This window comes from Impatiens glandulifera, chromosome 6, assembly GCF_907164915.1.
Source record: "Impatiens glandulifera chromosome 6, dImpGla2.1, whole genome shotgun sequence".
NCBI classification, from domain to species: Eukaryota; Viridiplantae; Streptophyta; class Magnoliopsida; order Ericales; family Balsaminaceae; genus Impatiens; species Impatiens glandulifera.
Window position 1 is genome coordinate 44770595 of NC_061867.1, and position 139190 is coordinate 44909784.

Consider the following 139190-nt stretch of genomic DNA (forward strand, 5'->3'; position numbering starts at 1 on the left):
CTCCTCCTCCTCCTCCTCCTACTTCCTCCCGTCCCGCCATTGCCACAAAAACCTCAATGCCGCGTTTCCTCTCTCTCTATAACCGTTCCTCGTCCTTCCAAATTCCTATATATAAAAGTGAGAATTCTTCTTTTGCTTTGTAAACCTCATTCTCTTATCAACTTTCTTCGTCGTCATCTCGGAGATTGAGTCTTTGTCGCTTGCTTTAACAGAGGACCATCTCTGTTTCTCTCTCTAGAAATCTCTGTTTCTCTCACACACACAAATAAAACACACCCACTCGTTCTCTCTTTATGAGATGATATAATTTTAACAGATATGGTTTTCTGTTTTGTATCAGTGTGAAAAAGATAATTTTCTAAAAAAGATAATTATTAAAGAAGTAATTGAATTATAGAGGGAGGGAAAGTTCTTTTGTTTATATGTTGACACGTGGCATTATCTTTTGTTGCTTCTGTAAATATCTTACACGTTTTCATTATTAGATGAGATCAGCAATATCATAAATTATTGGTATAGTTATCTAATAAAGCCCATTGTTTATTATTATTAATTTTTAAAGCCCATTATACTTTTATACTTAGGCAGGTAAGTGAATGAGCCTAAAATCGAACCGTAAACAAACCGAACCGGTCAATCAAGAAATCGACGGTCTGAACAAAGTCTTACCGTTCAATTTGGTAAGTGAATGAGCCTAAAATCAAACCGCAAACAAACTGAACCGGTCAATCAAGAAATCGACGGTCTGAATCAAAGTCTTACCGTTCGATTTGTTCGATTTGTCAGTTCCTTCTTTGCTACAACGGCCGAACCGTCGTGTTATATTATCGAGTTTATAATTAAATTTTATTTCCAAATGATGAAGAGAAGTATTATTGCATTATCAATTAGTAAAAGGTTCTTCATTTTTATTTATTTGATAAAAAAAAATTCAACTTCACCTTCTACTTTTGTGGATAATTAGAGTAGAAGAAGTTAATGATAATTATGATTTGGTGTTACATTTTTATTATTACCGATCGATTTATTAACACATTCAACTATTTTGAACAGAGACTTCGACCGTTGAACCTAATATTGGGCAATTGGTTCGGCAAGCATAAGAGGAACAGTAAGTTCTTCGATGATTGAATTATTATGTTTGAAGCTTAGTATGTTTTTAAATATGATTATGGTTGAATTTGTTTATAGTTTACACAATTTGATTTGTTTAATTTAATGATTCACGGTTTGTAGTTATTTGAGTTGGTTCTTATTTACTCTAATTTTTTTTTACTGTTATTTGTTAAAATATATTTTTAAAACCGACTAACCGAATAAATTGACTGAACTGATCATCAAACTGAACCGATCTATAAACTGAAATCGCCGATTTATGATTTAGGACACCAACAATTCGGTTGTACATTTTGGTCTATAAACCGACCAAACCGCTTACAGGCCTACTTATAGCTAGTTTAAGAGGTTAGTTATAAAAAATACTTAGTTTATGAAAAAACAAATTATTTGTGTTTTAAGTTTTTGAATTATTATAATAATGTTTTATTTAAATTTTATAAAAATAATTTAATAAAAAAATATATAATGAGATTAAAGGTGTAAACGGTTTGGTTTGGTCGATTTATTGACCGAAATGCACATTCAAACTGTTGACGTCAGTCTACTAAATTTCAAAAGATCAGTTTCATCTATTGACAAATTTATTAAAATAGATTAAATAAAACTTAAATATTTCCATATATATATATATGAATAAATACAAATATATTTTTCCTAAAAAAATACAAATATTATGAACAAGATTCAGCAACATAATTCAAGAATTATTATCATAATTTTTAAAACACAAATTATACTAAGATTGTTTTTTACTAAACATCATGCTAAAAATTAGTCTAACAATTTTGAAATTAAAATTTTATAATAGTTAATATGTTTGATAGTCTTCTAACAAGTTTTAAATTCATAATATTCTCTCATTATTATTAATTTAAATGTGTTATAACTTATGACCAAATAGTTATAATAAAGTCAATTTCAACGATTTGATTGGTTTTAGTGACATTGAACCGACAAACCTAACCGTTGGGATCGGTTAGGTAAAAAGGAAATTGTAATGAATTTGGTTTGAGCGGTTCGGTTTGGTATTCAGTTTGGTTTGAGCGACGGTTTGGTTTCAAACGATTTGATCGATTTACCTACACTCTTAAATGAGATATAAGAGTTTTTGGTAAAATATATATATATATATATAATAATAATGTTTAATTTGAATTTGTTTGGTTTGTCGGGTCGAGAGTTGTGATTAATTTAAATATATTTGTGAAAGTAAATGGATATTTTGGTCGGATCGTGGATTGACCTGTAAAATTGAAACAGTTAAAAATAAATTAAAAATGTTGTATTTATGCTTCAAACTTGCAACCTAACAAAACAAGAGAAACCCTTTAACCAATTAAACTATTAAGACTTTATATTTTAAATTCAACACCAAATTTGATGAACGTGCGATATTTCTAACAAAATAAGTTTCATTTTTTAACTAACTAATCTATATATATAATAATAATTAATTTGAATTTTCTTGGTTTGTTGAGTCAAGAATTGTGGTTAATTTTGATATGTATGTAAGAGTAAATTGATACTTGTGTGGAATAATGGGTTGATTCACCCATAAACTTGAAACAGTTAAAAATAAAATTAAAAATGTTATATGTATGTTTTGAACTTGATAAAGAGACATATGAAAAAATGTGAATCATAAGATGTCGACTAATTAACTAACTGTTAATACATAGTATTAAATACAAAATATATATACATATACAAAATTATAAAATTATTTCAACAATCTCAAGTGCTCTAGCGGTTAAGATGTTCACATTTCATTCTTAAGAACAAAGATCAAATCCTAAAAACTACAAATTTAAAAGTTAATATTATAAATATTTGAGAGATCGATATTAAAGAATGCATTTTTTAGTATAATATATGGTGACACAACTTTTAAACAAGGAATAAGAGGCATGTGAAAGTGTGATGTCGGATTTATTGGTTGGTTTGACGAACATTTAAAAGTGTGAGGTCACGAGATGGAGGTTGGGTGGTGAGTGTTTTGTCAGTCGAGGGGATAAAGAGGCATATAAAAAAGTGTGATTCACAAGATGATGGTTAATTGGGGGTTAGTGGTTGGTTTGATGAGGTATAAGATGTGTGTGATCAATTGGTATTGGTTGTTGATTTGTTGAAGTGAGGGTAAAAGGGGTTGTCTAAGATGGGTGGTTTGTTTGCCGAGAGGGTAAAAAGACATATAAAAAAGTGTGAGTCAAAAGATGAGAGTCAATTGGGAGATTAGTGGTTGGTTTGAAGAGGAATAAGAGTGTGTGATTGACTAAAATTGATTGTTTATTTGTTGAAGTGTGGTAAAAGATGTCAACTAAAATTGGTGGATGATTTGTCAAGAGGATAAAGAGTATATGAAAAAGTGTGAGTCAAAAGAGGTCGACTAAGATTTGGTGGGTGGATAAAAATGCATATGAAAACGTGTAAGTCACAAGAGGTCGACTAAGATTGGTAGGTGATTTGCCGAGGGGATAAGAGGTATGTGAAAGTGTGTAAGGTCATAGAGATGAAATGTCAATTGAGATTTGGTGGTTGGTTTGCCGAAGTTAGAGTAAATATAAGGGATCTTCTTAACAAATTAGATATTAGTGGTTAAAAATATATGAATGAGATGTTGATTGACCGAAGTTATCGATTGGGGATTGATTGTTAATTTGTTGAAGTGGGGGTAAAATAAGTCGCGATAAGAGTAAATATGATGAGATGTAAGGTGGAGATTTGTGATTGATTTGTCAGGATAAGAAATTGATAATAAAAGGAGACATCGACGGTTTAAAATATATAGATGAGATGTTGATTGAACGAAGTATAACGTGTGTGTGAGGTCACGAGATTAGATGTCGAAATTAGGATTGATGAGTGATTTCCCGAAGGGATAAAGAAGCATATGAAAAAATGTGAGCCACAATATGAGAGGCTGATTGGGGAGATTGATGTTTGGTTTGATGAGGGATAAGAGGTGTGTGAAAGTGTGTGTAAGGTAATGAGATGAGATGAGATGTTAGTTGAGATTTAGTGGTTCGTTTTCCGGAAGTGGGGATTATTTAATAGGCTGGTAACAAATGAGATATTAGTGGTTGAAAATATATGAATGAGATGTTGATTGATCGAAATATAAACGTGTGTGTGGTCACAAGATTAAAGATCAAAAATAGGATTGGTAAGTGATTTGTTAAGAGGATAAAAAAACATATGAAAAAGTGTGATTCACAAGATGAAATGTCGATTGAGATTTGGTGGTTGGTTTCCTGGAAGTGGGAAATAATTTAAGAGGTTGGTAAAAAATGAGATATTTGTGGTTAAAAATATATGAATGAGATGTTGTTTGACCGAAATGTAAAAGTGTGTGAGGTCACGAGATTAGAGGTCGATTGTGATTGGTGAGTTATTTGTCGAGGGGACAAAGAGACATATGAAAAAGTGTGAGACATAAGATTAAAGGTCGATTGAGGGATTATTGTTGGTTTGACGAGGATAAGAGGTGTGTGAAAGTGTAAGGTTACGAGATGAGATGTTGATTGAGATTTGGTGGTTGGTTTACCTAAGTGGGGGTAAAAAAATAGGTCGCGGTAATATAAAAGAGGATGATAATAAAGGAGATAGTAGTGGTTAAAATATATGAATGAGATGTTGATTAATCGAATTGTAGAAGTGTGTGAGGTCACAAAATTAAAGGTTAATTGATGGTAAAAGAGGTCACGGTAAAGGTAAAAATCATGAGTTGAGAGGTGAGATTTGTGTGGATAAAAGACCGATAATAAAATAGATGTATGTGATTTAAAATAATATAAATGAAATTTTGATTGAACGAAATGTGAAAATATATGAACTCACTAGAGGTCGATTGAGATTATTGGTTGGTTTATCGAGTGTGATAAGAGGCATGTGAAAAATGTGAGGTCATGATATGAGAAATCAATTGAAAATGGTGGTTGATTTGACGAGAGATAATAGATGTGTGAAAGTGTGTTAGATCACGATATGAGATTTGGATTGTATGATTGGTGATTGGTTTGTCGAAGTAATGGTAAAAAAGGTTGTAATAATGGATAAGAGGTCGGTAATATTGTAAAGCACATCTAATATTACTTTAGATATAAAATTTATGACATAACTTTAAATAAAATATTTGGATCGATATATAGTAACTAAATAAATTGTATTACATTGATTATTAATAGGAAAAAATTTATATTTCTTATAAGTGTTTTTCAACCCATAAAATTATTTTTTCTAATTTTAAATATTTAATGAATTTTAAAATATATATTAAAAATAAATTTTAAATTAAATTTTATAAACTAAAATTAATTTTAAATTATTTAAATTTGAATAATATTAATTTTATTTAAATTATTTATAAATAAATAATATTTTATTTATATTCTTACCTCTAATCGAAATCAAACCTTAATTGAGATTTTTTTACTAAAAGTATATATCTATCATATTCTTTTTAACCATTCAATTATTTAATTTACTAATTTAAGTATTCTTATTTTATTTTTATAAATTTCAATTTTAAATATAAAAAATATTATATGATTTAACTAATTAAAAACACATCCTCCCCTCATTTTTAAACCCAATTAAAACTCTCAAATAACCAAATATTAAACCAACCTTAAAAAGTTTGATGTTGGGTTGTTTAATTTATTAAATATTTTATTTTTATTTAAAAATTTATCAATTAGTTTTATATTTTTTATAAAATTTAAATTTAAATTAAAGAAAAATATCATAATAATTCAACACATTAAAAACTCAAATATTATTTTTCTAATTTTTGGTATAAAACAAACCATTTTTTTTATACTGAATCATAAATAACTCAATATCAAATAAACTTCAAAATTCGTTTTAATATTGAATTTTCTAATAAAAAATCATATATCTGTTTTTTCAGTGACTAAATTTATAAATAAAAATAAATTTTATAATAATTCAATCAGTTAAAACTTCAAATAACTTATTTTGTTATTAAATATATTTTTTTAAATTAAAAATTCTGAATAACTAAACATCAAACAAGCTTTTAACTATTTAAACTATATGTATTATTAAAAATTTGTTCATTTAAAACTTTTATATTTTTACCCCAAATTTATCATTTTTTAAATAATTTTGAGCCATTAAATAATTTTAAAATTTTAATATAAAGGTTCATTACACTAGATTAAAAATAAAATTAATTTTGGTCCAGTAGAATTTCAAATTAGTTAAATAAATATGAAACAATTTTAAATAAAACCAAATTAATGAAAATAAATAAATAAACATTGATAAAATAAAATTATCAGAAACGATTTATTTTGCAAGATTGATAAAAAAAACTATAAATAATCAAGGTCCAAGCTGGAAATCTAGCCCAAGGGTCAAGTCCGTGAGCCGACATGAAAGCCGAGTTGCAAACCGGTTCGTATGCGGCAGCGACGACTCGAAGAGGAAGCCGCACCAAGGTACAACCAATAAAGAAAAGAATATAAAAATGAAAAAATACCTCCAAACAATGTTGTTTTGGGTCAATTTCTATGTTATTTAAGCTCAAACAGTGTCGTTTAAGGAATTTATTTTACAAATAAAACAGTTTTCTTCTTCATTTAGTGAGCAGTTCATCCGTTTGGATTTGGATGATTTTTTTTTTTGCGCCAAAACAATTATCTTTTAAATAAAACTTTTGAAGAAGTTATTCCATGATTGACTTTGAACATAATCTTGATCGACCTCAACAATCCGAACTCTCAAATTTGCCCATAAAAATATTCAAACCTAAAGGTAGAAAATCAAAAATTTTGCGATTAAAAACTTTTGAAGTTTAGGCTTCATTTAGATATATTCTTAGCCTCATTTAGGAGGGGAGAAGAAGAATTAAGGAGATTTCTAGAATAAGATTTCTCCATTGGACAGTTCCAAACTTTCGAAAAATTTTCTTATTCATTCGAGCTTGATTGAGAAGGTTCGGTTGTTTTTAAGTCGTGGTTTGGAGTTGAGTGAGCTAATATGAAGAATCTTGTCACGAAATAAAATTCGACCCGTGTGACACTAGGCTAGATCGATTTAGATTCTAACTTAATAAGTATTTTTAAACAATAAAAGAAAAACTTAGAGAGAGAATAGTGCTTGAGAATAAGAAATTTATTGAATGAATACTTAGTGTTTACAAAGAAATATATTTGACTTATTTATAGGACTAATTACAAAATCTATATTAATGATATTTCTCAACTAACATATTAATTATATAATTTATATAATCACAACTACTCAATTAATGATATTCTCCCAACTACCTCATTAACGTACTTATTACCGAACTACAATATTAATTACTCTAGTGCATGTCTTCTTCAATGCTTCTAGAATACTCCTTGTAGTGGACTTTACTTACACAATTGAGCCTCCCTTAGGCTAGAGAGATTAGCGCTATAAGACCAAAACTTCAATAAACTTTGACATCCTCTTAAATGTACCGTGACACTAATGGGACCTAACACTTAGGTCTTCTAAGGTACCTTTACACGGAATAGCTTTTTGCTATTAGGTGTGTTCTATTATCTTTTCACTTTATTCCGATTGTATTAACTAAGAGCTTACAAAATTGTTGGAATATCTATATAAATTTTGAAAAGACGTTAAAGTTTGTTAATATATATATAATTAAAAAAATCAAAATATTATATTATTTAAATCAATACACTAATAAGATATTAAAAATAAAATATTTCTAATAAAGTAAACTAAAAAAAATATTTGTACAAACTCAACTAAGTAGTATTGTGATTTCTTTAATTGACTAGAAAAAGACTTAGAGTGCGTTTGGTTCAAATAAAAGAATGAAAATAAGAATGGGATTGATAAAGGTAGAGAATATGAATGTATATAATTGATTGAAGTGTTGTATGGTTGGAATTAGTTATTATTACTATTACCATTGATAGAGATAGTGCTTGGTTAAAAAACAAAGAACACAATTCCACAATTATGCCTGACATCAATAGAAGTACCAGCGCTGGTTCGAAGACAACATGGACTGCAGCTTCCTCCGCCATCTCCTTCGCCTCCAGGAGCCGCGCCGTATCAGGCGGCGACTCCCGCTGGGATTCAATCAGGAAGATCAGATCTGACTCTCCCTTTGACCAACTCTCATTCTCAGACCTCCGATTTCTACAACGCCTCAGTTCTGGCGACATCGGCGTCGTTTACCACGACGCCGAAGTAAAATCCTCCACAACTTCCAATGCGCCTCTGTTTGCGGTCAAGGTAATGGACAAGAAGGAAGTAGCGAGTCGTAATAAAGAAGGAAGAGAGAAATACTTGAAATGCTTGAACATCCGTTTCTTCCCACGCTCGCATTGGAATCACCGAAATAGTTGTATTTATTGACGGAATTATGCCCCGGCGGCGATTTCCATGTTCTTCAGCAACGTCAGCCTTACCGTCGGTTTCACAAATTTTTAGTCAGGTGCTAGGTTTAGGGTTTGTGTTATGCTCGCGTCAATGACAAAAATACAAGGAGTGCTGAGGTTGGAGAAGTTGGAGAAAATAATTGATGAAAAGAAGAAGGCTAGGAGAGAAGAAGGCCGGAAGATGAAATAAAAAGAATGAAAGAATAAAAATTGGATAACCCCCAAATGAGAGAGGATGGACCGAATCATTAAAATAAGGGAATGATTTTACTATTCATTAATTATATACTATTACCAAACATTACATATTATTCATTTTCTCATTTCCTAAAAACAAGCATACCTTAGATAAACAATATTAACCAATAGATGTGGCCAACAAAGTTAAGTATTGTCTACTATAAAATCAGTGTAGATACTGAAATATACTAATCAAATCAAAAATCAAAATTCTTAACTGAACAAGATCCTAATTCCTAAATTTTTTATCACTCATTTCCTAAATTTAGGAAAGTTTCTAATAATGACCGTTTGGATGCATGAAAACAAATATGTTTCATGGTTGTTAAGACATACTTAGAATAAAATTTTGATAATGCATGAGTATATGATGGAAAAAATATTTAGTTTAATTATTGAGAACTAGCAAAATTTTCGTGCGATACATACGGATAAGAATAAAAACAAAATAAATTAAAAAAATTATAATAATATATACTTAATGTTTAAAATTCTTAATAAATCACGAATAATATATTAATATAAAAAATATAACGCTTTCATTCCACATTTTATTCACTTCGGTAAAACAACTTATTTTCTCACATATTTTTTTCGAATGAATCTCTCGTCTCGTGATATTACACTTTCATTTTGTCAATCAAACATTTGATTCATATTTTTTAATAATTATCATCGTGACCTCACACTTTGGTCAATCAAATATTTGATTCATATTTGTTTAATCACTTTCAAATGATATCGGTCTATTATCCATCGGCAAACCACATCTTAATCACACTTGGTAAAAGTGAAAGAATATAGAGAATCTTGTTTAATCTTCTTCTCCATCTTTACGTCAGGGAAATATCCAATATATATACATTATAAAAGATTAATAAGGAAACTAATAATATAATAACGATATTATTTTATATTCCTAATATAAAGATTATTTCCATAATCTATGATATTATTTTATATGTCTAATATAAAGATTATTTCCATAATCTATCAAAAAGGTTGTACTTGTTTTTGTTAGGTTGCAAGTTCGAAACATACAAATAACATTTTTATTTTTAACCGTTTTAAGTTTATGAGTGGGTCAACCCACAATCCGACTCAAGTATCCATTTACTCTCACATATATATCAAAATTAACCAAAGATCTCGACCCGGTAATCCGGACACTTTAAAAATTAAGCATCATTATATATATATAAATTTGTAGAAAGCTTTTCTCACGGTAATTTGCACGAAATTTGCGACAAACATTATTTTAAGATTTTGTAAAACGACTGTAAAGTATTTTTCGGCTACCGATTTTTTTTAGTGATGAAGAATATTGCTCCTATGATGAATATATGTGAAGAATTTATCATTTTGTCAGAAAATATGTCCGTACATCCTTCAGACAAACGTGCATTTCTTTTGTAGAAATTTGTAACATATTTAGATTATTATTTGATGAACTATTTATAAATTAGATAATGTTTGAGAATTCAAACATTTTTAGTAGAATCTTATATATTTTGTATTAATTATTTTACATATCTATCTCTATTATCTTAAATAAGTGTTATTTTTATTTGATTTTTAAATTAGTGTTACCAGATTTTTTTTATCACTAATTATTAAATATAGTATATGTTTTTACACTTTTTAATTATTATTTTAAAACCATGACTATAAAATCTGGTAATATTACTATCATCTTAAGAAAATATTTTATTAAACATTAACTATTTAATAATTAAAAATTAACATTACATCACCTAGTAATATTAAGAACATATATAAAATAAAAAAAATAAGATATCGATCATGTAAAAAGTTTTAAAATAATATATATTAATTAAAATCTTTAAAATATATTTATTAAAAAGTATAAAATAATTGAATTACAAATATTTTATTTTATAAATTAAATAGATTAACCAATTATTTAAAAATAATAAATTAGATTATTGATATTGAAAGGTTAATATTTTTATAATTATTAAATTTCTATGTGACGTAGTGATTCTAAAGGATTGGGCTTCACGTTTCACGACAATCTGCTTTTTAATATTTGTAGTCTTAAAAAATCATGATTTCGTGATTCTCATTCAGGAATAAAATTGGTATTTATGTTCTCTATTTAACTTAATTATAGTTTTCTTTATATATATAAAAAAATTGGTCTTTAATCCTTTCGGTAGGGTTGATATTAACATACAAATGTTGAGGAGATATATATTAAGTGTTTTATGTTTGTGGGACGGATTAAAAAATTAGGGTTAGGGTTAGGGTTAGGGTTAGGGTTAGAGTTAGAGGATAAACTTCAATTTAATGTAATAAATTATATATATGTATAAGTACATCAAAAAGAAAACGTTATATTATCATGTTTAAATAAGTTAAACTCTATAATATTTTAAAACATAAAACTCATTTATAATAGAATTTATATTTATATTCTTAGTTAAACCTTTTTCTAAAGTATAATATAAAGTGTCAAGTAGTCGAAAAGAAAATAATATTCTATTTTATTGCGTAATTCAATCTTCACATTCTTCGTTACTCAAAATAATTGAATGGTTACCTTTCAAATTATGTTTATATTGAAATTTAATATAAATTTAACTACGTTAAATATTTTAACGAACAATTAGAATCCTTAAAACAAAAAAAAATAAAAAATAAAAAGAAGTGAACATCGAAGAGTTAAAGTGCAATAAAAAAAGAAGAAAAAAGAAAAAGTGATACTATCATACCAAGATAAATTCATAAGATTCTCTAAATATACATTTAATTATAAACATAATATAAATAATTAAATTTACTTATGCCAATTAAAAATATGAAAATTGAGAAAGAGAATTAAATATAAAAAGAAAAGAATGAGATTCTATTTTTTTGGAATTAGAAAAATTAGTATTAGTGGAATAAAATTTAGGATAAATGCTGGTTTTCAAACCACCATAAAACTGAAGGAAATAAATTATAAAACTATAAAACAATTAAAGTATATATAATATATTTAGACTAAAAAATAAAGTGGAAATGAAAAGGAAGTTGATGGGAAACAAATTTAATATATATATATATATTTTTTTGTTTTGGGTTTAAGCCCACCTAAACTCTACACTAGATAATTCGTCTATGTATGTTCCTAAGAATCCAACTAGTCATTAATAAATACTCTTTAATTTCTACTTCTTTCTTCAGGAATTCTTTGATATATATATATATATATATATATATATATATATATATATATATATATATATATATATATTTTTTAATTAATTCATATAAATTTAATATGGTCCTCAACAACTATGACATTTCATATTAGTTTAAGACAATTTTAATGTGAATATGTATTTTAATTAATTCATATCAATTTAATATGGTCTTAAACAATTATGACATTTCATATTAGTTTAAGACAATTTTAATGTGAAAAGATATCTGTATTTAAATTATATTAATGGTTTTTTCGCTTATAAAAATACTTAATTTTGTACTTATAATTAATTTAATTTATACTATTATTCATAGCAATAGTTATAAAATTAAACAATACTTAAATTTAAATAAATTATAATTTAATTCTTTATGAGTTATACAATTAATCAATATTAAATCAATGATTATCATATACATAATTATTTGAAATAGTTAAGTATTTTATTTTATTTTCTTAATATATTTATTTATAATTAATTATCATAAGTAAAAAACGAATCATTAGCGACGAAATTTATCAGTAGTATTGTTTTACTGTCGCTATTGGTAAACAAATAATAATAGTTACATTAACCATGTATCAATAGCCACATTTATTAGATCCTGTGGCCAAATTTTGTAATTTTTTTACTTTTATTAAAACATCCCTATCACATTTTATGTATAATTATTCAATTATTAAATTTATTAATCAAAATACTTTTATTTTATTTTTATTTTTTTTAATTTTATTAAAATATCCTATTGCATAAATGAATAATCCTTTTATCGAGTAATTAATTATTTATTATTCAATCAATTGGAAAAATATACTTTAGAGAAGTGAATCAGAAACAACAAATCAATTTAGTCATTCATAATATCACCCACTTATATTATTAAATTTGGTGAAATCTAAATGACATATCCAAACCTATAATGATCTTTAGCTCATACTATATATATATTGTATGAACATTCAAAAACAGTTGGAGGGGACAACTAATTGATTTCAGTTTAACAGTTTATTCAATAATCAACCATAAATGAATAAATGTATTTTACTAAACAATAAATCCAAAATATGGTTAGGTTCACCAATTTTAGGGAAATAGGAAAATTTAACTTTCCACATACTTCTACTTCTGGATATGATAAATAAGAATTTAGTTGTGATTTGTACTAATTATTTAAGTTGTCATTAGTTTAAAATAGTTTTTGAATAAGACAAAGAAGAACACCTTGTGGACATTTTGTCAAATACCTTGTGGACATTTTGTCAAACACCTTGTAGACATTTTGTCAAACACCTTGTAGACATTTTGTCAAATACTTTGTGAACATATAATTGAAAAATATGAATAATCAGCCAGGGTAGAAACTGAAAAATATGAATAATCAAACTAGTATAAAGCAAACAAAATAACAAAATAAATAGGATGGACTTTATTTTTGTATGACCAAGAAGATAGAAGAATAACAAACCTAATTATCATACCTTCGAAGTGATCTCTTCGTAAGAATGTAAAAGTATTTGCTGAAAAAGAAACTATTCTAACAGAACTATCTCAACAGAACAGAATGTTGCCGGCTCCTACTGCATCTTCGGACCTTCAAAGTTTAATCAACAAACTGAACGAGAATCAAGAGATCGCACAAGTAAAAATCGACGATCGTTCAACGATAGATAGAGAATCAAGGAGATCGCACTCTTTTTTTTAACGCTTTGGAATTTCTGTCTGTCTGTCCTTCCTTCAATAACTCTAGATCGATTCGATAAAGAACAACAACTGATTTGTATCCTCTAAAACGGCAGAAGTTTTTATTTTTAAGGAAGTTTTTATTCTTAAGGAAGATCAAATAACGGTAAGGAAGTCAGCAACCACTAGCCTTTTTACCTACTATGGCTTGAACCGGGTTCCGAAAAAGAACTGACCGGTCTTTTACTTTTATTATTGATAACAAAGAGGGAAAGCATCATCCCTATCAGACTGTCGCTAAACAAAACAATGATTTTTCACATTGAAGCATGAAAGAGAGTGCCACTTGAGCAATCATAGCTACCCCTCAATGCTGACTACGAACAGTTGACAGAAAATGATTTTGCCCTACTTGAATCAATAACCTATTTTAGAAATAAGAACTCATTCTATCACTATTTTGAATAATATTTTAAAATTAGCCATATATCCATTGAAATTCCTCCCTTGCTTCATACTCGTTGTAACCACTAGTTATAGAATTGGATGTAAGGTAGTCTTTGCTCTTTACCTACCATACACACATTGAGAGAGACGACTACTAGACAATACGAGCACTCCTACACAAGGGAACTGCCCCCAAGTAAAGACTGGTTGAAACAGAACTCAAACTACCTGCAAGTAGAATTAAACTGACTCCGACATTGGGAAGGAAATATCCGGTATGGGGAATAGAAAGATGGGCTGGAGAAAGCAGGCTTTGAGGCAAGAAACTAGATCAGGGACTGACTCTAACTGATCGCGCCTATGAAAGACTAAAAAATGACTACTCTATTTGGGCATACTCTTTATCTGTCTTATACGAAAGAAAGGCGAAGTCAGGAAATCAGTAGAGTAGCGGAGCTATTTTAGGGATAGATAAATATATCCCCTAAACTTATATATAAACATAAAATAAATCTGTAAGATTTACACAATGCAAATTTCATCTTATGTTTAATTAAGAATTATTCAAATTAAAATAATAAAAAAAACAATTTCTTACTTCTCTAAAGTATATTTTTCCAATTGATTGAATAATAAATAATTAATTACTCGATGAAGGGATTATCCATTTATGCAATATGATATTTTAATAAAATTAAAAAAAATAAAAATAAAATAAAAGTATTTTGATTAATAAATTTAATAATTGAATAATTATATATAAAATGTGATAGGAATGTTTTAATAAAAGTAAAAAAAATTATAAAATTTGGCCACAGGATATAATAAATGTAGCTATTGATATATGGTTAATGTAACTATTATTATTTGTTTACCAATAGCGACAATAAAACAATACTGCTGATAAATTTCGTCGCTATTGATTATTTTTTACTAGTGAAAAATGAGAAAAAGTATAAATTTTGTAAATTTACTTTCACATTATATAAATTTAAAAAGATTTGTTTAATTATATTACATTAGTAAGATCTTAATTTTATCTTTACGAACCCATCATTCCTTTTTAAAATAATATTTTTTATAATAAAACATATTTTCAATTTTAAATCACTACTATTATTATGTTTCTAATCAATCAAATCTCTATAAGTGTCTTATATTAGTATATTTAGATATTATTTTTCATTTTACTCTAAAAAAATAATTTTATTTACTATTAAAATTATAGATACTTCTAAAATCAATCTTAAGATAATGAAATATATTTTGTTTCACATCTGTAAATCCTTTCAAAATAAATCATTTTAATTTTATTTTTTAAATAATTATTCTTTATGAAAAAAAACTTTAGATAGTTGAACTGTTCTTCAAATGTACTAAGAACTTGTTTGGATAGAGGGTTTTAAATAAATTGGGTGATTTAAAAAGTAATAATGAATAATAATTTATTGAAGATGAATTATTTTTTTTGGAAAAAATACTTAAAGAATATTAATATATATAATAAAAAATTATAAAAAATTATAATTTAAAATGTAAGATATTTTAATAATTTAGTATAAGATTGATATAATTAATGAGAGAAAGTGAATGATATTTAATTATGTTTAATTATTTAAAAAACTTCAATTGAACCATCCCTAAGCTTAATGTACATGTACAAATTATTTGATATGGTGCTAAATTTGTTAAATTTTAATATATATATATATATATATATATATATATATATATATATATATATATGAGTTTAATTAAATACTTCAAAACATAAAAAAGAGAAATGAATTTTATTAGGTAAATGAATTTTCTTCCAAATTAAGAAACTACAAAATCAAACAAAGTCTGATTTCATAATATTCACTTTTGTCTATCTGTAGTGAGAATCAATTCTTTGAGCAATTTGAATAATATTCTCTGACGTGCTTAAATTGCATAAGCAGTTTATTTTCAAACCAAACAGTACTCATAAAATTATCATGTTTTTAGGAAGAAAAAATATATATGTTTTTATGTCTTTTTGTATTCTTGGTTCATATTACTTGAGAAGAATTTATAATTTAATAATTAATTAATTAATTAGGAGTGGTTTGATTCAGTTTATTTAGTAGGGTGATAAGGAAATGAATTTGGGAGAGGGAATAAAGATGAGGATAAAGAGAAAAAAATTGTTATTTTTTTGACGAATCATATTAAGTAACGTCATTTTCTCTCCCAAATTCTCTTCCCAACCATCTCGTTTATTTAGTCCAAATTAGACATCTTATTTTAGTATTTAAATATTACTTTCTTCTTATATAATTATATTAGTGTTTAAATATATATTTCTTTTTTTAAAATTAAAATTATATTTTTGAAAGAAACTATATATTATGATAACATACTTTATAAATTACTAAGATAAAAAAGTTTATAGGAAGAAAATCACCTAATTATACAAATAATCCCATAAGCCAACTAGACATTATTAATATTATGTGTAATATGTTTAATCTTTCAACTTTCTTTTAATCTTCAATTTGTTTGCCAAAATCATTTAAATAAGATTAGTTTATCTTATTCATCCAAATTATTGTAGAGTTTTCTCTCGCATAATATTTTTGATTAAAACTCCAAATACAAATCAGATTTACGAGCTCTACGATGTCGCAAGGCACTCCTGCTGTGGAGTTAATTATTTAGCCCCGCCGCTTTCACAATGAAAACATCGACCGATCAAAATGTACGATTTCATTATCTACGTTATTTCAATAATCAAATAGGGGTATGTAGCAAGAAAAAAAAACTAATTAACATACATGAACCCTCCTTTTTCTATTATTATCTCTATATTAAGTAATTCATCAAGCTAGCTAATAACCATAAATCCATTACATCTATAAGCTAAGTATCAAAAGCTTGTTTGACATGAGTTTACTTAAATTTAATTCAAACAATCCTATTTTCATATTATTTAACAAGTTTTACATAAATTATCCATTCATTAATTAAACTACATTTTTCTAAGACAAATAAAATCATTTCATTAATCTATACTTTAACAAAAAAATAAATACAAAATTTATGTCAAAATTCAATAAAAAAAAAGTTTAATACAAAGTAGAACTTGAGTTGTAATAAGTTATTAATATAAATAAATTGTCAACAAATAATAAAAGTTAAAAAAATTCTTTCAACAACGTGCACTTAACTTTTTAAATAAATTTGTCAAAAGTCAATACTAATCCCTTCTTTTAACTTTTATAACATTTTCATCCAATACAAAATTTCTCAATTTAAAATAAAAATAAAAATTATTTTATTCAAATAACCACTTTTTACATAAAACTAAATATTTTCTTTAAATAATAAAAATAACCCAAACATCAAACAACTTCATTTGAAAAGATGTGTTTAATTAAAATTCAAAATTATTATCTATATCTAAATAAATATATCAAAAAATTATATTTACAATATTGTCAAAACCTAACATTTTAACTAAAGATCAAAACTTTTAAAAAATATTTCCAACACCCCCAAAATTATTATTATTTTCTCTCTCTAACCAACCATTCCTTTACATATAAACCTAAGAACAGTCAAATATTATAACTATTTTTAATCTTTCCCTCTCTCTCTAGTCTCTCTCCACAATGAAAGGCGAAAAACAACGCCAGCTAATGGCAAATCCTCCTCCTAGGTTAATCAACCTTAAACTATACCTACAAACCATAATTCTATATTTCTTCTTATTTGGATCTGGTATATCAATCGGTATTTCATTAACTTTCTACATCAAACAATTCCCATTTCTTTTTTTTCTTCCCAAACAATTCATCTTTAACCAAAACCTTCTCTCTCCTCCTCCTCACCAACCGCCGCCGCCACCACCGCCGCCGACCACCACCACCATCGTCCTTTGCAACAATGAAGAAACCAAAAAAGTTAAATACCCAAATCAATCTCTTCTCGCAAAGTCTCTATTATCACCTCCTACATTACAAATCCACCAAGAAAAGGATATTCATACAAGAAAAGGGTTAAGGGATTATTTAGAAATGGAAAATACAATGCATGATATGGAAGACAATGAGTTGTTATGGAGGGCTTCTATGGTTCCGAAAATTCGGAAGTTTCCTTTCCAGAATGTTCCAAAGGTTGCGTTTATGTTTCTAACCAAAGGTTCTATGCCGTTGGCGCCTCTTTGGGAAAGATTTTTTCGAGGAAATCAAGGGTTGTATTCCATTTATGTTCATTCTTTGCCTTCTTTCAATGGAAATGTATCCGAGGTTTCTGTTTTTCAAGGAAGGAGAATACCAAGCAAGGTTAGTTTTTTTTTTTGTTTTTTTATTTTTTACTTTCTAATCTATTTTCTAGATTTTATATAATATTTAGACAATCTTATAGCAAACCCACAAAATAATTTGAGTATAAATGTTGAATTTTTCTGTCCAAACGTTTTTTTTAATTATTATGAATCATAATAGTTGAATGAATTGTCCTTACAATTAGATTAATTAGTTAGAGTAATAATGACATTCATTAATATATAATTTATCCTTTCAAAAATAATAATTAATGGCATTTATAATTCCACATTTATTAAGGATTATTGGAATTCAAAATTTATTTAGTAATTTATTGTTTTATTTTATTAAATTTTTATTTTATTAAAAGCTAAAATTCTTGACTTTTTTATTTTAATTTATTCACTATTTAACAACTTAAATTATTATAATATATTAAGATCATAGATAGATTGATTTTTATTTTATTTTTTTAATTATTTAATTTCTTAAAATTTAATCACTATTTAACAACTTAAATTATGAACACCATCTTGTTGTTTACATAGTTTCATTTGTTTTGATTAATGATTTCTAATTTATTGTTTTTGAAGTGATTTTTTGAATTTTCCTACACTATGCATATGAAAGGTCAAATTTTTGTGGGTATTTGTTGTCTTACTATATCTTGATCAAATTTGATTTGACATTTGTTTATGTTTAATGTAAGTTTTATTTTTTTCTTTAGGAAAGCACATCATAATCACATTTTAAAACAAAAATTCTCATTAGTTTAACAAATTTAATGCCAATATACTTTATGCTATGCCCATAATTATATCATTAGAGATAGAATAAACAAGAAGTCCAAAACTCTCAAACACAATATAGCAATGAGCCTCATAAAAATCATGACATCATACCATAAACATTTAGCACCTAACATAGTGCATCTCAATATCATACCTTTTACAAACTATATATTCGAATATATATGTATATTAAGAATCATTCATTAATCTCAATAATATTTTTTATTTAGTTGAAATGCAAATAACTAGTTTGCAAGAAAAAATGTGATATTCATTCTATAATATTCTTAATATTTAAAAATATTATGAAAAGTAGAATAATAATATTTTGTATTTAGTTAATAATTTATGAAAAAAAGTGATTGATATATATAAGTACTAGTGATTAACTTATAAATTGTTCTATTGTTAGTTTAAATTTCATCCTTATCTAAATGTTCATTTTCTTACAAAGACATTGAAAAATATTGATAAGTCGTTCTAATTATTTTTTTGAAAAGATAATTGATCGAATTTATCTAGATGTACATATTTTCTTTTTGTTTATCGTACTAACCCTTTTTTCTTTATAGAGAAAAGATTATGATTGAAAAAATAATTATTGTGCAAATTATTTTAGTTTAAAACCTTTTTCAATTTTTTAAAATATCATGACATTCTTAAAAAGAATATTCATTGATGAAAATGGGAAGGAAGGAATAATCAATTGTTTCATTTTCTTGCAATAGTCATTCCCAATTTTATTCCTCCTCTTTTCAATCTGCCTTTCTCAATCTCCTCCTCTTTTACTTCATTACTTTTTTTTCACCAACTTCTAAAGAAAAGTATTTGTAATATTATTATATATATCTTTAAAATGAGTATCTATTCTAAGAAGAAAATTAACACGGATCTTTTATATATATATATTTATGTTTTGAAAAGTGAATCTTTTATTTAATTGTGGAAAAATGTTATATTTTCATGCGAAAAACAAACCATTTATGTTATAATTTGTCACAAGTACCTTAAACAAACTTAGTTTGTAGATTATTGAGAATTCAAAATGAATTTGAAAAGTTATTTAAGTAATATGATAAGCAAAATATATTGGTAGACTATCAAATAATAAAAATTATTATGCGATAATCAAATATTATAAATAAAAATTGCAGGAGGCGGAGTGGGGGAAGGCTAATATGATTGAGGCGGAGCGTCGCCTCCTAGCCAATGCATTGCTCGACTTTAGGAACGAGCGTTTTGTCCTCTTATCGGAATCATGCATACCTCTCCATAATTTCACATCCATTTACAACTACCTCATTAATACCAACCAAACCTTTGTGGAATCCTATGACCAACCTGGGCCAGTTGGACGTGGTAGGTACAACAAGAAGATGAGTTCGACGATCAAACTTGATCAATGGAAAAAAGGATCCCAATGGTTTAGCTTAAACCGAAACTTAGCCATCGAGGTGGTTTCTGATCAGAAGTATTTCCCGATCTTCCAAAAGTATTGTCACCCTCCATGTTACTCGGATGAGCATTACTTGCCAACTTTCGTGGGTATAAAGTTCTCAAAGAAGAACTACAATCGAACATTGACTTGGGTAGATTGGGCTAGAGGTGGACCTCATCCGACTAGGTTTTATAGGACGGAGGTTACGCCAGATTTGTTGGTAGGGATGAGGAATGGTGGGGTTTGTGAGTACAATGGGAAAACCACTAGAATGTGTTATTTGTTTGGTAGGAAGTTCTTGCCTAATACCTTGGAAAGACTACTTAAGTTTGCTCCCAAGGCAATGCAATTCTAGTGTTAATGATTTTTCAATGGTTTTTAATACTTTTTTTTGACCATTTTTACATGCTATATAAATAGTTTATATATTTCCTATCCATTCTTGTTCAATTAATCATGTGATGTAAAATTGGAATGATTATTTTTTTTTTTAAAAAAAATCTCTCATTTTGAAATTTACATTATTTTTTGTTTAGAAGGTGTTTGTTTGATATATTGACTTTATATGCATGGGAAAATGAGTGCATCTTGGATTGGAAATTAGTGACACTTATCATTTAATCAGGGATGTTATTATTTAACTATTGAATTGTATTTTGGTGAAGTTGATATCACATTGTGTGGATTTGTATATATGGACTAAAATCTGAAAAATAAACAAACATAGATAAGGTGACTTGCCATAACATGTGAATATTTTGATATCGATTTATATTTGTTTTGGACATAAAGTTAATCGGTTGAACCTTTCAAATCGAACATAATTGTTCAAAATTGAACCAACCGAATTGAATGGATGTCAGTTTTTTATATTGTTTTCGGTTGGTCAGATTTGGTTGATCAAACAACTAAAATAATAGATAGACTAGTTACTATTAAAATTTAAATTACAAATATGCACAAACACACACATATATATATCTTTCTGTAATTAAATAATTTTAGTTTTTTTAATATACATTTAATAAAATAAAAATCGTTTAATTACAACGACAAAACAAAAATAATATGAAAAAAATGTTAAAACAAGCGAGAAAAATTAAAAAATATATATATACAATTAATTAATTGACTCGAAAAGTTTAAAAAAAAAAGCAATAATGTCTCCACATGAATTCACATATTTTTCGGATCTAATTTCCGACATCGTCATGATAATGATATTGTTAATAATCCTTAACATACTACTTTAATTGTTAAATGTTATCCGATTTCTTTCAATCAGATTGTCCACCAGAAAATTATAAGTACAAATATTCATTTTATAAGTCTCGTTTTTTAGCTGCCCCGATCCAAGCCTCCTAATAGCCACCAACGGTCTTCAACATTATGCATTAGATACCTGTCAAATTCCACTAGAGACTCCATATACTTGTAACATCGTGACAATATAAAATCTGATGGGAAACCGTCTTCACCTCTTTATAACACATATGTCAATGATTCACAATATTATTTCCATTTCGCATATATTTATCATCAGTGAGAATTTTGTCATGAATAACACTTCACCTCTTTGTAACACATATGACAATGATTCATCAGCTAAAACTTTGTAATGAATAGCACTCCAACTAAACACTGAGATCTTTGTAGATATCTTACTCCCATAATTTTTCGTAATAAAGATCAATCGGGTTGAAAATGTGTAACAATGTCTCACATAGAAGTTATTTAGATCACGACACCACATAGAATCTCAAGAAGACGAGTTTAATCTTTATTTTTAACAATGAACAAGTTCTCATCTATATTCAATCTTCTTCTATATCTAATACGGTAAGCAAAACCACTATACCGAATATGAAATATATCTTTTACCGATGCATCTTTACAAATTGAAATAGAAGCAAACTTGAGAAAATAATCACAAAAAATTTAACACCACACCAAGTGTTGTCCCATAAATTAATCAAATGTCCTTCACCCACAATGGAAATCAAATACTTTTCATAAACCTTCCACATGGCATAGATACCATCCCAAATATTACATCACACGGGTTTATAAGATTTTTTTTGGTGAACCAACCAAATATATTATGATTATACTTATATTTAATCAATTTAGTCAAAGTACTCTTTGGATTCGGATGCAAATTTACTATACACCATTTGAATTATAACACAACTTCATAGTTTATATTTTCTTTAGCTTGGAGTTGGCACTCCTAAAGTAGTTCCTTAAGTGAGAGCTTGTGAGCATCGCAGTGCAATATGCTTGCTTAACTTTCTTCATTATCGTTGCATCACAAATTCGCACAAGTTCGCACGATTTTTTATTGAAAACCACAATATCGTGAATTCACAAAGCCCACGCTCTTTTCTTAATTCAACCTTATCATAACTCACTAAATGAGGAATCAGGCAATCCCCATTATAATTTATACACAATTCTTCGTATTTACAGCCACACACTTTGGGAGGATAAACAAATACATGATATAAGTTGACAATGAAGCAATAACGCTTTTCATAAAGAATAAACGACTACACCCTTATAAATCATCTTATTATTTTCCAAATGAAAATTTTTCTTTTCATCTTATTGATGATCGGATCTCAAGAAACTTTAGAATTAGTCTTAGCACCTAGGAACCTCTTCATAGATAAATTCTTAAATATTTAATAGTATAATGTCTTTTTTTTCTTAGAATAAATTATAATTTTATACTAAATATATTTATATGCATTTTTTATTGTTAATACTGATATTTTTAAATAAATTTTAGATATACTATATTATTTAATGATAATTTTTAACAAACGAATAAAACCGATCTTCTAACCTACCAAACCGATAGTTGAGATTTTTGTGCGCATCAAAATCGTGTCTCCAATCTTGTTGGTATATCTTTGAATCATGAGTCAGTCATCTTCTAAAGTCACATCATCTCCATTTTTTTTAGAAGATATATAAAACATAAACGAATTGAGGTCGAAGAGAGAAAGAAGAATATAATGAGAAAAAATCAATTAAAAGGCAAACTTTAGTTTTTAGAGTTCTCATTATGTTTTCTATGTGATCAACCAAGATAAAAAAATGCATAAAAATGTTGGTAAAGAGATTCTTTGTTGATCAAGTATTTGGTTATATTTACAAAATTATCATAGTACTATGTATTTGAGACGATATTTATTCCAATAAAAATATACTAATTGGTTAGATTTGAGTTGAGGTGACTCGCATATTGAATTTTAGATAAGGAGGTCTTAATAATTCAATTAGATCTCAAAGGCAATACTCAATCATGCTTGACTTCGAATGCGTGAAATTTTAAATTTGTGAACAAATCTAAGTCGGTTTCTCAGGTTTTGGGCCATAGTATGAATTCCAATGATCATTTTTTAAATGTATGATTTCTTCAAAATAGAATAAGATATTCAAAATTTAGAATCTAATTTAGTCTTGCTACCTAAATCATATTTCATCCTAGTATTTGCCTCAAATGAGTTCATTAAATATAAATAAATGACTATTAAAATGATCAAAATAAATGTATCCTAAGTTCCTAACACATGAATTTATTTATTTTGTTTTCAAGGGTCTTCACATTTTTAAAGGAATAAAAAATATTGGGCCTGAGTAGTTTAGAATTTAGATTGAGTTAAAGCATTTGGGCCTGATTAACAAAGTGTATGATTAAATACTACTTTTACACGATTCTGAAAATAGATTGGGGTGAGTTTAATTAAAATGGATCAGCCAGATTCAGGGCCCAAATTTAGGCCTTGATATTTTATTAATTTTTAACAGATTTCTTTTTAGTTTAATCATTTTTTAGATTCGGGTCAAAGAAAGTTCAGGCCCAACCCACATACGAAAAAATCTAGTTAATAAAAAACAAACCATTTGTGAATTTAAGGTTTTGTTTGACTTGGGTTTATAAATGAATAATAAAAACATGTCAAAGCCTAAAATAAAAAAATAGGATTTTCCTATTTTTATTGTTTTGATTTGATTCAACTATAATTTGATTTTCCGATGAAATTGAAATTCAACTATGTTAGCTTTATTTAATTAATAGTAACTAATTCGTATTCTATTATACAAAAGAGAACAAATTATTTATTTATATTAATTACCTACCATAAGTGCAATATTAAAATATTTTGTAAATAAATTTGTTAATTTGGAGAGTTACAAAGTGTTTACAAATTTATTTAAAACCGACTTCAATAACTTGGTTATTCATTTTTGTGAGCAAATAAACTGTTATATTTAAGGACCTCTCATTACCAAAACCAAGGTAACAACTTCAACTCCAATATCTTTTAAGGGTGTGTTTGATGAGAGAATTGAAATTGGAATTGGCATTGGAATTCTATTTTCAATTCCATGAGAATTGGCATTGAATTACAATTCAAATCTTATGTTTGGAAAAATTATAGAATTGTAATTCAATTCCAATTCTATGTTTGTGAAAATGATAGAATTGTAATTCAATTCTAATTCCTGTGTTTGTAAAATAAAATATCGGTTCAAAATGTCAACTTCTTAAATATGTTTTCACGTTTTTGGTACGTTTAATACATTTTTGATATGTTTAACACGTTTAATACGTTTTTGGCACGTTTAAACACGTATTTTGACATATTTAACACGTTTTCACACTTAAAACACATTTTCACACGTTTAACATGTTTTTCACGTTTTTGATATGTTTAACACGTTTTGACATTTTTAATATGTTTAACATGTTTTTCACACAGTTTGACAAGTTTAACACATTTTTCATGTTTTCGGCACGTTTAATATGTTTAACACGTTTTTCACACGTTTAACATATTTTTCACGTTTTTGGCACGTTAAACACGTTTTTGGCATGTTTAACACGTTTTTCACGTTTTAGTACGTTTAACACGTTTTTCATATTGTTGGCATATTTGACACGTTTTTCACATTTTTGGCACATTTGACACGTTTTTGACATTTTTAATACGTTTAACATGTTTTTCACACGTTTTGATAAGACTAACACGTTTTTCACATTTTTGGCACTTTAACACATTTTTGATATGTTTAACACGTTTAACATGTTTTTCACATGTTTGACACATTTAACATATTTTTAGCACATTTTACACATTTTTAGCATGTTTAAAACGTTTTTAACATGTTTAACACATTTTTGGTACGTTTAACACGTTTTTGGTACAATTAACACATTTTAACAAGTTTAACACATTTTTGGCATGTTTAACATATTTATCACGTTTTTGGCATGTTTAACACATTTTTGGCATATTTAACACGTTTTAAACATGTCACATGTGTGCTAAACGGGCCAAAACGTATTAAACATGTCAAAATGTGGTTAATGTGCCAAAATTTATCAAATGTGTTAAACGTGTCAAAAATGTGTTAAACATACCAAAACGTGTTAAACGTGTCAAAAATGTGAAAAACGTGTTAAACGTGTCAAAAACATGTTTAACATGCCCAAAACATGATAAATGTGTTTAATGTGTTAAAAACATGTTAAACGTGTCAAAAACGTAAAAACGTGTTAAACATATCAAAAATGTGTTAAACGTGCCAAATAAGTGGAAAACTTGTTAAACATGCCAAAATGTGAAAAACGTGTTAAACATGTTAAAAACGTGTTAAACGTATCAAAATGTGTTAAATGTGTTAAAAGTGTGTCAAAGTTGTCAAAAACGTAAAAAACATTTGAAACGTATCAACAACGTGTTAAACATGTTTAATGTGTTAAAAACGTTTTAAACGTGTTAAAACACATGAAAATGTGTTAAATGTGCCAAATATGTGAAACACTTGTTAAACATGCCAAAACGTGAAAAACGTGTTAAACGTGTCAAAAAGGTGGTAAACGTGTCCAAACGTAAAAAAAATGTATTAAACGTGTTAAACGTGCCACAAACATGATAAATGTGTTTAATGTGTTAAAAATGTGTTACATATGTCAAAAATGTGAAAACGTGTTAAACGTGCCAAAAAATGTGAAAATTTGTTAAACGTGCCAAAACGTGCAAAATGTCCCAAAATGTGAAAAACATGTTAAACGTGAAAATCGTGTTAAACATGTCAAGAACGAGAAAAATGTGTTAAATGTGTAAAAAACGTGTTAAACGTGTCAAAAATGTGTTAAACGTGCCAAAAACATAAAAACATGTTAAACGTGTGAAAAATGTGTTAAACATGTCAAAAACGTGTTAATTTGGAATTACAATTCCGACCTAAAAAGATTGGAATTGAGAACTATCAAATTACACTATATTGAATTCCATTGGAATTTTAATTTCAATTCCAATTCTTAATATTAAAGTGTTTAACAAATATAAGAATTGGAATTGGACCCTCCAATTTCAATTCCAATGTTAATTCCAGTTTTTTTTCGCCAACATTGTTTATCACATTTGGATGGAGAGAAACGCTAGAGCCTTCTTAAGAGTCCGATACAACGCGGATACAATATGAAACAATATCATAACCGACGACAACTCTCTCATCCGAACGTGGAGGCGTATTCCCACAAACGATAAGAATTGATTAATTTGTGAAAACTAGAACATCGCTTACGAGAAAGTCACCCTCACCACTAATTTTATTGCACTCTAATTCTCAATTCTCATTTTTTATTTGTTATCTCTTTTTTTATTAATGTCCTTCATTCAGTTTTTTTACTCCTATTTCATTTGAACTCGTGTAACTCCTTTTCCCTTTTGTGCATTTTTATTTAATTGATGTTACGTCGTCCTTCACAAAAAAAAATGTTTATACTCTTACAATGAAAGATATGTATTGTTCCTCTTTGTGTGACCTTATATGCAATTCACTTGGTCGCACTAGATCGAGAGGCCACAATTGCATACTACTAGAGTGACAATTTTTGGCTCATTTCCTTATGGAGTATGCTTTTCCATGATGAATCGACCATGCTTTGTGACCCATAGCTCTATTGGAAGGGGTTGAGTGTAACTCATCCCAACCATTCTTAGGGTCGGTCCTAAGGATTGGGGCATAATGCAAATTTAAATTTTGTGGCCCCTAAAATTGTAAACAATTTTTTTTGTTATTTTTTAAAATTGTAATAATATAAAATAAGATATAAATTTTTAATATATTATGTTAGGATCTAGATCGCGGATGGCGGACCGGGGTCCAGCCGGATAGTACTTTCTGACAACACTCAACGGTTGGCGTTAATTCGGTTAAGAATTAACACCGGTTTCAATACTGCACAAACTATCACAAATCCTTGAACCGAGTTCAAGTGCGGAAGTGGTTTGTTTTAGGTTGAAGCAACGCACACACATGATGGATAAAGATAGGATCTGGAGAGTATTGGTTTGGAGATTGTCGGTTGAGAATTAGTGATGCGGTAGGAATAGTATAGGTCGGTTAGAATATGGAACCGGTTAGAGTATGAAGAGTCGGTTAGAGTGTGGAACCGGAAGAAGGTAAAGTACAAGACAGGTTTTTATGGATGTTCGGAGATAAACTCCTACGTCACCCCTTCTTCTCAAACCACGAGAAGGGTATTCACTAAGGAATACACAAACACAATACACGATCGAGTCTTATTGACTGCTCGATAATCACTCTTACAATTCTCACAGAAATTGTAACACAAACACACTCAAGCTTTGAATCTTAGAGAGATAAACACTTTGTAAGTTGTTCTTGCTCTTTCTTAGCGTTTGTTCACTTGTTTTTCAAAAAGCTTATGTGTTCAACTTCTCCATCTTCTCCTTTTATAGGTGAAAATGTGCCAACGGTCACATTTCTTCAACGGATAGCTTCAGAGGTTCAGCATAGCATTAAATGCGGTTTAGGCTTCCGAGGCATGAAGCAGACCGGCTCTGATTTTTCTTTGCTTGATTATGGCAACTGTCGGTTGGACAATTGCCTGCACCTGGGAGATTGCTCCTTTGACTTGTACCAAAATGGTAACTGTTTCTTCAGGCAATCTTCTGCAGCCTGCAGCATATCATCAGACTTATACCAAAATAGTAATGTCACAGTCTGATCCTTTGATGTCATCTTCTGCATATACCCAAAGTGTCTGTTTGCACCAATTTGTAAACTACTCTTTATTTGATATCTTTTACTTCTTTCTTTTTAAGTAGTCTTCTCGTTTGGATTTGAATGGTTCATTCCAACTTATCAGGTTAGCCGGTTGTGCAGTTCAACCGGACAGCTTCCGGTTCTGGATTTGTCTCTTCTGGCCGGTTTGAGATCTTTGTCGTTCAGGTTGTTCTGTTCAACCGGATAGCTTCAGTTTGTTCATCTGTTTCTTCTAGCCGGTTTGATTACTTGACCGGTTGTGATTCCTGACCGTTCCTACACAATAGGTTTATTAAGTTAAGCTTTTTATTTGACCGTTCAATCTTATCTAACATATTATAATACGCAAATCAAAGATAAAAAGTTATATATATTGTATAATATATATTTAATATGAAAAGAAAAAGAAAGGAAAAATTAAGATTTAATAATATTATTATATATTGGAAAATGGGGCCTATAAAAGTAGGGGGCTACAAAGGTTGAAGGTCTATGTGCATATGTTGTCTTACTCTAGGACCGGCCTGACCATACTCTTGACATTAGTCAACTTGTATTCTTACACTTGTTGTCGTAATTTCTACTCATTGTTGTGTAATTAAGGTTCAGATTCATTACCTTATAAAATGATTTGACGTAACCATCTCACAAAGCCTATCATTTTTATGTTGCTTGTGTTTCATCATGTTTCAGATGCTATTGATGAAAAATGGTGTAATCTGGAGTAATATTTCTTAATCCTACAACATTTGTCTTTAAGAAGAGGAGATCCTTATTCACCATTGTGAAATGACTTAACATGGAACTAATGGCTAGAAATGTAGCTAGAAATGTAATAATTTGATCGATTGCATAATCCCGCAGTAGGAACGGAACCGAGAAAGTATACATAACAGAAAATTCTTAAATTCTTTTTCTATTCTATTAGTATTAACATATATATATCTAATTTCATTCTCATTAACTATGTATAGGAATAACATGATAAAATTGAGTTTTAGAGGTTAAAAATAAAGTTTTAAAATTAACTATATCTTTTAGTATATGATCTTGATTTAAGTAAATAAGTTTAATACAAAAGAAAATTTGATCTTTGTTATGGTAATACAATTAGGAAAATATTGTGACAATATGTTGGAGTCTTCTGGACAAGATATTAATGTTGACTTAGTTGATACTTATTTAAATGTGCAACCGAGCACTTTAGAAAGCCAAAGTCTTTGCCTTGAGAGCATCGCTTTCAGTCCCAGACTCCCAGTTATGTATATGTTAAGGTTTTAGAGGACCAAGTGTTATATAAACTTGTGTCATAACCCTAGTCTTTCATTATATAATCTTTGTTCTCATCTCCTTAATAATATTTTCTCTTATAGGTGAACATAGACAAATTTTATCTTAGTGAATCACGTTAAATTCGTATTCTTTTAATTACTTACATCATATCTCTTATTTTTGTTTCAACATATCCTTTGAAAAGTAAATTACTTAGAACTTATAAGTTTCTTTTTATTCCATTCTAAGTATTTGTTTACTACAATCTATTTGAATAATACATTAACTTATTTAAATAACTAAGTATACACTAACTATCTCATCATCAATTAAATTAACTAAAGTATTATTTATGTATTTCTTTTAAATAATTTTTTTATTATTAAATATTAATACCCAAATATTTTTACAAATAACTCAACTTTTCATAACAACGTGACAATGAAATCTAAAAGCGGAATAGATCTTCATAAACTTGAATTTGGTGTCGTCGATTTGCTTATAAGCCAATGAACATTATTATCAACCAAAATGTCAAGCTCATCGGCTTTCTTCAAATTGTATCCGTCACTTTGAATCCCTTTAAGAGCCTCCACCACTTCTTTCATTGTAGGTCTCATGTCCCTTCCACTTTGAAGGCACCGAAATGCCAATTCAGCTACCCCGGTTATCATTTTCCTTACTTCGAAATCCGACTCGAATCCCAAATCTAGATCCACAAGTTCATGCAACAAGTGGTTCTGAATTTTGTTGATCGCCATCATTGACAAATTGATCTCTTGTCGATTCCTTGTTATGTCAACAGCTGACTTCGATGATATCAACTCGACAAGTACCACTCCAAAGCTATAAACGTCGCTCTTGTCCGTTAGATGATAGCATTCGTGGTACTCCGGGTCCACGTACCCCGGAGTACCCTGAGGAGCAGTTGAGACATGAGTGACATCAAGTGGAAATAAACGTGAGAGCCCAAAATCAGCCACTTTAACTTGAAAGTTATTGTCGATGAGAATGTTGGTTGTCTTTACATCGCGATGGATTACATCGGAAGCGTGAAGGTAGGCTAGGGCATTGGCGGTTTCGATTGCTATGTTCAACCGTGTGTTCCAAGAAAGTGAACCGGGTTTGATCACTCTTTCGCCATGGAGATGGTCCGCGAGTGTTCCATTTGGTATGTACTCGTAAACAAGCAAGAGCTCTCGGCTCTTGAAAGAAGTGCACCCATAAAGGGTGACTAAGTTTTGGTGGTGCAAACGCGCTAGGATCTCAACCTCATTTATGAAATACTCGAGCCTCTTGTAGTTATTTTCGTATAATATTTTCACCGCAACTACACGCCCATCACGAAGTTTTCCTATACAAGAATCATGATGTTGTAAGAATTCAATATAGAAAAACAAAACAATTTTTTTCGACTAAGGTTAATTCTTTGAGGAGACTAACACAACATCTCAATGTCATGAGTTCGTGTTTGTTTTAAGTTGAAATTGAATATAAGATATTAGTATTTGAAATTAAAACTCTTTTCACTTAAGAATCTCAACCTAAAATAAGAGATTATATAGGTTACACTTTCATACCTTTATAGACAGAACCATAGCCTCCATCTCCGAGTTGTTTGTTGGAATCAAAATGGCCCGTGGCCTTCTCGAGTTCACTATAGCTGAAAATTTGAACGCCATAATATGTACCCGTTTTCTCAATGCCCTCGATAAAAGACGGACCACATGTAATAATTTGAGAAAAACATCGTTTCTTTCGTCGAATATAGAAGATCGCAATGCCCATGATCACAAGAGTACAAATCGATGTAACAACACCTACACAAGTAAAAGAGCATGATGCTCTATAAGAAATTGAAATTTAGACAGTTTTTATAAATAAATCCCAACTAAAAAATGAACTAATTACCTATAATAACTTTCACTTTCCAATTTAGTCCATCACCTATTAAGACAATCATGATATCAATAAGCATTGATCAATTAACTTACAACCCAAGTATATTAAAGGTGCAATACCATAAAACTGAAAAATAAATTCCAAAAATAAATATTAAATAAACCATACAAAATTATTTATTAAATTTTAAGTACATTATATAAAAATGTGAAATGAATATAAAAAAGTATTTAAGAGACTAGTATACCTTTTTTAATGAACTAAACTATTTGAACACTCTAAATTATAGACTCGGTTTCGGGTCCGGGTATGAGGCCGGGTTTAGCCTTGAGGTAAGCCAGACAAGCTCATTCTTTAAGGCAACCCATTTATTAAAAATAGTGAAATATTTAATTAAATTTATTATAATTTTAAACCTAAGATGTAATTTATTGGTTCAAGATAAAAATTTAAAACTTTTATTTGGTTCAAATCTTAACAAAATAAATTATTATTTTTTTTATCAATTTTTAAACAAAAAAAAAATGATTGACTTTTTTCTACCTCAAATTAAACTAAAAATTTCAAATTAATTTGAATTAAATCTAAGTAATAAAATGATTTTAAATAACATAATTTAGATTTGTGACAAGTTTATTTATCTAAAATAACATACCTCTCCAAATGGGATTGACCCGAGCAGAACAAACAAATTTAACATAGTTTAATCTAAATCTAGTTAAGAAATATTTAAATAAATGAACTTAAATTTAAATAATCTACTTTTATATATCAAACTTTTACCATTTTCTGGACATGTCTCGGAATGGGATTGACCCGAGCAAGAACATATGAATTCTCCGGTACTATTATACCTACAATCGCCGCCGCTTCTAACACATCGACTGCATAAACTATCGTTCCATTGTAAAACAAAACCATTCCTCAAAACATCGGTGAAATTCATATTCAGCAACACACTTATATCCGCAGCTTCAATCGGAGCATTAACCAACGATTCACAAGACTCAATAGAAAAATTATTATGTAGCAATTTCTCCTCATGATAAACCACAAAAGAGTGGAGTGAACTGTTATTATTGTTTTCACAAGGAATGTTGTAGGCAGGATCAATTGGATTTTGTGTGCAATTATAGAAGAAAAAGATGTCAAAAGTAGAAGGGCTATATTCAAAGGGAGTATCATTAAGGGTAAAGTTATGAAGAGGAATTGGACATGTGTAATTATAAGTAAAAAGATCATTATAGACTTTAGAATTGGCAATAAGAAATGAATTATTGGAATAGAAAACATCCTTGATTATATATTCCTCCCCTGAGAGATCGATAATCGTGTGGTTTTGCTCGTCGCAAGTGACTGCAAACTTGGGATTTCCACAATGGGAATTGTTAGAATTAAGAATCCAAAATGGGTAATTGATATTAGGACCTTTTCCACAGTTTTTCGGCTCGAATTGCTCGCAAACATCGAAACTCGTGTTGGAGGATCTTCCTCGAACAACTACAACCACGAAGAAGACTATAAAAATCGATTGAAGTAGAGAGTTTAAGGGGGTGAAAATTTGGATATTCATTTGAGGTGGGTGAGTTAGAAAGAAAGAATTGTTGGAATAAAAGGCAGAAAGATTTGGTAAATTTGAAGAAGAAAATCTTAGCAAAAAAGACAAGATAATAGTATGGTGTATTGGTTTCTTCTAATGATATTCTCTTGACTATATGGCTGAGTGGGGAATTTAATTTTGACTTTTAATGAAAGTTAAGATGCCGTGGGAACACAAACAAAGGTGGGGGACAAATGATTGATATTTTAAATTCATAAATAGGTTAATTTCAAAATATTTTATAGTAACTTAAAAGTAACATAAATAGAGTTGCTTAAACAACAATTATTCATATTAGTTACCATAGAAATAACTATGGATCAAGAAAAAAAAATTATAGAATTGGGATTGATTTTCAAGATAAATTTTTTATAAATACTTTTTTTTGTCAAATATAAATGAATATTAATTTAGATTAAATAATTTTTTGAAATATAATATAATTAGAGATATTTTCATAAATTTATTAAAAAACTATATAGTTTGTTAAAAAAAACATAAAATAAATTGTCATAAAGTTATTTATATGAACAAAATAAGTTGTATAAGCCACATAATGGGACAAAACACGCAAACTTATCATTAATGCCGATTTTATTTCAGTAATTATGTTTTATTATATTCTCATACCGATATTTATAGTAATTCCCGCATAACATTTTATATATATTTTTAAATGAAAATTTTAAAAGTTATGTTTTTATATAATATATAGCATAATATATTAAAATTTTATATTATTATAAAGAAATAATATTATTTACTTTTACAAAATATGAATAATAAATAAATATATTGTTAATATTTTTTTTTATTAGTTTCCGGGATAAAGTTGGAACCAAAAACATAAATATCATACATATCTTTTTCTTAGTTAAATTAGAAAAAATAGTCAAAAACAAAACTATTTGAATAGAAAACAGGAAGTAATTAATTATAATTATCTCCTTATACAACTACTGATCATTATATTCTATGCAAATATATAATTAGACTTGTATTTTAAATTTGTTAATATGGATCAAGTTGAAGCATATATTTGTAAAATAAATAGTAATAGTTGTTAAAAAGATAATGTAATGACAGCACCATGTCACAGCTATGTCATCTTTGCATCAACTCAATATTAATAATTGTATCAAATACACAAATTAACTTAATAAATAAAATATACATTTGAGAGAGAAAAAACTAAAAGATGTCATTATTACTCGTTTTTAAAGTCTCAATGTGAACTTAAGACTATTTTAAGAAAATCAATAGTGAACAAAATTAATAAAATAAAACAAGTGTGAAGTTAAAGAGGAGGTAAAACTAATAAAACAGATTTAATTTGAACTAAAACAATTGATTTGATAAAACTAAACAAGCAACGGTTCATGAAACCATTCGGTTGGTCGGTCCTCGAACCACCAAACCGATCGATATGGATGTGGCCCTGATAAGACAACCAATGCACTTGCATAGGACCCCCACTTTTATAGGGCCCCATTTTTTTATATTTAATAATATTATATTATTAATATTATTTTTTCCTCTTTTTTCTCTTTTAATATTAAATATATATTATAAAAATAACTTTTTTTATCTTCTTTTTAGTCTCGTATTATAATATATTAATTATTTATATTTTATTTTATTAATTAAAATTTTAAAAAATTTACTATTTTAAGGGTCTCAAAATTTAAATTTGAATAGGCCCCAAAATCTTAAGACTTTCTGGCCCTGAGTGGATATATACCAATGTTATATATATTAGGTTTAAGTGAAGCAATAAAAATTACTTATTAAACTTTTATATATTCAAATTTTTTAAAATTTACATATAGATTAGTAGTGTAGTTATTTTTAAGATAAGCTAAATATATTTTGTTGTCGGGTATAAATTTTTCTAAATTCATTTTTTTTTAAATCTAATATTTATTTCAAGTTCCTAACTAATTATTGATCAATATTAAAATTTAAAAAAAATACATAATTTATATCCATCATATAACTACTAAACATTTTTTGAATAATTAAATTTTGTCATTGAACTACAATATATAATAATTGTTTTTCAAAAACATTTATGTATAATTTAATTGTTTTAAAAATAAATGTTGACGAACAATAAATCTAATCAAACCGACTAAATTGATCGAACTAATATTTTAACCGATCAAAATCGATCTAACTAATAAACTGAAATAGTCTATTTGAGATTTTCCCAAACCAACTTCAAAAAATATAGTTGTACATTTCGGTTTACATATCGATTAAATTGTACCGTTTAATTATGCCACTAAGTGAAGCATCCATGTATATTCGCCAAACCGAACTCCTTGTTTAAATTAGAGATATGGAGTAAAATGAGACACACAAATTGTGTTTTTGATAATTACATTTAAATTGTTTTTAATGTGGACACTATTTTAGTTTTCATTCCAATAATGTTTTTTGATAATATAGATGGAATGGAATAGAAGTTCTATATTCATGAGATTGACTAAAGTTAGAGATAGAACATATATTTGTTTTGAGACATTATTGAATTAATCTAGAAATGTAGAGTTAGATAAAAAAAAAAAGAAATTATCTATTTTTATTATTTTAAATCATATTTTATACAAAGAAACATTGTACTTGTATATTCATGTTGCTTTTAAGTTTGTAAGTAGTTTGAGATAATAATAAAAAATTGACCATTATAAAATAATAAATATATGTAAATACCAAACACTTGTGCTTAAAATATTTGAGGCATATATAAAATCAGATATCTCATTACCCGGATGATTAATTATTAAATATGGAGATTAATTATTGGTTTTTAATTCACAGAGATTCAAATAAATCAATGCTAATTTGAATATTTTATATTAACCATTTTATTTATTTTTTATATTCGAAACTATATTTACTTAAATGCCTGAAAATTGGACTTTGTCATCCCGCAGTGTGATTTGGGATAAGTTAATTGACTATGAATAACTTTTTATTTACGTTTAGAAGAATAAGTTGAATTAAGCTCAATATTTTTTACAATTAATTTAAATAGATTGAGTGATTAAGCGAATCAACACACTTAACGATAAATTAGTTTTACGCTATTAAACGCGTTGAGACAATTAACGAATAAGTTGAACCAAATAAATATCTCAAAAAATGTGAATCAAACTAACCTTGATAGTATACATACGTTATAGGCTATATCAATTGCTTTTTTAAAGGTCAAATAAGGAAGAAAGAATGAAAGTGGCTATCACAATTATTAAGGCGTGTGGACAAAAGAAGAGACTTTTGAATGGGAATTGATAAGGAAAAAGGAATAACCAAAGTTGGGGGTAGGGTTGATGATGACAGTTAATCTTAGTTCATTCAATTTTGCAAAGACTTTTCATCATTTTATTTTTTGATTTGTCATTGACTATCACAGTGACTTTTGTAAATTTGAATTGAAATGAGACATTTAAATAATTTGAAAAAGAGACTTAGATGATAGCTAGGGAGACATTTGAACTAGAGTTTTTATTATATTTAATTTCTAGTTAATTAGAGTATAATCTCACCAAAGTAGTCTAATAGTAAGAGTCGGCTAATTAAGAAACCAAAATGTCACGGGTTCGATCCCATCTGAAAGCGCTTTGAGTTTAAGCGGGGAGTTATGCCTGTGGGGTGTCATTCTAGCTCTCATTTATTTAAAAAAGAAGAAAGAGTTTTTATTTAAATTCGATTCCCACAAAAAAAAAATATTTTAAATTGAAGTTTGACGAAAATTATAAGGGTCTTTATTATAATTTCGGAATAATAAATTCTAAATTTATAAAAATAAAATTATGTGTGATGCATTTTTTTTAATCATTGAAAGTATTTCATTGACATTTTTTATGATTTTTTTAGGTTTATACAATAAATTTTTAATTATTATATAAGTTAATAATTTATATCAATTACAAGTCTTCTAAGGTCTTTAATTTTGATTAGTTTTTTATTTTTATTTTTATATTTAGGTAATTTAACAAACATGGTGGGGATATGTATTTTGGAAAAAAAAAATCAAAATTGATTTATTCCTCTCAATGTAAGTTGTGTGTTTTCTTTTAATATTTTTTTATCATGATCCTTTTCATTTGAAAATACTATTTATATTTATATTTGATGAAATTAAATATTTGTATGCATGTTGGAGTCATGTAAAAATTGCAATAATATTGTTAAAATTAAGAAACTAGATATGTGAATAGAACTCTAGATACTATATTATTATTATTATTATTATTATTATTATTATTATTATTATTATTATTATTATTATTATTATTTGAATCTAATTCTTCAAAACTTCTTATTCTTGTAGTTAGTGATGGTCGTAAAAATGAAAAAAAAAATAGAGAAGAAGAAGAAGAGTGAATTGCAAAAATCTTTAGGGTGAAATTTTGTCATCATTAATATATTATTTTGAGCTAATTATTATTACATTTATTTAATTTGTGAAATTAGCACGAAACTATAAGGACGTCATTGCTACTTTAACTATAAAACATTTTAATATATTCAAACTCGAAACTACAAAACATTTTAATATATTCAAACTCGAACTTTGATTTGTAAAATATTTTAATATATTCAAACTCGAACTTTGATTTGTAAAATATTTTAATATATTCAAACTCGAACTTTGATTTGTTTGGCACATTTTTTTTTTAACTTTAGTATGCTATCTTATTTATATTTTTTTAAACTTTTTTTATGTTATTTGTGTTCATTCATACATATTTAGTTTTTGATAATTAAATAAAAAGGTGAGTTTGAGGGGATTCTATAAACTTAATAAATAAGAACTTTTTGCACATTTTAAATTATAAATATTTTTCAAATGGAAATGTTTTACTATATATTTGTTTTGAGATGAAAATTACTATTTTGTATATATTTATATATTTATATATTAACCTGTTTATATAAATAAAATATAGTCTTAAATAGAAATCAATGAAATAATATTTTTTTCTAAATAAATAGGATAAACTACAAGACTTATTAATATACTTTCTAAATTAAAATGAAGCTCAACTTTGTTTCTTAAATATGAATAAAAAATTCTTTTAGTTTTCAACTTATGCAATGTATAAAGCCCACATTAAAAGCATGAATGAGAGAGACATTTATTTAAGACAAAAATTAGAAGGTTAACAAAAGGTAAATACAAATTTTATTTGACAAAAAAAAGTACAATAATAAAATTGTAGCAAAATTATTTTTTTTATAAATTTGTACACATTTTCAAGTTAATCATACTTTCATATCATATATTAAAAAAATACTTGCATTTTCTATTTTAATATTTTTTTTAATTAAAAGAATGATGATAATTATGATAAAATCCATTAAGTTTGCATCTTGAAGTAATTTTGATTTAAAATAATTTTAACCTCAAACTAAAAATGCCAATTTATTATTTGTCTTCGAAAAATATGTTCCAATACATAATATAATAGATATTGTTTTTCTATTTATAATTTTCTTTTTAATTTTTTAAATCCAACTTAATATTTTTTAAGTCTAACGTAACTCTAATTTTTAGATTCGTCGCTGCGGTATTATATTATTGTTATTATTCCGTTTTTTTATAGCATATCAACTAAAGATGTATAATTTTATGGGAAAAAAAAGACAACAATTTAGTTCTTCCCAAATAAACATCCACACCTAAAAATAATGGGAACAAGATCTAGTTCATATGTTAAAACAAAAACCAAAACATCCAAAAATTAAACAAATAAACATTCTGCCCTATCCCATGACGGGCAGGGTCAGAAATGTCAAGAAAAATCTAGGGCCTCTTCTGCCCTAGGCTGAGTCTGTATTGGGCTGGAAATTGTTCTAAATCTAATCACTTTGTAGGGCCTCGGACCAATGGGCCACAAAATAATTACTTTGGACCCAACTCTAAATGTTATGAAAATAGTTATTGGCTAAATATAATTTCCAATCTGTAAATATTTTTCATCGATGTAAAAATAATTTTAACAAGCTTAACGGTGAATCTACGTCCAAAATGCTTAAATCGTAACCATCACGACACGTAACTCATAAGTGTCGGCCTTTGCCGCCTTCCTTAACAAGCCCGAGTTCTCATCAACAATATCGATATTGTTCATACTGTCGCAAATTAACTAAATAAATTCGGACATTTTTGGTTGGTAACACTTATTCTTATTGCATTCAATGCTATCTTCCTTAGTGTATGGATAGTATCGAACTAATTGATGAACCTACAAATTTATTATGCTTATCATGGTACAAATTATTATAAACAATGATATTTAATGTAGATATTTATGTTAATTGATTATAAAAACATTTTTAGTTGTAACTTTATTTAATTAAGATATATTATTTAATTTGAACTAGCTTAACACATTTCAATTTAATAAACAGGATTAAGTTTGTGTATATAACACAACTTATTTAATTTGACTATTAACTCTACAAGAATTTTAGTCCATAAAGTTTCTCGCTTTTAAATTAACTTATTTTCCTCATTTTAGAAGCTATTAAACTTCAACTCTACAAATAAAAATATTGCAATAAATTAGTGCTCATTTCAACCTTCCCTCCTAAAATCTGGCTTTGTTTTATGAAAAAATAATGTATTTGTAATTATTTTATTCAAGAATGTATGGATATATATATTTTATATATTATCATGTCTGTGTGATCTTCTCTTTTTAAACAAAATTCTAGACATGTTAAAAAGTCATCATTTTCATGATCTTTTCAAATTTTATTTATTTTTGGTTAAGAACGTGCATTATCTTTTTTTTTTTTCACTATTAGATATATTAGATATGAGTTTGTATTGTGTTTTATTTATAGAACTATATTTAGTTGTCTCGAGTTTATTGTTTCGAATTTTTGTAATTTGAATAATACCTTCAATTTTTGGTGGGTCATTTCTTAAGTTCGTGTTTGTCACTTTCTTTGCAGCAAAGAAGATAGCAAAGAAGATGGTGTTATCAATTTTATTTTATTTTCTAATAAAATGTTTTCAGATTTATCTTTCATCTACAAACTCTTTTACATTTAACTTCTAATAAGTTATATGATTTCTCACTATTTTGACAATATTTGTAAATGATTAGTTATTATTTGACAGCATTTTTTTCAATATTATTTAACAACTCTCGGGCAAATACAAATTTTATTGTCGTTCAGAATTTTGAGTAGAGATTTTTTTGCCGTCACTTCGTTGATTTTTCGACTTGCTCTTTTTCATTCTTTATTGTTATGTAATTCACATAGTAATTCGTCTTTGAAATCACATTAATGATTTCTATTAGAATTTTAGTATTTAAAAATCTATATTATTAACCTCCCTTGAATGAGATAAACTAAAGTCAATTTTATTTAACGAGAATCAATTTTTTTTTTTAAGATGTACTTATTAAAATTGTTAAAAGTGGACTTAAAATATAATAAAATAATTGAGACCTAAGATTATATATGCATAATAAATTATTTTAATTTAAAATGTTTATTTAAGTGATAGAGTAACGTGTTTAGTTGAACACTAGGTCTTGGGTTAGAGAACAAATTTTAAATAAAAAACAAATATCTTTTCAGTCTACAAAAATATATAAATTAAAGTATTGAGATAATGATGATAAGCATTAAATATATTGCTTTAAAACAAATAAAAAATAAAAACAAATTCTTATGAAATCTTGTATGACTTCGTATTTTTTTTTTATTGTTGAATTATTTAAAAATAACTATTGATATGGTATTAATTAGAGACTAACAATTTAAAAGGTGTTAATTTTTTCTTTTCACTTTTTATTTTTTCAAGCAATTTTGAGATTAGAGATTCCAAATGGAAATAGTAAGCCATGTAAGAATAGAGGTAGATTATTGCAAATGGTTATTGCAGTGGGTTTTAAGATCTCAATGGCTTATCTAAATAAATTTCAAATTATTTAAGAAAATGTTCAAATGTGTTTTTTTTTATAATTTCTTTAAAAAAATTATTTTAGTATTTTTGTTTAATAAATAAATAACATAATTATAAAAATGAATAAAATGATGTTTGATTACAATTTACTTATGCATATAAATGAAAATTTTAACATAATCATTCTTGATAATTCATTGCGTTCAATTAATTACTTATTTATAATCTGTAAAAATAAATAAATAAGTATACTATTAACATATTTAAATTCTAAATATATATATATATATAATAATAATAATAATAATAAAATTATATCATCTAAATTTTACCACAAAATCTCAATTATTATATAGAAAACAAGAACAGATAAAATTATTTTATTTAATTAATTAATTATTAGTTCCTATCCAACAATTTAAAAAGTTATATATATATATATATATATATATATATATATAATAAATAATATAGGATAATTATTATCATTATTTATTTATTTATTTATTTCGAGTAGGATATCATGTTATTACAAATATTTGTCTAATATTTTTATTTTTTTTAGTGTAGAAAGTTATCATAACACCCTTAAAACGGGTTGATATTCTTCTTCTTTTACGCATTTGTTCTTCAACACGAAGGTCTAGCGCCAAATTTGAGGATATGAATTTCAAAGGTTTAAATTCAATTATGGCTAAAGACATTTGTTAAATGGATGATAGAGATCAATTTGCCAAATAAAAATCCATTCAAACCGACTTAAGGAAATCTCTAATTTAAATTTAGATGACTAATTAAACCAAAATTTCAAGCAATTGATCTGCAAGCCATTTGTAAGGCTAGAGAATGATTTTCAGAGAAAGAGTAAAAGAGATTGAGTGTTTCATTTTCTAGTTTTCAAGTTTGTTTTTTTTGAAAATTTGAGTTTTTGTTCTTGGCTAGCTGAGTGTGTATGACTTTGATCGTTATGTTGATTGGAGTTCATAATTGTACATAAGATGATTTTTAACTCATGTAATTTAAATTTTTTGATTTTATGTGATCATTTGAAAATTTCAAAAAGTAATTGATAATTTGAGTTTGTAAATCTGTTCTATATACTTCATTTGTTGATTCTAAAATATTAAAATATAAATTCTAATTGTCTAAACCGAAAATCCTTAATTTATTTGAAATTGGCTAAAACTTGATAATGTTGTTTAGGTTGATAATGTAATTTGTAATATGAATTTTATTGAATATTAAATGATTCTAGATTAGGTAGGAGTGATATAATATTTGATTTTGAAATTTTCAAATAATTATTTTATTAAATAAACATAACTTGATTTTAATCATTTGACATGAATTGACTTTGAATAAGTTCTATTAGATGATATTTAAGTACATATAGGTCTAATCCTCTTTAAGAAATGTAAAAAAAAATAGGACATATTTTTTTGACATTTGAATATTAATTTTGGATGAAGTTGAACAATGACTTAGTTTATTTGTAGGTCTACAGAATTATTGATTTGGATTGATATTCATTCACTTGACTTAAATGTAGATCGAAGATCAATAAAACCGAAAATAAATATGGAAAAAATTTCTAACATTTTTGGTCAATTTTTTGATAAACTTTTAATGATAATTGATGTCTTTGTGATGATTCATTTGAGAAGAAACTTGGCCTATTGGATTGACTACATTCATTGATCTAGATATAGTTTGAAGATGAACCAATTCAACAAAAAATTAATAAAAAATAAAGTAAAATATTTTCTAATACTTTTGGTCAACTTGTTGATATACTTCAAACAATGATTGATGATTGTGTGATGATGTGAATAAGGACTTAGATTATAAAATAACAGCCCATGCAATTTCTTCCCCATTTTGGGTTTCGATTCCGCGACGATGTTGGATTCATTCGATTTTCGGCCTCAGTGGGTCTTTTGTTTGCATGTAGATGAACAAGTGAGCGAAAAAATCATTGAATTTGGTTGACAAACAAAGAGATATAAGATAATTAAACCTAGTAAAAAAAGATAACAAAAACAAATCCCGACCAATCAGTTTGAAAACTAAGTTGGAATTTTAATTTAAGGTACACTTGAGTGTTGCTTTTACGACTATGTCTAGTCTGTTTCTATTTCATCATTCTTATTGTGATTTGAATCATTACTATACTTATAGCATGTCACGAACAGATTGTGACAAAATTCGACATTAAATATGATTGATCGGGATATTATACATTTAGACGCATGTTAACTCTCGAGAAAATAATTTTTGAGAATTAAAAGAGAACTAGCATGACACCCACAACCATGTTTCCCCGCTTAAACTTAAAGCGCTTAGAGGTGGAATTGAACTCGTGACATTTTAGTCTCTTAAACCGACTCTTATCATTGATTTACCTTGGTGGGTAAGTCTCGAAAAAATAATTAATAAAATAAAACTGTAAAATTCAACCAAATTTAGAATAGTGAAAAATGTAGAGACTACATACATATTGTTGAAACAATTTCCCGAGTTTAAAGTACCGAACTAAATCAGATTATTTTATTTGTATTTTTACAAATAAAAATACCTTTCAAAAAAAACAAATAACGACTTTTAAAATCAAAACTTTCATAATTGGCCACTTTCATTTTTTTTTTTCATTTTCGAGACCAACTTCAAAAAGGTTGTTTTGAAATTATTTTGAAAGACAATTTGTTTTTTTAGGTGTTACACTTTCATAATTTTGTTATCCAATTAATGACAGTTTTTAGTTTCTTAATTTGTATTTTTGGAATCTTCAAAATTTATAGCTAACTTCACATCTAATCACAATATCTCAAGTAAATAAAAGAGGATAAAATTATTTTATTTACTTATGTATATAAAATAAATTTAATATATAATTACTCTTATACTTATTATAAAAAATGATATATTTATTATATAATGATCGATATATCAATTAAATAATATATTATATATTAATATTAATATCATTAAAAAATAAATTAACAATTATATCAATATGTATGCAAATTAAATTTATATAAATATTATAATTATAAAAAAATTATCAATAATTTTAAGCTCAAATTATATCAAATATAACGTCTTAAAATAATTTAGATTGAATTTATTATTTTTATATCTAGAAAGTTATGTATATAAAAGAATATGATGTAATGAATTTATAATTCATTAAAAAAATAAAATTTGAAGTGCAGATATAGATAATATAAACTTGCAAGCAATGTCTAAGAGAATAACATGCCATCCATCAAGTAAGTCGTTTTTTTAGTTTATGAAAAAAATAATGTTCAATTTTAGACATTTACTTCTTTTATTCTCTATTAAAGAAATCTAAAAAAATAAGTATTAATCTATTTAAATTGTTACAAATATGGTATTAATCCTGTCTACTAATACAGATAACCCACCCAGTTATATTCTTAATTAACAATATTATTATTTAATAAATAAATATTTGAAATTTTATTTAGTGTGAAAAATATTATAACAATTAAAATGGTACTAACTATGAGTACTATTTTAAAACTAATTTTAAAAAGTTTCCGAATTTGTAACAAGCTCTTGCATTAGTATGACTTTGTTGTCCATGTAAGGGCGATCCATCTTGATGACGGCCAACTTGATCCTTTTCCCCAATTTCAGGACTTATATCTCAACAGACTTCTTTTTTACAAATAAATGGACACAAATAACTGTATTCATCCAAGTGTTTTAAATCAAATCCCGTAAAAAGAAATAAAGATTAATGATAATTTTAACGATTTTAAGACAATATTTTTTAATTTAATTATTTAAATAATCAAAATTGAACCCACCAATATCTTGGATAACATGATAATGTTAAATACTATTTTTTAAAATAAAATATTATAATAGTAAAGGGAACAAATAATTTAGATGTACAAATTATAGTTTTATAGAACTATATATAAAGTGATAAAAAAAAATACATTGACTTATTAGATATATGGTTTAGCCAAATAGTTCAATAATAGTTTCTCCAAATATATTAATCAATATAATTATGACTAAAAAACAAATTGTATCATATATTAATTTGATTTTTGTTTAAAATATATTAAACTAAATGATTAGAGTTATATGACTAATATCCAAATAATTATCAAGCAAACCCAATATTCCAATAATTAATTTTTTACTATGAATTTAGATAAGAAATACATGTGGGACACAAATAAGAAATCAAACAAGTATTTGAAAGTTTTTTTTCAGTCATGTAGCAATTATATTAAAAGTTAAAAAGTATTTGAAAGTTTAGTTAGTCTTCCTTACCGACAAAATTGTGTTAATTTTTAATAAAAAAAAGAATACAGCTTTGACCAAAAAATAAATAAATAAAAAGAAGAAGGTAAGTTTGAACAATTCAAAAGTTTAAGTCGTAATTTCGTTGTAAAATACTTGAGTTCCATTTTAAATATTTCTTCTTACTTTGGGGGCTATATTTGAATTTCTCAGCTAAAAAAAGATAAATTAAGCAATCATGTTTTATGTGCTAAGGCCTGGTTTGATGAGTTATTTAATTTTAATCAAAGAATGCCTGATTTGGGAAAAGAAATTAATTCAAAAGAAAAATAATAATGATTGGTTTGATTTTGAAGAGGTAGAATTTTTTAAGAAAAAAATTTTTTTTCTAAAAAGACTTAAAAGAATATTTATATATAATATTAAATAATTTAAAATATAAAATATTTATGTATTTTTTTTTAATAAATTGAGGTATGTGATTGATAGATGCGAGGTGGTGGAGTAATATAATGTAAACTAATTAATTTCAGTTATTTTAATAACTCAAACATTTTATCATTTTTTTTAAATAATTAATTTAAATATTAAATAAAAGATTATTTTAATTGTTTAATTTAAATATTCTAAATTTTATCTAAAATTACATTTTTATAAATCAAGTTATTTTAAAAACACACAAATAGTTGATAGAAAAATGAACTCTTTTAATATATATATGTTTTAAAGTAGTAAAAAATAATAATATTTGTCAAAAAGTTTTAACTAAAAGTTTATTATAACATCATCATCTATCAATTTCATAAAATAAAAAAAAAATCACTTTTTAATTTATTTATTATTATTATTTTAAATAGTCGAAAACCAAAAATCAATGATATTTACTACATTTACTTTTTAAATAATAGTCCACTTTTCTTTTCTTTTTTCTACCTAAATAGTTTCCTTTACATTAAATACATATTTCATAATAAATATAAAAATTACTTTATCTTTACTTTAAATAATATTAAAACTAATTATTATAATATATTTACTTTTCAAAATATAAAATACTAGATATCTATAATCTATTAAGCTCACTCTTAGTTACATAAAGTTTTTTCCGCAATCAATTCGTAATCTCAAACTCCCCCAATATAAGTAATCAACATGACACTTTATTTCCACGGGATTCAAGAGGTGCTCTGACATTTGTTTTATCATCAGGTCGGTTCTAATACCACCTATAACGTTCCGAACCCGAGTATCGTAACATGTGAGAAAATAAACTACAAACACTCCGAGCAAATCACTAGGCCACCACACTCAATCTTAAAGGTACCTAAAAAGGTATTTGTAGTCTATTTTCTCACGGGTGACTAGGGGTGAGCAAATGGGTAAAACTAATCCGTTTTGTCCGATCCGTATTAAATCCAAACTAAATTTATTCAATCCGTAATCCAAACCATTTTACTAATTAATACAGATCGGATACGAATTTGATTGAAAATGGTTTGGATAATCCAAACTAAAAAATATTTATATATATCAATTTGAAATTAGTCAACAATTTTTTTTTAATTTTTTTTTTTAAATTCGAATTTTTTATTATTATTAAATTTGAATCTGAAAAAAATAATAAAAAAATAAAAATAAAATTAGTTGTGAAAGTGATGATAAGTAAAATATATATTATATTGTGATAAAATTTAATTTAAAGAAAAATAAATTAAAAAATATTTTTTTATTTAGATAGTTTGGATAATCCTAATCTAATCCGATTTAATTCAATCCGAACTCAATCCGATCCGATCTCAATCCAATCTGAAATATCCAATCCGAATTAGGATTTAGGATTCGGATTGAATTACGGATTAATCAAGAGATTAGACCTCAATATTACAAATTAAGACGTTTTAAACGAGGATTAAACCATTATTTTCTTTTATGAACCACTTATAATAAATAAATAAAATTTTATATATTTTATTTATTTAACCCCCCAAAAAAATATTTAAATAATAATAAGATTTTCTCCTTTCCCAATAAAAACAAATATATTACTTCTACACAAACTATTGGCCCTTTAACAAAACATCTCCCCACCTATAAACATCAAAGAGAGAGAGAGAAAGGAACCACCGTCTACAAAAACAGAACTGATCGGAAAATGGACCGGAAAATTTACTACGACGGCTACACACTAGACGGCGAACTATCAAGATTCTACAAAGTATGGATCTCCATAATCATTTCATTTATCTACTCCTTCATCGCCGGAAAACTAATCCCCAAAGGTATTCCCCGTCTTCTCGCCTTCTTTCCGATCATCTCTCTCTTCTTCTTCCTTCCATTAAACCTCCATTCCATGCACTTAGGCGGTATTACTGCCTTCCTTATAACCTGGCTCGCCAATTTCAAACTCCTCCTCTTCGCCTTCGATATTGGTCCTCTTTCCTCCGACCAATCTCTATCCCTCCCCAAATTCCTCGCCGTCGCCTGTTTCCCCATCAAAATCCAACACAAAACTCAAAACAACAGAAAACCCACTTGGAATTACGCTATCAAGGGTTTACTTTTAGCATCCTTGATTGGGATCTACGATTTCCGCGACCTAATGCATCCAATTTGCTTAACAGTCCTACATTTTCTCCATATGTATTCATTTCTAGAGTTATTGTTAGCATCAATGGCGGCTACGGCTCGAATTCTTCTCGGTGTAGAACTTGAACCTCAGTTTAATGAACCATATCTCTCTACATCTCTTCAAGATTTCTGGGGAAGAAGATGGAACATAATGGTATCAAGAATCCTACGTCCGACTGTATACGATCCATGTCTGAGAATTTTGACTAGGATTTGTGGTCGGAAATGGGCGGCGGTAACGGCGGTGATGGCGACTTTCTTTGTATCGGCTTTAATGCATGAGATTATATTTTTTTACTTGTGTAGGAATTGGCCGACGGGAATGACGAGTTGGTTCTTTGTTTTTCATGGGTTTTGTTTAGTATTGGAGATAATGATGAAGAAAACGATTGGGGTTAGGTTTGGATTGCCGACGGCGGTGGCGACGGTGATGACGGTTGCGTTTGTGATTATGACGGCGTTTTGGTGGTTCTTGCCGGAGCTTTTAAGGTGTAATGCTGTGGAGCGGTCGTTTGAGGAATACAGAATAGTGGGGGAGATGATGAAAGAGATGATGGTTAGATTTGAAAATTATAAATATGGAATATGAGTTATATGTTAATTAATTATAATTATAATTTATAACTTATGGGTTTAATTAACTAATTTGTTTTATTTTATTAAAAAAAAGGTTAAATAGAATTGGTCCATTAGTTTATAATTTATAGTAAGAGAAGAATAAATTAAAAATTCATATTTGTAAATATTTTAATAATATATTTAAAAATTAAAAGTTCAATATAAAAAAATCTAAAAGTCTAATTTCTATTTTATTACAAAAATCCTAACTTTGAATGGCGTGCCGTATAATTTATTTGTTTTTATTATTTATTGACAGAGAAAAATAAATTAAAAACTCATATTTGTAAATATTTTAGTAATATATATAAAAGTTACAATTTTAATGTAAAAAATAAATAGATTTTAAAAAAGTATATTTTTTTAAAATAAAAATATATTAATATAAAATGATAAAATAAATAAAAATAAAGATTGTTTTTATATTTTTATTAGTTTATGGAGTGATATAATTAATTAGATAGAATGAAATAAATTATATTATATTAAATTATATTGATTTTTATGAAATTATTTGAATAATTTGATAATAAGACAATTTATTTTTATTTTATTTATTTTCAATATTTTTAACTATGTGGTCTTCATTTCTTTAAGTCATAATCAAATTAATTTATGTCTACATCTGATTATGCCAAACTTATTTACCATGTTTTTGGACTAGGATAAGAATTTTATTTTCTCACCACACAAACCTATTTATGACTTGGTTGGATTCGAGTCATTTAAATAATTCAGTTATTTAAGTTATTGATTATAATTTAGAGGTGAGTATTTTTTTTAGTTATTAATTTAAAATATATAATATTTTAGTTAACAAATTAAGTGATACGATAAAAGAGATAAAATGATATAATATATTTATATATATTTTGATTGTGATTATTTAAATAATAAAATCGAATTTAAAACGATAACATAGCATTAGTGATAAATATCTCTTGTTTTATTGTTGTTTATTATTCTTAAATCATTTTTGTTTGATCATTTTTATTAGTTTAACTTTTTTTTAGTCATTAAAGAGTGTTTTATTAAGAATTTAATAATTTAAAAGTCAATCTAATTTGATTTACTCTCTTAAAACTAAGTTACAAACTTTAAATAATTACAATATAATCCAAAATTATTTCAATTTAGTTCACATTACTTAATTAATTAATCAAAATTCTAAAATATTTTATATAATATATTATTAACTTTTAAGTTTTCACATAATTTTTTTTTTAAGTTTATATCAATCAAGATTATTAAAATAATTCACATATTATTTCAATAATAAAGCCTAGTGAGAGTATTTACATTTAAAATGCTTTAATATTAAATAATTTTGTTTGTTTTGGATATAAAAATTAAATTATTGAATGAAAAGATGGTGTAATAATATTTAATATATATATATTTTTTAAATAAATGATATTTTAATTGATAGATTAATTTAAAATAACTATAACGATAGTGTATTATTCATATAAATCAAATGAATTATTTAAACAGATTTTGTATGTTTATTATTTAGTATTTAATTCATGTTTATTGTTGAGTATTTATTTCTTTTTCTAAATTTTGTTTAATGTGAAAATGATAAATTTAGTCCATCTTACAATCAATATAACGGTCAGACGCAATTATTATTTTTTAGAAAATTGGAAGATTGCAATTTTAATTGTAAAATGTTCTTAAAGTTATGAATTCCATCAAATTTAAATGAAAAAATATTGGGATAAGATTCGTTGAAAAAATAATAATTTCTTTTCTTTTTTAATCATATAATGACATATCGTTCTCTCCATTATTTCCTCTTCCAAACTTCATCCTCCTATCACTTCCCAATTTAAATTTGAAATGGATTATTTAAAAAAATAAATAAAATGAAACAGTTATTACCTGTACCATTAAGAATAACTCAAAAAGTTGTTTTACTAAAAAACGTGATTAGCGTGGATTTATGTACCAAAAAAATAAGAAAAGGACGATGGTTTGTTGCGTCAGTTTCTTTATTGTGCCATCAGCAATTTAGACCAGTAACAAAATTATATTTGTCCTTAAACTATTATCATTTCTTCTTTATTGACCTCAAACTTTCTTTTGTACAATCCTCTAATCCTATTATTCTTTTTCTTTTTTCTTCCAAACTTCATCATTCCTAATCATAATTATGTTTATAAGAGCTCGTTTGATTAATGGTTTTCAATAAGATTTAAAAATAATAATTATAACATGAAAGTCTAACGACTCTAACCATTAAATTATTTTTTTATTCTAGGAAAAGGGTAGGTCCAAGTTTGAACTTTTGATCTATATTTATAAAGAACAGAATTAACCAAATAAATTAAATTATTTTTATTAATTTGATTAAAATATTATATATCTCTAAAATATGTTAAAAAAATTAAAAATTGCATAGTGACCCTAAGCGCATCAGCAGCGCACAAGACCTCTGCCCTCTTATTTTGTGAAATCAATATTCCACATCAGCAGAAAGCGGGCACACATTGTAGTTGTCCAAAACACTACAATGCTTCTGCCCTCCCTCTTATCTAAATAATAAATTTTATTTATAATATTTTAAATAAATAACTAATTTATAATATAGGAATATTATAACTAATATTCCTATATTATAACTATATTATAGGAAAATTTGAGATTTTAAACTCACGTGTTAATATAATTAATAAAAAATATATTAATTTATTTAAAAAATATATTTATTAATTAAATATATAAGTAATATTACTGTATTATATATATTATAGGAGAATTTAAAATTTCACCCTTAAAACATATTAATATAATTAATAGAAAATATAAAATATTTTTATAATTTAAAATATATTATAATATTAAAAACGAATAAATTTGAGAATATATAACATATATTCCTATATTATAGAAAAATTTTAGAATATATAATTAATATTTTTATATTATAATAAAATATTATAATATTTTTATAATTAAATATATAATTAATATTATTATAATTTAATATATAATTAATATTCCTATCTTATAGTAAAACTTTAGAATATATATTTATTTAATGTTATTATAATGTTACTTAAAAATAGTAGGAAAAAATATTATAATTAAATATATAACTAATATTTCTATTTATATAGTATATTATATTATATAATGATGAAAAAGTCAGAGGAGGGCATGACCGGCATAGAGGGCACTGCCCTCTTTTTGCTTTTATCTACAATGCAAAAAATGAAAAAAACCAATGACCTGCCCTTTTCCAAGCTGTCCCATGCGGGCACAGGTCATGCGTTGGAGATGCTCTAATGTCCGGGTTAGCCTACTTATGAAGATATGATTTTGAATCCATACTTTTTGAATGCTTAATGAATTAGTTGTGGATTGGAGAGTCTATTTGTATCAATTTTAATTTAGGTCTCGACTCACTTTTCAATTTTCAAAATCATACTTTATAAGATTATTGCAAAATACATTATTAGCTATTTGTTTTTGTTAGATTAGGATGCTAGTCCATCTACTACTAACCCATTGGAATTTAAGATATTTAAATATATTAACCTTAGATACATAATAATAACATTTTTATTTAACTAAGGTATTTATCAATATTCTTGGTTATGTTGGATAGAATGTTCTAATGGTCTCTTTTCAATTAATGTTTTGAATGAATAACTGGATTATTAATAAATGCGGAAAATTTGTTATTTATATATATATATATATATATATATATTATAAATTATGTAAGTACTCATATTTTACACTTAAGATTATATTTTAAAACTTAAATTTATATAAATAATATAAAAATGATAAAAAAAATACAAGAAAATTAAATAGGTTCAAAATGAGATTTTATCTATTTATTAATCTGATTTTTTTGTCCTTGTATGTCAAACAAGACAATTTTCCTTCTTGAATGATATCACACAACAATTAAGCACTAAGTTCATGCCTTTTCCATTTCTTATTAATCATTTCTAATCCAAAAGTTTATTTTCAAACTCAAAATATTGTAATTATCACACTAAGCCGTAATTCATTTTTAAACTCAAAAAATCATTTTCAAAATTTAATTGAATATTTTGGAATGTACCAATTTTTTAATTTTCAAAAGGTACTAATTTTTTAATTTTTTCAATACTACATGTATATTTATAAATTTTATAAATTGAGTCCCAATATGTTTGATTATTTTTAAGTGTTTTTTATTAATGTTGTTCATTATTATAAATTCATAATGTAAAACTGATATAAATAAAAAAAAATATAGAATAAAAACAAAATACTAAACATATAAATAAATTATATAAAAACTAAATATATAAAATTAACCTATATAACTAGTTAGAGGATATATATATATATATATATATATATATATATATATATTTTTAAATTTGAGTATTTAAACCTCTCAAACCCAACAATATACGCAAACTAGAGCGGTCAGACGGGCCAACCCATGGCGGGACGGGTTTACCCACCAAAACCCATCGTTTGACGGTTCAATGGGGGGTCGACCCACAATCACGGCGGGCTAAAAATCCCCAACCCAACCCAATGTGGGTTGCGGGTTAGGGGGTCAGCCCGCGTGTTGTCTCACTACAAATAAAAATTAATAAAAATCATTAAGGGTGTGTTTGATAACCCTGGAATTGACATTGGAATTGGAGGGTCCAATTTCAATTTTTATGTTTGTTAGACACTTTAATATTAAGAATTGAAATTAAAATTAAAATTCCAATGGAATTCAATATAGTGTAATTTGAGAGTTCTCAATTCCAATCTTTTTATGTCGGAATTGTAATTCCAAATTAACACGTTTTTCACGTCTTTGACATGTTTAACGCGTTTTTCACATATTAAACACGTTTAACACGTTTAACACATTTTTCACGTTTAACACATTTTTTGGCACGTTTAACACATTTTTGACATACTTAACACATTTTTCACGTCCTTAACACGTTTAACACGATTTTTACATTTTTAACACGTTTTTGACACATTTAACACGTTTTTCATATTCTGACACATTTTACACGTGTTGGCATGTTTAACAAGTTATTCACATATTTGACACGTTTAACACGTTTTTAACACGTTTTTAACACGTTTTGACACATTTTTGACACGTTTAACACGTTTTTAGGTTTTTGACACAATTAATACGCTTTTAATACATTAAACACTTATATCATGTTTTTGGCAAGTTTAATACGTTTTTGACATGTTTAACACGTTTTTGACATATTTACCACATTTTAACACGTTTAACACGTTTTGGCACGTTTAACAAGTTTTTCACATATTTGGCACGTTTAACACGTTTTCATGTTTTTAACACGTTTAAAACGTTATTAACACATTAAACACGTTTAACACATTGTTGACATGTTTCACATTTTTTTACGTTTTTGACACATTTGACACATTTAACACGTTTTTGACACGTTTAATACGTTTTTACGTTTTGGCACATTTAACAAGTTTTTCACTTATTTAGCATGCTTAACACAATTTTTGATATGTTTAACACGTTTTTACATTTTTGACACGTTTAACATGTTTTTAACACATTAAAAACGTTTATCATGTTTTTGGCACGTTAAACACGTTTTTGACATGTTTAACACGTTTTCACGTTTTTGGCATGTTTAACATATTTCGATATGTTTAACACATTTTTGGCACGTTTAACACGTTTGATAAATTTCGGCACATTTACCACATTTTGACATGTTCAATACATTTTGGCCTGTTTAACACACTTGGGACATGTTTAAAATGTGTTAAACATGCCAAAAATGTGAAAAAAACGTGTTAAACGTGCCAAAAATGTGTTAAACTTGTCAAATGTGTTAAATATATCAAAAACGTGTTAAACATGTTAAAAAGTGTTAAACGTGCCAAAAATATATAAAACGTGCCAAAAATGTGTAAAACGTGTTAAACATGTGAAAAATATGTTAAACGTGTTAAACATGTCAAAAACGTGTTAAATGTGCCAAAAAACGTGAAAAATGTGTTAATCTTATCAAAACGTGTGAAAACATGTTAAACGTATTAAAAATGTCAAAAACGTGTTAAATGTGCCAAAAACATGAAAACGTGTGAAAAACGTATTAAACGTGCCAAAACATGTTAAACGTGTTAAACACGCCAAAAACGTGTTTAACGTGCAAAAAATGTGAAAACATGTGAAAAACGTTTTAAACATGTTAAACATGTCAAAAACGTGCCAAAACGTGAAAAACGTGTTAAACTTGTCAAAACATGTGAAAAACATGTTAAATGTATTAAAAATGTCAAAAACGTGTTAAACATACCAAAAATATTAAAAACGTGTGAAAATGTATTTTACGTGTGAAAACGTATTAAACATGTCAAAAATGTGTTTAAACGTGCCAAAAACGTGTTAAACGTGTAAAAACGTGTTAAACGTGTTAAATGTATTAAACATGTCAAAAACATGTTAAACATGTCAAAAATGTGTTAAACATGTCAAAAACGTATTAAACGTGCCAAAAACGTGTTAAACGTGTAAAAAACGTGTTAAACGTATTAAATATGTCAAAAACATGTTAAACATGTCAAAAATGTGTTAAACATGTCAAAAACGTATTAAACGTGCCAAAAACGTGAAAACATATTTAAGAAGTTAACATTTTGAACCGATATTTTATTTTACAAACATATGAATTGAAATTGAATTACAATTCTAATATTTTCCCAAACATAGGAATTGAAATTGAATTACAATTCTATAATGTTTCCAAACATAGGAATTGAATTGTAATTCAATGCCAATTCTCATGGAATTGGAATTAGAATTCCAATTCCAATTCCCACTCATCAAACACACCCTAATAGTTCTAGAAAACAAATGGTCAAGAAAATGATCAAATAGTCATAATACACATCAAACAAGAGTCTTGTCTATCGTTACACATTAATTGACCAAATAGTTCAACAAATTAACTAAAATTTGAACAATTCATAAAATTCATCAATATCTAAATTAATACCTTGATTTTGAGAGGAGTCTATTTCGAAAATGAATCTGTTATGTAACGAGAGTTCAAGAATCTTGTTATGATCGGTGTCAACTATAGAGAGGGGGTTCTGAGTATAGTTAACAACTTTCAACTTTCAATTCGATGTTAATCCTGTGAGAGATTAAGATCTATTTCTATTCTTCACAAATCTTCGCAAGCTCTTGAAAGGATTCAACTGCGGAACTGTTTTCTAGATTTGAAGCGTTAGGTAAATGAATGCAAGGAGTAGAAGGAAATAACACACGGAGTTTTATGGATGTACATAGATAAAACTCCTACGTCACCCCTTCTTCTATTTCCAGAAGGTTTTTCACTAGAAGGCTTTGATTAGTATAGAACACTACACAAATTCGGTTAGATACATGACTTAATAACTGTCTGTTTCTGAACCACTAGCTAACTTTTTGTTGAACATAACAACCTCTGTTCAACTTATAATACTGAGATTTCACACAAAAAATGACAGTAGATTCATTACATAATGTTCTTCAAGCAAGACTAAACACAACACTTAGTAATTCTTGATTCGTGCAAAGTGTTCGTAGAATGATCGAAAGACTAGAGACAAGAGCATGCACGAAAGTGGAGAGAGATTCGTCGTTGTCTTTTAAATGCTATTTATACTGAAATCGCACCAACAGTCGAATCTTCTTTTTGGACACGTGCCATCTATACGTTGGATGAACGCAAAGAGTACGAGATCGTACAACAGAGAATATGCGTTTGATCGTGGCGAATCAGATCGTACTTCAAAATATTCGTAAGAACGTGGTATACGGGACAATACAGAACATGAGTTGGTGGAATATTTGAATACGTGACAAATAGGCAATTAAAGCATGTTCAATTGTCTAAGTAGACGAATGATAATGAATATTGTTGATTGCCAACCTGATGAGCTGAGTAGATAAATGGATGCTTCTTCAGATGGCAACTGAAGCAAGACATCAGACGCTTCTTCAAACGACCCGTCTGTAGAAGTTTAAACTACATCTGCTCGCGCATTTCTTCAGACTACAAGTCTGATGAAGTTAGACGACGTCTACTCGTGCACTTCTTCAGACCACGCCTGATAAAGTTAGACGATGTCTGCTTACACACTTCTTTAAACCACGTCTGATAAAGTTAGACGACGTCTGCTCGCGCACTTCTTCATACCACGTCTGATGAAGTTAGACGACGTCTGCTCGCGCACTTCTTCAGATCACGTTTGATGAAGTTAGACTATGTCTTCTCGCGCACTTCTTCAGACCACGAGTCTGATGAAGTTAGACGACGCCTGCTTGTGTACTTCTTCAGACTACGTCTGCTCGTGCAATTCTTCAGATCACGTCTGATGAAGTTAGACATACGTCTTTTGAGTTGTACCTACGCAAATACAATTTTCACAACTTAGTTTTGTTCAGACCACATCATTAAAACTATGTCGTACTTATTCTCTTAAGTTTATTAATTAATTATTTCTCTTTTAATTTATTTTCTCTTTTCTTTATTTAACTTAATCTAACAATTAAGTTTCATCCTTTCAGTGTGAAGCTTTTGGAACTGGAACCAAGTTTGAATCTACGAACCCTTAAAGGCGAGAACGAAGAGAAGAAGGCAGAACAAATAAGTAGCCGGCGACCAATGAGCGAAGTATTAAGTATTGAATGTTGTAGTCTGGAACCAAGTTTGAATCCTCGAATCCTTGAAGGCGAGAATGAAGAGAAGGAAGGCGAAATAAATAACTAGCCGGCGACCAATGGGTGAAGTGTTGAGTATTGACTGTTGTAGTGCTGACTGGGAAAGAAAAAAACTAGGGTTATGCAGCATATGCCTATAAGGCTTAAGCTATAAATCAGATTAGATTTTTTTTTGCCAACTCGCGGGCCAACCCAAGCCCAACCCTTCTAGGCCCGCAACCTGAGCGGGCTGCCCGTGTAGGCCCACTTCCAAATGGGTTGCTAATATTTCAACCCAACTCGTCTAAAATTGTTTGGCGGAAAGGGCCAACTCAACAGGCCTAACCCAAATTAATGTCTCTAACGCAAACCCATTTTGGGTTTGGAAGCTCCAACCCACCATCAAACTCATACATATAATGGGTTTTTAATGCATTTCTCTCTCTTGGAAACGCATATATATATGTGTTTCTACTATTCATCAACCAAAAGACAATTTTATATATAATTTAGTCCTCAATATATTTTCATATTTATAAACTGAGTTTAAAGTTATATGTTTAATTTTATTTTATTTTTTATATAATTTATTTATATATTAATCTTGTTTATATAATTTATTTTTAGTAATGTTTATTTTGGTGTGTATAAATTATTGATATATAATTAATTTTATCTTAATTTTATTAAATGAATGAGAAAAGATTGTGATTAAATATGTAAAACTGATAAATATATAGATAATATTAATAAGGTTACAAAGTTAGTACCAAAACGTTACAAGATCGATTCTATCTAGAAGCGCTTTGAGTTTAAGCGGAGAGTTATAGTTGTGGGGATGTCATGCTAGCTCTTCTTTATTAAAAAAAAATTACAAAGTTAGTGTAAGAAAAGAATATTCTAAGAATATTCTTTTAAGTTTGGAAATTAGTTTTTGGGTTGGAGATGAATTACTATTTGATTTGACATTTACTGCATTTTGGGTTTGAGAATGAGTTTGTGGATTAGAGATGATTTAACAACACATATTTCGTTTGGAAGAGAGAATGGTATAAACTCATTTTGAGTTTAGATTTGGGTTGAAAGTGTAGTTTAGGAGTGAGTTTGAGATGATATAAATATTCATTTTATCTCTCCATGATGAGATCAAACACAAATGACATCAGCCCCTTTCAAACAAATCTGATTCTCTAGATCTACTAGACAAAATCAAGAGAAAAAGTCAAATCAACTCTAAGATACGAGGATCGCGAGCCCTAGAGTAGTGGGTCTCCCAATGACCACAACCTCTCAATTCATAGTTGCAATGAAGATAATAAAATAGTAAAACTTAAATCGAAGCGCAAACCTACAAAACACTATATAAACAACAACATGGACCGCAAAGAAAAAAAATGAGAAGGAAGAGGAATAAAAATGGACTTTTTATTTTTGAGTTATCTGGATTTGAAAGATATCGAGTAATAGATTAGAATATCGATTTTCGAGCTTCGATTCGAAATACTATTCGTGTAAAAAAATTTGTAGTATATCTTCGATAATATTTAAAGTATTTTAAATAAAAAGTCTTGGCTGATGTCGTTTTGTTTAATTATTAATCTCTTTGTTCTTTTTCTTGGTTTGAATTTGTATTTTGAAATCATATATGGACTACTTGTATGAGTCTATAACATGTTTTTTCCTTTGTTTGCGGGTATTGTTTATTTAATAACATGTTGATTGTTCTATTTGTTGGTTGCGTAAGTAAGAAATGTAAGAAATAGAGTTGCGGTTATACGTTCAAACCTCCCTTGGTCGGGAGATTCCCGTGGTTTCAATCTTTGATCAAGTGCTCCTTGCGTCTTGAATAAACACTTTTCTTGTCGCCCATTTTTTTTCTGACCAAACAGGTCTTTCAGTTGATCTATCGCGCAATTGCAATTGACTATAGAAGCAAGCTTGTTTATTTTGTTGTATTTAGTTTTAATTGGTTGTTTTCCTCTAAAACATAAATAAATAAAATATATGATAAAATAAAAAGAGAAGTTAGGATTTCTTATTAGCAAGCATAAAGCTAAAATGAATACAATGAAAAGGTTTATATAATTGGTGATTACAATAATCTGTAAATATATTGAAATACCTTTAAATGCTAATAAAGATAATAAATATAATATATCTAATAACCTCCCTCAAACTTACGATACAACAACAATAAGGATTAAGAGTTTATTACTTAGAAAACAAAAGCGTGAAGCCGAGTGCGCTTTTGTAAATATATCAACAATATGCAAGGAGGAAGAAACATAAACCAAAGTGATGGTGTGAGTATGTAGATGATCACGAATGACATGACAATCAATCTCGATATATTTTGTTCGCTCATAAAAGACGAATTCCGTGCAATTTGAATAACACTCTGATTATTGCAATGTAGCGTAGTAGTGTGAGAAAGAGAAATACCCATATCAATAAGTAATCGACGTAACCAAATAATTTCATAGGTAGTCGAGGCCATGACACAATACACAACTTCTATAGAAAACCGAGATATGACATTAGTTTTTTTGAGAAATGGCTTAAGCCATTAATTAAAAAGACCCGAAAAGGGTAAAAGAAATACAAGAGCTGAAATTGAGCTTACAATAATTTGCTCAAAATCAATACACGATGGCCATGAGGAATCCACAGTTGGCCTAAGAAACGCACACGGACATTAAATCAAAGTAAAAAAGTGAATAAGGAATGAAACTAGCAATCAATCAACTAAAATAAGACGATAGGGGTTGATTTCCTCGGACTCGTCTCTCTTGTCTTTGTCCTTGTTCTTTTTTTTCCTTCTTTTTTGCCACCCTTAGGTCTTTTGGGAATATATTGTTGGTTATGGAGCCTACACTTATAATAAACTCTACAATTTTTAATTAAAGTTTATTGAGTTTATATTTGGTCTTGGGCTTTGGCCTGACCAATAATTATTTAGGTTTTATTACCTGAATTAAGGGTTTACATTGACAAGGCAAAATTCTAGAGAGATAAAGTGTGAGGCAAAAACTTTGCATTTCTTCTTTTTCATAGTGAAATCTGGTAGCGGCTAAAGTGGACGTAACTCAATTTGAGTGAACCATTATAAATATGTGTCTTCTTGTGTTCTTCTTTCTTGCGTTTTTTATAGATTGTTTCAAGCATGTCGGATTTGGGAGATACAAATCCTAACAACTGGTATCAGAGCAACTAGGCTAGATCTGAGCATTGGAAATAATGGCAAGTGAGCACAGTATAGGACACGGGATTGGAAGATTCGATGGGACAGATTATGCCTTCTGGAAAATATAGATTGAATATTATCTCTATGGAAAAAAGCTTCATGTTCCTTTGAGTGAGAAACTAGAGAAGATGAATGAAGCTGAATGGAAACTCCTTGATATACAAGTTTTGAGAGTTGTCCGATTGACGCTAGCCAAGATGGTTGCTCACAATATAGCAAAGGAGAAGACCACCATGGGTCTGATGAAAGCTATTTCTAATATGTATGAGAAACCATCTGTTAACAACAAGGTACGCTTAATGAAAAGACTCTTTACTTAAGAATGGTTGATTGTACTTTTGTCACTACTCATTTGAATGAATTCAATACAATTGTGAATCAATTGTTATCTGTTGAGATTGATTTTGGGGATGAAGTTAGTGCCTTGATTTTGTTAGAATCTCTACCAAATAGTTGGGAACCTATGAGAGCAGCAATTAGTAATTCAGTTGGAAATGCTAAACTGAAATTTGTTGAAGTTAGAGATCATATTCTTGCTGAAGAAGTTCGTAAAATTGATTCTGGTGAAACATTCAAAGGTTCTACTATAAATGTGGAAAACAGGGGTAGAGGTAATAATAGAAAATTCAACCGAGGTAAGAGCAGATCTATATCAAGGAGCAGGAGGAGTCAGTCCAAATCTGGGCGGACATTTGAGTGCTGGAATTGTGGTAAACAGGGTCATTTAAAGAGGAACTGCAAAGTACCGAAGAAAAATGGTGATGATAAAAATGATGCAGCCAACATTATTATAAAATCTGTCACTGATGCGTTACTTCAGTCTGTTGATAGCCCGATAGATTCATGGGTTTTGGACTCAGGAACGTCTTTCTACACCACTGCTCACAAAGAATTAATGGAGAATTATGTGCCTAGAAACTATGGAAAAGTATATATTGCAGATGGTGAGCCACTTGATATTGTTGGCATGGGAGACATCAAATTGAAGATGGCAAATAGTTCTGTTTGGAAGATTAATAAGGTGAGACACATTCCAGGTTTAATGCGCAATCTGATTTCTGTTACACAACTTGATGAAGAATGTCACAATTTCAGTTGTGGAAATGGTGCATGGAAGGTGACTAAAGGAGCAATTGTTGTTGCTCGAGGTCACAAAACTGGAACGTTATACACGACTTTAACTTGCAGAGAAACAATTGTTGCTGTAGTTGATGACTCGAAGAACATTGAGTTATGGCATTGTAGGTTGGGTCATATGAGCGAATAAAAGGATGAAAATTCTTTTGAAGAATGGACAGATTCCAGAACTGAAGTCTGTTGAACATAAGTTATGTGAAAACTGCATTCTTGGAAAACAGAAATGGGTGAGTTTCTTAAAGATTTGGAAGGAACTCAAGAAAGAAAGGCTAGAGTTGGTACACACTGATGTGTGGGGACCTGTACATGTTTCTTCTATTGGCGGATCACAATACTGCGTGACGTTTATAGATGAATTGACAAGAAAGGTACGAGTATATTTTATGAAGCACAATTTTGAAGTATTTGCTATTTTCAAGAAATGGAAGGCTTTGGTTGAAAATGAAACAAATCAGAAAGCTAAATGCTTGAGATCCGACAACGGAGGTGAATATTTCAATTCAGATTTCAAAGAGTATTGTGATGTGAATGAGATCAATATGGTGAAGACTGTTCCCCGAACGCCTCAAGAGAATGGAGTAGCTGAACGAATGAATCGAACATTGAACGAGCGTGCTAGAAGCATGAGATTGCATCTAGGGCTGCCTAAAACCTTCTAGGTAGAAACTATAAATATTGCTGCCTACTTGATAAATAGGGGACCCTCTGTTCCTTTTGAATTCAGAATTCTTGAAGAAGCCTGAAGCAATAAAAAGGTAAACCTTTCTTATTTGAAAGTATTTGGTTGTTTATCATATGTTCATATTAGTGAATGTGATAGGAGCAAGCTTGATCCAAAGTCTAATAAATATTTTTTCATTTGTTATGGTGATATCGAGTTTGGTTATCATTTTTGGGATAATCAAAATCGGAAGATCATTCGTAGCAGAAATTTTATCTTCAATGAACAGGTTCTCTACAAAGATTGTATTGGGAAGACATCAGATGGTGATTCCAAGTTGGAAGGGACTAGTACAGTCGATTTGAGAGAATTTTTAGCTGAATATATACCGACTGTTGAAGAAGAACAATGTGTTGTTGAAGATGAAATCGTTGAGAACGTGGTCCTAGAGGTAAATCAGCAAACACCGGTTATACAGTTGAAAAGATCGTCAAGGAATCGAAAATCAGTTAAGAGGTGGTCTCCATCTCTGAACTATATCTTGTTGACAGATAGAGGTGAACCTGAATGCTATGAGGAAACAATATAATCTGATGAATCGATTAAGTGGGAGTCTACACTAAAAGATGAGATGAACTATTTGACGTTGAATCAGACTTGGGAGTTCACTAAGCTACCAAAGGGAAAGAAAGCACTTCACAATAAATGGATCTTCAGGATTAAAAAAGAACATGATAAAACCATGAGGTACAAGGCAAGGTTGGTTGTGAAAGAATTTCAACAGAAAGAAGGTATTGACTATAATGAAATCTTCTCTCCAGTAGTTAAATTGATAACAATTATAACTATTTTGAGTTTGGTTGTGAAAGAAGACCTTCATCTTCAACAAATGGATGTCAAAACTGCTTTTCTTCATGGTGATTTAGATGAAGAGATTTATATGCGACAACTAGAAAGATTTGAAATCAAAAGAAAAGATGAGTTTGTGTGTAAGCTTCAGAAGAGTCTGTATGGTTTGAAACATGCTCCAAGGCAATGGTACAAGAAGTTCGATAGCTTCATGAAAAGTAACAATTTTCTAAGGTGTGAAGTTGATCATTGATGCTATATCAAGAGGTTTGATAAATTGTACATTATTTTGCTCCTCTACGTTGATGATATGTTGATTGTTGGAGCAAGTTTATATGAGATTAACAAGCTTAAGAAAGAGTTGTCTGAAAAGTTCGCAATGAAGGATTTGGGTGCTGCAAAACAAATCATTAGGATGAGAATTTTCAGGGATGAAGAAGTTCTCAAGTTTTCACAAGAAGAATATGTGAAGAAAGTTCTTACCAAGTTTAACTTGTATGATGCAAAACCAGTTACTACCCCTTAGCTAGTCACTTCAGACTATCTAAAGATCAGTCGCCTTCAACAGAGGAGGAGAAAAATTACATGGCCACTGTTCTGTATGCCTCTGTCATTGGTTGTATTATGTATGCAATGATTTGCACAAGACCAGACATTGTACATGCAGTGAGAGTTGTTAGCGGATTCATGAGAAACCCAGGTAGATAACATTGGGAAGCAGCAAAGTGGATACTACGATAATTAAGAGGAAGTACGGGTCTCGCTTTGTGTTTTCGAAAGTCTAATATGGGTTTGGAAGGATATGTTGATGCTGATAATGGTGGTGATGTTGATAATAGGAAGAGCACAACAAGGTACATTTATACTCTGGGAAGTACTGCAATCAGTTGGGTTTCAAAATTGCAGAAGATTGTTGATCTTTCTAGTTGTGAGTCAGAGTATGTTGCTATGATAGAGGCTGCTAAGGAGATGATGTGGTTACAACTCTTTTTGCGAGAATTGGGTCAAGACTACGAGGGAAGTGTTTTGCGATGCGATAGTCAGAGTGTCATTCATTTGGCAAAGAATCCTGTTTATCATGGCAGGACGAAATATATATAGGTTCGTTATTATTTCATCTGGTCAGCTTTAGAAGATGGAGTATTAGCTCTTGAGAAGATTCCTGGGAGTGAGAATCTAGTTAATATGCTAATGAAAGTTGTGACAAATGAGAAACTGGAGTTGTGTGCAACTTTAGTTGGTCTTCTTCGTTAAGACACTAGATGGAAAGCCGCTACCGATCGAGAGATGATGAAGTTAGTCTCCAAGTGGGAGATTGTTGAGTTATGGAGCCTACACTTATAATAAACTCTACAATTGTTAATTAGAATTTATTGAGTTTATATTTGGTTTTGGGATTGGGCCTGACCAAGAGTTATTTAGGTTTTATTACCTGAATGTTACCCTATAAATATGTGATTATTAAGGGTTTACATTGACAAGACAGAATTCTAGAGAGATAAAGTGTAGGCTAAAAACTCTATACTTCTTCTTTATAGTGAAATCTGGTGGCGGTTGAAGTGGATGTAGCTCAATTTGAGTGAACCACTATAAATTTGTGTTTTCTTGTGTTCTTCTTTCTTGCGTTTTTTACAGATTGTTTCAAACAGGTCGGATTTGGTAGATACAAATCCTAACATATATTTTCGGATAGAGTTCCGACTTTTTCGTCTTCGCTAGCTTCTCTTGTCACTTTTTTCTTTTGGGCTTGAGTTTGGAGTTGAGAGTATGAGTTGTTTCTTGCTCTTCTATGAAATAAGCGAATCACTAAGGAAAATAAAATATTCAGTGGTCAACTTGAGGTTCGTATGATCACCATCTCAATACGCATTAGAGTAGGCGCACATCTCTAATGAAGACATGGAAAGAAACATGGGATTGTAAAATTGAGTTCCCTAAAGATACTTGAGAATACGAAGAACAATAGCCCAATGAACTATAGTAGGGGCATTGACAAACTAACTAACCACATGAACTACATACGTAATTTATGGGCAAGTCATAGTAAATAAACCAAGTTTCAAACAATTGTACAATAAAGACCAGAATCCTCCAAAGGAATTCCATTGAACGAAGAGTATCTAGCATTGGTCTCAATGGGTGTATCAATAGTTCTATTGTCGGTATGTTGAACATGCTCAAAAATCAGCAATGTACTTTAATTTAGATAAGAGATAACCTTTTGGAGAATAGGCTACCTTAATTCCCCAAAAGTTACGTAGCATACCCAAATCTTTTATAGTGAAGCAATGTGCCAACTCAGATTTCAATGATTCAATACCATCATGATCATCACCTGTAATAATCATATCATCAACATACAAGGATAAAAGAATACGACCTGTCGTTGTACGATTGACAAATAAATCCGAATAATGGTTTTAGGAAGAAAGTCGAGCGAAGTGATCCCCATAGAGAAATTTTCAAACTAGGCACATGATGCTTGTTTAAGAGCATTAAGAGCTTTGTGAAGCGCGCAAACTTCACCAAGTTGATGATGAATAATCGGGGGCATTATCTAAACCTCTTCATGAAGGTCATCATTCAAGAAAGCATTTTTCACATCCACTTGAGAGATTTTCATTACCAAACTGAAGCAACACCAATCAAAGTGCGAACCGTCATCATTTTCGCAATATGAGTAAATGTTTCCTAATAATCCATGTCATACTCCTGAGAATAGCCTTTAGCAATAAGTCGAGCATTGTATCTCTCAATATAACTATCTGATTTTGTTTTAATCTTGTAGACCCAACGAGAGTCAATTCAAGTTTTCTAGACGATGGTGAAACCAAATCCTATGTATGAGTCTGATTTAGAGTAGTAAATTCCTCAGCCATAACAGCCTGTCAAAAGGAATCACGAATTACCTCTTTATAGGATAAAGGCTCAGAAAACGATGAACATAAGTGACAAAGGAAGATGAAGTAGAATAAGAAGAATACTCAAAATCGGGAAGTTTAGTACATTTACGACTGCGAGTGGAGTGGCGAAGAGGGGGATCCGCGATCTCATCCGAAAATTGGGTGGTCGTAGGAGCATGAACATGGGAGGTGGATGCATCGTGAACCAAAGTATGAGATAAATCTTCATCGAGCTTAGTGTCAAAAGGATCAATACGAACTAGATGTGTTTGGGTCCTATGATGTGAACTAGTAGGAACAAAGAAGAATGAAATGTGATATAAAAATACAACATGACGCGAGACATACAATTTTTTAATAACTAGATCAAAACAATGATATCCCTTTTGACCAAGACCATAAACCCAGAAAACACATAAAATAGAGCAGGGAGACAACTTATTATACTCAACATGTGGTCGAAGGACAAAACAAATATAACTGAAAACACGCAATAAGGGATAATCAAGTGAATGACCATATAATTTTTCAAAAGGGAACAAACCTGAATTATGAGATGTTTGTATTATGTTGATCACATTAGTAGCGGTAAGAATTGATTCCCCCAAAACACACTAGGAAATTCGGTTGATAGCATGAAAGAACGAGTTGTTTCAACAAAATAAAGATGTTTTCTTTCAAACACACCATTTTATTGAGTGTTGATACATGTGGTCGAAGGACAAAACAAATATAACCGAAAACACACAATAAGGGATAATCAAGTGAATGACCATATAATTTTTCAAAAAGGAACAAACCTGAATTATGAGATGTTGATATATGTTGATGACATTAGCAGCGGTAAGAATTTCTTCCCCCAAAATACACTAGGAAACTCGACTGATAACATGAAAGAACGAGTTGTTTCAACAAAATGATGATGTTTTCTTTCAAACACACCATTTTATTAAGTGTTGATACATGAGGTTTAGTGAATGGTATCATCAAAGGAAAGTTATTGAGAGAAATCATTAGAAGCCCTAAATCACACATAAAACATTAAATGACTAAAGAATGTTAGGTTTTCACAAGAGCTCAAAAATTAGTGACTATAGTAAAAAATTAGACCTGTATTTAATAAGATAAACTCAAGCATAACGAGTGAAGTGCATGAGGTTTGGTGAATGATCATCAAAGGCAAGTTACTGAGAAAAATCATTAGAAGTGTATTCAACCTCCACCCCCCAAAAAAACAAAAAAACAAATCACACTTAAAACATTAAATGTCTATTGAATGCTAGGTTTTCACAAGAGCTCAAAAATTAGTGACTATAGTAAAAAATTCAGACTCGCGTTTAATAAGATAAACTCACGTATAACGAGTATAGTCATCAATAAATAAAGCATAATATCGGAAACCTCCTTTACAAGAAATATGAGAATGTCCCCATATATCAAAATGCACGAGATCAAATAGAGTAGTGGAAAAAGAAATACTTTTATAAAAAGGCAATGTTGAAAATTTAGTCAATTTGTAAACACTATAATCGAAAATGTCATGACTTTCTAAACAACTCAAAACTCTAATAGACACTAAAAACTTTAAATGAGAACCAAAAACATGACCAAAATGGGAATGTCAATGGTAAAATTTTGAAGATGAACGATTCAAACGAAATGATAACAAGTCAATGCTGAAAGTAACATCATCTAATACTTTGAGTTCATCCAAAACATAATGTCCTCCTTTCCTACGACCTATCCTAATCACTTGTTGCGACTGCGAGTCCTTAACACAACGATTGGAAGAAGTAAATAAAATCGTGAGACCAAAATCACACAATTGACTAAAAAATGCAAGGTTTAAAGAAAGACTAAGAATATGGTAAACATGTGAGAGAGATAAACAAGATGTATGTACATAACCAATTCCTTTTAATGACATTGAAGTACCATGGACAATCATGATAGAAAATGATTGAACATAATTAACTAACACAAATGAGTTAATATTATGACACATATGATGAGAGGCGTCATAATCTAATGCATAAAGGATATGTTGTACATTAATTATCAGACGACGACAAACTTTTATGAGAGGAGACGAACATGGCATGAGGTTGTGAGGTGGTGAACTGCTCAAACTGCTCAAACATATATGGATATAAAGTCGGAGCAACAATTGTATTACCGTAGTGGGATAAGTCCATGGTGCACTCGGTGACGAACGTTGTTGTTGTTTTTTTTTTTTACTCACCAATTTCGGACATTGAGCCTTCCAATGACTCTTCTACTTGCAAAAAATGCACATTTGTCTAGAGAGGCCTTATAAGTAGACCTCACAAATACGACCAGACATAATGAAAACAACAACAACAAATACGAATCCCTAAAATATAACAACGACAACACAAATACAATAGCATGAATACAAATCTCTAAGCAAAATCAGTTAGAGTAACAACTAATCAAAATGAAGCGAAAATAAAAATAAAATACCAATGACGATTGCAGACTCCAACACCAAATCTAGAGTTATACAGATTATCACATAAATATCAAAAACTATAAATTGAAAGTTTAGATTAACAAATAGAAATAGTAAATAAAGGCTCTCTAATAATGTTTAACGAGAGTCTAATTTCTTGTTAATAAACATCAAAATGAAAATAATAAAATGAAAAAGTCTATATAATTGGTGAAAATAAATAAACTGAACACATGTAACAAAATATTGAAAATAATAAAATGAAAAATTCTATATAATTGGTGAAAATAAATAACACATGTAACAAAAATATATCAAATGCATAAGGATGGGTGATAATGAATAACGATGGCTGTGATTGGGTAAGTGAGCCTAGCATGTTGGTAAGTGAGCCTAGGATAAATAATAATAATTGTTTGGCACATTTAGTATATATAAAATTATATAAGCACATAATGTAAAAGACATTGTTATATATATTAAGTGGTTTAAAAAATGAACAAATTAAATGTAAAAAACAAAGAAGGAAAAATGATAAAGTATTCGTAAGAAACTTTTGACTTTTATTTGAAATATAACTAGCGAAATGGTATCTTTCTAGGTATTATTTTGAAATTGCTCTTTGTTATTTAATTTTGAATGTTTTAAATAATTTAAAAATAAAATAATGATAATAAAAAACATAAAAAAATAAACCACTTTTAATAAAAACAAAAAATATATATTAATAATAAACTGAAAAGAGATTTATTTGAATTATATTTTATTTTAAACTAACATTTTACTTTTTTTTTTTTTTTATAGATACATTTATTTATTTTTTCGAACATCCATTATTTTGTCTACACCTACCTGTATTAGTAAATTTATTATTTACTTTTAAATTTATGATTTAGAAGTGTAATTTAGAACCGAATAATACAATTATAATCACATGTTTAGGTTTGAATTTATTTTAGTTGCATGTTTTAGGATATGATGAACAAATAAGGTGTATTTAAAATAGCAAAAACTTTAAGGTAGAGACTATCATTTGATGTGCACATGAGATATAACACCGAGACTCTTTCTCACGTGTATTTAAGCACTGAATTAAGAATCAAATATTTAAAACGCATTTAAACACGCGAAATATTTTTTTCCTAATTTCTCGAAAAATAAATTAGGTGACGACTCTAAAAAAGGTAAAATCTACTATAAATCGATGTTTTTAAATGCACTCATGTTTACCATTTTGATTCCTAACACGAGAGAAATTTGAGTTATGAGGCGCGATTATCGAGTTCAAAAGTCTTTTTCGAAAATACTAGATTTTTTCGTTAATAATTGATATGTATATGAGACTATTATTAAGCTAATTTTAGTATATGATCCAGATAAGAATATAAGGGAAATGTTGTCTTCCTTAATTTGATAAATTGAATGATGATATAATTAGTCTATGTTTTGATTAAACAGAAGTATGAATATTCAAAAGTGTGAGAATAAGGCATTAAAGTGTTCAACCGAAACATCATGGGGTTAAATGTTATTCTAAGTATGATATTTCTCATTTTGACTATTATATTGTCCTTATTTTTAATTTCCTAATTATTTTAAGAAATAAGAGATGTATGGGTTTGATGAGTGTATTTAAAGAATTTGACTCATTTGACAATTAAAAAAGAAGTATTGTACATTTATTAATTTTGCTTTATTTTTGGAGTCAAAGATTCTCAGTCTCATTATCTTATTTAAATAAGATTGTTATTAATGTATTATATTTATCTTTATAAACAATTGATGGATTGATTTTTTTTGGTTTTAATTTTAATTTGTGGTTGATTTTTAAATAATACTTTAGTTTATTTGTGTGACTATAAACTGAAAAATGTATTTTTTTTATTATCTAATTTTGCTTAAATAACATTTTTTATTTAACTTTTAACACTAATTATATTATATCATATACAAATTTAAAATAATTTACTTTTTAATTTTTTTATAATATATTATAATTAATAACAAAAATATTATAGGTCTTCAATATAAGAATGTTCATAACTAAAAAAAATAAAACATTTCACTAATTAGTCAAATATGGGTAAATTGTAATGATTATACAATAAAAGTTATTTTCTTATATAAAAAAGTTAATTCTCATTTAATTTTTAAAAAATGCAAAATAATATTTACAAATCTAAACAACCAAACTAGGATGTAGATTTTAAAAATTATGATCAATTTGCATTATAATTTTAATAAAAATAATAAAAGTAGTGTACAATTTATTTGTGTAACACTTCAAAGACAAACTATTCAAGTTTCATGATAATAAACATAAAATATTCTAAATACAGTGAAAATAATTTTGTAGAAGGGTTGATAAAGAATATTAAACCTTGTACATATTATATGAACAAAACAATGAAAAACTCATACATATTAGAATAGGTAATTGTCAATATGTAAAGATCAATTCAATTACTATTTACTAGACAAATGATTTTTTTTTATAAATTCAACAACTTCATTTACTACAACTATATATATAGGAAAGCAATGATTATAAACTAAAAAATTATATGAGTATGGAAAATTTGATATTATATAAACTTTAACAAATTTATAACATCAAATCTATTTCAACTAAACAAAATGTTAGACTGAATAGAAATATAAAATTAACTCAAATGTGAATTATAAAAAAAAAAATACATATTTAAAAAAAAATAGAAATTGTTTTGTGCTCGGTTAGTGTCATGAGAGAGTTTTACAAGTGCCCCAAAACATATGCCTACACAAACAAACAAACAAATGCAAACTGAACATGGCAAACCAACAAGGTTTGGGGCAACGGGACAGTTAAGCTAATGGAGACAAGCTCAATGTGGATCATAGCCTAAAAATTAAAATGCTCGAACACCCGCTCTAAATTGAACTCCCCCTAGAAATTGAAAAGGGATGCGTTAACGATTGGAAGCGAACTGTCGTTGGTCACTTCATGGGCACCCACAAGGACCCATTCCGAGCAATCAAGGCCGCCCTTTTCCGACAATGGAGCGAAAAGGGACTCAAAAAAGTCAAAATCGACGACTTTAGCTATTTTTCCTCACTTTTGGCACGGAGCCCGAAGCCCAAACCATTGCCGACTTAGATTTCACCTTCATGTTCAGCTTATGTTTCAAGCTCGCCAAATAGAATGAAGAAATGGACATCATTAGCAAACTGCCACAACCCGAACAAGTGTGGGTGAGACTGAGAAACATCCCACCGCACTTTTGTAATGCCAAATCACTTGCCTACCTCACCGGACTCATTGAAAAGTTTCTTATGCTCGATCCCGACTTTGACTCGTTTGAACGGGTCACGTTTGCCCGCATTTGCATTGAGATCGACTCAACGAGTACAAAATTGAAAAAATTCGAGCTAAGATGCCGGAATGAAAACATAGCCACCATTGAGGTCATGTACGAACAGCCGAAAAAAGAGGACGGGGAAAAGCAAAAGAAGTCCATGGCCACCCCGAACAAGAGAATGTCAAGGTGGTCAAGAAATCATATATTGAAATCCTCAAAGCAAATGAACGCCACAACGAACACGTGAACGAGAACCAAATTGAACAGAGGCCATTTTCCCACTAATTAGGTTCGAAAAGTCCGGCGTCGACGTGGATGATAGCGAAAACTAAAGCATTTCGAAAACCGTGAGCTCTGAAACCAAAGAAAGTCGCAACATCGTCAAAGAAATCACCTTAAGGGAAACAAAAGCCGAAACTTTATCCCAAAAAAACCTAAGGGTGACAAGAAAGAAGGAAAAAAAGAACAATGGCAAAGACAAGAGAGATGAGTCTGAGGAAATCAACCCTATCTTATTGTTTTAGTTGATTGATTACTAGTTTCATTCCTTGTTCACTTTTGTACTTTGATTTCATGTACGTGTGCGTTTTTTAGGTCAATTGTGAATTTCTCATGGTCATAGTATGTTGACTTTGAACAAATTGTTGTAAACTCAATTTCAACTCTTGTACTTTTTTTACCTTTTTCCGGTTTTTTTAATTAGTGGCGTAAACCATTTTTTAAAAAAATAAAATAAAATAAATACATATTTCAATGTTTAAAAAGAGTTGTTAAAGTGAAAATAAAAAATAAGAGATATTAACTTCTTAAAAACTTATAGTGAGAGATAGAAATATTTGTTTCTTCTAAAATAAAAATAAATATTATTGAATGTATAAGATAGAATTACACTTATTCATTTATTTATATATATATTTTTAAATTAGGAAGAACTAAAATGACCCAATGTAATTAATCTTGTGAATGAGTTCTCAATAAATAAATAAATAAATATTATATTATTCAATCACAATTAAATAATGATTAATCTATTGTATTCCAATTCAAAAATTTAAAATATTCCAATCTTAAGGATTATAACCAAATATTAAAATTAAAATTATTTCCTTACATCTATGTCTCATTTTTAAATATTATATATATATTTTTTGTTAAACGATCAAAATGGAATTACTTAGAAACAAAATATCAGACTATATGCGCCAGACTTTTATCATATGGGCTTTCCAAGTAAGACTTTTAAGCTCAATAGACATGAACTCAATACAATTATTTATTTCGTTTAAGACCTATTTAAATAAATGTTTTGGTACCATTTATGAAAAAAAAAAAAAAAAATGAAAGATATTTAATATTTTGATTTATAAATTGTTTGATGAAAAAATATATGAGAGGATAGTAATTAATTATTTAAATAACTCGAAGACTTATTCAAATAACTCTTAATTAACTTTAGTCAAATATTTAATATTTTACTAAATAATTCAAATAAACTACTTTAAATGTTTTTTTTAACTTTCTTTTGTAAAAGTAAAAAACCAAGATCAAAAGTTAACTAATTTTTTTTTACTTCAAAGAGTACTATTATATATAATTCAAATTGTTTCTAAACTAGAAGTTATTTTTTTGATAATTAAGTGATTATTTTTAAATATAATATCATTTATATAATTTAAAAGACACTAGTAACAAGATTATTTGTGTATAACGATATTTATATAAATAAATTATTATTTCACCTTGAATTAGTGAAATATGTAGAATTTTTAACTTTTCGGGGATGATTAATTCCATTGTATTTGTAGGTGTAATTCACCTTCAAAGAGATTGAATTTGAGAGCTAGTATCTTCAAAAGATTGTTATATTATAAATGAAATTTGTAGAAAAATTTCATTAAATTAAAATCATTGAATAAAATTAAAATTTAAATAAAATTTGAATTTTCTTCTATATATAGATAGATAAAGTTACAAAGCTCTTTTCAAAGTTAGAGTCCTAAATAACATAAATAGACTAAATTAGAGCCCCCAAAAAAACAATTAGGCCACTTTATAAAATAGAATTATATTTAAAATTTAATCATAACCAAATTTCAAACCAAAAATAAAAAACAGGATTCCAAACAAGGCCTCCCGACAAAAAAATCAGCTAGCCGTTGCGACTCTCAATTCAAATATCCAATCTTTCTTGTCTCTCTCTATCTCTCTCTTCATTTTTATCAGTTCTCTTCTATCTATCGATTTCTAATTTGAGATCCAGATCTGTTCTTCATCCTCTTCTGGATTTTACAAATTTTGATTCAACCCAGCTCAGGAAAACGATTCATTCATCATTTGCTTCATTTCAGGTACACAAGTAAATACATAATTTTGTTTCATTTCAGATGAATTTAATCCCTAGAAACCCTTATTAACGATCTATAACTTAGACTTGTATTCTATTTAGTTCATCAATTTACAGAAATGTGTGGAAGTTTGTAGCTTTCTTGACATTTAGCTGGTTTGATTTCAACTTTAACCTGTACTGATTCTTTTGTAGTGTTGTCCTGCAAGTCTTAAATAAACCCTAGAAGTGAAAATGACATTTCCAAATACACCAGCTTCAAAGATAGAAAGAACCCCTATTTGCACTCCAGGTGGAACAAAGGCTAAGGAAGAAAAGATTGTTGTAACAGTAAGATTAAGACCTTTAAACAAAAGGGAACAATTAGCCAAAGATCAAATAGCATGGGAATCTATTGATGATCAAACAATCGTTTATAAACCACAAGCTCATGAAAGAGTAACTCAACAAGCTTCATTTACATTTGGTAAATACTCTCAATATTTACTTTTTGTTTTTCTTCTTTTTTGACTTTTGAGTGATGCATAAAATGTTCCATAAATCTTGTTCCAGATAGAGTTTTCGGCCAAAGCTCCTTAACTGATGCAGTGTATGAAGATGGAGTAAAGAAGGTTGCATTGTCTTCCTTAATGGGTATAAATGGTAATAATTCAATCTACTCTGGTTATATTTAATCATTTTCTTTAGCTTTACAGAAGAAAACAAATTCTAAATAGCTCTCTATGTTACTATTATAGCTACTATATTTGCATATGGTCAAACAAGCAGTGGAAAAACCTATACAATGAGGGGAATCACAGAGAAGGCAGTTAATGACATTTACAAACATATTATCAATGTAAGCATACCATACATTACTAAACTCTGGAGTTTTTGTTCATGGCTTTTTAAACTAGGTTTGAATCGATATTGAGCCTAATTTGGAACTTGTATTTTGGGTTTTCCTTTGTTTGGTATAAGATTTGTTTTTTCGATGATTAGATTACTTTTTGGATCATGGTTTAAACTGTAGTGTAAGTTTTGTTTCTTCATTCTCATTATTTTTTGTTCATTTGGTATAATAAAGCTTACTCTTTGTTTTGTTTATCTCATGTATATTAGACTCCTGGGAGAGATTTTAGGATTAGAATTTCTGGACTTGAAATCTACAATGAGAATGTGAGGGATCTCTTGAACACGGAATCTGGTCGAAATCTAAAGCTTCTAGATGATCCTGAGGTAATTTTTGTTTCCTTATAGTTGTTGGATAACTGTTCTATTTCAGAAGAGAATCTTATTATTTACTGACAATGCAGAAAGGAACCATAGTTGAAAAGTTGGTTGAGGAGACTGCAAATGATGATAAACATTTGCGACATCTTATTGGTATTTGTGAAGGTATTGAACATTTGAAGTTGTAGACAAAACTTATTTCAGATAATGGATATTTTGCTCATGAACATTCATCCAAAAATTCATATTATCATGTGATTTTTGTTACATTCGGTTAACAGATTATTTTCTAAATCATGATTTGAAGTTTTTTTGCTTTATTTGATTAGAGAAATTATAAATCGTTGTTTAAAGTCATCTTCTAGTAGTAAAATCATACTTTTTAAAATTTAAGGTAATCATAAGGAGCAAAATATCTATTATCTCAAGTTTATATAATAATGGTCATGAGTATTTATGATTCTTAAACCTAATTGCAGCTCAAAGGCAGGTTGGTGAGACAGCCCTGAATGACACTAGTTCAAGGTCTCACCAGATTATAAGGCTGGTATGTCATCTTGCTGTAAAATGGTTATTTTTAGCCCTTTAGCAAGCAGGAAATTGCAACTTATTATTATTGTTATTTGTTCATTGTTGATGCAGACAATAGAAAGTACTCTTCGTGACAATTCTGAATGCGTTCGATCTTACGTTGCAAGCCTGGTAACCAAACAACAATTCACTTGATTATTTTGAAAAGATATGGAAATGAGATTATTAATTTTTTTGTAATCCTCTCAATACAGAACTTTGTTGATTTAGCTGGAAGTGAAAGAACTTCACAAACAAATGCAGAAGGTGTTAGGCTAAGAGAAGGTTGCCATATTAACCTTAGCTTAATGACACTCACTACTGTAATCAGAAAGCTCAGGTCAGGACTAATAATCATCATTCTATTGGTTCCTTATTTTTATTTTTCTGGTCTTTTCCTACTAATGATTTTGTTGTTGGTAAATTTGAATTTGATTTGCAGTATAGGGAAAAGAAGTGGTCATATACCATATAGAGATTCAAAGCTGACACGAATATTACAACATTCACTCGGTGGAAATGCTCGTACAGCCATTATATGTACATTAAGCCCGGCATTAACTCACGTTGAACAATCCAGGAATACTCTTCTGTTTGCTACTCGGGCAAAGGAAGTCACAAATAATGCTCATGTCAATATGGTAACGCACATATAAAGAAATGTCTTCTTCATTTCTCTTTTCATAAAAGAAAACAAAGCATTAAGACAAAAAGAAAAACCTTCTTTCCAAGCAGGTTGTTTCAGATAAACAGCTTGTAAAACACTTGCAAAAGGAAGTAGCCAGACTTGAAGCTGAGCTTCGCATACCAGATATCGCAAATGAAAAGGATTTGAAAATTCAGCAGGTAGTAAATATTTACTTAAATCAGGTGTTGGTTGATTGGTACTTATTTCTATGAACTATGTGTGTTTTATTTATAGTTGGAAAGGGAAATTGAGGAGTTGAGGCACCAAAGGGATCTTGCACTGTCCCAAGTGGAAGAATTACGCAGAAAACTTCAGCATGAACAACAGGTCACTTCCTATTTTGTCTATGTTATTTGTTTGAATTGGGTTTTTGGAATAAATATGATTATGTGATTACAAGATATTAAAAGAAATTTTAACAAGGATATTCATCTCTTGATTACCTACCATTAAGTTCTAGAGCTACTTAATCTCAATACTTAGCTAAAATATTATTTTCTTTCTAAAATGTATATCAAAAAAGTTGGAAAAATATAGGGCTATTTGAGTACCAAGATCTTGTCTAATGTTAGTTTTTTTTTTGTCAAAAACCCTCATATCACATCTTCTTCCTTTTCAATCATTCATCAAACAAATACCAAAATACTATAAAATTTTATAATAATTTAACAAATTGAAAACTCAAATAACATATTTTTTCATGAAATATGATTTGTCTTTCAAAAAAACCAATAAAAATCCCAAATAACTCAACATCAAACAAGTTCCATGTGGTTAATTCTCAAATAACCTTGTTTGATGTTATTTGAGGTACAAAGATAGATATAAGGGGTTTAATATTTAAATGATTTTCGTATTTTAAAACATAAGGTATTTTGGTTGATAGATGTGATCGATGAATAGATTGTTAACATGGTGGATTATTTGAAATTATGTGATCAAACAATGTGCTAATATTTTAGACAATTAATTTAATAAACCAAATTAGATAAAAGGGATTTCGATAATAATCTACTCCAATGATAATAATCTTTTGACCTATTTCACTTGCTTTCTTCTTGTGTTGTATGTATGTATATGTATATAGGAAGATGATTAACTTACCATTTGAATTTTGTTATATAGGGTGCAAAGCTTCTTGAAATGAAGATTCCACCATCAAAGAAATGCCTTTCATTTTCCACAACATTACTATCACCAAAAATAGATGCAACAACAAGAACAAAAAACCACATTGGAAGGCACACATCAACAATGAGGCAATCCTCAACCGTTCCTTTCACACTCATGCATGAAATCAAGAAGCTCGAGCACCTTCAACTACAACTCGGTGAAGAAGCAAACCGAGCTCTAGAAGTTTTGCAGAAAGAGGTGGCATGTCATAGACAAGGTAACCAAGATGCTGCACAAACAATAGCCAAACTTCAAACTGAAATAAGTGACATGAGAGCATTCCAAACAGTCCCCAAGGAAGACGACGATGAAGTTGTCGTTGGATCTTTCGTTTCTGTTCATAAAAGTGTAAGTGCCAACCTCAAAGAAGAGATCACTAAGCTTCATTCACAAGGCAGCACCATTGCAGATCTCGAAGAGCAACTTGAAAACGTCCAAAGGTCGATAGATAAACTCGCATTGTCTATTCCAATGAAATGTGAAGAAGAAGAACTGCCATTGAAGTCAAAGAAGAGCCAACCAAAGAAAAAGAAGTTACTTCCTTTGTCTCCATGCTCACCACTTTCAACTGTTCAACAAGTTTTGAAAATGGATAGTGAAAACAGACCCCCTGAGGATGATGATGATAGTAATGTGACAAGAAAAAGCAGGAAAATGTTGTCTGATAATGATTCTCCTATGAAGAATGAACCGGGAAGTGACACTTCAAAGGAAAGTACTCCTTATCGAAGATCTAGTTCAGTTAATGTCAGAAAAATGCAGAAAATGTTCCAAAATGCAGCTGAAGAGAATGTAAGAAGCATACAAGCATATGTCACAGAACTTAAAGAACGTGTTGCCAAGTTACAATACCAAAAACAGTTACTAGTCTGCCAGGTATGAACTTCCCTTCTAAGTGCTTAAGTAAAAAAATGTCAATTTTGAAATGTCTGTTAACTTGATTTTTTATTAGGTACTTGAGTTGGAAGCAAATGAAACTGCTGGATACAACATAGAGAATTACGAAAACATAGATGAGATAGAAGAAAACTCTCCTGTTCCATGGCACATTACATTTGTGGATTGGAGGCAACAGATTCTTGAGCTATGGGATGTTTGTCATGTCTCGATTATTCACAGGACACAATTCTATTTGCTATTCAGAGGCGATCCAAATGATCAGATTTACATGGAAGTAGAGATGAGACGCCTCCATTGGCTACAACAACACCTCGGTGAAGCAAAGAATGCAACCCCCTTTGATGGTCACACAACAATGGGAGAGGAGAATGCGGTTATATCTTTGTCATCAAGGTACATACATATATCCTTGTAGTATTCTTTTTGTTTGTTTCAATTTTGTTTACTATAAACCATTGTGATTTTAAAAAACATAACAAATATAGATATTTCAGATCACATGAAAAAAGTTGGTAACAAATATGATTGATGTTTAATGTTATTGTTGTTGCATGCAGCATTAAAGCATTGAAGCGAGAAAGGGAGTTTCTTGCTAAGAGAGTAACTACACATTTAAGTGCGGAAGAGATAGATGCTTTGTACATGAAATGGGATGTTCCATTAGAAGGGAAACAAAGGAGAATTCAATTCATCAACAAGCTTTGGACCGATCCATATGATGGAAAACATGTGGAGGAGAGTGCAGAGATTGTGGCGAAGCTGGTGGGATTTTCAGGAAGTGGTCGAAATATGTCAAAAGAGATGTTTGAACTTAATATTGCTCTTCCATCTGATAAGAGGCCTTGGATATTGGGTGGTTGGAACCAAATCTCAAACCTTCTCCATCTTTGAGAAGGTAACATTTGTTGACCCATTATTTTTATGTGTAGATAATAAGATTGAGTGGTGTGCACACTTTTTGTGCATGATGGAAATGTATTTGATGAACCAATGTATTTTATTGATTTACAACTTCTTTGTAATGTGAACTTGTTAAGTTATTACAAATTCTTAAACATTTCTTCAAAAACTTAATTTAGCTGGAGCCATATTTTTTTCTAAATGAACCAAAAGCCAATCCAAGTTGATCTTGGAAAGATCCACTACATAATATATCAATGTTTGGAAGAATTTAAGGATTAAATAATGTTATTATAATTAACTTTTTTTTCTAGTTAAGTTATCAATATAAGGAATAAAACAGTCTTAACTAATAAAATGTAAGTCATTTATCCTTACAATTTGTATAGCAAATTTGACACACATTTTATTTGTGTCATACTTGACTTTCCCTATCTTCAAGATGAGATACAATTAACTACTCATAATGTAATGGTTATCATATCAATAAGATATTTTAACATTTAAAATGAGTTTGTGGACTGAACAAGATATTGATATGTTTAAATTTTTATTTTTCCAAGACCTTTTAGGCGATCCAAAGAACTAAGGAAATAATATAACAAAGTCAGCAAATCGATCTAAACTTGAACACAAAGAGCAGTCGACGAAACATTGCAGAAAGTAGAACAATGTCAAATGAAATCAAAGATGAACTCACACGAAAAAATGCTTCAATGAACGATTTGGGAGTTTATGCTCAAAGTAGTATTTAAAACTGTTGAATTATCTCTTCATGTTCAATTTTGTTTGCACTCAACATTAACATGTTGTTTTGTTTACACTCAACAGTTGAGTATTGTCAGTCTTTATCTTTTATTACATTTAATGTTATTTAAATATCTGAATTTCTTATATAAACCTTAACCAATTATCTAAATAATATTTTCACTCTCTAAATTCTAAAAAAAATAAAATTAATATAACCTAATTTAAGTCTATACAGCATTGACCACCTATGGAAATGTTAACCACCTATGCATAGCCCAGAAACTACACAAAATAGCAATAAATTAGCATTAAAAAATTATGCATAAACTATTAACAAATAACGAGGTGAAAAATAAAAAGATAAAAGCGAAAAGGAACCGGACTGTCGATCCTGCCAAGAAAAGTTCCTGCGACAAATAAAGTATATTTTTTACATAGTCAAATTATACTTTTGTTTATATATATTTGATTTTGCACCATCATGATCAAGAATTTACTTGTCATCAATTACTATCTGAGAAAATCTTGCTATCTTCAAAAAGTAGAACACAACAAAAATAACAAAAAAAAATTAAAACACACAAGTTCATTTCACTGTGTACAAAAAAAAATTACACTCTAAATGTGATGTTTTTGTAAAAACACAAGTAAAATCAACTCACAATTAGTAGAATGCATATCCATTACTAAACTTAGTAATCACTTCAAAACTTATATATTTATTCTCCAAAATATAAAATATTATCACATCTATATTTCAATGAAACGAAAAGTTGACATTTTTCAAAAAAAAATAAAATCCAGAGAACTTAACAAATTAAAACATCTTATATATAAACTGAATGTCATTTGGAACACCTTAATCTAACAAAAAAAAAGTTACAAAATCATCAACCTGCACACTCTAATAAATATCAGTTACCACTGGCTAGAACAACAATTTAAAAAATATATATATTATCACATTGGACAAACACACAAAATGTTAAATAAATCTAAAAGTAAATGCATCATAAGTGCTTTTACCTACTACTATGAGAAGTGATATATAGCCAGCCCATCATACTTACTAATGAAATTGTTTACATGAGATTAACATAATGAAAACCAATGTTTTAGAAAAGAAAAAACACAACAATCTTCAATCACGCAAGAATCAAGAAAAAAATACAAAGAAAAATCCAAACATTCTTTTTTTGGAGCGGGTGATGCAAGAAAATAATTTTATCAGCTAAAACAATTGAATCGCCTTTACCCATTATAAAACGAACAAGAGTCGTCATTTAAAATCGCGAAAATGAACCAAGGAAATAAACAAAACAAATATGATACACTTTTTTTTCCTTTTTTTTGCATCAATGTGGATTTGGCATTCATTAGTCCCTCCCCACACCAAGAATACACTGAGCAAGGTGAGTCAAATAGGGCTCTACTAGTGAATTGCTGCTCAAAATTGGCCCCAAGCTCTCAAGTTCAGATGTAAAGTCCCTCCCAAATTTCCTGCATATTTAGTCAAACTTACTGTATCAGATATAAGACTAGAGATCAGCTGGGGAGAGAAAAAGAAAGATAAAAGAGAGATAATTTTACAGGATAGAGTTGGTGACTGCTTCATTTTCTACTATCGATCTTGTCACCTTCTTCGACATCTTTTGTTTCATGTTTTTATCCTCTTCAGTAACATTGTCAACTGAGGTAGTGTCTGGTTCGGGTAATATAGTAATTACAGAAGAAATCATCCACTGAGTTGCCGCAGCATATTGCAGGCATATTGACTTCAACTTTTCAATTTTCTGCACATGAAAATACATAATATCCAAGCATCATTAAAGTAAAACTAATGAATTGGAAAACTGTAGTATCCAAATGAGGAAATCTTGATAACAAAAAGGCATCAACACTAATGGCACAAGGTATTTTGATTTATTAATTTGATGCTTGGTAAAAAATATGTATTCGTCAATTATACACATATGGCGTAAGACAATTTGGAAACAGTTTTTGGATCTGTTTATGTATCTCAATCCGGATACAGAAACAAAAATAAACTCTGATTAAGTTGTTTCCAAACGTTTTTGGATCTGAATCATCCAGATACAATAACGTAAATAGTTTAGAAATACTTTCAATATGATTCTGTATTCGAATCCCGATGCAATAACACAAATAAACTCTGATTAAGCTTAGTTTCCAAAAGTTTGTGGATCTGGATCATCAGATACAAAAATAAAGTGTTTTAGCTAAAATCACCCAACATTAAAAGAGGTGCAATGGAATAAAAGAAAAGGAAAGACTAGTCCAACATTTAAACGTAAACACAAAAGACAATGAAAGTGTCTAATTTGCTACCAATGAAAAGTCAGACCAATCTAAAAGATAAAACTTTGAAACAACCACGGTTCACAACAAACCTTAAGGAGTTCTGGTAGAAGAAGCAAGCACTCCCTCAGACACTTATCGAGGAAAATATCATGATATTGTATAACCTGTTTGAAAATATAGTTACAGATATAGAAATAAGATATTGTTGTGACATAATTTTGTACACAAATAATGAAAGTGCTACATGAACAAAACAACCTATATCTATAACATGATCACAGAAGACATTACAGTCTGCAACTCTGCATAATAGTAAAAAAAAGGAATAAAGGACTAAAGAGCCCCCAAACTTTGGCTAAAGGCACAAGCAAGTAACTGAACTTACAAAAGGAACAAAATTAAAGACTTTGTAAATATTGTATAAATCAACAAAAACAATCAATTTTAACATTGTTTGCAGAATGTTTGAGTATTTATACAGTGAATGTCATTTGCTATATCTGCATTTTAAGTTGAGAGACCCATTATTTATAAAAAAAAATCCCATGATTGTGATACGAAAAAATGAATTATTTGTTGGGTTTTGAGATTTAATTGAAGAAGAAAATGAGAAATCAGATTTCCGGCGAATGGGAGATGAGAAGATGGACATAGAAACTGCTCTGTCTCATTTCATTCATAACTGCTTAAAGGCATATTCAGAACCATTTATACACATGGTCTGAAGGAAAAACCCGTAATATAATAGGGAATGAGCTGGTCTGACATAAAACTAATACTTGGAGGACTTATTTAGTAATTGTTGCCTAAGAGATGTCAACTAGTAAGTTGAAATCTGAACCGTCCACCCGTATGTTCCACCACCCTCAGAACAATGGCCCTAGAATTTTAATTCTTCTATGTAACAGACTGCTACAAAAAAATTATACTTTTAAATTGGGGATATTTGTATTGTTTTTATACTAAATTTATGTTATTTTGTACATTTCCAAAGTTTAAGAGTTCATATATCATATATTCTTCCATCTCATTTTATTTAATCCTTTTTCTTTTACTTTTCAAGTTTATAAATAATGAATGTGGACAAGGAATAGATAAAAGAGCCTTTATTTATTTTTTTTAATTTAGAAAGCTAGCACGACTCCTACTTTAACTTAAAATGTTTTAAGTGGAAATCGAGTTTGTCACCTTTGGTCTCTTAGGCATCGACTCTTGCCAAACGAAAAAAAAATCACTTATCCATTCTAGTTTTGGCAATTTTCCAATGGGATCACGATTGTGAAAAGAAAATTAAGTTTCCAATTAGGCTCAATATCATGATAAGAACTCATATCTGCTTTTGTCTAGCATAATTAAAATTAAACAGGTATCCAATCAGGTTGGTTAATGACTCCAATCAAATAAACTGAAGATGTACCTCATCAATGCTTTTTGCAGTCTGAAGTCTGTTTTGCATCACATGCCAATTGGGTTCAATAACCTGAAAGTAAAAGATTATTACACCACAAATCACAAAAATAATGAACTTTTTTTATGATATATATATATTTTTAAATAAGAAAGCTTGTATTAAAAAACTCCCAATTACATGAACAATGCACAAGTTAAAGCACTGAAATTCAAACAGAAAAATCATAAGACAAAAAATGAGTCATGGGAAAAGGATGGCTTAGCAAGCCCCTACCTAGGGTTTGGAAGAACTAGAAGAGCATGAAAATAAGGAAGAATCCATAAGGTGAAAATAGAAGACTCGGTAATTGTATTGCATAGCATAATTGAATTCATTACATAAGTCCCAAGTTATAATAGTCTAATCTCTGTTCTAACATAATTGATATAAACTTATGCTTATATAATACTAATGAGGCCTATTAGGACAAGCCCATCTCCTAACTTAGTGTTGGTATAAGCAAATGCTAGTCAAATCATACATTGTTTGTCAAGTACTCGACTAAAAAAAATTGTCATTTATATTGATGATATTATTTTCACTAGTAATTTTGAGATAGAATTACATAGTTTAAAACAACAATTGGACATGGAGTTTGAGATTAAAGATCATGAAACCTAATGAATCTCAGTCTCGGGTTCAAAATAATGTTCAAAACACTACTTCTCAAGTCAACCCAGTATTGAACTGCATTTGCATCAAACCTCTCCAATTCAACCCACTATTAAATTGCATTAACCTTTTCAGTTCAACCCAGTGTTGAATTCTCTAACTTTTAAAGTTCAACCCATTGTTGAACTGCAGACTTCTCTAATTCAACCCACTATTGAACTGCCTCAAACTATTGATCAACTCATTGTTGAATCAAATCCACTTTGAGTCTATACAAGGAAAAGAAGGCCAACTACTACTCCTAGAAACCCAACTCCAATTCACACTCTTCACAAGTTGAGTCAGTAAGTAATGGAACTCCTGAGATCCATGTTAATGAAGATGATGCTCCTATTGCACTACGAAAAGGAGTAAGAGCATGCACTAAAAACCATATAGGTAATTTTTGTAAACTATGGTTGTTAATCTCCAATTTTAGTTGCAAGTCGGGCTACAAGAACTACATTTGAATAACTTAGTTGCAAGTTGGTCTGCCAAAAACTAGATTTAAAGAACTCGGTTGCAAGTTGGTCAGACAAGAACTTAGTTGCAAACTAGTCTTGTACAATTTATACAACCCAACTTAAAGGTAAGTGTAGGATTACCGTATATATTGTATAAAGAGGTTAGGTAGCTACCAAATTTATATTATTTCTTGAGTTGATGGAATACCTAATATTTAGGGATTCCTTTGTTTTGAATTCCAAAGTTTAGGGATTACATCATTATCTTGTGGACTGGTAACCAACCACTTTACTATAGGTATTTATGTTCTTAACTTCATCAATATACGAGAATTAGTTTCTCTATCTTTTCCCAAAAAATTAGGCGTAAATTTTCAATTCAAATCATCTCATACACAGACCAACTGCCAACATCCTTCCTGTTTAATAACAAATAAATCATGAAAAATGGAACAAAAACAAAGCATTAACAGAAGAAAGGTAAAACATACCTCAAATGTCAAATAGTGCAGAAGACTGTTTATAAACTTAAGCATGCTTCGGCACAGCAAAGATGACCGAGAGATTGCAGTTCCCTTTATGTTCAGGGCACGAACACCCTTAAAAAGTATATTAAAAGAGAATGTGAATAAATTGAAACTCAAGTGAAGGGGGTGCAGTAGGATTACAAATATTATCCTCATACCTGATGTGCTTGCCATGCCCCACAAAGCTGGCGATCCACATGCTTACAATGAAAAATCAAGCGGAAAATCAGCTGATACTTTGTTAATGCTTTCCTTGATATGACAAGGGACAGTGGCCAGTGGACCTGAAACACAAATGTGCATGTAGACAAGCATAATTATGTCAAGAATCAAACATGAACTTGATATTGCAGGTATAATCTTTTTGCAAGAAGACAAATATTCAGCAAAACGAAAGGATAGTTTTTTCCTTTTATCAAATGTTTTAATAAGACTAGCAAATTGTGGAAACTGATGAGACCAATAATAATTTTTTTAGAAAAGTGAGACAAATAATTAGCAAACACAATTATGTAATTCAAGCCTTCTAACCCCTGTTCATCATTTAAGTCTGACCTACTATTATGAAAAAGGAAGGCATGTGATATTTCTTGGCAGTATTTTCTCATATATCTAATTGACAAAAAATAGAGCAAACTTCACCTGAACAATTTGTTCAGGCAAGAAAATTTCCAAGGAAATAAGATAAACAGGTGACAAAATCCAAAACAAGGGAAGGAAATAATCTGAGAAACAAACCTTATAACTCAAACAAAATGTTTCCCAGCCAGTAATGTTAACAGATGACTCTAAATCACCGCTTTCAGAAACAGGCTGGTTTATCCCAAGATCTTTGAGCGAAAACAATCTTTTAATCAAAGTGGATTTTTCCTACAAAAAGAAATAAATATTTTTTTAGCAAGACATTATTAACTTTGAATAACTTTTGTACAAGTATATTGTATAAAAATGGTTACCAACCATACAACATATTAAGTCCTCGTGGCAAGAATCAGTTGCCGCTGCTGTTGTACGCAAAGCCAGATCAAGCAGAGACTGTATAAAGTGATATAGGCAGAAAAGGGACAGAATAAAAGATACACCTATAAGTTAATATAGTGGTTCCATATGTACAACCTTAAACTAAGGCAAAAAAAATTAAAATATAGAAGACCTGCAGCTTCTCTATAGAAATCTTATCTGGCTTCTTCAAGAGCTCATCACGAGCTATATCCATAAAAGAAACCAGAAAGTCACCCTGTTCAAAGGATTCAAAGCCAGCAAATTAACATAAAATAGGGATCATTCAAACCTCATCAAGGATTCCCTTTTGGAAATGTAGAAACACACACAAAAAAACAAAATTAACCACAAGCAGTGAGTTTACTGAGTTCAACAATGACAGCAAAAAAATTAAGTCAACTGCGAGACATCCTTCTTTAGATTTAAATGACTTGTTTTTATTTCTTTAAGTACTTCCTAGTTTTCAATGTCTTGTTTACCACAATCTTTACATCTCTCATCAGTTATCCTAGTTTGCTTACCTTGTTTAATCATTCTTAATCTATTTTATTTTGTTGAAAAGTAAAAGAGATTCTATTAGTAATAGAAATAATTAATTTATATAAATACCCTAGCTATGACTTGTATATGCTACAAGAAAGAAAAGACGTAAATATCCTTTAACCTAAAGACAAAATCTTGGGTTTGCATAATAGTGTTTAATTGTGATGAATTTTATTCATGGGTCATTCCCTTTAAATATACAATACACAAAAATATTAGGATTGAAACCTTTCCTAGAATAATGGGATAATATTTTTCTTTGTAATGGAGGAAAATATCCCATTATTCTACAATTTTGAATAATCCTAATATATCCGGAATATATTTCCAAACAAACAAACAAAATGAATCAGAAACAAAGAAGAAGGATCTAAAGCAAATTACTTTAAAGAAAAACAGTTCATGGAAAGCTTAACTACTCTTAAGAAAATCCACTTTATGATGTTAAAACAACGGGAATAATGTCCTTGCTGAACGCATAATAGATTAACCTAATCCTATAAGAAATCTTAAGTATGCAAGTCTTTGAATGTAAGATTTACTGAACTATTACCTGATCAAGAAGAATATAATGCTTCATAGCCCGTAGCTTTCCCATTAGATCATACTACAGATGCAAAAGCAAGTGATTCAAAAGACATATCTCATCTTATTATAACTAATTTCCCTTTTGGAAACAAAACATACCTTTTCTTTAATAAGATTCAAGAGTTCACCACTTGAAAATTCATAAGCAACTTTTATACATTCAAGGTATTGATGATTTCCCTCAAAACTCATCAATTTTGAAGCTTCTGACTCAGGGACCTAGAAAAATTATTTGAAAACGAATATTAACTAAAACAGGGAAGAATGAGCAATGATTTTTGCAGAAATGAAGAACAATGTATGCATAAGGGAAATATTCATGTAACAAAACCTGAATAATGTGCCCACATTCCCGCATCACATTCAAATATTTTCCAGTAGTCAAAATTGTTCCAGCAGCATTTGATAGGAAGGCAGGTATATCATCCTTTAAACTGTACCGCTGCTGCCAATACTTAGCATCATAATCTTCTGTGAGACTTTCCTGTTACAAAAATTTAGTGAGGATTTGAAGCATAATTTTGGTGCATGAATATCTAATAAAAATAGGCACCTTTTGCAAAGATTTATTCTCAGAAATGAAAAATTCGCCATGAGGATCATCAATTACTCCTTCATAAACCCATCTGGAACAATAGATCATTTGGGGGTCAATAAAGCAAGGATGAAACAGTAGACAATCAAGTACCAAATATACATTAAACAGGTGCAGCTTTGCTGTTGAATTAAGATATTACATCTTTTTGCGTTGATTTAGTCATTTACATTTGCACCATCAAAGATAATTTAAATAGACCAAGAAAAAGCAGTATGCATCACTTTCTAGGCAGTAAATATGCACCAAACCACAAAGATTGATTTGGCCCAAACGAGAAGATCTGATAGAATTTGATTCAATCAAGTGAGTGTCTTTGAGAACAATCGCCAAACTGAGGGTCAATGTTGAGATTCTCCTAGATATACATAAATGAGCATTGCTTGGGAAGACAAACAACTTCCCAATCACTTGGAGTATATGGCTTTGGAAATGATAAGAGTGTTCCTAGAATGTATTTTCTACAATAATAAAGTAAATATGTGTCATCTTACAATAAACGAACTTGACGACAATGAATATCAAGTACCTTTCAAGTATACCAAGATAAGGAGCGCTAGCACTTTGCGTCAATTTGTCCAGCAGTTTTTTCACCGCATGGTTACCAGCCATGGCCTTGGACTGGACATAATACCAAAATAAATGATTTCCTCAAGCAAAATGGAAATAATAACTAGGTTGCATCATAAAAGTTTGTATCTATATGTTGAGGAAATTATCAAGACCAAGTGTCATACCTGGCTTTGTAAAAGGTTAAGAACTGTTGAGCCCGCGAAATTATTAGCTGAAGCTTTCTGGATCACGATGGATAAAGCTTGCATTATTCCCATTGGCTGCAGTTATTTGAAAGGTATCATTGGAAAATTTGCATATTGAATAAAGAAAATATTGTGCATAAGAAACATTATAAAGGTCATGTAATTACAGGACTCCTCATTCATAAAGATGTAGCAGGGTCAAATTTGCATGGCCATGCTATAGCCAGGAATATATCTTATATATGTGTGTTGATGGAAACTACACTATTTTCTTTAGCATAGTAAACAGAATGCATTTTTATTTTCGAGATCAGAATGGAAGTGCATTAGTGGAGAAACTTCCTCCTCATGAAAATGCATGATTGTATAAATCTCAAACCTGGCAGTAGAACCATAAACCTTGGATTGAAAGTCTTCCTAGCCGAAACTGATGTTCAAGTTGTGCCACCATTGCCTGGTAATCCTGTAAAAGATGTTAAATTGCACAAGTTACCCTCGCTGAATAACATATATGAAGGATTATGGGTTGTATGTTTTCCACTATCAATACATACAGAAGGAATTCCAAGAATCATTTGTTGTTTTATAAGAATTGTGTCAATATAGCAACAAGCTATGTTGTTCCCAAGTTTAAAAACTGAGTCCATGCGCTGTTGGTGGGCTTACATCCAAACATGTCCAATTCTAGTGAGATATTATTGTCTGAATCTCCTAAGAGAAATTAATACCAACAACTTCCAAAACAAGGGGAAATGAAAGTAATTATCTCAGTTTGCACATAGTCAGAGTGTAATTCTTAAAGTGAGGTGCTAAAACAAGAATCCTATAGTGCAGTAATGTGCTAAAAACAACCCCTCACTCAGAGTGTATGCAACCAAATAAATTAGAAGCATGCATTGTCATAAGGTTAGATGCATGTTCTTTAAGATAACAAACATTAAAAATAAAATTAAAGCTTTATTTATAGCTCAAAGCAGATTTGAGTGTTAGAACCTAGGTACTAGAAGACAAGATACAATAGTACAAGATGTTTTAAGAATTGTTTCTAAAGAAAAAAAAAGGAAATGCTCGATTTGGAAACACTTCTCGTGTTTCCAAGGGAGGCAAAAAAAAATTGCTTCTAGCTAGCCTTTACATATAAAAGGTAATATGTTTGATGGAAAAAAGGAGTTCCCAACATATTATTAACTTATACATGGAAAAGGGCTCCTACTAGTTGAAATTAAAGTACTCTAAGTTAACTTACAAAAATAGAAACATACAAGAAGGGATGCCCTCAACGCAGCAGCAAATGCATGATTAACAAGCCCAGCCTTGAATTGAGACCTTGACTCCACAAAGTGATGAACCAACAAGTAGCTCTCACACAGAGGAAACATACGGTTTGCCAACTCCTGAAATGAAGATAGTCATCATCTAATAATTTCAACTAGTGAGGCATTGAACAAGACAGTCTTGTTAGAGTTTTTTGTTGAGTAACTCTCCATAAAAATGAGCTTATTTGGTATTGTTCAATCACGATCCAAAGTGAAAAAGGAAGGTATTTTGTTTGTTTGGTATAAAACTTTTCTGGATTATAGTGTAATTTTTGTTCCTTCGTTTGGTGTACAAATTATTTTCTAAATATCTTTTCTCAAAAAATTATTTTCTAAATTTCTAGATCATGATCCAAACTATAGTGTATTTTTTGTTGCTTCATTTGGTATTCAGATTGTTTTATAGACATTGTGATTTTTGGAAAACATAACAAACGCAGGTGTTTTTGGATCATGGTCAACATGAAAAAGAAACTGTATAACAAAAGACCACATAAGATGTTTCAAGTGCAATATTTGCATTTCTCCAATAACTAGAGTATACTCTTTACCTGCAAGATTTGTATTTCACCAAATAACTAAATGATATCATTTACCATTAGCAAACGCTAGTTAATTAACTTGTCAACTTTAATTGCATTTCACAAAATTTAGAAGCCAAATCATATTTTCATATGAAAAGAAAAGTATGTTCTTAATATGCTTTCAATTAAGTTTGCATGCTTCTCAAGACTATACCAATCCATGGAAACAACATATCACCAGAAAAGTAAGCAACCAGTAAGGAGATTCTTGCCTGGAGAGAAAGATCCATTGACAAATCAACCTGGAAGATAAAATTATTATCTTTCCCCGTTCTTTTTATTGAGATGTACTGCCCTTCAATTCCAACCATTGCAGACAGTAGATCATCAATTACAATCAATTCCTACATATGTGAAAATAACTAATCAATCAGCTGATGGACAAAACAGTGTTTTCTTTTCTTTCTTAAATTGGTAGAGTAGGTACTTTCATCAATGTAAATAGCATGCACTCAGCAACGAGAAAGTGTCACTTTAGAAGCAAAACTGAGTTCATAAAGTTTACTATTAATGGTGTGATTTTATTATTTCCTGTATCTTAGGAGAATGACACATGATTCAGGAAAAAAACAATTCTTTTATGAGAATGTAGTGAATATCAACTAAAATTCTAGTAGGAACAAACATAATGCAAACTATATCTGCGTTTGATAAAACTGAAAATTAAGTGTTGAATACTGAATTTTAAGTGAAGAAAAGTGTAAAAAAAAATTCTGAATAAACCAAATGAGAATATCTTAATTTTTAAGTCTTGATAGTTGATATATAAGTTGATTTCATCAAATATGAAACTAATGTCGGAGAAGTACTTAACAACTATTTTACCATCAATAATGACATTCAGGGGTTGAAGTTGTCTTTTGTATGCTTTCATAACATATTGAATTAAGCCAGATATTATAGCTTAATTTTTATACCTTAATTTGAGTTGAATCTAAATAATTAAGTAGTTTTAAATAACACTTGTCAAATGAACTTAATTCAAATAAGCATTGTTTTTTAGATCAAGTGATAAATTGTATTATTAAACACTTCCAATGAGATAGTAAGAGTAAGCATTCTCCATAGCTAAGTTCAATACAACATTGAATAATTTTTAGTTTCACAAAAAACAATAGGTGAGCAGTATCAACAATGCTACATTAAAAGAGGTTCCTAGATTAAAAAAGAGAAATCTAATAATGAAAGTTATTTGAACACTATCATATGCTGCTTAAAATCTTACATTTCTAATGTGATATATCCATATTAAATTAAAATCCTACCTGCACAGAAGCACTATAGCAACCAATGGCCTTCTCCTGTCCAGGACCTCTTGGTAAACTGATCAAGTAGAATCAAGATCAGCGATAATATAAGTCACAACTAACTTTAGCATTCAAAAAACAAATCTCGAGAATCAATTAATTTATAATGAAGTAATAAATCCTCCAATGCTTTCGATTTCATTGTTATTGATTAGTTTGTTTTTGTCTTTTTATCATAAGTTTTGTTTGTAACTAATGACAAACATTGTCATAACTTGTGCTTATCTAGTTCGGTTCCATCCCTAGATACTTGATGACTCTGCGTTTTGGGGGACTAACAAATATGTCTACATTTACAACAAGGAATAAGATTTCAGTTCATCCAACATCCCCATTCTCTTACATTTCAACAGAAAAAAAGGAAACCCCTTGATGAAATGAAAATTAAAGACAGGAAAACACCTAAAAACAGTACCTGAAAGAATCAAAGAATGAAGATTTAGCTTCAGTAGCTCGAGAACTCTTCCTTATTTCCTATTACACCCAATAAACAGTTAGTTTAGCAGTTCACAGCAAGAAAGATACATTACCCATCTCTTCTAATCATTTCTTAAACACAACAAACTAAATCAACACTAGCGCAGGCATAAGGATGCATATATAAGAACATAAATCCAAAGAAAATAGACAAAAGGGTCTAACCTCGTGGAATCGGCCAGTGAGAAAGGGCCTATTGTTGTTCCATATAGGAGTTGAAGGACATCGAGGGGAACCCTCCATTTTAGAGAAGAAAATCGAAGGAATTCAGATATCTATGATTTTCTTCCCTTACTAGTGCGAAATCCTCATAATTTGAAATCTCACTACACCAAAACAGGGCGGGATGCTAAATTGAAAAGTTGAAGTGCTACTCTTTATGTAAATACAAGAACTTTTGCCTTCCTGTTCGATTAACTGCTACAGGACCGATAAACTGTTATGGGTTTTGGCTGATAGGCCCGGTCCGATTAGACGAAGATCGGGAATGTTAAGATCGCGAGTCAACTCTTGAACTCGTTTGTTGAGGATAACGAGTTACGAGAGAAGAAAATCGCTAGTCAATTCGGTGAACTCGGCAAAATGGGTCCGAATTTTACACATGTCTTCTACTGGCCATGGAGATCTGTGAAGAAGTCGAGAGAAAGGAGTCGACAGTGTAAATGGAAATGTCAGACCTTATTAGGTCATCCTTTCAGCAGCAAACATAAAAAAATATTATTATTAGGTTTTTTATTTTTTATAAGAATTTAATTCAAATAAATACAAATTTTATTAATAAATTTTAAAATAAAATTATCATATCAACTATTTTAAAAACGAATTCATTTTAAGTTTGTAAATTGACGAGTGTTAAAATATATTAAGTGGAAATAACAAATTAAATAATATTGAAATAATATCTATTAAATATTTTAAAATAGTTAAAATTAATTTTAAAGGAGAGGTTGACAATATTTTTATTTTTAAATAATTAATTATAATTAATTAATTTCTAATCAATTTTTGAACAAGTCTTTTTTCATTTAATAATTTAAAAATCTCATAACTTACTTTCCTCTCTAAGAAGTCGAAATGATAAATTTCATTAATGAAATTTTAAAATAATTGAAAATTTAATTTAAATTTTTGGCATTTTGATTTTATAGTCTACTTAATTTTTAAAAAATAAGAAAATATTTTATGTGTATAAATGTAATTTTATATATTTTTTTAAAATTCGATATTTGGTGACACTCAAAAAATGGGTTACGTCTTACTGTACCCGTTAAAAAACACTTTTTATTTTACAAAATTTTAGCTATTTTGGAAAATTGGATTCTTACGTTTTATTTATCCAATTATTTTTCCAAATTCTAGAGAGCGTTTAAATTTGATATTTTAAATTTTAAAATGTTAAATAAATGTTGATACTTATTATTGAGGTAAAAATTATAAAAATATACCTGAAAATATCCATTAAAAGGTTAGATTTAATAAATAAATCCAAATGATTCTTTAATAAAATAATTTTTTTTAAATATTCTAAAAATATTTTAAAGAATTTTCTATTTTTTCGAACCTTTTCAAAATGTTTAAAGTCTTCAAATATTAAAAAGATGTTGAAAATAAAAGGAACAAAAACAAGCAGGCTAAGAAGGCCTTGGATTGAGCGTTGGGTGGACAGTTGATTCGATATACGCGGTTCGGGAGTGGTTTGAGCCGGTCTTGGGCGCGGTCTGGGCCGAAGTCAAGCAGCATGGTCTTAGTCAACGCAGGTCGAGTATGCACTATGGACCAAGCGAGGCGCGGGTGGAATAGGCGAGACGCGGAATGACTCAAGCGCAAGGGAGTTGAGTCTTTGTTGAGTCCAACTCCGTCTTCAACCTCTAGCCGCTAGGAGCCTCCAATCACAATTTGAATACATGGGGAGCTTCGTCTCCCCATTTAGAACATGTTTGACATACTCCGAGGTCGTCATTCAACTGGCGAGGATATCAATGGAGCTCCGACAGAAAATGCAACTTTCAATCGGAAAATAGATTTTGATCTTTGAGGTTTTAATTTGAAAATTAAAGTTTACCAAAAGCTTTCTTAGATTCATTAGAACTATAACCAACCATTTAAATTTAATAGGCTACATATTTTAGCCATTTTTAAAATTCACACTCTCAGGCTTTTCAGAAATAAAATGAATTTGTACAAACATGTCTCAAACACTTTGGTATTAGTCTGAAAGCGTCTTTAACATCATTTGAAATGTGTTAGGAAACTTTTTTTAATGACCATTCTTATCCACACTTTTTTTAATGACCATTCTTATCCACTATGTTTTTTAAAATTTGAAATTAAATTAGGCTTTTTCTGATTACAAGTGAATTGATTCAATTGATCCACTATTTTTTTAAAATTTAAAATTAAATTAGACTTTTCTGATTATAAGTGAATTAATTCAATTGAATTCGATAAAAGATTACCAACAATCTTAGAATCAAAATACAAGTAATCGCGCAATATTTAATAATACATGAACTAAAATATCGAAATTTTAGTTTTTCAAAATCTTTATTCGAGGGTTGGTTGTTGCCTATCGATTCGGTTTAGTCGACTATAAAATCAGTTCAATTTGTATCAGTTTAATCGTTGAATTAACAAAAATATTATATATATATATATATATATATATATATATATATAATTCAATTAACTAAATAATCAAAAATAAAAAATTGATGAACATTCTCTATAAATAAAATTTTAATAAATAAAAAAAAATGATTTCTAAATCACTAAAATATATATAAAAAAAAAAAGGTAAACAAGTGCTTAATTTACAAAAATAAGTTAGAATATTAATTAAATCAAAACTAATCTTAGAAAGAATTTTTTATCTAATATACAAAATTATAAAGAGATAAAAGCAATTGAGTATCCTATTTTTTTTTAAGTTAAGGGGAACGTTAACATGAGACTCACAGGTCCCAATTTCATTCAAAACGCACAATTAAGTAATGTCTTAAGAAATAGACACTTTACCCTCCCGTGTTTAAAATATACCTAAAAAATATTTGTGTTTACCTCTAGCCAAATTTTTTGTGACTAGCGCTGACGTAACAACATGACGTGGCAACATGGAATCTGATCTATTGATTCTTGAGTAGAATTCACAGATGAAAAATTTTCCATCGTTGAAAAATAATACTGTAGTTTCGGAAATGAGGGAAAAGAATGTGGCTCGAGATGAAGGTCAAACACAAAAAGGAAAGTTGTCAAGAACGCTAAGCGACGCAAAATTCACCTCCTTCGGTGACTAGAAAAAATTCAGATTGTCAAGAACAATGAGTGATCTAAGCATAAGTTCTTCACTGAATATGAAGAAAAAGGATCAGATGATGTCGTCACCATCTAACTCCATGGGAACATCGAGTTACTTTTTAGATTTCAAAGAAGAATTATTATTGTCTAGTAAAAAATTATATAAGAAATCAGTTTATTATGTAAACTACTCATAAAAAGGAATTATGAAGAATAAAAAGGAAGAAGTTAGATTCAGAGTCTATCAAAAGTCTAGGTTAGTATAATTTCATATTTGATTGTATATATAATTGCAATTGCAATAATTTCTAGATGATATAAACTATACTTACAGTGAAAGGAAATTAGAATCGCCAACGCCATCACCAATGAGAATATTCAAAAAAATCATTAAAATTAGCAATGAAATGAAATGTAATTCGAACTTATGAGTAACGTCTCCGACTGAAATTTTAAAAGAATTATCAAAGTTCTCGGGACTCGGGTTTACAGACTTACCTGAATCAATGTTGACTTAAAATTTTCACGTCAGCACCGGTCACCGAAAATTTGACTGCAAGTTATAAATGTATTTTTTTAAATTTGACTGCAAGTTATAAATGTATTTTTTTATATATTTGTTAAAGGTAAACTTTATTTCCTAAAATATAGGATACTAAGTATCTTTATCCCAATCATAAATGTGTAAATATTTGAACTTTAACCTATTGTATATCATTTACCTAGACAACAACTAAAAAGACATCAAAATACGTAATTATTTTAACCGCGAATCGAACCGGCCATTTTAGTATACAGTAGAACCTCAATAAATAAATGTTCGATAAATGAATAATCTCATTTTAATGAATAGATTTATTCGAACCCAACTTGTTCCAATGAACTTAACGAATAACCTCGCTTAATGCATTAACGAATAAATACAAATAAAATCTTTATAGGTCCTATGTAAATATAAATGAATAATCACTATATTTCAAATAATATAATTTTCTTTATATAATATATCATGAAATTTTTAAAAATATTAATAAGTCATATACATGGTATTTGTGCACTTTATCTACTCCATACATGCATGTACAACTAATATAGAATTCTAAAAATATGAATATAATTAAAGTTTATAACTATGGTGATTTCAATTGTATTTTAAGTTAATATATACAAAATGATATAATTATAAAAAATCTAAAAATATCATCTAAATGAAATATTATTCATTTATCTAAATAAATTGTTATTCATTAATCGATAAATAAATAATCTCGTCAAATGATTTTTTTTTGTTTTGTCTAATGATATTCATTTATCGAGATTCTACTTTATAAAATTAAGAAACTGAATATAACTCGATTTGGTCTATTTATAATTATTTCATTAGGTTTGTTTCCGTCCTTAATTAGGTACACACTTGATTAATAATGTAAATTCTAAAAATTATCCAACTGAATATTTTTATATTAAAAAAATTGTAAAATATGTAATTACTCAAATGTATATGAACATATAATGATCAATAAATTCAATATAAACTGTATCTATATATCCGTTTCAAAATTCTAACAAAATTCTCTCTATACATATTTTTTAAATTAAATATTTTAATTAGAAATGACAACCAATAAGGTTATCTATTCATTATTAGGAAAAAAAGAGTCGACCCGAGTTTTGGGTTGAAAACTACATAGACAAAAAATTTCAGTTTTTTTGTTTACCTAAGCCGGCCTCAGTGATAACATATTACGTTTTATTTTCCATAAGACACAAAAAAAAACCTGACTCATCTTCAACTTACTTAAATTTAATGTCTCGGATGCTTATTACATTATGTTAAAACCACTTAATTAGTCTGTTTTTGTTTATGTTAATTTTAAATATCTTGAAGTTAAAAATTTATTATTTGTAACCATCTATTATCAACAATTTATCATTAAATACTATAGTTAATATTTTAAAATGAACAAACTGATTGAACATATCCATAATAACATGAAAGTCACTTGATCATAGTAAAATATCCAAACAGTGTAAGAACAAGTGTTACAAAAAAAGAATCATTAATTATTCAAGAATCAAAAGAAAATCAAAGTAAAAATTGATAAATTTATGCCAAAGTTAAAATTTAACTAACATACCTAACTAACCATGTTTATATATTAATTAACAAATATATACCATTGAATTACGTTAAATAAAGTGAACCTTATATTTTAGTAGTTTAATTTAAATTAATTTATGATCACATGCATGGGGTGAATTTAAATACATACGTGCATGCATGTGAATGTGTCCCCCATGGAAATACAAAATTCACAAATCTTAAGGAAATAACTTTTTAGAAACATGTGTTTCTTCTTCATTCCATGTTCATGACCGTTAAGTACTCCGAGATTCATTTATGTCTTGTTTGGTTAAATTAAAACTATAAAACTCATTTCTCAAAAAATATAGGTTTAATTAGCTAGTTATTTAAATAGGTTTGTTCCATTTGACTCATTAAAAGTTGTATTATTAGATAAAATTATTTAAAATGTATTAATATATATTTTAATAATTGAAAGTATATATTTTAATATTTTGATTGTTAATTAGATAATTTGAGTGATAAATAAGGAGATAATTGAAAATATTGTGTATTATTTTAAATTTATTCATATAATTAACTCGGGATTGAAGGACTAGCTAGGATTAAAGATTTAATTAGACTAACATGTATCCCGTGCATTTGCACAAGTAATAATATAAAAAACCGTGAAAAAAATATTACGGTAAAATTTTTATGGGCGGGTCAACCCATAATTCGACTCAAGTATCCAAATTAACCACAGTTCTCGACCCGACAATCCGGACACTTTAAAAATTAAGCATTATATATATATATATATATATTAGTTAGTTAAAAAGTTGAACTTATATATATTGTTAAAATGTCACGCATTTATAAAATTTTGGGTTGAATTTAAAATATAAATTGTTATTAGTCTAGTTGGTTAAAAGGTTGTACTAGTTTTGTTAGGTTGCAAGTTCGAACCATACCTGTAACATTTTTAATTTTAACCGTTTATGGGCGGGTCAACCCACAATCCGACCCAAGTATCCATTTACTCTCACATATATCCAAATTAACCACAGCTCTCGACCCGGCAATCCGGACACTTTAAAAATTAAGTATCATTATATATATATAGATTTCATATTTAAATTATATTTTAATAAAAAAAACATACTCTTAACTATAAAAGTCTTTGTTACATATTGGAATCCAATGTTAGATCTAAAGTTAGTTGATTTACAAATTAAAATTCTTGAAAAAACTATACAAATAAGTTAATAAATCATGCACGAAATGGATGATAATTATTGTTGTAATTTATTTTTTATTAATTTGATTGTTTTTTTTTTTTCAGATACATCAGAACTTTGAAACAATGTGAAAGTAACGAAAAAATCATCATTTTCTAATAATAAAATAATAATTCTAATAAAACTTGATAAAAAAAATAACATGTAAGTACCGAATTACAAGTAAAATAATAATTGAACTTATAAAAACAAAGCACAATTTACTAAACCCCATCACCATTCATGAAGAAGCAACTCCTTTCTTCTAGATCTATCTTATCACATTCCCTTTTCTTTATTTCTTTTTCTATTGCCGACATCATAGATTATATCATAATGTTAACAAACAACTTAAAATATAAAACACAATCTTATTAATTTGTATCACATATAGAAAAAGGAAAATACAATATTTTTATTATATAATTCATCTAATCGCAATTTTTAGGACAATATTAGATGGATTCATGATCATAAAAATTAATTAATTGAGATTAATATAATTAATGTAATTTTTTAATGTATAGATATTTTCTTATATTTATTTTAATGATGACAATATGTATCTAACCACGGTTTAAATTCCACTCCAAACTATTCGAAAGAGGATTTAATTTGTGCAATTTTTATCGCTACTTAAATTGTATTTAATTTTGTGTCACCATGGATAGTGTATTATTCTCTAACAATTATTAACGAATGAAAATTTTCTTATTGCATTAGTTATTTCATTTTCAATTATTATTCACTAATTAATTAGGATATTATTTGTGACATGTATTTAATCCATTAAGATAGTTCAAAATGATAAAATTAATTCTTAAGAGATTAAAACTGAGTGATTTGATTTTTATTTAGAAAGACGTCTTGAATTAAAGTGAAGATAATGGTTCAAGATAATACTAACTTATAATATTTTTTAAAAACATGTGGTCACAAGGGGTTAATCACGTAGTCCACAAACCCACTTAACAATTTAATCAAACACATAAATCTCATAATAATATCGTTATGAAATATACACGTAAGTCGAATACACTGTCATCATCGAAAATATGTTGATTTCTTTTGAGCTAGATCAACTAGTTAAAATGTCAAATTTATTATTAAAATATTATGATTTTATGATTATAAAAGAAGTTATAAGTCTGATTTAATGAATTATGTTTTATTTTTTAATCTAATATTATATGCTTTGAAAGAAAAAACAAAAATAATATTTATAATCATATATTAAGCAAATTTAAGTTGAATTAGTCGTATAATATATAATTAAATAGTTGAGATTTAATCATAAAATATCACAAATTATACATAAAATCTTTATATTATTATAAACTAAAAAGAAATGAAATTAAGGTATCACATGAGTTTTAAAATTTAAGAACCAATTAACCTATGAATAAGAAAATTCACACAAAAATCTTATTATAAATATATAAAAGTTGTATTTACACCTATTACAAATAACTAGCATTTAGCCCATGCATTTGCACGAGTAATAATATAAAAAACCGTGAAAAAAATTGCGGATAACATTTTTAATTTTATTTTTAACCGTTTTAAGTTTATGGGTGGGTCAACCCATAATCCGACCCAAGTATCCATTTACTCAACATCATTATATATTAGTTAGTTAAAAAGTTGAACTTATATTAATATTAAAACGTCCCGCGTTTAGCAAATTTGGTGTTGAATTTAAAATATAAAGTCTTAGTAGCCTAGTTGGTTAAAGAGTTGTACTTGTTTTCTTAGGTTACAAGTTTGAAACATACTTCTAGCATTTTTAATTTTATTTTTAACCGAATTTAAAGGTGGGTCAACCCACAATCCGAACCAAATATCCAAATTAACCACAGTTCTCAACCCGGCAATCCAGACACTTTAAAAATTAAGCATCATTATGTATATACATAAATTATCCTAGGCTAAATTTACATCTACTACCATGTTATATCCTATACAAAAAAAAATGATGATATCATCCTTCCCAACTTCATAATTTTGAATAACATGCTACTAGTTATTCTAATCATTATATATATGACTTATTAAGAAAATAATAAGTAAGGATGTCATCATTCTTCAAAGTTTTTATAAAAATATTATATCGAGAAATAAATAAAGAGATAATATATATTTAGAACTTATCTAGGCTGAAAAATATATACAACCTTAGCATGAGCAGCATTATGTAGAAAATATGACTCAAGCTCAATTATGTGTCTTATGTACATTGGTCCATTGGATAGCTACATTTTCTGTTTTCGATATTTTTTTTTTTAATTTATTTATAGGACGGAAAAGCTATTGATATTTTTAGTATATCCAAAATATTCGCAAAATATTGAGAATATGGATTTTTTCTATATATTAAAAATAATGGTAATGTATAATAACAATATTGAAATTATATTATCAGGACAATACCCAATATTTTTAAATTTTTGGTATCATGATACATATCCAAATAATATATATTACTTATAAATAATTAAATTTTATTCAAATCAATTGAAAATTTTTGCAAAATTAACCCGAATTTTAATAAATTTGAGGCTAACCCTAAAATTATCTATTCTTTTTCACTATTCATAACTTTAAACATATTTAATGTTATTTTAATTATATTTTAATTTAAAAAATTAAAATATAATTAAACTTTAATACTATTCTTATGACAGAATAATCATGAGTGAATTAAGTGAATTTATGTAGGTGTTTGGGTGGACCAAAATCACTTATTTTTTTACAGTACAAATATGATCTTACCTATCAATTTTTTTTTAAATTTAATATACTAATTTTTTATTTAATTAAAAAAAACTTACCTTTATCCACACTTGTTTTATTCATAATTTTTTCGTTATTTTTTAAGTCCACTCCAATTTTTTTTCAAGCATAACCCATTTTGAATTTTGTGGATCTGTTCTTATATATAATATCGATATCATACCAAAATTACTGCTACGATATTTTTTCAGATTTTTTTTTTATTATTTTAAAGAATTAGATTGTTGCTCTGTATCATTGTTTCTCCGATGGCTTGTTTTCTTTGGGTTTTAAAAAAAATTCAATCAAAATTAATTTTTAAATAATCACTTCTCAACAATTACATCACTCATTTCATTAACCAAAATACTAAAATATCTTATATTTTAAATTATTATTTTTTATTTTATTTATATATTAATATTTTTTAACTCTTTTTATCAAAAAAATAATCATCACTTTCTCAAAATCATCACCCATTATTATTTATTTTCTCCCGAAACTCAAATTTCATCTAACAATCATTTCTCTTTCTGTATCAAAACTTTTTTTCCTTTATTATGAAGAATGTAATAAAAAAATGATAACAACTAAATACATTAATTTAAAGAGGCACAAGGTACCTTCTTATTATTGCAATAACTTCCCATTTCCTTTCTCTTACACAATTTCATTAACTTCCTCTCTCATCCCATCAATGGCGATTCATTAATCCAATCCATCTCTCTCCAAATGGATATTCCAATTCCACTTCAACTTCATCATCATCCTTTACATCATCTAAACAATCCAGACTCAGCTGAATCCTCACCAAGATCCCGTCCCGGCGACACCTGGCCAGACGAACCCTTACCTTCAATCCCCGGCGCAAAACTCCGCTTAATGTGTAGCTATGGCGGTCATATAATCCCTCGTCCACACGACAAATCTCTCTGCTACGTAGGCGGTGATACTCGCATGGTCGTCATCGATCGTAACTCCTTACTCTCATCCTTCTCCACTCGCCTTTCCAAAACCCTAATCAACGGCCGTTCCTTCACACTCAAATATCAACTCCCAAACGAAGACCTAGATTCCTTAATATCCGTCACTACTGATGAAGATCTAGAGAACATGATCGAAGAAAACGATCGAATCAATTCATCATCATCGAAACCCGCTCGACTCCGGTTATTTCTTTTCCCAAACAAACCGGAAACAGCAATCTCAATGGGATCACTTATTAACGATGCGAAATCCGAGAATTGGTTTGTTGATGCTTTGAATAATGCTGCTTTATCAAGAGGTGAATCAGAATCTGCTACTATGGATTGTTTAGTAGAAATCGATGATGCTGATATTGAAAACCAGAATGTGCAGTCAATTACAACAGATGCATCGTTTGATTCGAGTTCTTCTTCTCCATCTGTTGCGTATCTTAAACCTATTAAGGTTAGGATTGATCAGGAACAAATGATGATGGTGGGTATTGATGATCAGTTATCGAATTTGAATTTAGAGAAGAAAGATGAGGAATTGGTTGTTTTATCTGCTAATCCACCATTACCAACTCAAATTACTACAGTTACTGCGGCTGTTTCTAATGATTATGTGAATAGGGATAATGAGAGATTGTTGGATCATAGGAAACCGCCATTGCCACTGCAATTGGTGCAGAGGAAGAAGGGTTTAGCTTCTGATGTTCATCATAATTTGCCTTCTTCTGATTTTAGTTTGACATCTCCGGATTCAGTGGCAAGGTATGGAAATCTTTTTACTTATTTCAATTTTAGTCATTTTTATTAATTCATGAAAAATAAAGTTTGACCAGTAAATAATTTCATTTACCCAATTTTTTTTTTTAAAAAACTCAATAATAAACCCAAATTTTTGTAACTCATTTTATTATTTTTTTAATTAATTCATTTATTTTATTTGTATTTAATTAAATATGAAAAAGTGAATTACTTTTATATATATATATATATATATATATAAAAGTTTATATTATATATATATATACAAAAGAAAATAGAGTTATTATTTAATTATTATTATTATTATTTTTTATGTTCAAAATCTTAATATTATAAAAACATAAATTGATAGATGGTTTAGGCCTTGTTTGTTTCAAGTTATTTAAATAACTTAAAGGGAGAAAATAATGATTATGGGTGATGATTTTGAAAAAATTATGATGTTTTTTTTGGTAAAAAGACTTAAAAGGTATTTTTATATATAAATAAAATAAATAATAATAATAATTTAAAATAGATGGTATTTTAATATTTTGATTAATGAATTAATTGATTTGATGAATCAGAGATGTTATAATTGATTTTATTGGATTATTTGAAAAACTTAAATAAGAACAAGGCCTAAGATAAGAAATGATAGCCGAAATTAAGTTAAAGAGAGAAAAACCATAAGTAATAAGAAAAAAAATATATTTTAAATTTAAATTATTTTGGATTAATTGAATTATTTAAATATATTATGAATTAAACTCAATATCCAATGTTTTTGGATTAATTTCTTAATTTTCAATTTATTTTATTATTTAATATTTAATTATAAAAAATTATTAATAAATTATTAATGTTATAATAAATTTTTTTCATTTAGAATTTGAATTATAAAAAAAAATGGTTGATTATGTGATGTAGAAATAAGTAAAAATTATATTATATTGAGTTGAAATTTAATTTAAGGAAAAGTAAATTAAAAAATAATTTTTTATTTAAATAATTTAGATAATTTGAATAATCCTATTCTAATTCAATTGGAATTAATATTTAGGATTAATCAATCAAATGGTCCCTAATTTAATAAATAAAACATTTTTGATTAAGTTTAGAACTCAAAATGTGCTTATTTAATATTTAATATAAATATATTACGTTTTCTTAATTTTATTAAAACTTTTTAAGTTACTATAAATTCTTTAGGTAACTTTACATCTATATGCATTATTAAATATAGTTTTTATATATATATATATATATATATATATATATATATATATATATATATTATAAATGAGCCTATTATAAATATTAAAGTCAACCCACTAGTATATACCTTAAATAGGACTAGTCTTGCATAATAAATTAAAGATTTAAAATTCCATTTCTACATAATTTGTAATTAATGACTATAGTATCATGCTCTCCATCCCGAAAGAAAAACCCGGTTACCAAAATAAACTTGAAGTTATTTTTTCTCAGAAAAATTGGAGTAAATTAATTTTATTAGGTAGTTTTAAAAACAAGAATGATTCTTAATAGATCAAACTATTTGAGTTTGATTCCGGCCTTAAGTTGAAGTAAAAATCTCATTTTTCTTGATAATTTATAAATGAATAGAAAACACTAAACTTAGCAGTGTAAACTGTAAAATATGTCTTATTGTGCCTTGGATTGAGCTTAAATTTGATATTTTTGTAACTGGATTTTAATCTTGTTTTTGGCATGCAGCGATAGCAGCATTACATCTGCAGCTTCCTTCTCGAAACAAAATTATAACCAAGATTCATCGGCACCACCACAACCACAACCACCACCTCATATGATTAATCCCACAAGCCCGAACGAATCAAACCACTTTGAACCACCAACCAATTCTCAACAACAAATAGTTCAACAAATAATCCAACAACCTCAATTCATCCAACAAACTCCCACACATTACATCGATCATCTCGGCCACCCCCATCCCATCATGTCTCTCCCCCCCTCTAATTACTACACCATGCAACCTAATAATAATCAGCAGCCATCACAAGTCTACTTTCTACAACCTTTCAACCAAAGCCAAAACCAAAACCAACCATTTAACACCTACCCTATTTCCGATTCCCCTTCTCCAAACAGACCATCAACACCAGCTCCAAATCCATCTATTACAGTCTCACCAAACGTCTATATAGCCGCTGCCCCAACAGTCCAACCTACACCTAATCAGTACCAACCACAGTACCTCGGTTTACCTCAAAACTATTACCTATCTCAGTCTGTAACTGCTGGTTCTGCTTCAGGTGGTAGTAATTATCAGGGGTTTGATCAGTATAATGCCCATTCTGGACTTGATGATCAGCAAACTGCTTATCATTCTCCAACCATGTTTACACCTCAATATCATCAAACTATTAATCCAGCCACTGCAATGTTGCTAGCACAGGCTAATTCGGTGCAGGTACCAAATTCAGATAACAAAACATCATAAATTAGCCAAGTTCAAATTAGTGTAAACCTTTATCTTTTCAATTACAGCCTCTTGTGGACTGATATCAGTGTTTGAATAAGTTATAAACAACATTTTTATTTATAATACAGTATTTTCTGCAATAAGTAATGTTTTGTTTCTTCATCAGACTTTCTCATTTGTAACATTGTATTCATGAAATTTATTATCACATCTCTTTTTGTATACAATATGTTTGATATCTTCATATACTTTTGATCAGGTTGTTTTAGTTTTCTCAAACTCTGTCAAATCCTTTTAGGACTCCTTTCCAAACACTTAATGTTTCTTGATCATTTTCTAAGTTTGAGCCATCTCATATGGATCCACATATTCTAAGGATATTTGAAAAAAAAAGGTTTTTCTAAATATACCCATTACAAGTATTAGGAAGCAATTTGAAAATTGTAAAAAAAAAGAATGTTTAGGAAGGAATGTAAATAACATGGGGAAGAGGTATTAATGTTATGATATCTGACCGAAATTAAATATATAGAAACCATTTCAAATAAGTCTACAATATTTCTATTCAAATAAATGTAGCAAAGAATAAATATAACACAACACATTTTTTCAATTATTTCAGTTGTAAAAAAATAGTTGAAGTCCTGGACAAATATATGATCAACCAAACTAAGCATAAATTTCATTATTCATGGCATGCTTATTGCTTAAATTATTCTCATTTTCATAACACAATAAATCATTTGAAAAAAACCATTTTGAACTGCTTTGTGTTGGTCGGAATTAGTCTGAATTACATTGTGGTGTATGAGTTTGTAAATTTTAACATTATTAACAACCAAAAACATTATGTCTTTGTTTGAAAAGGTTAAGATCTAGAACCGGAGTCCTTGGATGACAAGGAGTATCTTATCAGCTGAGCAGTGAAGTGTCTGTCTCAACTCCGAATCTGATTTTTATTTTACTTTCCGGTCCTCGGTCCTCGATGAGTATCTCATTTTATCTCATTGAAATAGGCCAAAATTGAGTACAATTTAATAGTTAGAGTGGATTATTGTTAATTTGATCAATAATTTCGATTCAAGAAAAAGATCAATTTATGCTTTAAATATAGAATTATATTCTTACCAATTAAATATTTGAAAACAAGTAAGTAAAATAAAAAAAAACCCTAAATATATGCTTTGAGAAAAGAGAGAAAAACCCTCGAAAAACCCTGCAACCGCAACCAAGAAGCCATGGCAAAAGCTCCGTTGTTCAAACTCTCTCTCATCATTCGAACTTCCCTTTCTTCTATAAACTCAAAGCAAAACCCTTTCCCGGTCTTTACCCGACGAGCATCACATACTTTCAGGACTTTCAGCTCCTACTCCAATACTAATCTGATAAAGACGCAGAATGCTGAGGTTTCCAATCAATCGGAGGATAATGATCGGAAGAAGACCCAAAATGTTGAGATTTCGAATCAAACGGAGGCCGACGATGACGTTGAGAAAGAAGGTAAACTGTAAACACATCTGATTTCTTTGTTTTCTGTTTTGTCTAACATAGAAAATTGTCTAATAAGCTTTCAATTCTATAATTGAATTCATCAGTTTCGGTTTGTTAATTGATTTTGGCTGATATAAATCAGAACCCAGTTTTAAATTTGATATAGCTCTGAATCTAACTATTGGTTTTGGAAAAAATAATCAAGATAGGATTATCCCAAACTTCAAAATGGTTGCTTTATAAATCATTACTCACTTAATGTTTCTGTTACAATCATTATGTAAAGTAGAGCATATGAAATGGTTGAATAACTGAAATATGATAAATTTCAGGGGTATGTTTTTTAGTACACAAATCTTTATGATTGATCCTAAAGAAATGTAACCCATGAGTAGATAGCTAGGGAAATTATAGTATGAGGAATATACAAACTCGATGTTTATGTTACTGGGGCTGTAGTGAATTCATCTAGGATTAGCTCAAATTGTGAGGTAATCATTGGTTTGATATATATGTCTACAATGGTATTATTTAGTCTTCTGATCAACAAACATATCAAGTTTCTTGAACTTTTGTGTGAGTATGAATATATTGGGATTGCAAAATACCCAAGTTTTCATGGATTAGTGAGTTTACCTCCATGAGATCTCATGTTAGATTGAAGTTTGTGTCATATGGGTAGGTTGTTCCATTTGCATCATAAAAACAAGGAAGTTTAACTGTATGGATGGGTGAAAGTTTCTAGAACTTTTGTGTGTTTAAGATATTGGGATTGCTTTAGCCCAATTTTGCAGAGAAAATGAATTAAAATACTCAAGTTTTAAATGCATGGATTAAGTTGTTATATTCGCATTTAAAGTACTTGGATTAAAGTCGGGGGCAAATTTGCTTAGAAATGTCTTCACAGCGAGTACTTATGGAAAGTTCAATAGTATGATTTTTTGCACTCATTTGCTTGTGGTTTTTCTTGGTAGAGTTGAAGACACGAATAAACAAGTTCTATGAAGGCGATATGGATGCAATTCCATCAATATTTGAGGCTATATTGAAGAGAAAGTTAACTGGAAAGCACGAAGACTCGGATAATGAATTGGTGGAGGAGCTACGTCAGAAGTATCCGGGTGATATCAGTCATGAAGAGTTTTTTTCCGATTCTGGTTCTGATTCCGGTTCTGATTCTGAATAACTATAGTGAAGAGGTTATTGGATTAGGTCGAGTTTTGAGTTATGCATGGTGTTTTGCTTATTGATTGAAATGTTTAGTTGAAGTAGTAGTGATTATTATTAGAAGCAAATTTGTACCAAGTCTAAATATTTGACCATAAATGTTCCTTATTGAACAACTTGAACTCTAAAATGCATTGAATTAGTTTATTGGGTAATATTAATGGATCAAATTTCTGATTTAAAAATAACTTAACTTTTTTTTTACTAGATTGGAGTCTCATTCTTTGTTTTTACAAGCTCTACAGCCCACGGGCCAACAATGAACGGGAAATTGGACTAAATGACCCTACAAATAAGGGAAATTGCCTCCGTGGTCACCAGATAATTGAAATTGATCTGGTGACCACTTAGTTTTTTTTGGACGAAATTACCCTTTTTGCGTAACGCGAAGGGACTTCGCGTTTCGCGAAGTGAGACGCTGTGAAAAGTCCAGAATACCCTTACTATATAATAAAATCCGGCCATCTTTTTTTCATTTCTTTTCTTCTTCTCTCTCTTCCCTTCCGCTTTTCTCCTCCTTCTCTCTAATCTCGCCGGCGACGGAGTTCAACGGCGGCACTCAATGAGCTCCACGACGAGCACAAGCACTGTAACAATTGGTAAGTTTATGTATTTCAAGTTTATTGTTGTTCATTTATGCATTTTCGAATCACTGCGTTGTTTAGGGTTTCATCTGATGATACTTCCCGTTTCGCTAAGTACTTCCCGTTTCGCTAAGTACTTCCCGTTTCGCTAAGTACTTCCCGTTTCGCGAAGGGTTTCCATTTCACAGTATTAATTATCCCGTTTCCAATTTTTCTTGCAGCCGAAGTTTCGTTTTCTATAATGGAGAGTGGAAAGTTGATGCTAATGGAATATGGTTTTTTGATGCCTCTTCAATCAAAACATTGGATTTACCCCAAAGTACTCGTTATGCTGAATTAATTGATAAACTCCATGAAAGACTTCAAGTGCAGAAATCTACCTATGATTTAGTGCTGCAAGTGAAGTATGATATTCCGAATATCACAAATCCTAAACCCGTTTTTATTGAAGATGATGAGGATCTGAACATATATTTATCACGCTTGATTTTGGGTAGAGCTGTGTCACCATTGTTTGTGTCTGTAGTAGAGAAGTCACAATTTACTAAAGAAAAGATACCACTACTTACCTACCCAACTCAAGAAAGTATTCTCCCACAATTTACTCAGAAAATTGTACCAGAAGCTTTACCCTCGGAGGTCTTTGTTGAAAGTAATGAAGCCGGAGATAACTCTTTGCCTCACATCCCACTTACTCAGGACTTGCATGCATCGATACCTACACCACATAGTGCGAGAAGAGCATCAACGGGTACACCTACTAGTGCAAGAAGATCATCATTGGGTACACCATGTAGTGCAAGAAGATCATCATTTGGTACACCATCGACAGACATATCACCGACAGACATATCACCGACAGACATATCACCGACAGACCCCTTATTTGCGTTGGCGTTAACTACTGAAACTGTATTGGAAGTCGGTGCCTTGTTTGAAAATAAAAAAGAACTACAACTGATGCTATATAAATATGCGATGGCTAATCATTTTGAATTCAAGGTGGAGAAGTCAAGAAAACATCTTTGGTATGTGAAATGTTTGGATGAGAAATGCAAGTGGAGATTGCGTGCCGTGAAAGGTAAATTATCTGAGATGTTTGAGATCCGGAAATTCGACCAACAACACTCATGCTCAGTTCTATCTAGGCCAGAGAAAAAAATGCAAACACCAGCATGGGTTATTGGGCAGTGCGTGAAGAGTAAGTATATGGACCATCACCATAATCACTTGCCTAAGAAAATAATTGAAGACATGCAGGCAACTTATGGGGTAAATTTGACTTATAATAAGGCTTGGAGGGCTAGGGAAATGGCATTAGTGGCGGTGCGAGGAACGGTTGAGGATTCATATGAAAAATTACCCTCATACTTATACATGTTGGAGAAGCATAATCCTGGTACCATAACAGACATCCAAACAGACGAGGTCGGGCACTTCAAGTATATGTTCATGTCCCTAGGCCTCTCTATTAGGGGTTTCAAAGCATTTTGTCGTCCCGTATTGTGTGTTGATGCCAGTTTTCTTAAGCACAAGGTGGGAGGTCAACTATTGGTGGCTATTGCATTAGATGCTAATGAACAATTATATCCTGTCGCATTCGGAGTTGTTGATTCAGAGAATAATAACTCTTGGACTTATTTTATGCAAAAATTGAGAGAAGCAATTGGATTAGTTGATGATCTCGTCTTCGTATCCGATAGACACCCAAGCATCGCCAATGCCTTATGTGCTGTTTTTCCAGAAGCATACCACGGTGCGTGCACATATCACATAAAGATGAATATCAACGCGAAATTCAAAACTGATAATTGTCATATGGAGTTTGATATGGCTTCTCGTGCGTACACCGTCCACGAATTCAATCGTTTTTTTTGACAAGATAAGGGTTAAAGATAATAGGATTGCTGCCTATTTGGAAGAAATTGGATTTCAAAGATGGAGTAGAGCATTTTTCCCCGGTAAGCGATACAATCAACTAACAAGCTGAGAGTTTTAATAGTCAGAGTAGGGAAGCCAGAAAGTATCCCATTTCCTCAATGGCGGAGTATTTAAGAGTGACAATACAAGGTTGGTTTAATGAGAGAAGAGAAAGAGCGTCCAACCACCGAGAAGTGTTATCTCCAACATATGAAAAGTGGTTACGTGAGGGATTCGAGAAGGCTAGATTCTATACAGTATCATCGCTTAACCGATTCGAGTTTTATGTGCATGACAATCAGTCTCATTTTAAAGTCAATTTGAAAGACATGAACTGCACTTGTAGGGTATTTGAAGTTTCTGGTCTTCCTTGTACTCATGCAATGGCTGCTGCCCGTCACCGCAATTTGGTTTGTTATGACTTTTGTTCAAGGTATTATTCAGCTCACATGTTCAATCTATTTAACCAATTGTTTAATCGTTTTATTTTCCATTCTTACAGATATTACACAACTGAATCTTGGATGAATGCATATGCGGAGACATGTTACCCTGCTGGTGATGAAGACGATTGGGATATTCCCGAAATGATCAAGGAACGCGTATGTCTAAAACCACCTGTGAAGGTTAAGAAAGGGCGTCCACAAACAAAGCGTAGGTCATCTCAAGGTGAGGTACGTAAGGCTCCGAGACGATGCACCTCATGTGGTGGACTAGGACATAATAGGGCCACATGCAAAGCAGTCATGCCTGCTCCATCTACTGCAAAAGCATCATCATCTAAGCATCATGACTCATCTTCTCAACAGCACGAGCCATCATCTCAACAATATGAGCCTTTAGATTGATTGGGATAAGTTGTATAAGTGTTTTGGATAAGTTGTATTATGTTTTGGATAATTTGTATTATGTTTTGGATAAGTTGTATTATGTTTTGGATAAGTTGTACTCGGATAAGTTGTACTCGGATAAGTTGAACTCGGATAAGTTGTAATCGGATAAGTTGTAATCGGATAAGTTGTAATCTGTATGTTGTATCTAGTTTATCTGTGTACTGTAGGAGTACTTAACGCTTCGTTAAGTACTTAACGCTTCGTTAAGTACTTAACGCTTCGTTAAGTACTTAACGCTTCGTTAAGTACTTAACGCTTCGTTAAGTACTTAACGCTTCGTTAAGCGCTTCGTTAAGTAAAACTTGGTTTAAGTGAGTTTAAGTTAGTTACTTGGTACATTGATTTATATGTTCAATTCTTTGGTTTTTAAATATCAGACTACCAACCAACCAGACTACATTAAAACTACAAATATTTTAACATGAAATGTAACTTAAGTTGAAGTTCTACCCAAAAAGTAATACAAGTTCAGAATACATAAGCACAAGTCAAGTTCTATCCAAAAATCAATAAACGATTACAATACAAACTAAGGTTCTGTAATTTGATGAAATAACCGGACCGCCATCTTTTGTCGAAAAAACTCCATTTCATTGGAAGTCACCTTCTCTACACCTAAACCAGCAGTCAAGTATTCCATGTGCATAAGCATAAATACACCACAATCCCCACTTTCTGCTGCTCTAGGGACTTCCCCATTTTTGGCGACTGCATTTTTGACTGGGTGTGGCAACCTTTTATATGTCAGTTTCTGGAAATTGAAATTAGGATACCGTTGTAGCTCAGCATCACTGGCTCCCATTGCATATATTCGTGGAAACATCTCACACAAAGGTCTCATGTATGGATCGAGATTCCTATAAATACTCGAGTCGCAGTCATAAACGTCAATGTGATTATCTTGTACACGAACGACGCACAGTACCCAATGCTTGTTGCCAATGTTCAAAGGCACGTAAATATCGTCTACTAGTGGCCATTCTGGCATATGTCTATGAGGCGCTCCCCAGAAGTACTGAGAAAAGACGTCTGATATTGGAAATTTTTCAGGATCTTTTTTATAGTTCGGGTACTCTCGCCTCATCATATCTGCTAATAAGCAATCCCCTATTGATACTTTACAATGTTTATATGTCTTGGGATATTGCTCAATCCTTTTGCGCAACAAGTGGCAGACTACGTCGATTTCCTACAAAATGGGGGAAAAGGCAGCATATATCAAAAACCTTATTCATAAGTTAAAGAATTAATATGAAATGCAACACTTACAGAATCTTTAAGCCATGTGGACTTTGTTAGAACTCTAACAAACAACTTCTTTCGTGCTTCGCAAGTAAACACAGTCTTTGTCTCATCATTGGTAGCTTCATCTTTCAACCAATTCTGTAATTGAACCAACAACTCATCATCAAATTTTTGAAGGGGATTGATAGTTAATGGATCATTCGTCTTTGGCTGTTTTGACAAAGAAGGGTTGGTGTAGTCTTCATCTTTCTTCTGCTTCCTCACTCTTTTTTTGGGAACTACTCCTTTAGGTGGAGTGTTGTATAATTGGAAATCATCATCATCGTTCTCATCATTCCCATCCCTCGAATCCTTCCCATCCTTCCCATCGTTCTCATCCTTCCCATCCGTGGCATCCTTCCCAACCTTGACTTTCTTCTCAACCTTCCCAACCTTGAGTTTAACCTTCCCAACCTTGGCTTTCTTCTCAACCTTCTCAACCTTCTCAACCTTGACCTTATCCTTCTTTTTCTCAATTATTTCTTGCATCATATCGGAGAGAAACATCTCCCCACCATCCACCTTCACATCAGTCTCAATCTCCCCACCATCCACCTTTACATCATTCTCAGTCTCACCACCATCCACCTTCACATCAGTCTCAATCTCCCCACCATCCACCTTCACATTATTCTCAGTCTCACCACCATCCACCTTCACATCGTTCTCAATCTCCCCACCATCCACCTTCACATTATTCTTAGTCTCGTCCACCTTCACCACACTATCCTCCGCCTTCCTATCCTGCAAAAATAGAATAACAGTGTGGTCAACGTTTACTTCCCGAAACATATGACTTCGCTAATCAAAACTTACCTCAGTTTTATCCTCCACCTTCACACTCTCCTCCTCCACCTTCCCATCCTTCATCTCCATCTCATTCGTCATCATCTCCTCCACCTTCCCATCCTGCAAAAAGAAAACAACAGTGTGGTCAGCGTTTACTTCCCGAAACAACATTTGACTTCACTAAGTAAAACTTACTTCAGTTATATCCTCCACCTTCTCACTCTCCTCCTCCACCTTCCCATCCTTCATCTCCATGTCATTCGTCTTCATCTCCTCCACATTCCCATCCTGCAAAAATAAAACAACAGTGTGGTTAGTTAAGAACAACAAAAGATAAGTACTTAACGAAGCGTTAAGTACTTAACGAAGCGTTAAGTACTTAACGAAGCGTTAAGTACTTAACGAAGCGTTAAGTACTTAACGAAGCGTTAAGTACTTAACGAAGCGTTAAGTACTTAACGAAGCGTTAAGTACTTAACGAAGCGATAAGTATCTTTATCTTACCTCAGTCTTGCCCTTCTTTTCCAATTTGCTCTTCTTCTTCTTCCTCTCCTCCTCCATACTATCTAATTTGACAATTAAACTGGCCATCCTTTGGTTGGATTTGGCTAATAACTGTTCGCACATACTAACAACCAACTTTTTCATATAAGCCTTGTGATTTGTTTGAGTTTCTTCGTAAGCTGTTTTCATCTCTTTGAGCTCCTCCTTCACCTCTTTGATGAGCTCCTCCTTCAGCGCTTTTACCTCCTCTTTCAGCTCTTCACATTTACATCCAACAGAAGATGTTGGAGGTAATCCAGGACTAGTAGCGGATGGGGGGGCTAGGAATGTTGGCAGGACTAGATTCATAAGCAAGCTTCCTCTTCAGGTTTACGACTTCTTTGAGATTAAGCGCAACCTTTCTCTTCCGGGTGTTTGGTTTGGAAGTAGGTTTTTCATGTTCATCCTCAGGTTCACTTCCCTCCTCTTCATCATCATAATCCTCTTTCACTAACTTCCCTTCTGTAAATCCCTCAAAAAATTCATCAGTTGACTCATCTATTTGTTCAAAGTCCTCACCACTGTATAACCTCTTCTCCATGGAGGACTCTTCCATCTCAGTCAGATCCGTTGTCTCCAGGGCAGTCTTTATCTCGATCAAGGTGTTCTTCCTGTTGGAATGATAGACTAACAACCTTGGGCGTAGAGGATCATTAAGCTCATTCTTTCTAGCAAATTTAGGAACAAAACCTTTGATGACCTTATATGTCCACACTTGAAATGCCAGTGCAAACCCATAAATGTTATAAGCAAAAGGAGCATAAGGATCAGTACTCTTTTCCTTCTTCTTCTTATAATATTTGTGACTGAGATGTCTCATGTTCTTGTTCAAACCCTTGAGGGTGGCTCTGAAGGTCACCTTCCCCCAAGGAAATCGGAGGAAACTTTCCTCGTCTTCGACCATGTGGAGGATTTTGGCAAATACCACCCTCCTTGGGTCAAATGAAAATAGGTACTGGAAAATCAAGCATACCAGCCCCATCTTCCAGGCATCTTCCTTATCTCTACATTTCAAAAAAGCAGTCTCCAAGTCTTGCATTACTACACTCGTCTTCCCTTTAAAATATTTTACCAACAGAGGTGGACAACCTCGGCATTCTTCTTCGTTCACCTCAGGAAACCTTCCGAAGTTTAGGCCCGTCACCAAGGCGTACTCTTTCATACCAAACACAAGTTCTTGCCCATTGATATTGAAAGTAATCTCCTTGGAGGTTGAGGTTACCCTCCTAAGCAACATGTGATGTACAATAGTTCCTGAGAACTGCAACACTGGCGCAGAGACTATATATCTGAATTGGGTATTGTACACCTTCTCCACAAGATCCATTTCCTCAAACTTCATAACAATCTTCTTAAGGCAGAGGGCGCTTTTCCAAGAAATCCGTCCAGGGAAATCAGGAACGGTGGTTTCTGCCATCTACAAAAGGAACAACAACAAAAATGTAAGATCATATACATAGAGCACATCAAGCGTTAAGTACTTAACGAAGCGTTAAGTAATTCGCGAATCCCTAAACCAGAAACAATAACCAACAACCAGAAACAAACATGCAAATATAATGCAATAATCAATAACTAGAAACAAACATTAAACGCTAAACCTAACCAATATTAAACCAATAAACTGAAACAGCCAAAACCCCTAAAACTAAATATGCAAATATGAAAACCCATAACCAAAAAAAGACATGCAACAACCAAACTAAAACTAACCTGAGATTTATGGGGAATTAATGATAGAGAGGGAGGACACGAGGGGGACGGGCAGATCGGCCTTGTCAATGTCTTCTTCAGTGTGACGGTTGTAGAGAGAGAGGAATCGAGAGGATAGAAGAGGGAAAATGGAAGAAATGAATGTCCAAATGTTTTATTTTTTAAAATATATGGTATGGCGCGTGCATATACGCGCGCCTCTTCGTCTTCCTACGCGCGCGTGCAGAAGCGTTAAGTACTTAACGAAGCGTTAAGTACTTAACGCTTCGCTAAGTACATAACGCTTCGTTAAGTAACTAGCAGAAACGATATCATCTGCAAATATCATCACAGCCAAAAGAACAATCAATAAGATGAACAAACTAATAAACCAATATGAACAAATATGAACATATATGAACAAATATGACCCAATATGAACAAATATGATTCAATATGAACCAATATTAACCAATATCACCAAAAAGAACATATTTAGGGTTAGGGTTTCATTAAGAAATACAAATGAGAACATAAATCTGTTATATAAACATAGATTCGGAGATTAGGTTGCTTATCTTGTCGATTTATGCTTGAGGGCTCGCCGTCGCCGGAGTTTACGCCGCCGGCGACAAACTCAGGAGGAAAGAAAGCAGGAGAGAGAAAGAAAATGAGAGAAATGAAAAAATTTGAGTATATATATCAAGAATGTTTCACTTCGCGAAACGCGAACTCCCTTCGCGTTACGCGAAAAGGGTAAATTAGTCAAAAAAAAAATAAGTGGTCATCAGATCAAAAATTATTAAAAATTACCACGGATGCAAATAGGCCTATTTGTAGGGTCATTTAGTCCAATTTCCCCAATGAACCGCTACAAATTATTTGTCCATTTGTTATACCAATTTTGTACCATTTTTTTTCAAACTTGATAGGAACAAAATAATACATGAACTTACTTCGCATTTATGACCAATCACACAAATTTTTATAATATATTTACTATCACTAAGTTAGTTCAAGTAGCAAATATGTTCTCTAAGATACTAAAAAAGTCATGCGTTCGATTCTAACTTAAAACGTCTTAGATTCTAACTTAAACGTCTTAAAATCTTAAATTCTAACTTAACCAATTTATGCTTTAAACGTCTTAAGTGATAGTTTCCTATATTAAAAAGAACTAAAAAAAATATAGTTTAAGAATACCAGTGAATTGTTTTGGGAATACTCCAATAGTACTTTTGATTTTTTATTTTTTAAATTGTAAAAATTCAATCATAAAAATCTAATTAGTAAGGATGACAATGAGGCGGATCGGAGAATGTATTTATCATCCCCGTTCCATTCTACTTTGAAGTTTCTTTTTACTACCATCTACACTATTATACCATAATGTGAAAAAAAATAAGAAATTAATTTTTTTTGCAATTTTTGTTAATATTATATATATATATATTATAATTAATATATTGAAAATTTATATTATTATAAGGAAATAAAGTTAAAATTATTATAAAATATGAAGAATAAATAAATATATTTATGATATTATATATTAATTGTGTTTATTAGTGTTCGGGGTAGAACAATAGTGTGATCGGGACGAAGTCGGCGCGGGAACACAAATATCATCCCAGCTCCATCGACGGTCAACTACCGGTCAAACCAGAGAAAACCCCTAATAACAGGGTAATTCAGATCGAAAACCGTGGGACGAATTATAATTGATAGCCGTACTAATTAACACATAAAAATTATAAAATGAATATACTTTATACCAAATAAAAATGAATATATGTCTTAAAATAAGTTCTAACCACTAACCATAACTGTTGCTCACTTCCAAACGGGGAATTACTATGAGTTACCATGTCCTGAGAGATTCCATCTGTGAGTAAATCTTGGCATGCAAAATAGAAGGGTTGGTTGTTATGATCGTGATCTTCTATTAGAGGATTGTTTTGTAAGTCTAATTATTCCCGGATAGATATTGATGTATTTGCTATATAATTATTATTATTTTTTATATATGTATTTTAACACATTTTAAAAATAATATATAGAGGCGACAATGTATAAATGTATAGTAGTTTAATGCTAGAAACTTAGAATTTAATCTAATTATCTTCTTTATAAGTTTAGTGATAACTGATAAGTTTAATCTATTTTTTAATTTATTTGATATGACCCTTTAAAATAATAATCCTATATGTATAATGCATAAGTTGTATAGCATAGAGTTCATCTTATGATCAAATCATATGCTGTTTAATTGATTTGATATATATGATATAGAGCTCATCTTATCAAATCATTTTAAAATTTTGATCTATCTTGAAAGTTGAAACAAGAAAAATAGTTTTAACGATCATATACATCTAATTAAGTTATGTTTCATAATATTGAACCTATTTGAAAATCCAAGAAGTTGAACGAACAAATATTATCCCTTTAATTAACTTATTTTCACCTTGTATACTAGAATTTCAGTATAATATAAAATAATGAAATACCACATCATTTTAAACGATTTTCGATAAACTTGTTTTGGTAAAATTACTCATTTATAATTAAGTGTTTTTTTACTAATTCATTAAATAACTTGCTATTCTTTTTAGAAATAAGCATATACACACTTAATAAAAAAATGCCCTAGAGCAACATCATATGTGATTACCATTGATCTTATTGCGGTCGGCATAGGTTAATGGTAGCAGGATATAATATGGTTGCCTGCGGTCACTAAAACCTCAGTTGTCTTTGCTAAAAAGGCAATGATAACCGAATATAATGTGAACGTCATTATTTGATACCAACTACATTATATCTGGTTTTTCGATAAAGAAAATAACTCATAATTTTTAAATCATAATATTTAAAACCTACCGTTTTTAAATTACTTGGAGATAAATTAAAATTAAAAGAAGTTGCCATATAATTGATTAATATTTTTTAAAAGTAGACAAGCAAAAGAAAATATACAAGCACAAGTTGAATAAGGAATATTAGCCTTTTATGCATGAACTAAAGCAAATTTAACCAATTATCCTCTTTTGGTTAGAAAAAAATGATAAAGTTGTCATACCCATTAGTACAAATAAAAATATCCCTTATTAAAGATCTGAATCTGTCAAACCATAAAGAGAAAGGAGTCATAATATATGTAGATACAGTTACTTTTGATGGGAAATTATCTTCCTTGCCAGCCCAATGCATGGGGCCTTGCTTTTTTTTTAAGCTCTGAAGTGTCTCATTTCTCTATCCATTATTGACATGGATATTCATGAATTCTCATTTCATTCTTTAGCATATCCTTATTGTACCATAAAATTGATTATTTCTAATCATTCAATTTAAGTGAACATTTTGGATCAACTCCAATAAGACCTGAGTTCATCATATTACACTATTTGGTTGTAATGATTTAATTATTTTTTAAGTTGAGAAATATTTTATTTGTCTGAAAAATGTGAGAACACTATGCTTTGTGTGGAGAAAACAAATTGAAATATTACATCAAAGAATATCAAAATGAACATAAAATATAATCAATGCATTAGACCAATCGAAATATTTAAATAAAAATAATGCAAATTAAGAAGGTAAAAAATAATTATAACTCGGCATGAATCTTACTCTAATCCTGTTATGAGGCTTTTCGATGCTTTTTTAATCTTATTACGTTCATGATCATTTGTAAATTTTCAACCATCACCGATATCAATATCGTTCATTTTGAGCTAAGTGAAAAAGTTTATTTGTCCAATAAAGTTGAGAAGACCATGTTTTATGTGAAAAAACAAACCGAATACACTCCGAGTTGTAATATATGTTCCCACAAGTTAAATCAAAATATTATATCAGAACATCAAAACAAACAATGAACGCCAAAAATATCAATGCATCAATCTTATCTGTGGAATTCGGCATAGGGTTTTGAGGCCCAATTTAGTGTGCTTCAATGTTATGTACAAAAGAATGAAAAAATTCATATATATTATATTATATAGAGAGAATGATATATTCTAAAAGGGAAAGAATATTATATAATATAATATACAGAGAATGATTCTTTCATAATTATGAATTCTAAAAGTCTATACATATTTACATTGTAAACGAGTTGTAGAGAGTGGTGGGACTAAAACCTAGAATATACAAAAAAGTTAGAATTTGTAATTATAACTCTATTGAATCGATTCTCCGAAAGCATGACGTAGGACATTGTTGGTCTGAACCTGGGTAAAACTCTTGTGTCGTTATTCTGTTTATTCTTTTTCTTTTACGTTATTGTTCTACATTCATTACGATTGCTATATTTTCGTTTTTCATTTTTCGGGTGATAATTTTCACAATATTATCGAAATAAGTCAATGTAAAAAGCAGTGATCAAGGAGGTCAATGTTCTCATAAAACTTAATTTGGCATGTTTATGAATACTCTTACCTTAACATGTTTTGAGGCTTTTACTATTATCATCTTCCTTTTTTTTTTATTTTTTTGTTTAGATTTGGCTTTTCTCCGACAACTATTTAATCATATTACTATCTCTGTGATGCTGTTGATCATTTTCCTAATTATAGACAACCAATAACATCTCAAACCGGGGTGAGGGACTTTTTGGTTGCGGTGATATTTGTTATTCGACTGAATTAACGTTGTTGTTGTTATTTTATATATTATTATGATTATAAACATGTTTGGATTAGCCTCAAAATAGCTTGATGGCTGACACCACAGAATGTGATCTCTATCCTATTTTAGTGCCTTTGTTTGATGAGTGGAGAAGACATTTTTCTAGTGATATGATTGATGGTTGCAATCATTTACACAACTAGCTAAAAGGAAGAATACTTTTTGTGTGTGGGTTCCCCTTGATTGGTATTATTATTCATGTAAATAACTTTACATCTTTTGTGCATTTTGATACTGTCTAGTGTTTTTCTCACAAAAGCATATTTATGTGCTTTTTGCATGTGGTTGTACAACCCACTAGAGATGCTTTCCAATTTTGTGGTGGGTGTATAGCTAGGAAAATTAAGAATCTCGTGGAAAAATTATCTACTTTTTTTTTTCAATCAATAAAGAAGAAAACTATGAGAATTGTTTATTGGTAGAAGCTAGAGAGTTTTTTTTTTCTTTTTCAAAAAGTGAGAAACTATTGGTTTGTCTACAAATAGTGTGGAGATCATGTTATTTATGAAAAAATAGAACCAAATACAATTAAGTTGCGACAAAAACAACAATAGTAGAGCATCATATATATAACAACAGCAAGAAAACAAGTATGAAAACAACGAAGTAGGTTTGGAGACATGATCAATGCCTCATTCTTGGAAAAACTCAAGTGAATCTGGATGGCCTCCTCTTGATAAGGTTTTATACCTTTCACTTTTTTTTCTATAGGAGAATGTTGAGATAATTGATTATTATTATTATTATTATTAATAAGTAGGAAAGGATTAAGGATTTCTTAGGTGATCTTTTATGTTTAATTTGAAGTATTCTGTTTAGGTTGGAGATTTTTTAAAATATTTTTTGTTCTATTCATTTATATGAAATTTGATAAATATAAGATTATGTTTTAATTAATCTGGACGAAAATTAAACGTAGTTCTCATTATAATATTAAAAATAGAGATTATGTTTTAATTAATCTGGGCGAAAATTAAACGTAGTTCTCATTATAATGATTATGATTGGAGGAGGGAATTTGGGAAAGAAAATTTGAGAGAAAATGACGTGACGCAATTTGATTCGCTGAAAAAATAACAAATTTTTTCTCTCTTCTCTCTCCTCACCCTTTATCCTTTTTCCATCCATAGTGACACGTTATTCCCTTCTCTATTCCCTTTCTCAAATTCTGTCCTCCCATCCCTCATCCTAAAAATAATGATATAAATATAAATTTCTAAAAGCGACTAATTATTAAATAAAATAAATATACAATTGGTTTGGTTTATCGTGTAACGGATTCTACAATAATTAATATTCTAACTAGGGTTGACAATCGGTACCCGTTGGTACCCTATAGTCGGGTTCAGATATTTAAATCGAGTTCAGATCGGCATATAGAAAGGAGAAGGTACCCGATAAGATACGGAGTCAGAGATGGAGAATGTGCGAAACACAAACCCGATAATCGATACTCGACTATTTTAATATATAAAATAAATTTTTTTATGTGATATTTCAAATACCTTATCATTACAAATATCATCATAAAATACAACATTTATTTTGTTTTCATCCACATTCCACATCAATTTTATTTTTTTATATTTCCAAAAAAAAATATTTATCTCTTTATCTTCTAATTTCCTTTTAATAACAAAATGGTATTTATCTATCATTTTCTTCACTCTATTAACAATAAAGCTGAATTCAAGATCTACAATATAAATTAGGTAGATAAGAAATGTTTTTATTTATTTTTTAAAATATTTTGATATTATTAATTTTAAAATTATTAATTAAAGTTATGTTTCTTTTTCTTCAACTTCTACAATCTTATAAGTTTTAAATTAGGTAATAGAGTACCTTTCGGTGATCGGATAACTGAAGAAACGGGCATGGGGATAGAAATAAAGATACCTATCGAGGTCGGGCTCGGTTAATAATATGATAATTGAGTTCGGGGGATTGGTAGGGGTGTAAACGAGTCAAACTATTCGTGAGTAGCTTGACTCGAACTCGATTTAACCGAGCTCGAGTTGAGTTCGAGTACCTCAAATTATAAAATTGAGCTTGAGCTTTATATTTTTTTTGTTCAAGGAGCTCGCGAGTAGCTCGTTATATATATATATATGTATAAAATTAGGTTTTTTTTGTTATATATATATATATATATATATATATATATATATATAACAAAAAAAAACCTATTTTTCTTGCGCCGCCCACGACTTCCTTTCTCAAACCCTCTATCTCTCATCCTTCCATTCCCAAAGCCAAACTCATCTCTCTCTTCTCCTTCCATTCCCAAAGCCAAACTCATCTCTCTCTTCTCCTTCCATTCCCAAATGGTCAAACCCCTCTCACTCTCCTTCTTCCATTTTCAAACGGCCAAACCCCTCTCTTTCTTTTCCTTCCTCCATCTTTCAGATTATTTGTCCATCAAAAGACTTTGAAGCATCTACTTTTTGGATTGTATTATTAACAGAGCAGCTTGTTCATTGCCTTCACTATTTCATATTTCGAATCTTGTAAAATTTGAAGATCACTATATAACCAGCTCATCATATTGCCAAACCTATAATATTTGTGATGAACACCTTTTAAATATTTAATTTCATTTGTAATTTCTAAATGAGATGTTTGTGATTGAATGATTATCTTTAAATTATGTGATGATATTTATATTTCTTATTCTTAAATAATGTTGTGATCATATATGTGTAGTTTGTGCAATATATATTATATTATGTTTGAGATATTATTTAGTGGTAAAAGATAATTTAAATTAATAAAATTTAATTTTCGAGTTTGAGCTCGAGTAGCTAGAACTGTAATCGAACCGAGTTCGAGTATAAATTTTGGTCCTCGATCGAGTTCGAGTGTTTACAATGGTCGAGTTTGAATAATATGATACTCGACTCGACTCGTCTACACCCTTAATTGGTACTTCACTACCTAACGGATAGGGTACCCAATGTCATCCCTTGTTCTAATGTAGATAAAATCATAAGAACTTATTTTAATACATGTCAAAATATGTTGCAAAAACTATGACAAATTTCGTCGCAAAAATACCATGGTAGAGAAGACCATGACAAATTAGTTCATGCGACCAATTTGTAGTTTGTGATGTCGGTTATTTTGATCTTTAACAACAATATATGCAATATTTAAATGTGATTCTTTTATATCATTGACGATGGGCTCTATCACATGTATTATGGTGTAACATTGTTAGTCATTTTTAAAAAAGAAGTAAGATTTTAACTAAGTTTGAAAAATATCATACAGTATTACCTTAATCTACAATAAATAAATATATATGTATACACAATTTTTTTAATGTTATAGTTCTAAATTTTACAACATACATCTTCGTTACCAAAGTAGTCTAAACATATTAAAATAAGAGGAGTAAAAATGGAGAGAAGTGAGAGAGTATGACGTACTATCATGTTATTGGCTAAAAAAAAGAAAAAGTATAAAGAGAGAGTAGAGAGAAAAAAATTATTATTTTTTCAGCTAATCAAATTGCACCACGTCATTCTCTCTCTCAATTTTTCTCTCCAAAATTCCCTCTCCAATAATTTTTTCTTAAAATAAAGAGGAAAAAAACTAGTGTCATACTGCACAAATATTTGAAATGTCGATCACACACTCTGTCGCTGCCATACTTAACCCTACTATCATTCCAAAAGAAACAATTTACTCAACTAAGAATGACAGCATGATAATACTCAACGGGTACTTAATTATTAGTCTTCGAACCCAATTTTAGAAATTATTACTCGATCTCGTGTTAGAACCTAATAGAGATATGTTAACCCATCCTATCCCTAAACTCATGGGTACCCAAAATCCGACAAAACTAGGAGTTCGATTGCATCTAGTTAAAAATTTACACATGCATTTTTATATATATTTATAATAGAAGCGATGTCTGTTGCAGAAGACAATAATTACTAAAAGAGATTTTCAATAAAAATGGGTGGTTATTGTCACCAAACATAGGCAATGGTTGAGTCAACACGATCTAACATGATATTAGTTTAGAACGACACAACACAATAATATACACTTAGGTCTTGGGTTGAACACGATACAAACACGAGTCAAAACGACATGATCACTAATTATTACAATAATGACACAATCACAAGCCGATACAATATAAACATATATACACCACGATAATTAATAAAATCAAAGTAGTTGTAGAAGGAAACATGGAGAGATTATAAGAAATTCTCAAGAAATATAATTTTTTACTCGATCGATTCTTAGTAGGCCATTACAATTGGACCCCTTTACACATCGCGGTTGCGTGTAACCGCAACCAATTTGTCTCCCACATCTTTTTCAAGATGCCATAGATGATTGATTTCCTCGATTCGCGGAATGAGACTACTTTCCACTTGGCATTGGCGAAGGGACCCACCACATTAGAGTAAATGTTGGTTTTGTTGAGTCTAGAGCATTTAGCCTGTTCGACGGACAAAATCCTCTACATCTAGTGACAATTGGAGGGAGTATTAAGGTTCCTCATAACACTTATGAGGAAATGTCCTGCCACGACTGATAAATTAAAGAGAAAATCTAGGGTTTTATTAGCAAACATAAAGCTGAAATGAATACAATGAAAGAGTATATATACAGTTAGTGATTATAATAAACTACAAATAGACTGAAATACTCTTAAGTGTTAATAAACATAATAAATGTAATATATCTAACACCCCTCAAACTCACAATGTAACAACAATAAATATTTAGAGTTTGTCAACCAGAAAACAAAATCGTGAAGCCGAGTGCACTTTTATAAATATATTAGCAATTTACAAATATGAAGGAACAAATGAAAATGTGATGGTGTGAATCTATTATATAATGACGAGTGACATAACAATCAATCTCGATATGTTTGGTTCGCTCAAGAAAGTCAAAATTCTGTGCAATCTGAATAGCACTCTAATTATTGCAATGTAGTAGAGTAAAGTGAGAAAGAGAAATACCTATATAAGTAAATAATCGACGTAACCATACAATTTCACAGGTAGTCAAGGCCATGGAAAGATACTCAACTTCTGTAGAAGATTGAGAGATTACATTTTATTTCATGCTCTTCCAAGAAATAAATGAATTACCGAGGAAAATACAATATATAGTGGTCGACTTGCGGTCTGTAGGATTACCAACTCAAGCCGCATCAGAGTAGGTGCACAACTCTAATGAAGACGTGGAAGGAAACACGAGACTATAAAATTGAGTACCCCAAAATACCTGAGAATACGAAGAATAACAACACAATGAATTGTAGTAGGGGTAGTGACATACTGACTAACCACATGAACTTCTTGCGTAATGTCTAGACGAGTTACAGTAAGATAAACCAAGTTGCCAACAATTGTACGATAAAGACCAGAATCCTCTAAAAGAATGTAATCAGACGAAGATTATCTAACATTGGTCTCAAGGGGTGTATCGATAGTTTGATTGTTAATAAGATGAGTACGCTCAAGTAAATCAACAATGTACTTTGATTGAGATAAGATATAACCTTTTAGAGAATAGGCTACCTTAATTCCCCAAAAATAATTTAGTATACCCAAATATTTCATAGTGAAGTAATGTGCCAACTCAAACTTTAATGATTCAATATCATCATGTAGTAATCATATCATCAACATACAAGGATATAATAATACATTTTGTTATTGTACGCTTGACAAATAAAGACGAATCACGGTGACTAGGAAGAAAACCAAGTGAAGTGATCACTATAGATAATTTTTCAAACCAGTCACACGATGCTTGTTTAAGACCATAAAGAGCTTTGCAAAGTTTGCAAACTTCACCAAATTGATGAGGAACACCTAGAGGAGGTACCATATAAACCTCTTCATTAAGGTCACCATTCAATAAAGAATTCTTCACATCTATTTAAGAGATTTTTTATTGGAAAACTGAAGATACATCAATCAAAGTGCGAACAATCGTCATTTTCACAACATGACCAAATGTTTCTTCATAATCTATGCCAAACTCTTGAGAATAACCTTTATCAATAAGTAGAGCCTTGTATCTCTCAATGAAACCATCTGATTTTGTTTTAATCTTATAGACCCAATGACATGTTTTTCACATGTTTTTTAGACGGTAGTGAAACCAAATTCCATGTACAAGTCTAATGTAAAATAGTAAGTTCCTCAACCATATAAGCCCGTCAAAGAGAATCATAAATTGTCTCTCTATAAAATAAAGGCTCATAAAAACGATGAACAAAAGTGACAAAGGAAGTAGAATAAGAAGAGTACTAAAAGTCGAGAAGCTTATTAGACTTGCGAATGCGTGTAGAGTGATGAAGAGGAGTATTTGTAATCTCATCTGGCAATTGGGTGGTCGTAGGAGTAGAGACATGGGAGATGGATGCATCATGAACCAAAGTATCAGATATATCTTTATCAGACTTATTATCAAATGGATCAATACAGACTAGATCTATTTGGGTCATATGATATGAACTAGTAGGAATAAAGAAGAATGAAATGTGCTCTAAAAACACAATATGACGCTAGACATACAATTTTTGACTAACTGGATCAAAACAACGCTATCCTTTTTGACCAAGATCATAACCTAGAAAATTATATAAAATAGACATGGGAGACAACTTATTACGCTCAACATGTGATCTAAGAACAAAACAAATACAACTGAAAACATGCAACAAGGAATAATAAGGTGAATGACCATATAATTTTCAAAAGGGCACAAACAAGAATTATGAAATGTCAGGTTTCTGTTGATAACATAAGCAACGATAAGAACTACTTCCCCCCAAAAAAAACACATTAGGAACCTCGACTAATAGCATGAAAAAATGAGTTGTTTTAACAAGATGACGATATTTTCTTTAAGCCACACCATTTTGCTGAGAAGTGTCAGTACATGAGGTTTGGTGAATGGTACCATCATAGACAAGTCACTTAGATAAATCATTAGAAGTGTATTGACCCCCAAATCACACCTAAAATACTTAATGATTGAAGAGTGTTGTATTCTCACATGAGCTCAAACATTGGTAACTATAATAAGATATTCAGACCTGTGTTTCATAAGATAAACTCGAGTATAACGAGTAAAATCATCAATAAATAAAACATAATATCGGGAACCTCATTTAGAGGAAACAAGAGAAGGTCCCCACACATCAAAATGTACGAGATCAAATGGAGTAGTGCAAAAAAATACTTTTATAAAAAGACAATGCATGAAATTTATCCAATTTAAGATCACTACAATCATGACTTTCTAAGCAACCCAAAACTCTAGTAGACACAAAAATTTAAACGAGATCCGGAAACATGACCCAAATAGGATGTCAAAGATAAAATTCAGAAGATTAACGACTCAAACGAAATGATGACAAGTCAATTCTGGAGGCAGCAACATCTGATACTTTAAGTTCATCCAAATATAAAGTCCTCATTTTATACAGCTTGTCATATTCACCTTCTACGACCACATGTATTTAACATAATAATTAAATGAAGTAAACAAAACTGTGAGACTAGAATTACACAATTGACTAACAAATGCAAAGTTGAAAGAAATACTAAGAATATAGAAACATGTGAGAGAGATAAACAAGATGTATGTACAAAATTAATTCCTGCCAATGACATTGGAGTACCATCGACAGTCATGACAGAAAATGATGGAACATAATTAACTAACACAAATGAATTAATATCATGAGACATATGATGAGAGGTGCCTGAATCTAATATCCATAAGGGAGACGATGTACCTGAATTATCAAATGATGACAAGCCTTTATGAGAGGAGGCGGACATGGCGTGAGGTTGTGAGGCGAGAACCTACTGAAACTGCTCAAACATATATGGATCCAAGGTTAGAGCAAAAATTGTATTACCGATATGCGGTGTGCGATAAGTTCATTGTGCACTCGGTGACGAACATTGTTGTTAAGGTGGTCGTAATTACTTTTTATTCTCACTCACCAATTTCGAATATTGAGCCTTCCAATGACCCTTCTGTTAAGGGGTGTTCAATATTTGGTCTAAACGAATATTCGATCGAATTCAAATTCACCGAATTTGAATAAACTGAATTCGAATTACATTTTCGTTTTTTTAATCGAATTCTAAACCGATTTGAATTCAAATACGGCTTTTGGTTTGATTTTCGAGTTAAGGCTTTAACTCGAAAATCAAACCAAAAATCAAATTCATTTATTATTATTTATTTGTATTATATATTTTATAATTTATTACATATTATATATTAAATTGTCATGAGCCTCCTACTATATCTCTATTATCCAACCTAATAATTCAGTAAATCCATAATTCTTCATCCATTTCCCCCTTTATCTAGTCGTCCACCTTTATAGCCTGTGTTTTTTCCAATTGCCCTATCTAGCTATTTCACTAGTACTATCACAACCATCATAAACACCTCTCTACCGTCATATATTATTATCGTCAACACTGTTTTACTTCCGTCGTTCAATCGCCGAATATTGACGGTGAGTCACTAAGCTTAATTTGTGTGATTTATATTTTTTTTATAATTTAAGTAAATAAGATCTCTTTACCAACTTATTTATTTTGTTAACTCTTTTAAACAAATTTCTTTCATATTGAGGGTAAGTGATGTTCAATATTTGGTCTGAACCGAATATCCGATCGAATTCTAATTCACCGAATTCGAATAATTCAAATTTGAATTTATTGAAATCGATTCGGTTTTTGACTTTACTTAAAAAAATTAAAAATCGAAGAACCCGAACTAAAAACTCAAATAATCCGAAAACAAACCAATGAACACCCCTACTTCTGTTTACAGAATGCACATTCATCTAGAGAGGCCTTAAAAGTAGGTCAATTTTGATTGCTAGCAACAAAAATAGATTGATTTAGTAGGCATAACAGATCCCTTGTCTTCTTTAGACATAAGTCGAATTTCTTTTTCTAGCAATTCATGGACAACATAGTCAATAGTAGGAAGAGGGTAGTGATGTATAATTATTTCACCTAGTCCCTCAAAGTCATTTCGAAGGGCCATCAAGAACTGCACTAAACATTTCTCTTCTCGACGAGCTATGTAGGATTTTAAATTATCACAATTCTGTAGAATTAGTGAGGGCCAATTTGATCCCAAAGATCAGACATGGTAAAATAAAATTCCTGTATACTTTTATCATTCTTCTGAAGTGAGCGAATGTCTGTGATCTAGTTGATACTACTTATCAAAATCCGACTATGTATATAGTCTGGCAAGATCTTAACCCTCCTTAGTTGTATCATATTTGGCCACCTGAATGTCAATAAAGTGGATAACAGAGTTGTTAATCCACATAATGATTTTAGTGTTATCTATCTCCCAAGTATCAATCAAAGCCTTATAATCACTCAAAATATCATCTACATGTTTGATCTTCACACCTATTACATAATTTCACATAGATTTTCCCCGTAAAAAATTATTCATAACATAACTCAAATATGTATAATTTTTGCCATATAACTGAACACTAATAGACTGAAGCAAATCATCTTTATGACCAGACATGGTTAAGCATTAACAACAAATACGAATCCCAAATTATAACAACGAAAACACAAATACTGTAGCACGAATACAAATCTAAAAAAAATCAGGTAGAGTAACAACTAATTGAAAGGAAACGAAAGAGAAATATATCATTGACGACTGTAGACTTCAACACCAAATCCAGATTGTAACCTGTAGATTAGAAATTTGGGGTTGAACAAAGAAAATCCATATATATATAAAGGCTCTGATACCATGATAAAATAAAGAGAGAGGCTAGAGTTATTATTAGCAAACATAACGTTGAAATGAATACAATAAAATAATAATATATATAGTTAGTGATTACAATAACTTCAAATAGATTGAAATACCTTAGAGTTATGACGAATCAGAAGGAGACAATTGTGCATCTGCTTATGAAAGGTGAATGCAATGAAAAGGAGTTGGTGAAAATGTCATGGTAGAGGATAAGTTGATGAATGCAAAACAAGGTAACGATAATACAATCTTGCATTTAGTTTACAGCTGTAAGAATATTGAGTGTAACTCGACATTATTAGTGTTATTTCTCAATGCATACAATGATATGCAGATGAATACAATTGGACCGACATAATGACCAACTTTAATCGACACAATTCTTATGTAGATATAATAATTTGTGCACGAGTTAGCACGATACGAATAAACAGATGGAAATAAGTTAGCACGACATGAATGAGTCCGTGGGTCATGATTTTGAGAGGGTCAATGCATGTCACGACACACATGAGAACGAGTTTCGACGTGACACAAAACAATTGAAAGTCTGACACGAATTGCACGAAACAAACACAATTGTTTAGACACTATGCCTAACTCTAATTGTGACACATAATGAACCTGGATTTTATTAAGGTTGATCTTGAGTTTAAAATTTTTAAATTATAAATAAAGATATGGAATAGTATGTTTGATGGGAAATAGATAGATGTGAAGGAAAAAAAGTTAGAGAGAAATGAATATTTGATAAGAGACATAAATGTGTAAAGAATGTCAAATTGTGGAATAAAAGTGTACAACAGTATGTTCATACAAATTATAATTTGGAGTACAAAGATTCTTATTGAGGAGTAAGCAGAAACAAAAATATTTGAATAGAAATGATATATATATATATATATATATATATATATATATATATATATATATATATATATATATATATATATATTAATTTATTTTTCGGGACTAGTTTTCAACAATTACTTATTCCCAATTCCGAATCCGATGGGATTTCAATTTCATTCCCGACTCCATCCCTGATTACATCTACCTCTACTCGACCCCAATTAATAAATATTCACTGAGTATCAAAATTTTGGATACCCATTCGAAAATTTGTTGATGCTAAGTACATACATCGATGATCAAGGGAATAATCTCAAGAGAAGTCCAAACACAAAAGAACGGAATGGAAGCATGTAAAATTCATATGGTAAACTACAACCTAGAGCAAACATGATTACCTATATGCCCTAGCTACAACCTTAAGGATCTATATTGATCTCAACCATATCAAAGACATGGACAATCATTGTTTTCTTTTATTCTATTTATATATACTCTTGAAGTCTTTAATCGTGTATATAAGTATCTTTTATGAGTTTACACAATTATTTTTCTTTCGATAAAAAAAATATCAGAAGATGAAATTTTTTTATCATTTGAAAATAATAAGCTAACTAATATGTTTTTATTATATGTTTTAAAAACTAATACATCTAAGATTAATTCATTATCATTTCCTTTTAACTTTCTTTCTTTTCTATATATATGGACCCTCTTTCATATGTAATCCATCAAGCAAATGCTCTCCACCCTCTCTCTCTCTCTCTCTCTCTCTCTCTCTCTCTCTCTCTCTCTCTCTCTCTCTCTCTCTCTCTTTCTCACTTTAAATTTTAGTAATAGTTCTTCTTCTGACATAGCTTTTAAGGGTATGGCCAATGGATAACCCTAGAAGAAGAAGAAGGGAAAGAGGAGAGGAATTAATGGTGATGTTGTTGTTGACAGAAGATAGAGAGCACAGATGATAGGATGCTGTAAAAGACTGCATTTCCCTTCCTTTGTGCTTTCTATACTTCTGTCATCACATTTTCTTAATCCATCATTATCTTTCACTACTCACTCATTCTCTCCTTCAAGATTTCTATAGCTAATTGTTAAGGTACATTTCATATATAACATTCAATTTATTTAATCAAGTTTGTAAGTTTATTTATCTTATTTATCAAGTTCATGAGTTCGAGTGATATTTTTTGTGAGTTCGAAAAGAAAATTAATTTTTGGTCAAGGAGAAACATGGAAAAGAGATGAAGGAAATGAAGCCATGTTTTGTTCATCTTATTTAAGTTAAGATAACAACTTATTTGCAATTATGACATATTTAAGTCACAATTATAGAATCAAACTAACCCTACTTTAATTCATCACCTTCCTTTCAGAGCTTATGGTTTGGTTTGAGATTTATATGAAAAGTTGTTATTTGATGAAAATATATAATTAAAAAAAAATAATATTTTGATATTTTAATTGATAAATTGATTGATTTGTTTGATATAACTTATAAATGATTTGATGATATGTTATTTAAATAATCCTACTATTAGTTTATTTTCTTATCATTTGAAAACAATGAATTATAAATTTGAAATTTTGATGAAAAAATAAATTAGTTAATCTTTTTTGATGAAAAATTATTATTGTATTAAATTTACTCAAATATCATTTTATATATGAAATTTAAATTTTATAAAAAATAAAGTATATGATAATATTTTGATTGGAATTTGTTTTAAAAAATATGATGTAATAAGTGGTTATTGATAAATTATACAGATAACACAAGATCAAACAAGCTCTTAATGAATATTATAAAAAAACATGGAAGAAATTAAAAATTATTATATCATTATCGAAATCAATAAATATCCTTATGCCTTTATTAAGCAAGAGCTTATAATTGGCATACACTAAAAATATTTAAGAATAATTATATTAATAAAATAATAAAGACTAATTTAATTTAGTGATAAAGTGTGAGAATTTATTTTAATTAAGTCGAGTCTTTATATTTGGATTTTTTCAAAAAAATATAAAATTATTGGTAAATATGCTCTATTATGTCTTAATTCTTTCATGTATTAAACCAGGGTAGAAATGCTTTTAATATATTTGCAATAATTATATTATTATATGTTAATAAGTTCTTGATCAAAAAGTTTCTGCCTTGTTAAGTATGTTGGTGAAAAAAGGTAATTTTCTTTGTCTAGTTAATATTGTTTTCTTCTAAATATTAAAAAATAATTTCGTTTTCTGTAAAAAAAAAAAATACTTTAAAATAGAATGAGGTGTTGTGACTATGGTATTAACTTTTTTTTTAATAATAAATTATGAGGAATAATAATAACTAGCAGCTAGGCAATGATATAAAAAATCGAGAAAAAAAATTACGGTAAAAATGTGATAGAATTTTTAATTTTATTTTTAACCGTTTTAAGTTTATGTGCAGGTCGACCCACAATACGATCTAAATATCCATTTACTCTCACATATATATATCTAAATTAATCACAGTTCTCGACCCGAAATTATGACACTTTAAAAATTAAACATCATTATATATATATATATATACTTGAATTTTTTTAATTTTTTTTTTTAAAATATTATTGTGACCATCAATACTACTTTTCTTTCTAAAAAAACAAACATGTCCACTTGTCTCCGACATTTCTATTAGACCATCATTCACCTTATTACATTATTTGTGTAGTTTGATATAAAATAATTAATTTTCATTTTTTTTTACTTCCAAAGTGTAGACAACATCATTTTTTTTTTTTACGAGTGTATTAATGTGACTAACACATATATTTTTAACATGTTTTGTAAGTTGAAGGGTTGATTTAGAATTCTTCAATAAATATAAAATTTGATGATATTGGTATGATATGATTTGATCTTGAGAGATTTGGTGAGAAAGGTGAATAATTGATTATAAGGAAAGAAACTACAATCCACTAGAACCGTGCATTCAGTTGGAAGTGGGGCAAGAGAAAAATCTTTTAGGTTGTTACACATGCCTACAACATGTGATTATGTTTAGAATTTGGTCAACATATACACTTTTTCTCCTCTCAAAACATAGCTATATATTTGGAAATATGCCCTTTAAATATCTTTTATCATCTAAAATTTAATTTATTCATACACTTTAATTTTTAATTTTCTAAATCTTTTAACCTATAAAAAAAATGAATTCAAAAAATAAACATACCTCACTTCAACTTAACATGTTTTAAGTGAAAATCGAATCTGTAACTAAATGAAAATTATATACGTAACTTTTAATCTTTTATGAACCAATTATTTATAGTTAAGTTAGTATAGTGGTTTATATCAATATTTAATAATTATATTAATAAATTTAAGCATTAAATTTTACAAGAAGAAAATGCTAGATTCAAACTACATTGCACATAGCACCTCAAAGAGGAAAGATTATGTGGGACTATACTTGATATGCATGTCGATTATTATTTTACATTGCACATTTTAACACATTTTTAAAATAATATATAGATGTATAATAGTTTAACAATAAATTTAAGAAAAATAATTTAACTTAGGATTTTTTATAAACTTAATAACTATAGGTTAATCCTAACTTGTACTATAAGATAAATTCCAATTTATATTATAATATTACCCTCTACAAGTATATTATAATATAAATCCATTTTCTAATTATTATAAATTTCTAGTCCATTGATTAGTCACAATTTCTACATCTCTTTTTCTAAAATCACTAATTTCTTGTGTCAATTTATTTTTTTATCCCTCTTTTTAATTCCTAATTTCTTTTTTTCTTTTATCTTTTATATTCCTATTATTTCTTAAAAAAGCCTTAGTTTCACATATTTTCTATAATACTTATTACAATTATATATATATATATATAATGTTAAGTTTATAATTAATATATTATTTTAATTTTGAGTAACATAAATTTTATTTATATTATTTTAATTTTCAGAATTAAAATGATTAAAGAGAAGAAAAAAATTAAATAAGAGAATTGTTAAGTAATCTTGAATTGTTTGATTCACGGAAAGTAAATATCGAACAAAATGAAACTATATTTTTTAGTGTGTAATCTTGATATAAAGAAATAAGATTAACACAAAATGAAATTTTATCATTGTTATGATAATATAAGTAGGAAAATATTGTGACAATATTTTTGAGGCTTCTGGACAAAATATTGATGTTGACCTAGTTGATGCTTATTTAAAGGTGCAAGTTGAAATATTTTCCTTGAGAGCATCGCTTCTAATCCAAGTTATGTATCTATTACGGTTTTTGAGTATCGAGTGTTATATAAACTCGTATTATAACCCTAGACTATAATAATGTAATCTATATTCTAATCTCCTTAATAATAATCTCTCTTCTAGGTGAACATAACCATGTTTTCTTTTGGCGAACCACGTTACAATCTGTGTTCTTTTATAATTTACGTCTTCTTTTGTATTTCTGTTATTACAAATTAGTATTAGAGCAATGTTAATTAAATTGTTTTTTTATTGAGATGTCAATAATAAGAATTAAAACCGATCGACAAGTTCATAGGGAGAAACAACTTGAGTCTATGGAAGATCAAGATGTGAGCCCTACTAAAATAACAAGGCTTATAAGGGTTGCAAAAGTTGTCGACAAGAATAGAAATAATCGTTGAGATGGTCACTCTTGAGGAGCAGAATGACAAATCAAGAGTGGGCTCTACTGAAACAACAGAACTTATGAAGTCACTGAAGTTGTTGATATGAGCAGAAATAACCACTAGATGTTCATTCTCGAGGAGTAGTATGACAAATCAATATGCAGACTCTACTGAAATAACACGGCTTATGGGGTCATTAAAGTTGTCGGTATGAGTAGAAATAATTGTTGAGATTGTCATTCTAGAGGAACATAATGATAGATTAAGATGCAGGCTCTACATAGGGCTTATAGTGATCGATGAAGTTGTCGACATGAGTAAAAACGACAGTTTAGATTGTCATTTTGGAGGAGAAGAAACATTCAATAGTTTTGTTGTGTCTTGCAGATAATATCATCATCGAGATCTTATAAGAGGAGATTAATATATCTTGGACATCTTAGAGTATTCAAGTCAATGTGGAGATTTGTTGAGTAGACTTGAATATTTGAGTTAAAAAATAAGTTGTTAAATTTTCTTGGAGATAAAACATATTGTCCATCACCCGACATTGACTAATGCATTTACCCATTTGACATTAACGAATGCATATAGTCCATCTAGCATTGAGTAATGCATCTGAATTATTTAGGCATTAATTAATGCATCTCACCAATACCACATTGACTAATGAATATGGGTCATCTGGCATTGACTAATACATTAAGCCATTAGACATTTCCAAATCATTTGGGTCATTCTCCATTGACAAATACATCCAGGTCATCTAACATTGACAAATATATCTAGATCATCCGTCATTGACGAATGCATCTGGGCTATTCGATATTGACCAATGCATTTGGGACATCCAACATTGACAAATGCATTTGGTTCGAATGCATCTTAGTCATCCAACATTCACAAATGCATCTAGGCTATCCGACATTGATGAATGCATTTAGGCTATCCAACATTCACGAATACATTTGGGCCATCTGACATTCACGAATACATTTGAGCCATCCAACATTGACTAATCAAGGAGAATCTTGACATAATCGTTGAGATGTGTCTATAAGTCCTTCCCCTTAGTCATTCTAAACTTGAAGAAACTCTACTTGATGTAGATTCGAGATGATAGCGTCTTAGTCATATACAAAGAATCCAACTGAAGCTACACCTTTGTTGTCGTCGTGTCATTAGTAACTTCTCGTAGTATCTTATCACTTAGATTAAGAATCAAGGTGTTATAGGCCCTTTCCAACACCTCCATCTTTTTTGTTACGTCCATCAAGACCGGTAATTGCGATTCCCCTCGAGTGCCTTAGCAACTCCCATGTTGCCTAAGTGTGCCCTCATCTTCATCTTTCACAGCCTAAAGTCCTTCGTCCCATCGAACTTCTCGATATTAACCCTAGAAGTCAACCCCATCTCAAATAAAAAAAATCGAACCGCGACCGCCATAGCCCAACTTGGCTATAATACCAGTTTGTGGTGAAAACTATTACCCTAAGAATGAAAAAAGAAGAATAGCAACCATAGTGGAATGCAAAACAATAGCATAAAAGGAAAAAAGAACGAAATAACGACACAAAAATCTTACCCATGTTCGAACCAACAATGTCATACGTCATGCTTTCGGAAAATTGATTCAATAGAGTTATAATAGGGATTACAAACTCTAACTCTCTTTGTTTGTTCTAGGTTTTAGTCTCACACCACTCTTCTCGTTTACAATGTGTGTAAATATAGGCTTTTAGAATTCATAATTAGGGTAAGTATC

General features: G+C 29.5%; 10 protein-coding genes across 10 annotated transcripts in view; 5 read left to right on the top strand and 5 right to left on the bottom strand.

Moving 5' to 3' along the window:
- Nucleotides 1-282, bottom strand: part of LOC124941183 (zinc finger protein BRUTUS-like) — a 15905-nt gene extending 15623 nt beyond the window's left edge. The window contains exon 1 of the mRNA XM_047481469.1: nucleotides 1-282. This exon is cut by the window's left edge and continues 266 nt beyond it. Coding sequence (XP_047337425.1) covers nucleotides 1-40 — 40 coding nt within the window. The 5' untranslated portion in view covers nucleotides 41-282.
- Nucleotides 283-17725: 17443 nt separating this feature from the next.
- LOC124942788 (glycosyltransferase BC10-like) lies at nucleotides 17726-20992 on the top strand. Its single transcript, XM_047483344.1, has 2 exons — nucleotides 17726-18414; nucleotides 20342-20992. The coding sequence occupies exons 1-2, from the start codon at nucleotides 17743-17745 to the stop codon at nucleotides 20978-20980; spliced, it is 1311 nt and encodes a 436-aa protein (XP_047339300.1). The 5' UTR covers nucleotides 17726-17742; the 3' UTR covers nucleotides 20981-20992.
- Nucleotides 20993-30389: 9397 nt separating this feature from the next.
- On the bottom strand, nucleotides 30390-31840 carry LOC124942043 (LEAF RUST 10 DISEASE-RESISTANCE LOCUS RECEPTOR-LIKE PROTEIN KINASE-like 1.1). The gene is made up of 2 exons (XM_047482450.1): nucleotides 31569-31840; nucleotides 30390-31342 (listed from the first exon to the last, which is right to left on the bottom strand). Exons 1-2 carry the CDS (start codon nucleotides 31774-31776, stop codon nucleotides 30456-30458), a joined length of 1095 nt encoding a protein of 364 aa, XP_047338406.1. The 5' UTR covers nucleotides 31777-31840; the 3' UTR covers nucleotides 30390-30455.
- Nucleotides 31841-32590: 750 nt separating this feature from the next.
- LOC124942044 (LEAF RUST 10 DISEASE-RESISTANCE LOCUS RECEPTOR-LIKE PROTEIN KINASE-like 1.2) lies at nucleotides 32591-33557 on the bottom strand. Its single transcript, XM_047482451.1, has one exon. The coding sequence runs from the start codon at nucleotides 33461-33463 to the stop codon at nucleotides 32609-32611; it is 855 nt and encodes a 284-aa protein (XP_047338407.1). The 5' UTR covers nucleotides 33464-33557; the 3' UTR covers nucleotides 32591-32608.
- A 14222-nt stretch (nucleotides 33558-47779) lies between these two features.
- On the top strand, nucleotides 47780-48959 carry LOC124942108 (acyl-CoA--sterol O-acyltransferase 1-like). The gene has a single exon (XM_047482531.1). The coding sequence runs from the start codon at nucleotides 47860-47862 to the stop codon at nucleotides 48922-48924; it is 1065 nt and encodes a 354-aa protein (XP_047338487.1). The 5' UTR covers nucleotides 47780-47859; the 3' UTR covers nucleotides 48925-48959.
- A 25495-nt stretch (nucleotides 48960-74454) lies between these two features.
- Nucleotides 74455-80192, top strand: LOC124942755 (kinesin-like protein NACK1). The gene is made up of 15 exons (XM_047483311.1): nucleotides 74455-74613; nucleotides 74805-75075; nucleotides 75162-75251; nucleotides 75347-75447; nucleotides 75711-75827; nucleotides 75905-75986; nucleotides 76301-76368; nucleotides 76464-76523; nucleotides 76607-76731; nucleotides 76834-77032; nucleotides 77127-77237; nucleotides 77314-77406; nucleotides 78205-79128; nucleotides 79205-79545; nucleotides 79710-80192. The coding sequence occupies exons 2-15, from the start codon at nucleotides 74844-74846 to the stop codon at nucleotides 80041-80043; spliced, it is 2877 nt and encodes a 958-aa protein (XP_047339267.1). The 5' UTR covers nucleotides 74455-74613; nucleotides 74805-74843; the 3' UTR covers nucleotides 80044-80192.
- A 1645-nt stretch (nucleotides 80193-81837) lies between these two features.
- On the bottom strand, nucleotides 81838-93925 carry LOC124942450 (gamma-tubulin complex component 2). Its single transcript, XM_047482962.1, has 21 exons — nucleotides 93552-93925; nucleotides 93325-93383; nucleotides 92868-92925; nucleotides 91815-91946; nucleotides 90965-91096; nucleotides 90082-90165; nucleotides 89682-89777; nucleotides 89474-89565; nucleotides 88903-88975; nucleotides 88681-88833; nucleotides 88449-88568; nucleotides 88315-88368; nucleotides 87370-87453; nucleotides 87177-87251; nucleotides 86955-87086; nucleotides 86375-86500; nucleotides 86181-86288; nucleotides 84542-84604; nucleotides 83214-83288; nucleotides 82393-82595; nucleotides 81838-82302 (listed from the first exon to the last, which is right to left on the bottom strand). The coding sequence occupies exons 1-21, from the start codon at nucleotides 93627-93629 to the stop codon at nucleotides 82179-82181; spliced, it is 2121 nt and encodes a 706-aa protein (XP_047338918.1). The 5' UTR covers nucleotides 93630-93925; the 3' UTR covers nucleotides 81838-82178.
- Nucleotides 93926-103452: 9527 nt separating this feature from the next.
- Nucleotides 103453-107190, top strand: LOC124942232. Its single transcript, XM_047482694.1, has 2 exons — nucleotides 103453-104536; nucleotides 106253-107190. Exons 1-2 carry the CDS (start codon nucleotides 103530-103532, stop codon nucleotides 106998-107000), a joined length of 1755 nt encoding a protein of 584 aa, XP_047338650.1. The 5' UTR covers nucleotides 103453-103529; the 3' UTR covers nucleotides 107001-107190.
- A 977-nt stretch (nucleotides 107191-108167) lies between these two features.
- On the top strand, nucleotides 108168-109834 carry LOC124942748. Its single transcript, XM_047483304.1, has 2 exons — nucleotides 108168-108482; nucleotides 109448-109834. Exons 1-2 carry the CDS (start codon nucleotides 108221-108223, stop codon nucleotides 109657-109659), a joined length of 474 nt encoding a protein of 157 aa, XP_047339260.1. The 5' UTR covers nucleotides 108168-108220; the 3' UTR covers nucleotides 109660-109834.
- A 3731-nt stretch (nucleotides 109835-113565) lies between these two features.
- On the bottom strand, nucleotides 113566-116022 carry LOC124943676. Its single transcript, XM_047484153.1, has 5 exons — nucleotides 115675-116022; nucleotides 115069-115125; nucleotides 114367-114480; nucleotides 113702-114286; nucleotides 113566-113592 (listed from the first exon to the last, which is right to left on the bottom strand). Exons 1-5 carry the CDS (start codon nucleotides 116020-116022, stop codon nucleotides 113566-113568), a joined length of 1131 nt encoding a protein of 376 aa, XP_047340109.1.
- Between the last annotated feature and the right edge of the window lie 23168 nt (nucleotides 116023-139190).

What these genes read in the sequence shown, in the direction of transcription:
- LOC124942788 (XM_047483344.1), top strand. Translation starts at nt 17,743, where the DNA reads ATGAAAGGCGAAAAACAACGCCAGCTAATGGCAAATCCTCCTCCTAGG. An exon ending in GAAGGAGAATACCAAGCAAG is followed by an intron (nt 18,415 to 20,341) that starts GTTAGTTTTTTT and finishes TAAAAATTGCAG; the next exon opens with GAGGCGGAGTGGGGGAAGGC.
- LOC124942043 (XM_047482450.1), bottom strand. Translation starts at nt 31,776, where the DNA reads ATGGGCATTGCGATCTTCTATATTCGACGAAAGAAACGATGTTTTTCT. An exon ending in CTATGGTTCTGTCTATAAAG is followed by an intron (nt 31,343 to 31,568) that starts GTATGAAAGTGT and finishes ATTCTTGTATAG; the next exon opens with GAAAACTTCGTGATGGGCGT.
- LOC124942044 (XM_047482451.1), bottom strand. Translation starts at nt 33,463, where the DNA reads ATGAATATCCAAATTTTCACCCCCTTAAACTCTCTACTTCAATCGATT.
- LOC124942108 (XM_047482531.1), top strand. Translation starts at nt 47,860, where the DNA reads ATGGACCGGAAAATTTACTACGACGGCTACACACTAGACGGCGAACTA.
- LOC124942755 (XM_047483311.1), top strand. Translation starts at nt 74,844, where the DNA reads ATGACATTTCCAAATACACCAGCTTCAAAGATAGAAAGAACCCCTATT. An exon ending in AGCTTCTAGATGATCCTGAG is followed by an intron (nt 75,828 to 75,904) that starts GTAATTTTTGTT and finishes CTGACAATGCAG; the next exon opens with AAAGGAACCATAGTTGAAAA. An exon ending in GATCTTACGTTGCAAGCCTG is followed by an intron (nt 76,524 to 76,606) that starts GTAACCAAACAA and finishes CTCTCAATACAG; the next exon opens with AACTTTGTTGATTTAGCTGG.
- LOC124942450 (XM_047482962.1), bottom strand. Translation starts at nt 93,629, where the DNA reads ATGGAGGGTTCCCCTCGATGTCCTTCAACTCCTATATGGAACAACAAT. An exon ending in CAATGGATCTTTCTCTCCAG is followed by an intron (nt 91,097 to 91,814) that starts GCAAGAATCTCC and finishes TCTTCATTTCAG; the next exon opens with GAGTTGGCAAACCGTATGTT. An exon ending in GCAGTCACCAACTCTATCCT is followed by an intron (nt 82,303 to 82,392) that starts GTAAAATTATCT and finishes CTAAATATGCAG; the next exon opens with GAAATTTGGGAGGGACTTTA.
- LOC124942232 (XM_047482694.1), top strand. Translation starts at nt 103,530, where the DNA reads ATGGATATTCCAATTCCACTTCAACTTCATCATCATCCTTTACATCAT. An exon ending in TCTCCGGATTCAGTGGCAAG is followed by an intron (nt 104,537 to 106,252) that starts GTATGGAAATCT and finishes TTTGGCATGCAG; the next exon opens with CGATAGCAGCATTACATCTG.
- LOC124942748 (XM_047483304.1), top strand. Translation starts at nt 108,221, where the DNA reads ATGGCAAAAGCTCCGTTGTTCAAACTCTCTCTCATCATTCGAACTTCC. An exon ending in CGATGACGTTGAGAAAGAAG is followed by an intron (nt 108,483 to 109,447) that starts GTAAACTGTAAA and finishes TTTTCTTGGTAG; the next exon opens with AGTTGAAGACACGAATAAAC.
- LOC124943676 (XM_047484153.1), bottom strand. Translation starts at nt 116,022, where the DNA reads ATGAATCTAGTCCTGCCAACATTCCTAGCCCCCCCATCCGCTACTAGT. An exon ending in AAAAGAAGGGCAAGACTGAG is followed by an intron (nt 115,126 to 115,674) that starts GTAAGATAAAGA and finishes CTATTTTTGCAG; the next exon opens with GATAGGAAGGCGGAGGATAG. An exon ending in AGACTAAGAATAATGTGAAG is followed by an intron (nt 114,481 to 115,068) that starts GTGGATGGTGGG and finishes GTTCAATTACAG; the next exon opens with AATTGGTTGAAAGATGAAGC.